This window comes from Lemur catta, chromosome 13 (assembly GCF_020740605.2).
Source record: "Lemur catta isolate mLemCat1 chromosome 13, mLemCat1.pri, whole genome shotgun sequence".
In the NCBI taxonomy this organism is placed as follows: domain Eukaryota; kingdom Metazoa; phylum Chordata; class Mammalia; order Primates; family Lemuridae; genus Lemur; species Lemur catta.
The window spans coordinates 11022968-11167146 of NC_059140.1; the positions used below are offsets into that span (position 1 = coordinate 11022968).

Sequence of the window (144179 nt, forward strand, 5' to 3'; positions counted from 1 at the left end):
GATGTTAAATATGTGAATGTTATTAACATTTAGGGTTGTTATATTGACTTCTTAGTATCTTCTGAGTTTTAAAAGACAAAGCAATCCAAAATCTAACCAAATATGAGAGAATTAGTAATTAAATTAAATTAAATTATCAAGAAAGAATAAAGATTTGCCCAGTTTTAGGTGGAGTGAATTCTGGAACAATGCACTTATACCACAAAGATGTAAAGATCACACAGCGGTTCTTTTTGGTGTGCCAGTCTGCGGTCTCTGACGGAGGAGCCTGGAGTGATCTAGGGAGGGAAGGTCACATTTTAGGGGGTGTGATCCATTTGGTTCTTTCAACAAGAATCTGGAATTAATAAAATACCAGTTTTTGTTTCTCAGCTGAGAAAGCAGGCTGGAGGAAGTTAAGTGATTTGCCCTTGTAAGTAGCAAAGCCACCAAATTCCAGTCTTTCTGTACTTTATTAAATCTGTTGCTTTAAACTATAGATTGAATTTGCACACATGAGACTAGGATGCAGATCTTGCCGTCAGAATATCTACATGGTATTTTTATATTTAAATTATATACGAAATGTTAATATTAGCAGAGGATTGTGTCAAAATATAACTTGAGCAAATTAAAAGCATGAATGTGTGAAGCACATGATAGGTGGATTTTCTTGCTTTTGATTTATGCCTTACATTATCAGACTCACCTGTATATTCCCGCTGTGTCTTTAAAAATGCACTCAATCTAATTTTAAGTAAAATGAACAAATAGTAGTGGTTGTGCATGATCGGTCACTAGCCCACTCAATTGTTTTGTGAGGCACATCAAATATAAAAACGTGACAAAGAATAAATGTTTTTCTCTCCTGTGCAGAGATGAACTGAAGTCTGCTGCTGCCAAGGTAATTTATAACATATATTTATGGAAATAAATGACCCGTTTAGTCATTCATGTGCTTCAAATCAATCACCAAGTACAATGCTCAAAGCAAAAGAAAAAGGGTATTATTCAAAATGCCTTTTGAGACCTCCTCTGACCACCACGGCTTGTTGAAGAGTTTGCAGCTGAAGGTTCTGCCGTGCAGAGAGGCTCCCTGTCTTCTCATTATTAACTTGGGTGAAGCCTTTGCTTAAGCCAAAGGGGAATAAGCACTCTAATCATCCGGAAAACTAATTAACTTCTTTCTTTCAAAGGTCTTATCAGATTTCTCCTTTGAAGCTTTCCTCTAATTTCATAGGACTAAAGGGCTAATGACATTCGAGAGTGCTATCAAAATATATTAAGCAATCAAAAATGTCTTTCAACGAGAGGCACTTCGTGGAGCAGAAAAGTGACAGCGTGAAGGTCTCACCACACAGATTTGAATGCTGGGTCTTCCCCTAGCTGAACTTGGACAAGTTATTTAAAACTTTGGGTTGCACCTTCCACTTCTGTAGAATGGGGAGAACAAGACTGACCTCACTAAGTCATTGTGAAGGTCAGAGATGTAATTATGCAGTGCTTGGCATCAAGGAAGTGGCAGCTACTATAATTTCTGTAAAAATAGCACTGATGTCCAAGACGTCTACAGCGGCGTACCTGGAAGTGTGGGCACCATGACTGCCAGGACACAGTGTTCCCTGCGGCTGTGGCCCTGAGGCACCTGGGCCATCGAGGATTTGGACAGACACCATCTGGCTTCCAGAAGCTTAACAGACTTGATTGGCCAAAAGGAATATCCTGCCGTGAAACTCAAACAACATGCTGGAGCAAGTGTGGTCCAGAGAGAGACTTTTTACAAAGGTTTTTTAAGTTCTGAAATGAGGGGACACGCAAGGCTCACTTCATATGCCTTGGGCTGAATGTGGTGCGGAGGGAGAGGACATAGAGAGACCCAACCAGGAAGACAGCCCACCTGTCACCCGTAGCCTGACATGATATGTATTGGCTTAATCTTCCAGACAGAGCAGACTCCTCGCACCCCATCCGACCTCAGAACCTGGCGGACAACACAGACACTGTGCACTGTCATCACCCAACTTACCCCTCACACCGGCTCTTGTTAGAGCTGAGCAAACTCTAAGACATTGTAAAATCTACCAAGAAAATTAATCCATCCTCACCTCGTGCCCTGACAATAGGATAAGAACACTATATCAGTTTATGAAGAAAACCAGTTTGTGAATAAACTGTGAAGTTAACATTCATGGTAAGTGCATTGTTAAATGAGGCAGTATGAATAAAAGAAAGGTAAGAAAAGCTTAAAATAGTTGCCACAGAATCTTGTGTCTGAACAAGGATATTTCATCATCATTATGAAAAGCCATTTTTATTCTTTTAAAATTATTTTTAGGCCGGGCGCGGTGGCTCACGCCTGTAATCCTAGCACTCTGGGAGGCCGAGGCGGGCGGATCGTTTGAGCTCAGGAGTTCAAGACCAGCCTGAGCAAGAGCAAGAGCCCACCTCTACTGAAAAAAATGGAAAGAAATTAGCTGAACAACTAAAAATATATAGAAAAAATTAGCCGGGCATGGTAGCACATGCCTGTAGTCCCGGCTACTCGGGAGGCTGAGGCAGGAGGATCGCTTGAGCCCAGGAGTTTCAGGTTGCTGTGAGCTAGGCTGATGCCATGGCACTCTAGCCTGGGCAACAGAGCGAGTCTCTGTCTCAAAAAAAGAAAATAAATAAATAAAATAAAATTGTTTTTACATTAAAATACTTTTAGAATTAAAGAAGTAATGTTCCAACGTGAACACCATAGTAAAAACTTAATATGCCTCAAAAATTGTAGACCTAAGTAGTTAGTTAGGAAAATACAGGCAAAAACAATTCTGGAAAAGAGAGTAGTGACTTCTGCCTGCTAACCTACAGAGACAGGAAAAAAGCTTTATTCGATCCCAGTGATCTTTACTGTAAAGCCGTTATCAAATGTCAGCTGTTGAAAATCAATTCCAATTAAAAGACAGTGTGAGAAGAAACAGTACCTGCTCACAAAACAAGGTAATAAAGAGGAGAGTGGCTCAAAAGACTTCCTGACTTCTAATTTATCCATCTACTTACAGTGGTTTAGTGACATTTTCCTGAAAGATATGAATTTTTCAAAACCTAATTGAAGTTTCAATCTGTTGATCTTATGTCAGAATAATAAATCATTATGATCTCTTAAAAGAAAAATGAATGTAAATTTATAAATTAATTGTAATTTGAAAGATTGTTCACTAATTTTACCCAGTCATTCATTAGAATAACCTTATATTAATTGAGTTGGGTACTGATAACCTCACTAATCATAAAGCTTCCAATTTAGGCAGGTCAAACACATTTTTCCCCTATAATATCAAACGTGACATGAAAGAATATAAAAGAATTTATAAACTAACCCATACCAAAGAGAGGAGAAACAGACCACACAGGCATGGAAAAATTATTAGTGCCACAGATACAATGGTAGATAGCATTTGGAAACCACCTGCCATAGTATCCCACCAGCTTTGCTACAGATGAAACGATGCATTTTTACAGAAAAGATGAGACAGTGGGCACACAACCACAGAATTCATCATTTCACTGCACATCCCATCACCCAGAAGCACTGGACTAATGTGAACTATGGACTTCAGTTAAAACTAATGTTTCAGTATTGGTTCATTAATTGCAACAAATGTGCCACCCTAACACAAGATGCTAATAGCAGGGGAAACAGTACCAAGGGTGAGAGCTGGGGCAAGGGTTCACGGGACTCTGCACTATCTGCTCAATTTTTCTGCAAATATAAACTGGTATGAAAAAACCAAAAGTCTTTTAATTACTTTTTACAAAATTCACAATGATGAGGGAATGTCAAAGGGATACAAGAACCAACTGAAAGAGCTTCAAATGTTCACGTCTGGAACAATTTGAGCAATAAAAAAAGTAAAGTCATGTTAGGTTATGACTCACAATAGAAAATAAATATCTATAAGTACCTACTGATATAAATAAATTATTTAATAAGTAAGTAAATGGGGGAGAATAGACAACTCTCCTATGCAGAAGAATTCCAAATAATTTATGTAGATATTCCATCCTTAAGGAAGTGGAGCATAACTACCCATTTGTTAAGCATGGGCTGTATATTGACTTTTTCCCAAGGAGTATAGTATGGAAAGAAAGAAAAAAGAATAACTTTACAGTTCAGAAATCTGTAATGGTACACCTCAAGCCAGGTGATCAAGGTTAACATCAACAGTGACAAGTCATGTTTATGGTAATATTACCTCTGTGGATCTAGCGCATTTATATTTGATGTAATCTGTGAGATATTTTGGTTTAACGATGCCATCTTAATATTTTTCTCTTATTCTTCCAGTAATATGTTCATTTTTATATCTTTTTTGGTTTTCTTTTGGATTGATGAAAATTTTTCATTGTTCTATATTTCACTCTTTATCAGTCTGGTCGTTATCAATATGTTTACTCCTCATCTAGTGGCTTCCCTAGAAATTACAAATATCCTCAATGTATGAAAACTTACTATAAATTAGTACTTTTGCCTCTTTCAGGACATGTCAAAGACATCAGAACACTGTAATAACATTTGCCACCTTCTTATTTGTGAGATATTTTTGTTATGTATTTTAATTTTACGTATGTTAAACCTAAAAATGTTGTTTTTACAATCAGTAGTCATTCATATTTACTATGTATTTATCCTATACCTTGTTGTTTGTTCCTTCCTGTAGAACTTTCATTTCACAGATTTGGTGCACTGCGGTCTCTGAAGGCTGTCTCAGTGAAGAACTCAGGCCCCGGCCCACCATCCTGTCACACACACCTGCACCTAGCCTGGCACTCCCTCTGGAGAACTCCACGGGAGTTGGGGGGGCCCTGGGCTGAGGCTGTCTCAGGTATCTCTGCCAAGAACGCCTGGAAGATGTTCTCCCACTCGGGCTCAGTCTTCCCTACTTTTCTGCTCCAGGCCTATCCCACTCTTCCTTCTCCTGAACCCCAGGGCCATAAAATGGCAGAAGCCTTTTGTTCAGGGATCCCTGGGCAGGGAGACAAAATTCTCCCACCCCCATCTCCACCCAGTGCCAGTGCCCTGGGGGAGAAGGGACGTGAGGGGCCTCTGGACTCCAGGCAGACTGGCTCTCTCCAGCTCAGGGCTTCACAACATGCACATCAAAAGTGTGTTATTTGGGACATTTAAGAACCAGTGTGTCACTGCCCCACCAGGTTCTCTTGTCTACTGTATAGATGGCAGCCAACACACTAAGACAGCTGGGGTTGCAGTGGAAAAAGAGTTTAATTATTGGGGGGCAGCCAAGAGAGAAGGGAGAAATTTCTCAAATCTGCCTCCCTGAGAATTTGGAGATTAGGGATTTTAAGGATAGTTTGGCAGGCAGGGGTCTAAAGAATTGGTTTTGCTGATTGTTTGGGTTGGGGGTGAAATCGTAAGGGTATAGAAATTGTCTTCTTGCACTGAGTCAGTTCCTGAGCAGGGGCTGACAGACAAGTTGAGTCAGTTCCTAAGTATGACCGCTGGTCTGGTTGGGTCAGTTGGTCCACGGAAGTGCAGGGAGGGGAAAACATCTCAAAGACCAGTCTTAGGTTTTTCACAGTGGTGATGTTATCTATGGGAGCAATGAAGAAAGCTATGAATCTTATGACCACCGGTTATTTAATACATGACTCTTAAGCTGTAAACAATTACAGGAAAGCAAGTTAGGGAACAACAGCTGGATATCTTTTAACTGTGCCTACACCTTTGCAGAGTTTGGGCCCCTACCACAGTTCCACCTGGTAGCCCTTTGTGAATTTTATAAAGGGCAGTTTCCAGTATTGATGCCTTATTAATTAAAGCCCATACTTTATTCAGATTATCTATATTTTACCTAATATTCATCTCAGTCATATTGGAATTTTCTATACCATCTTCACAATTTTTCTAAATTGTAAATCTAAAACTGTTTAGAAATGTACTAATTGATGCCTTTGGCATACCTATATACCCATGAAATTTTCACTACAATCAAAAAATGAACATCAACATCACCTCCAAGAGTGAACACCCCCTTCACAGACCCGCTCCTGCCCTCCTGATGCTACCAAGAGCCTCTCATCTGCTTTCTAGAATTTTATACAACTAGAATCATGCCGTGTGTGTGTGTGTGTGTGTGTGTGTGTGTGTCTGGCCCCTTTCATTCAGCATTGTCATATTAATGTTTAATCCATCCTTGTTTTTACATACATTAATAGCTAATTTCTTTTTTTCTGAGAATTGAGATACCACAATTTGTTTATTATATTCACTTGATAGGCATTTGGGCTATTTCCAGATTGGGTGTGTAACAAATAAAGGTGTTAACAACATTCACATACAAGTCTCTGTAGGGACGTATACTTTCCCTTCTCCTTGTTACCTAGGTAGGTGTGGAATGTCCACATCACGTGGCAGGTGTATGATTAACTATTTTACATTTCCATCGGCAGTGTACCAGTGTTCTGTTTCCTCCACATACTTGCCAACACATGGTATGGTCGAATTTTTATTTTATTAATAGCTAATCTAACGGCTGCGTAGTGTTCTCTCATTATGGCTTTAATTTACATTATCCTAAGTAATGATTATGTTAACCTTCTTTCCAGGTGCTTATTTGCCATATGTATAATTTCTTAGGTAAAATTTCTTTGGTGAAGTATCTATAGAAATCTTTTGACCATGTTTAAATTGTGTTTGTTGTCTTTGTCTCAGATACTGAGCATTTGTTACACAATTCCTTCAATCGGATATGTGATTTGCAAATATTTTCTCCACATCTGTGGCTTGATTTTCATTCTCTTAACATTGGCTTATAAAAAGTAGAATTTCTTAATTTTTATGAAGTCCAATTTAACATTTTTTAAAAATGGATCATGCCTTTGGTCTGTTATCAGAGAACACCCTGCCTAACTCAAGGTCACAAATATTTATCTCCTATTTTCTAACCTCCTTTTAGAGGCTTTTGGAATTTTGGGTCTTATAATTAAGTCTAGGATCCATTTTGAGGTGGGGGGTTATTTTACTTGTTTTGTTTTGTCTTGCTAACTGTGCTCCTTTATTGAAAGTCAATTAACAGTATGTGTGAGCAACTGTTTCTGGGCTCTCTGTTCTGTTCCATTGGGCTCTCTGTTCTGGCTTCCACTTGAAGCCAATACTACACTGACTTGCATCAGTAGTTTAATAACAAACATTGAAGGCAGGTATATCCTACATGTTTTTAAAAAAATATTTTTGTCTATTTTTAGTCCTTTGAGTTTCTGCATGAGTTTTAGAATCAACTTGTTAATATCTGCAAAAAATTCTGCTAGGATCTTGAGTTTGCATGGAATCTGTAGATACATTAGAGAAGAACTGGTATATGAACAATATTGAGTTCAATATTGAGTCTTCTGGCCCATGAACTTTACATATGTCTCTACTTATTTAGGTCTTGCCTAATTTTTCTTGGCAAAAGTTTATAGCATTCAGCATATAAGTTTTGCACATCTTTTGTCAGATTAATCCCTAGGTCATATTTTTGACACGATTGTAATGGTATTTATACTTTTTTCTGTTTTTATTATTAGTATATAGAAATATAATTGATTTTTATATTGATCTTGTATCCTTGCTAAGTCACATTAATTCTAGAAGCTTTTTGGGAGATTCCATAGGATTTTCTACATAGACCTACAGCACATAAAAAAAGGGTTTTTAAAAATGTCTTCCTTTCCAGTATGGAAACCTTTCATTTCTTTGTCTTGTGTTAGTGTGCTGGTTAGAACCTCCTGTGACAATAGACATTCTTAGAAAGAAAGTATTGAGTCTCTTGCCACTAAGTATGATGTTAAATTTAGTGGTTTTGTAGACACCTGTCACCAGGTTAAGGCAGTTCCCTTCTATTCCTCCTTGATAGAAAGTTTTTTGGTTTTGATTTTGTTTTTTAAATCAGGAATGGATATCGGAGTTTTGGCAAATAAACATCTATTGAGATGTTGATACAGGTTTTCTTTTTTAGTTTATTAATATCTTTAATTACATTGATTTTTAAAATGTTGAACCAGTCTTACATTTCTGGATGTATTAATCAGCTCAGGCCATCACAAAAAAAGTAGGAGACTAGGTGGCCTAAACAACAGAAATTTATTTTTTCACAGTTCTGGAGGCTGGAAGTCTAAGATCAAGGTGCCAGCAAGGTTGGGTCTGGGGAGGCCTCTTTTCCTGGGGGGCAGATGGCCACCTTCTCATGGTGTCCTTATACAGCTCTTCCTCTGTGCACGTGCAGAGAGACAGAGAGGGCTCTGGTGTCTTCTACTCTTTCTAAAAGCACACCAGTTCTATTGGTACAGCATTATGAAAAGAAAATGGAGGTTTCCAACAAAATTAACAATAGAACTACCATATGATCCGTAATTCCTCTTCTGAGCATATACACAAAGGAGATGACATCACCACCTTGTAAGGGCGTCTTTACTTCCATGTTCATGGCATCACTATTCACAATAGCCCAGATATGGAAACAAGCTAAGTTTCTACCAGTGGATGAATGGATAAAGAAACTGTGTTATGTATATATACATATATATACACAATGGAATATTATTCAGCCCCCAAAATAAGGAGACCCTGAAATTTGCCACAAGGTGAATGAGCCTGGGAACATTATGCTAAGTGAAATAAGCCAGACACAGAAAGGAAAATATTGAATTATCTCACTTCGAATGGAATGTAAAAAAAATTCAAATATACAGAGATAGGGAACAAAACAGTGGTTATTAGGGTGGGGCAAGGGTGGGGGGAGGAGGAAATGGGAGACATAGATCAGAAGATACAAAGTATCAGATACATGGTCTGAACATATCAAGAGATCTAAGTACAGCATGAAGACTATAAGTAATAACATTGTAGTGTATTTATGATTCATGACAAATGATTAGATTTTAGCTACTCTTGAAGCAAAAACAAAATGAGTAACTATGTGAGATGATGAATGTTAACTTGCTTCACTACAGTAATCTTCTTACTGTTTATACATCTCCCATAACATCATGTTTCATAGCTTAAATATACATAACACAATTTATTTTAAAGAAAGGACACCAATCCTGTAGGATTAGGGCCCACTCTCATGACCTCATTCAACCTTAGTTACTTCCTCACAGGACCTGTCTCCAGTCACACTGAGGGCTATACCTCAGGGTCTGGATGTGGGGGAAGGACACAATTCAGCCCTTAACACTGGCATAAAGCTCAGTGGGTCATACGTGTTCATATTTTTATGTATTGTTGGATTTGATTGTTTAAAATTTTGGCATCTATTAATATGTTCAGGACGGATGTTGGAGTGTAATTTTCTTTTTGTATAATGACTTTTTCAGATTTTGGCTTCAGGGTCATTCTGCCCTCATGGAGTGGATTGGGAAGCATTCCCTCATCTGAATTTTCTGGAAGAGTTTGTATAGAATTGATGTTATTTCTTCCTTTATTATTAGACAGCATTCACCAGGGGAGAGCCACCTGGGCTACAGATTTCTTTGTGGAAGGCTTTTTTTTCTCTTAAACAATTTCTTTAATAGAAATAGGGTTATCTATTTCTTGAACTTCAGAAATTTGTATCTTTCAGGGAATTAGTACTTAATCTTAGTTGTAAAATTTGTTGCCATAATTTTGGTCATAACATTCACTTACATCCTTTTAATCTTTGTACACTCTGCAGTGCTCTCACTTTTCTCATTTCTCTGTGTGTACATAAATTGAAAATTTTCTGGACTTAAACTGTGGAAATTATCTCCCCTATGTTATACAAGCACTTATATTTCCATTCAAGTTTTTTTTTTTGGTCTTATTTTTATTATTTTAGCCTGGTTTCTTAGGGTTTTCTCCTGTACCTACATATGTGCAAGCCATGATCTGGGCAGGCCCATCAAAGTTTTATCCTCTGCTGATGGATCTGTGTGCGTGTTGGAAATACATCCAAAGTTGCAGTCAGTTCTCAGGTCTCCATGGATTTACTATTTCACCAGGGTCTCTCAATTCTCCCCAGACACACACGTGGTTTCTGTCAGCCAGATATCTGTGGACAGCTTATCTCAGACATTCCTGTGTCTCTGTGTGTTCGTGTGCATATGTATGAGAGAGAGAGAGATTTATTTTAAGGAATTAGCTCACATAATTGTAGGGGCTGGCAAGTCTGAAATTTGCTGGGAACCAAGGAAGAGCTGACGCTGCAGTTCAAGTTCAAAGGCCACCTGCTGGGAGGTCAGTTTTTTTGTTTCTATTCAGGCTTTCCATGGACTAGATGGGCCTCACCCATATTAGAGAGGGCAATCTGCTTTATTCAAAATCCACTGATTTAAGAGTTAATCTCATTCAAAAACAGTCTCACAGACACACCCAACATAATGTTCGACCAAATATCTGGGCACAGAGGCCCAGCCAAGCTGATACGTGAGATGAACCATTGCAGCATTGTGGTGCTCCTGGTCTGGATCTTGCACCAAGTGGGACCCCACCTCCCTGCTCACCTTCTGTTAAGCCTTCCCTATCTGGCAGAACCATGGCTTTTTACCTCTTGCTCCATATCCAGTCTGCCCATTCCAGGATCATTTAGGCAGCCAGCCCTGTACTGGGAGTACTGTGGTTCCCAATCACGCTATGGGTCGGCCCTGGCAAGGCTACGGGCTCATTGTTCTAACGGGTAGCTTGGCCATTATTTTCAAGAATGAATGCTTCTCAACTTATCTGTCTATACATTCATAATTGTTATGTCTTCGTAATGAATTGACCTTTTTATCATTATAAAATGTCTTTCTTTATCTCTGGTAATACTCCTGTCTTGAAGTTTACTTTATCTAATATTAATGTGCCACTGCCGTCTTATTACTGGCTGTTTTCTTGGTATATCTTTCTCCATTCATTTATTTTCAATCTATTTGTGTCTTCTTATTAAATGTCTTATATATAGCACATAATTAGGTCCTGCATTTTTTAAAACCCCATTTTGATAACCTCTTGATTTTAATTTGAATGTTTCAGCCACTAACATTTGTTATAGTTATTAGCATGGTTAGATTTAAGTATACCATTTTAAAATTTTTTCTGTTTGCCCTCTTTGATTTTTGTTTCTCTGTTCACCCTTTCATTCCTTCTTTTGGATGATTTGAATCCTTTGGAATTCCATTTTAACTTATTTGCTAATGAGAATAGCCATGCCAGTTGCTCCAGGAAATCAAGGAAAGGCCAGTTTCTGAGTACAGAGAAGGAGAGGCTTTGTGCTCAGTTTAAGGTTTGGGTGATGTCAGATCTCAGGTTTTACTCAAATGCCTCAGGGGCCCACTTCTCAATTAATGACCCACCTTAATATAAGAGACTTGGCAGGACTTCAGGCTCAGTTCACATCACACTTTACAACCTAAACAGTATGTTTGGGTTCTGGTCCTCGGTTCTGACTACTTTGCAGGCATGAGAATAAGAGATTCTTTCAGCTATAGGGATGCTCTGGTTCTACGACTGTATCCTGAGCTAGAAACGTTAACTACCCAAGCTTTCTGAATGTACTTCATACAGTCCATCCTAGCCTGTAGTCTTTGTAGTCATCATTACTATAGAAACTCCTGACTGCGGCAACTACTTAATTTTCCAAGGTCTTACTATTGGTCAGCACTTCGTCTCAAGAAGCCACACATGATAATAGAAGCCATTTTGGTGCTCCAACGCCCCAGATTACTACTGTCTCGTTTTCTACCCTCAGAAGGTCACTGATGTATTCAAGCCCAGGCAGGTGAACCATTCAATCCTAGAATGCCATCTCGAGCCTCTCTTGCCTAGGATTGCTCCTACTACCAAGGACTGTATTAGGGACCAGAGAGCAAAACAGAAACCACATAAGGGATTTAATACATTAAAAAAAATTGTTTTAAGAGACAGAGTCTTGCTCTGTCACCCAGGCTGGAATGCAGTGGCATGATCATAGCTCACTACAGCCTTGAACTTCTGGGCTCAAGCAATCCTCCTGCTTCAGTCTCCTGAGTAGCCGGGACCACAGGTATGTGCCTCCACGCTTGGCTAATTTTTAAAATTTTTTGTAGAGATGGGGGTCTTGCTATGTTGCCCAGGCTGGTCTCAAAATCCTGGTCTCAAGCCATCCTTCCATTTCAGCCTTACAAAGTGTTGGGATTATAGGTGTGAGCCACTGCACCCAGCCAAGCGATTTAATGCAGAGAATTAGTTACACGGGCAATTAAAGCAGGGTAGCAACTTAGAGATTAGCAAGTGCAGAAAGTGAGTGCTATTCCTAGGGTTGAAGAGACAGTAGGAAGAGTTGATGTTATCACAGTCATATTCTGAAACCTTCCAATGGGAACAATGTTTATGATGAGTGTTGCACAGAGGAGACTGGAACCATGAAAGAAGAGGCTGGCTGGCAGAGATATTGCTTCGGAGGAGACTTGGCTACTATTATAGACAGCCGACAAAGGCAGAGTGCTGCAAAGGGCAAACTTTGGCAATCTCCTTCTCTTGGGACTCCCACTGGCTGAACCTACCAGGAGGCCTGTTGTCCAGGGAGCTTGTACTGTGGCATGTTGTATGCTGTAGGGCATCAGGGAGAGACAGGAGACGGATCTGAGGGTAAGCAGGCACATGATGAGCATGCCCTCCATTAAGCTGCGTGTGGACTGCACTGGGCAGAGATAATTTGCATTAATCATCCACTGCTGTGTAACAAACCATCCCTACACTTAATGGCTGAGAACAACAATCACTTCACTTGCTAAGGATTCCGAATCTGGGCTGGGCTCCATGAGCAGCTCTGCTCCTGGGCAGACGCTGCTTCCCTGGCTGCTTCGCCAGGACGGCGGCCGGCAAAGGGGGATGCTGGCTGCGGGCCTGCCCTCTCTCACTTCGCGAGCTCTCGACCTCCGACCTCCGACCTCCGACGGCGGCTGCGGGGCGCGCCCACCTGCGGCCCCCGCAGCGGCTCTGGCAGCCCCGCACCGCGGCCGTCTGCTTCCCGGGTCCTCACTTTCCCCGGGACTGACTCATTCTTCCCGGGGTGTCCCAGTAGGCGGGGATGGGGGCACGTGTGGAGTTTGGGGTTGGGCCTCGAGATCGCCGAATCGCGACCCTGACCAGCCACGGTCTGTGCGTAATCAGGCCTGGTGGACATGGTCAGTGGCGGCGGCGACACCCCAGGTTAAAACTCATAACCCCCCTGCACTCCTTTCAACAGACTTCTTTCATAGAAAGCGTGACTCAAAGCAAGGCCGCGGGCCCGCCCAGCGCCTCGTACCGCCCACGGCCGCCTCTCAGCCCGGAACCTTCCCACCCTGCCTGTGGTGGCCGCGGGAAGCGGGGAACTATTAGGCCGTGGCACGCGTAGCCCCGGCGCCGGAAGAAGCGGGGCATTGTGGGAAGCGCCCGCGCTTTCGCGGGTTCCGTGAAAATGGCGCCCTTGTCGCCGGCGGCGCCCGCGCCTTAACCCGTCTGGAGCCGGGAGCCCGCAGGGCCGGGGAGGGTGCCGCGGCGGTCCCTGTGCGCGGCACGGAGGCAGCAGACTGGCTAGGGTCAGAGACTCCGCCGGGGCACCCCGCGCGCAGTTCCGGAGCGAGGATGGCGACCCCGGACCAGAAGTCGCCAAACGTTCTGCTGCAGAACCTCTGCTGCCGCATCCTAGGCAGGAGCGAAGGTAGGCAGGCTGGGCCGGCCGCTCGGGGTCCGTGGACTCGGCCCGGAGGCCGCTCCCTCGGCGCATGACTGAAGACATCCCGCGGTTGGAGGAGCGAGAATGCGGGGCCGGGTCCGAGGGTTGGAGGGCTGGGAGCCGGGGCGGAGGCATCGGGGGAGGCCGGGTGTGAAGGGTCCGAGAGCTGGGAGGAGGGATCCGGGGGCTGGGGCTGGGCGCTGCGACTGGGGCGTAGGGTTAGAGGGCGGTGGCGGAGTGTTGGAGGGCCGGGGCAGAGGGAGCGGAGGGCTGGGAGCCAGGGCCGAGGTGGAGGGAGTGGAGAGCTGGGGCTAGGGGCTAAGTACCAGGGCCTCAGCGGAGGGAGCGGAGGGTCGGGGCTAGGGCCCGGGTAGAGGGAGCGGAGGACTGGGAGCCAGAGTCGGGGCGGAGGGCCGGAGCAGAGGGGGCGGAGGGCTTTGGTCCTGGCCCAGAGCGAGGTTGCGGGGCCCGGCTGACAGAGGGGCGGAGCCAGGGCCCGGAGCAGGCTGAGTCACCGCTCACTCTGGGTCGTCGGTCCGTTAGTGTGGACGGGAAGACTGCCGGCTCGAGAATTTATCCCTCTTCTCTAGTGTCATGCATCGGGGGAGGGCGCCTCTGCGCACGTTTGGGCTCATACTGAGTGGGGTGGAGAGCGAGGATAGCACCACGGTGGGGGAGGGTGCCAGGTGCTGGGGAACCACATCATTGTCATTTTTTCGTTAGGAACGTGTAACAGGTTTGAGTATTATGTGAAGGAGTGTTTACCACTCTTATTTGCCATATTTTCCTACAGTTTAAAGCAGCCGTCCCCGACCTTTTTGGCACCAGGGACCGGTTTCGTGGAAGACATTTTTTCCACGGGCGAGGTGAAGTGGGGGGCAGGGCAGAAGCGGAGCTGTGGCAGCTATGCGGGCGATGGGGAGCAGCTATAAATGAAGCTTCACTTGCTTGCCTGCCGGCCTCTCACCTCTTGCTGTGCAAGCCCCCCAGTGGTGGCAGAGCTCTGCGATCTGGTCCCTGGAGTTGGGGACCACAGATTTAAAGGGTTGAGGTTGATTTGATATAAAACTGTTCTGGCTCACAAAGCGAATATTGCAAAGAAGCAAAACCAAAACCAATCCTGTGCAATAGATAAAGCCATTCTGTAGCCGAAGTACTTGAAAAGAAATGGTACTGGATGTTATCTCTTGGTTCTTGGGTTGGTGGGGATGCTCTTTGAGGGGATTTTGTGGGTAATCAAAGCATCTGGTAACTCCTTAAGCACCAAAATGTGTGAAAGAAATTATGCAATTTTTGAAGGAAGACTTTAAGCAAAATTACATTTCATGTGCTGAGAATGCATTTTGACCTTTATGTCTTGATTCATAACAATTTGTATACACATTTTATTCTATGATAACCTTAGGGGCAAAGGAGGAATTTTGTGTCACCGTTAAATGACTGGCTTCACATAGTTCTTGCTACATTTTGTAGTTTCACTCTGTCACTTTATGCATCTAAGAAGTTTTTGAGGACACCACTCCTCACTCCCCAAACTATGCTAGGTACTGGTGATGCAGAGATATACAGAGTCATTCGCAGATGCAGATCTTTTGTTCTAGCGGAGACAGACTGTAAATATAGAGATAAACATGTAATGTTAGTGATAATGTTAACAAACCTGCAAGGCGGGTTCCCTCCGTTTCTCACTGTGCAGAAGGCCAATTATTGGGACAACAAGAATTATCAAGGAAGAAAGGAGATTTATTGCAGAGAATGTCAACTGGGAGGTGGGAGGACTGCCTCAAATCTGCTTCCCGACCAAGGGGGTCAAGGGTATTTCTAGAGGTGAAATGAATAATGCATGAAGTGAGTGAGCATCATTATCATTACATGTCTGATGTGGAGTGTAGGGCATACAAGCACAGTGAGAAATCACACTGGCACATATGTCACATGATCAAAAATTGGTGGATGAGCCCCTCCCAGGGTGGAGATAGTAGTACTATAATGAGCTGGGGGTAATATCAGTCATCCTTTCGTTCTTGTGTGCATTCAGACTGTGAGGAGTAGGTAGCTCAGCGGGTCCTTGGGCTAGATTTTTTGGAAAACCACTTAGCTTGACTTCTCTGAACAATTGGGTAGTGTAAAACCTTGTGATCATCTTGTTGCTGCAAGGAGGGTTCACCATTTCTGAAAAACAACTCAAAAGGGAGGGGATTAGTGAAACAGAAAATTACAAAGTTCTGGGCAACAAATCTTACAAGCCTGGGAACTTGAAACATAAGAGAACTGCCAAAAGGTGTTTTTTGTTCAGGGAATCAGTTACAATAAGTGCTATGATGGAAAAGTGGAGTAAAGGCATAGAGAGGGAAGAGGTGAGGGAAAGCCTCTGAAGTGTTTAAACAGACCAGAGTGGAGCCAAGCAGGGCTATTCAGACATGGGAGGGTTCTGGGCAGAGGGAACAAGTGCAAAGGCCTTGAGGTGGGTTATGAGCATGGTCTACTGTCTTCTGTCTGTGTTATTGGCACACTGAGTTAACTTTCTGATTTCATGTTCCTAATCATAGGAGAAAGAAACCAGGTAGCTAAGATTGTTAGTTATGACTTACCTGCTTTAACATCAGTGTTTTTGTTATACCAGTGGTTCCAAAATTTTTTCCATACATTAATACATTCCCACTGTCATAACTGGAATTCGAAAGCCACTCATTGTGAGCAAGAATGATGTTTCTCAACTTGAAAAGTTTTTTTACATTGAAGCTCCTTTTGATTGTAGTAGTTTTACTACTTCTAGGAGATTGAAATGCTTTTCTTCAGCAAAGTTTAGTATCCTGCTATCTCCCCAATTAGAATTATGTCTAAGTTAAGAGTAAGTAGGCTCTCAGATCCTGAGGTAGTCCTCTCCGAATAAAGTGTCATAAAGTGATAGCCTTTTTGCTATTTTCTGGATATCTAGGGTTGCCAAGCAGTTATGATATTCATAATATCAAATTGTGCTGCAGTTTATATGAAAGAATTTATAAGTATTTAGTAGCTTACCTTGTTTTTTAAATTTGTACTTAATGAGCACAGGAGCAATATTAATTGCTGCCTTTACAACATTTGATGTTAAAAAATTTTCATTAGTGGACATTTTATCTGATTAACTCCGTAGAACATTTGATTAATTGCCTAATTTTCTAATGACATGTTGCTAACATTTGGCCTTATGCTTTTTTAATACTGTGAAATCAAGGCATAATAAATACTTGTTGCTTTTGATGAATTTCATATGAATCAAGTTTTTATAAGGTATCTTTTTAAAAAAAGTTACAGTTGACTTTTAACATCTGTGAATTTGCTTGAAACACATACTGCCAGCAAGTGATAAGAGAATCCTATCTCCATATCCCTGCCCCTCCCAGGGGCTCATTTTACTTATTAATCACGTCTTTGGAGAGTCATTATTCCTGTCATTGGAAGCAGTGTTTGATGTGAGAGTGTTTCAACTCTCTCAGAGTCAGCACTTTGTAGTCCTCTTTCTATTTGTGAGGTAAAGAAGACATACAGGTGAATTAATATTAGGTAAGTATTTCCACATAAATGTTCAGGTATGACTGTAGTACACAACATGTAGAAGTAAGGGGATTACAGTGATATGTCAGATCACTTTGAGTGCACCACAAGCAGAAGATACAGGATTGCTGTCTTGGTGATTCACTACCATAAGTGGTGTTGCTGTTGATTTCATGATTTTCCAAAATGGTGAAGAGCTCTTGATGAAGTTCTCAATAATGTGTGATCTTCTTTTGATTATATGGTAATTGCATTCTTAGAAGAATCAATGTATATTAAATGAATATTAAAATGTATATTAAAATTTACATTAAATGTATATTAAAACTTTAAAGTTTTAGTCTTCATTCAAAAGTTTTACTTAATGGATTTATTGTTATTTTTAAATATTTAAACATTGTCTTGGTTTATATTCCTAATATGGTAACTGTGGGACTACATAATCAAAAATTTTGGGGGTCCTCAATCTTAAGGCTATAAAGGGGCCCTGAGACCAAAAAGTTTGAGAATCACAGATCTAGAATAATGTTTTTTTATTTTGTTGTTTTTAGAGCATTGCTTTTCAACTAGAGCTGTGCATTGGAATCACCTATGATTTACACAAGAACCTAATAACGTTGGTTGCTTGTTGGAAGGCGAACTGGTAGCTAGATGATAGTTGATACAGGGGACTTTTTACTGTCACGTTATGCCTTTTCATTTTGAACTCTTTAAATGTGATGCTTATTCAAAATTAATATTGTGGGCTCCATCTCTAGGGATTCTGATCCTATAGGCCTCTGTTGGAACTTTGTGTGTGAAATATTAAGATACATGGTATGTTATTCTGACCTGCATCTGGAGTTGAGGATTGCTGGTTTAGGTGCTCTACTTCTACCAAGCACGTGGGACTTACTCTCTCCCGCCTCCCTTCAGAAAAGCAGGAGTTTGGTACGTACAAGCCAAACTATAGATGAGAAGCAGGAAGGCTGAATCTTAAGTCTTACCAAACACTTCAGCTTCCCCCCCCCCCCCAATCAATTTTTGAGTCTCTAGAAAGCATACATTTGTAGAATTTTTGTTTTCATTTGAGCTGCATTTATTTTTGTGCATCTTTAAGCTGTCATGTTAAAACTGACTGTGTGTGTGTATGTGTGTGTATATATATATATATATATATATATATAAAAATCCTTTAGGGATACAGAGGGCAATATCTTGTTTAAAAGCTCTTGGGCCCAAATCCAGATGGCTTTGTAGCCTTTACAGTTAGGATTGAGTTCTGCAGTTCGACCCAAGGGTCTTGATTTGGTTTTGTACGTCCTGTAATTCCTTTTTTCCTCCGTGGCTGAAAGGTCCTTTCTAGAGATCCAATCTGATCAAATCTGTCGAAGAGACTTAATTTATTCCCTTTCTGCAGTCTTCAGGATGAAGACCAGATTATCTTGCTTAAGGTAAAAAATGTGGATACTGTCTTGAGTTGTGATTTTAATGGCTGTGGTAGACATAGTATGTATTTAAAGAACATTTTCAGGTTTATAATAATAAAAACAGTTAGTATTTATCAAGCGTTTATAATATGCCAGACCCTGTGCTTACACATGGAGATGGTATCACGCAAGGTTGGTATAATTATTATGAACCTCATTTTGTAGATGAGAAAACTAAGACTTGAGAGATTAAGTAGTTTACTCACTGTCATTCAGCTAGGGAATTGCAGGGCCAACTTGGAACCCAGGTCTCTGGTTCCAGAGCTTATTATTTTGAATTGATTGATTCCTGCTCTTCAGTGTAGAATTGGGTGGCTTATTTCTCTGTGTGCTGGAGTAGAGACGGCATGATGCAGCCCTCCGTGTGGGGCGGCTTCTCACCTCTGCCTTCCTTGCTTGCTTGTGGAGTGTTCTTTTTTTACTTCCTATTTTTGTCTCCCTCTTTTGTGTTAGATGCCATCTTCAAATATGTGGTGATACCTGTCCTCTGATATTTAAGGGTGAGTTGGTTTGGAAGGCCTCTGCTAAGGCAGCCCTTGCCGGGGGTTGAGCTTCCTTGTGGAGGACAGGCATCCTTCGCTTTATTGCACTTTGCTTTGTTCTGCCTCACAGTACTGTGATTTTTACAAATTGAAGGTTTGTGGGAATCCTGCATTGAGCAAGTCTATTGGCACCAACAGCACCTGCTCACTTCTAGTTTCTGTGTCACATTTTGGTAATTCTCACAATATTTCAAACTTTTCATTATTATATCTTTTATGGTATCTGTGATCAATGATTTTTGATGTTGCTATTGTAATTGTTTTGGGAGCACCACAAACTGCACCACATAAGAGGTGGACTTGATAAATGTCTGTGTTCTGACTGCTCCATTGACCAGTCCATTCCCCAGTCTCTTTCCCTTCCTTGGGCTTCCCTATTCCCTGAGCCACAACAGTATTGAAATTAGGCCAATTAATAACCCTACAATGGCCTCTGAGTATTCAAGTATATATGTATCTTACTTTAAATCAAAGTTAGAAATGATTAAGCTCAGTGAGGGCTTGTCAAGTTGAGGAAGCAGAGATAGGCCAAGAGCTAGGCCTCTTGTAACCAGTTAGCCAAGCTGTGAATGCAAAGGAAAAGTTCTTGAAGGAAATTAAAAGTGCTATTCCAGTGAACACACAAATGATAAGAAAGTGAAACAGTCTTACTGCTGAGGGAGAAAGTTTTAGTGGTCTGGATAGAAGATCAAACCCGGCTATAACATTCCCCTAAGCCAAAGCCTAATCCAGAGCAAGGCCCTAACTCTCTTCAATTCTCTGAAGTCTGAGCGAGGTGAGGAAGCTGCAGAGAAAAGTTGGAAGCCAGCAGAGGTTGGTTCATCACGTTTAAGGACAAAAGCTGTCTCCATAACATAAGAGTGCAAGGTGAAGCAGCAAGTATTGGTGTAGAATCTGTTGTAAGTTATCTGGAAGATCTGGCTAAGATGAAGGTGGCTACACTAGAAAAACAGACTTTCAATGTAGACAAACCAGCCTTCTATTGGAAGAGGATACCTTCTAGGACTTTCATAGCTAGAGAGGAGAAGTCAATGCCTTCAAAGCTTCAAAGGACTGGCTGACTCTCTCATTAGGGGCTAATGCAGCTGGTGACTTTAAGTTGAAGCCAATGCTAATTTACCATTCTGAAAATCTTAGGGCCCTTAACAATTTTGCTAAATCTACTCAGGTTGTGCTCCATAAATGGAACAGTAAAGCCTGGATGACAGCACAGCTGTTTACAGAGTGGTTTACTGAATATTTTAAGCCCACTCTTGGGACCTAATGCTCAGAAGAAAAGATTCCTTTTAGAATATTACATGCACTCATTGACAATGCACCTGGTCACACCCAGGAGCTCTAATGGAGGTGTACAAGGAGATTAATGTTTTCATGGCCATGGATCAAGGAGTCATTTAGACTTCTGAGTCTTATTATTTAAGAAATAGTTTCATAAGGCTATAGCTGCTATAGATTGGGGTTTCTCTGATGGATCTGGGCAAAGTAAACTGAATACTTTCAGGAAAAGATTTACCATTCTAGATGCTGTAAAGAATGCATGTGATTTATGGGAGGAGGTCAAAATATCAACACTATCAGGGGGTTAGAAGTTGATTCCAACCCTCATGAATGATTTTGAAGGGTTCAGAACTTCAGTGGAGGAAGTAACTGCATGTGTGGTGGAACTAGCAAGACAACTAAAATAAGAAGTGGGGCCTAAAGATGTGATTGAGTTACTGCAATCTCATGATCAAACTTGAATGGATGAGGAGTTGCTTCTTATGGATGAGCAAAGAAAGTGCTTTCTTGGGATGGAATCTACTTCTGGTGAAGATGCTGTGAACATGGTTGAAATGACAACAAAGGATTTAGAATATTCCACAAAGTTAGTTGATAAAGCAGTGGCAGGGTTTGAGAGGACTGACTCCAAATTTAAAGGAAGTTCTACTGTGGGTAAAACACTATCAAACATCATCACATGCTACAGAGAAATCTTTTATGAAAGGAAGAGCCAATCAATGTGGCAAGCTTCGTTGTTGTCTTATTTTAAGAAGTTCCCACAGCCACCCCAGCCTTCAGCAGCCATCAGTGTAGAGGCTAGACCCTCCACCTGCAAAAAGATTGTGACTCGCTAAAGGCTCAGGTGGTCATTGGCATTTTTTAGTCATATTTTTAAATTAAGGTATATACATTGTTTTTTTAGACATAATGCTATTACACACTTAATAGACTACAGTAAATGTCAACCTAACTTTCATATGCACTGGGAAACCAAAAAATTTGTGTGACTCACTTTATTGTGATATCCTTTTTATTATGGTGGTCTGGAAGTGAATCTGCAGTATCTCTGTGGTCTGCCTGTAATTGGATAATGACCCCTGTATTGGGGATCCCCATCCGTCACTGTGTTTTCCCTTGGGCTGGTCAGTCTGCCCACAGAGGGGTTTTGACTCTCACTGTTCTGGAAAGGACTGGGGTCTTTGAGTTCAGTCTGCCACTTTTACTTAGTAATCTTTCTCCAGACCTGCTTGGGTTTGCCTGGCTTGGGGATCAGGGGTTGGGCAGAGGACCCAGGAGTCTGTTTCCTTCCTGGCTTCCAGCCTGGCTCCTCCTTCCACTCCACTTCCTTTCCTGAGCCTCCCTGGGCCTCTGGGGAGGAAACTGTATTTCTTCTTGGCTTTTGTCTCCCACACTCCCCCTTTCCCGTTCTTAACACAGCAGACATCCAGCTTTCAGGTTTCACTCTCCCTCTGTTGGTTACCACCCACCCATCTGCGTTGCAGCTTCTCACATTTTGTTGACTGCTCACTGGTGTTGTTTCTGCCTTTTTTTTTTTTTTTTTTTTTTTTTGCTCTTGTCAGTTTATGCCTAAGTTTTTAAACTCCTTTATTTTCAATTTAATGGCATTTTTCAAGGGGGTGGAAGCCAGCATGTGTTGAAGCCATCATCTTTATCCAGAAGTGCAAATACAGATTAATTGTCTGGTTGAGTGGCCCACTTCTGACTTCCTGTATTTGCTGACCAAGGAGCTTCTCAGAGGCTCTCTTGACCATGTTTTCTCCTTATGTTTCATGTCTTGGGATGTAACTTTTCTATCTTCTAGGATTTTGGGACTTTCTGGCCTATTGCTGTTCTTTTTATTTCATTCATTCATTGATTTTTGTTTTGATTTCTTAATAGTGTTTCTTGGTGGGGGGTGGAAGGTAGATGATATGTATGCCCAGTTTATTATCGGTGATCAAAACTTAACCTGATTGGTAATAATTTACATGCTCTTATTTACCTTGCAGCTGATGTAGCCCAACAGTTCCAGTATGCTGTTCGAGTTATTGGCAGCAACTTTGCCCCAACTGTTGAAAGAGATGAATTTCTAGTAGCTGAAAAAATCAAGAAAGAACGTACGTATTTTTCTTAAATGTTATGTGTTGGATTCTTAAACTCATCAAAGCTTAAGAATGTATATGTATATATCTATGTAGCCCAAGCACATTTTAATTATAGGTACTATTAAAAATAATAACTCAATTTGGTCTTAGAATTAAAAGTAATAGAACATAGTGAAAGAGGTTTGTTTTAAATACCATAACAATATAATTGGGTTTTAGAGTATGAGGAAGAAAGAGGGGCTTAATATAATTTCCTGCTTCTCTTGTGCTTTGCAGTGTTAGTACTATGTGCCTTTTGACCGGGTGATGTAGAACACTAGACACCATCTTGGCAGTAAACAACTGTTTGTGAATCAAATGCCCCTTTAGATTGCCACCATCCAAACTTCTAGTACTTTAGAACTTATGTGAACATTTTAATTCTGAGATGATACATACAGCTTTCTTAAGTGTTAGTACCTTAGAGAAGAAAGTTTCCCATTTATTAGCTCTTGGTTTGTTATTGTTAATGGGCTATCTAGTTATACCAGGTGGGGTTCTGCCACTCGTCTTTGCCTCTAGTGTATCTAAGTAGGGGAGCTTGGCTTTAAGCCGGTGGCAGCCGTGCACAGAGTAGCTCTAATGTTGGCTGAAGGCTTGTGTTTCCTGGTGGCCAGTTCTTCACTCTACAGTTCTCTGGGTTGTATGAGCCAAGCTCAGGGGAGTGGAGAAGAGGCCTGCCACGAGGGTCAGTGCATTTCCTGCTGGGGCCTGGCTATTAAACTGCCTAGACAGAGTGGATATTGGTCTTGTATCTAAGTAATCTTCTAGAAGTATGTTCTTCATGGCGAAGTTTTCCATCCTGGCTGTTGCATTAAGAACTGTATTTGGCCAGTGGTCTGTGTGGAGGTCCCTACTCAGTACTGCATGACCAGACTGGATGGTGTGTTGTCAGCTGGTGACGTAGTTAAGGCTGTGACCTGTGAGTGCTTGTATCTGGACAGTTGCCTTTGCCTGTTCAGGGCCTGGTGAGCGACCTAAGTCTGAAACAATCCATCTGATTCAATGTTACTCATTGTGGATGTATTTAAGGCAGAGGATTAAAAATGGAATGTTTGAGCTACTGTTAACCTACTACTAGTTATTGTCCTTTGCTGTCTATAAAACTCATGTCAGAACACTGTACTCTCCTCTTGAACCCTAAATTTTACATTTTAGATGGTTATTGAGGACCCCAGCTGTTAGGTGCTGTATTAACAGACCATTCCCTTTGCAGATTTACATTTGATGGCCTCATGGTGAGCATACTATGTAGTAGCTAAACATAAAATTTGTCTGAACTCACAGTACAATTGACAGCTACTGTGTTGCAGTAGATATTCAAGGAAGTCTTGGATTTTTTTAAAGAAGAAAACTAACCATGTACACTTTGTGTTTCCTGTGTCTGTGTTGTGTTTTTGAGGTTAAGGCATGTTAAGTGCTGACTCAGCATGCCTCTTGTGGGGTGTCCCCACCAGCTTTTCTTGGGCACCTCCAGCGAGCACCACCTCCCTGAGTACCTGTAGTCTTTCCATGTGATGGTCCCTGTTGATCTGTCGTATTTTATGAAGTTTGAATACAGTTGTTGATATCAGATTATTTGAGTTATGATAGCTCTGCCCTCTGAAGTAACACAGAAAAGTTAATTTTTCATTTTATGTGGCTGACTTCAAATATAAAATGATAGTATATAAAAAGGAAAAGTGATCAAATGTGACAAAACCTAACACTTGTTAGTTCCTTAATTTTGCACACTGGCAAGTGGGGTACATTGTAACTCGAGATCTGTTTTGCTTCGCTTAGCTATTTAATAGATAAAACACTTATTTGTAAATATTCTTTGTTTTTTATTCTTATTATTTTATTATCTTATGACTATATGATATCTATGAATTGGTGGCAGTCTCATTCTATAGAAAGAACATCACTTGCTTAATTTAATGGTTGTATTGGATTATGTTTATATAAGTTTTAAAGATAGTAAATCATATTAAATTTTAATTGCATTAGTTTTGTTAAATGTACTTTATATGTTTTAAGATAGCTTTACCTTTCTAAATAGGAGAAGTTGAAAGTACAGTTATAATTAGAATTATGTAATCTGTGGGGTGTGATTTGTATGATTAGTACATGATCCAGCACCCTTTCTTAGTTGATAAACATGAAAGAGTGTTGGCTGTAAAGTCAGTGATTATCTTTGTACAAACGAATTAGAAGATTTAGGGTTACATGTGATTGGCTGATGAGATTTTAATAAAGTCATACTAAAATGGGATAAACACAAAGATTCATTGGAGAGTATTGAAGGTATAAGTGAGCTTATTAAAGTGGTACCTTTTCTAGTAGTTGGGATAGTTTCTTTGAGAGGCCCTGTGCACAGGTGGTGTGTGCAGTGCTGCAAACATGAGTAGGTGGGTCCCTTCTCTCAGGAATCCCATACATGGTCTATAGCTTCTCCCTCTCCATGGAGTAGAACATGGAATGAACTTCTCTTTTGCTACAGCTGATTTCAGGTAATTTGTAAGTGTAACTGAAATATCCAAAGACATTTATTAAGACAAATTGGTGGATGAAAATTAATGTGCTATTTAGATTTTTATTTGAAACAGCAATTAATCATTTCATTTTCTACTAAAACAAGAGGAAACATTGCTGTATATCTTAGCAAAAATGTTTAGAATGTGTTGTTTTCAAGTTAAGTAAACTATCATGATTTTATAACTTTCGTTTATTGTTTCACATTCCATCCCCACCTCAAGGTTGCCATTGTTAACTATTACTAGTTAAATTGATGTTTCCCTCACTGTAACATGTGTAGATTTCCATTATTTACTTAATTTTCACAAAAACTCTTTGATGCCAGCCTAGTATTTTCCATATTTTACAAAGGTCAGAGAGATTAAATGACCAGATTCATGTAGCTTAAAAGTCACTGATCGTCTGGTTTGACAAGGATTCTTGACTCTGAAGCTCATCACCTCGGACTTGTCTGTTCTCATAGGTGAAACAGTGTCATAAAAATGAATGTTGGTGCAAGACATTAACATGCTTATTTTCTGACTTTTCAGTTATTCGACAGAGAAGAGAAGCAGATGCTGCATTATTTTCAGAACTCCACAGAAAACTTCACTCACAGGTATGCTACAGTATCCTAAGTGTATTACTAGTGGTATTGGAACATCTAAACCTTTTTTTGTGGTGTCACATTAAACTTTTCTGTAATCAATAGTAGATAGCATTTGTTTTTTTAAAAGAGTTTTAATATTCGAAGTAAATTTTAACTGGATTTAAAGCTACACTGAGAACGTGATCGGGCTTTAAGTTTTATGATAGTCACCTTAATTACATTGCTGGGAGGAAGCACATTGGTAGAAGTCTTGACCTTTCTATAGTTAGTAGCAAAAGTTTATTTGGTTGATACACTTTATTGCTCATTAGGTTCTAATTTGTACTGCTATACTCAATTAAAAAATTGATTTTGAATGTTTTGTGATTAGATGTTGATACTTGAAAATGAATATTTCTTCCAACCTGATATTTTTATAAAAAACTTTTCTAATGCTGATAAATTAATTGAATCATAGGATGAGATTTTTGTGGTTTCTTTATGTAAAGGAACTTAGTTCACCCAGCTCACTCTTTCCTTTTATAGAGAAGGTGAATCCAAAGAGGTTTAATGCATTGCTCAACAAATAATGTTCGTGTTACAACAATAAAAATGATTGAGTTAGGCCTAATGCTTCCAGTAATTAAACTCATATTTTCCGAGTCTTCCTCTCTATTCCTATACATGAAGGCTTGCTCTTAAAACAAGTCTAAGTTTATTTGCTGACCATTTTGATTCATTAATTCAGTTTGACTTTGGATTAACTGTTTTAAGTATGGTTTTTTTCATACTTTTATAATATTTGCAGTATTATTTTTGAAATATTTTAACCTTTTTTGTACATTCATTTACAGGCAAATTGTTTCAAACTGCTGTATCATTTGCTTTTCTTAAATCTTTCTCCATTTTTAAGAACAACTGCTATACATGGAAGTTAAAAACACTTGGTGGTTGGATTTCACGTTTCCCCAGTCTTACAAGATCCCAAAAGGGAGAATTTCCTCCAGTGAAAGTGTTGTGTCTGTTAATATTGGCCATTGGATGAGAACACATTTAGGAACTTTGTAATGTAAAATGGTTGTCTTCTAAAATTTTGTTTGGAACTCTGAATGTTTATTCCTAAACATCAATGTTTTAAATAGTGACCAGCTTCCCAGGGCTAACTAAAAATCTAACTTGCTTGGTTTTTTTCATTGCATAGCTGACACAAGATGAAAAATATTAGGAAACAGTAGTATTACACTGGTAATTAAACAAAGTAGTAAAATATGTACAGGTTAGTAGCCTTACCATCATTTTGCTAAAATTACCTACTTCTTCAAAAGTGCAAAGGTTGTTGATATTATTTTTGTCCTGTCTTCTTAGTGGGGACCCCTCATTTATGTGTGTGTTGTGTATACCCTGGGGAGTAAGGGTCAGAGGTGCAGCTTACTGTTTGCTCTTGTTTTTAGACCTGGAGGAAGAAGTCAGGGACTGGAGGGCGGGTCTGAGTGTCACGTGGAGACGTGGGGAAGGTGCCATGTGGATCCTGGGCCGGACTCTGAAGTGTAGTTGACAGGGAAAGACTGCAAGGAGGAAGGGCGGCTCCTGAGGGGACTGGGCCAGGGTGAGGGGTAGGGCGTGGTGTGCAGGGGCTGTGGGCAGATAGCGGGTGGATGGCCCCTGTCAACGAGAGGGGCTCAGGACAGTGCCAGGGAAGCTGGGCTGAGCTGTGTGTGCCGGGATCTAGGTAAATGGCTGCCTTGTACCGATGTTTACTTCCATGTTCCTCTAGATCTCATGGAGTCCTAATATGTGTTTCTACATTTACAGTGCAGTTTGTGTACAGTTTTTAAAGTTTTATACCTGAGTTAGGTCCTTTAGTTTTCAGAAAAGCAGGTCTTAAGTGGCATAGGGTGGTATAAAGTGTCTGTGCTGCCAGATCTGTTGTGGAGATTCTGTTTGCTCCGTGGATCTATCTCTTCTCTCCCGCTCCTGCCCTGAGCTCTGGGGGGTCGGCGGTGCGGATTGCATGCCCGGGCCTAAGCACAGTGTGAGATTGTGGGGTGGGATAAGGCTGAGGCAGAGCTGTCGCCTCCTCTGCTGCCAGGCAGACGTTTGCCTGTGGCTTAGAGGTGCTCATGGGTGCCCTCCCTGGTCCCCAGCCCTGCGTGGTCCCCTCCCTGTTCCCACCCCGCTCCCTCAGGCCCAGGGGTGATGGTGGCTCCCTGTTGGTGGCGTTCCTGATGCTTCACCACCTCTCTGTTGTTTCTCTCTCCTGTCCACATCTGGGCACACGTTAAAAGCTCTTCAGCATACCAATCCTGGGTGTTTTGTACCTGTTCTTTTTATAGTAAAAAGTGCTGCCTCGCTCTTTCAATTTTGTTCATTTTTGGAACTTTCTGCACTCTTCACCCCCATGTACATCTTTTCTAAAATAAAAGCTGAGATTTTACCCTTGCGCTCTCTTACTACAGTACAGGTTTCCTGCCTCTTTCCTTGTGCCTGCTGGTCATCCGTACTCAGACAGTCCTTAGGAAATTCCCATAGGACTCACAGCTCGGCATCCTCAGAGCTGAAGGGAGCATTTCCCAGCGCTTCCTACCGCGTCCACCCATGTCCAACCTGCCTTTTCCTGTGCTCTCTCTCCGGAATGATGATATGCTCACCTCTTGCCCCAAATGAGCACCCTGGGTGTCTTCTGGACTCTGAGCCTTATTGGTTGTCTTTGTAAGGATGTCTCTCATTTGTCCCTTTGCAGTCAGGTAGATGTTATAGCTTTGTGATTTAGGTAAGTAATTTAGGTTTGATCCCTTTGTTCTCTCACTCGTGGAGTGAAGAGATGAATCTTGTCATGGTATGGCTGTGGCAGTGACAGGAGGTGATGTGTGTAACTCACCTGGCCCCGTAGGCACCCCTAAATGGCAGCTGCTGTTACTGACTGCTCTGTGACATGAAGAGCCTTGGGATCCCATGAAGAGAGCATCCCTTTGGGCCTGTATCCAAGTGAGTCTCTGAGCCTCCCAGGCTCTGGTACCTGCTCATGGGGGATTGCCAGGGTGACGTGAGTGACCATGTCCTCAGCTCACTGAGACCACCAAGTTCAGCTGCTCACCTTTCCCACCACATAACCGTGGTCTTCCTAGGCAGGCTCTCGCCTCTCACTTGGTCCCCTCCAGCCAGTCTGTGCCTGCCTCCCTGCAGGACCTCCCCACCTCCTCCACAGGCTTCCTGCTGTCCTCAGCCCCTTCTTCCCGCGTTGGTTTCCATCTGACTCCCAGCTTTAGCCTGATGGATCTGCTTTCTGTTCCCTTCTCTCCCTTTGCATGGCCCATCTTTCTAAGAGACTTGCGTCTCCTCTGGGAGTCGTGCATAAGCTGTGAAGTGCCATTTGTCACATTGCATCTGCCTGTTTCTCTGTTTACCACGAGATTAGACGCTACCCGGGTTTATCCTTGTGGCCTCAGCTGGTGAATCAGTTGAGTTTCTGTGTAAATCAATTTTTAAGTTAGTCAATAATTTAAATATTTGAGATGAGCTTACTCTTTAAAACAAACTTTCAGGGAATGTTTAATGTAATGAAGAGTTTCCATAATGTAAGAAACCATCCCATAGTTTGTTTTGTAAATAAAGATATTTATATATTCTAGCCTGTGCATGCAAAAGGTAAGGCTATATGAATAGAGTAGAATGCTGTGTAAATTCAAGGTAAAACGTACTGAGGTTTGGCAGCTGCTCTGTGTGTGAGTCGGCTGGTGTGAAACACAATGGGAAATTGATGAACTGTTTGCTAACCCTCACATGGAAACCTCGGGGTTAGCTATCCTGACAACTGTGTGCTTCAGAACCCAGTCTTGAGTTTAGGTATACATGATGCTGAGACTAACTCTTGCACTTTAGGATTCTTTTCGTATGTTCTATCTTGTGGCCTAAATGGGACATTGATAAAGGAAAAAAAAATTAACATGTTTTATGATGACATTTGTCTTATAATCACTGTGTTTGGGAAGTTATATGAATTATTTCAGGGAAGATGATACTGTTATTCAAGAAAAGGGTAATTTAGAAAACTTGTTCTCGTTAGGGATTTTGGAGTTAGCCTGTGGGATAGAGGACCTGAGGGTATTGATTGTGTGAGAAAGTTGTCTCTCGCCTTCTGAGGGGTGGTGCTTGTTCCATGCCTGAAGTGAACAGAGTTAGATTTGATGTCACCATGTGAATTTTAAAATGCATTTCTATTTTGGAAATAAATATAGTTTAGGAGAGAGGAAAATAAGACTGGAGAGTAATATAAAATAGTTCTTCAATATTCATTTTCTTTCTGAACAGGGAATTTTGAAAAACAAGTGGTCAATACTCTACCTCTTGCTGAGCCTTAGCGAGGACCCACGCAAGCAGCCAAGCAAGGTGAGCAGCTTTGCTCTAGCAATGTGGTGTCTCTTGTTGGGGCAATTGCACCAAATTTTGATAGGAATCACCTTCTGCGGGTAAGAAAATAATAGGAGAAAAGCGAAAGGCTTATCTAGTCCTGGAAGTCAAGGGCTTTCTTTTACCTTTTTTTAAAGAGCATTTTTGTCAGTGCATAGTTTCTGAAGATGTTTTTCGCAATTATTCAAATGTAACAATGGATGATTAAATAGAGAATAAATTGTTAGTTTTCAAAATGTTTGCTTCCTAAAGTTACTAATACCAGCACAGTCAGGTAATTCTTCAGGGACTGGAAGACGCTTGAGTTTCTTGTGGTTTCAGTTCTCTTTATGAACATCCATGACTCTTAGACCAATGAAGCTTTCTTGTCACAGTGTTCAGTTTTTGTCCTTTGAGGTATTTCAGAGAGCTATTGGCTGTTCCATGTCCCAGAGTATCATGTGATAAAATATTCTACGATAGACATTTGAGTACTCAAAAGCTGAAGAACATGAGTGAAAGAGTTACAGCTATCTCTAAAGCCTTAGTCTGAGCAATCATTATATAACAATATAAATACATAAATATAAGGCAAACATTATATAGCTATGCCAAACTTTTAAAAACTATTTGAGTTTCAGTTTGTTTGAATTTGGAATAAATAAGGTGTTTAGTTATCAGACAATGTGATAGTTGTTGGAGTTCAGAAAATTTTCTAAAACTTTATCAGTTTTGGCATATTTCAAAAGCATGTGAGCAAGTTATTGCTTAATAAAGAATGAAATCCAAATCTAGTCACAGAAAGAGAAGGAGAATATGAATAGAAATTATCTTTGTAGATTTGGGAAAACTCTTCTGTAATTTCCTATCTCTGTATTCCTGATGCATTTTTTGTATTTCCAGGTTTCTAGCTATGCTGCGTTATTTGCTCAAGCATTACCGAGAGATGCTCATTCAACTCCCTACTACTACGCCCGGCCTCAGAGCCTCCCCCTGAGTTACCAGGACCGGAGCGCCCCGTCAGCCCCGAGCTCTGGCAGCATGGGCAGCAGCGGCATCAGCAGTGTCAGCCTGTGCGGCCTCAGTGGCCCAGCACCAACGCCACAGCCTCTCCTTCCGGGGTAAGGCCAGGCTGATGTGTCCAGGCTCCTCCGTGCAGAAACAAATGCCTCAGGCCTCTCATTAGGCACCTGTGTTCACTGACAGCATAGGTAGGGCCTCAGATGTGCTGGGCACCGTTTCCCCTGGGCACTGTGTCCAGTATGCGCTGTCTCAAGGCGATCCTCCTTAGAGCTGCATCACGACAGGAATCCTTCCTACTTTGTAATCGTTAGAGCTGATCGTAAAAAGTCTCAGCCAGCTCTCACCTGTCAGTGGAGGTGCATGTTGTGAAGGACCTTGAAGGCGAGCTGTTCTCTCAAATGTGTGTCTCAGTGTATATGGGCCTCTTCATTCATGTATGTTTTTCTCTTCTTTGGATTCTTTAAAAAATCAGTAAGTAAAAGAAAATAAGGTTGAACTATCCACAAGTGCCAAGATCGTTAAACGAAGGGTTATGGCATTTTAGTGCATGTGAAGTAATATAAAAAGCAGGAATGCCCAGTGAAGATGTTGTATACTTGATCATTTACTAAGATGTCAAAATCATGTCCAAACATGTTTGAGGAAATACAGAATTTATGGTTGAGAATAAAGCAGGTGCCACTGTCATTAATGGACTCTAGAGCTTTGTTTTTGTTTTTGAATATACATTTCTATGTATAGATAAACAGGTGGCTTTTCTTTTTGCTGTAGTTGGTTTCTGGAAATCACATTAAGGCAGATTATCATAAAGTGGATATTTTTCCAGAAAAACGGTAACCAAGGATTCAGCATCAAATAAATGATGTTTTCCTTGTGAGCATAATGGGATTATAAATCATTTTGTGAGTTATAAAATTATGTTCAAGCTATTAGAGAATAGAATACGTGTACCACACCCTCTATATAGAAAACATTGTGCCTGCGAGAAGAGTACTCCACAGATTGAGTCTACAACTTGTGTTCTGGCCAAAGAGTAAACTGACATTCTCATCTCTACCTTAGAATTTGAAGTAGTTATTCTGTGTAAGCTGTATAGAGAACTTTGAACTGAAACAATCTTTTAGAATCGTTCTCTTTAATTTAGAAGTATACTCAAAGACACAGTTTTAGTAAATGTTGTTGACTTTTTTCCCCAGTGAGAATAGAATTAAACAAGGGTGGTTTCAGTTTTTCCTCGTCTCTCTTTGTGAGTGGATCGTAGATGGACCCACCAGTGTTGTACCACTACTAAATCAGAGCTCTGAACCCTGGAAGCAGTTGAGATTCTCAGTTTTGTGTTTTACAGTCCCAAGAAGTGGTATTTTTGCCACAGTTGTCAAAGCATATGTTGTTAGAAATCAGCTATCAGGTTCTTAGATTTTTTCCAAAAGCAACTTTGACATGTTTCAAAATTACTCAGAAACCATCTTGAATATGTATTTGCCTTGGATTTGATGTGTTTGTACGTGTTAGAGATTAATTGAAAATTGCAGTATCTCTTTTCCTAGCGAGCACCCTGAAGGCCAGAGACATGTGAGGACAAGCCTATTGGGCAGTGTTGGAGGGGATGAGGTTCCTCTGCTCAATAAATGTGGAGTAGGGGAAGGTGTTGATTTGAAGTTAATATCAGCAGAGAATTTCAAAGTGGTTATAGGTGGGTAATATATGTTATGTGTTTGTGAAGAAGTCAAATGGATTTTGATTTTTAGGGCAAGAAATAAGCATGGGAGGTGGCAGTAGGATGATTTTTAGCACTGCTATGTCAGGTCTGAGTGCGAGGTTAGGGATCCCAAGGAGGCTTGGGCAGTTTCTTGAGACTTATTGATGTATTTGGTTAGGGTAAATCAAGTTATCACCTATCTCAGATTTATGAGTTTATGTAATTCACTATAGTGATTACATAAGAAGAATTTCTAGGGATGTTTTTGTCTCTTCAGTGAATAGCCTGGTTATTTGAAGATATTAAATGTTACTTGTGTCTTTCAGACAGTCTCATCAAGCTCCTGGGGTAGGAGATTGCCTTCGACAGCAGTTGGGGTCACGGCTTGCGTGGACTCTAACTGCAAATCAGCCTTCCTCACAAACCACTACCTCAAGAGGTATCCCAAACACTGTTTCTCGGAACATGACACGGTCAAGGAGAGAAGGGGACACGGGTGGTGAGTAAGGATGTGTTTTTACATTGCTTTTCTTTGAACATTTAGGATTCGTCCGTTCCTTATTCTGAAATGCTGATCCAGGATCCCCACCTGAAGCTCTTTAGTGGTTTCCTGTTGTGCTCAGGGTGAAGCCCACAGTCCCTGATGTCCGTGGCCCTGGGGAGCCTGTCTGGCTTTGCACCTCATGCCACGGACTTTCCCCAGGGCCGTCTGCTTCGTGGCTGGTCATCCGTGTGGCCTCCTCCCTCTACTGCCGTCTGCTCTGCTCATCCTGAGCATGCTCTGTCTCTGTTCTCATCCTGCCTTTCTCCCTGGAGAGGCCATTTTATCCTTTAGTACTGCATATAATACAGGTTTGGAAGCACTGGTTACGGATCAGGTGAACAGCATTCTGACTCAATGTGGAAGGCTGGGTCAGGCCCTGGGGAAAAGTCACCTTCTTCCACCAGAGCCCAAATCCCATGGAGGAGCTGTGTCTGTCTTGTTCACAGTATCAGTGCCTAAAAGGAAGTTTGAGTTTCTTTCTTGAGAACACCACAAATAGCAGTGTTTGAAACATGAGTGCCCTGAAAATAGAAGATTGGGTTTTACTATTGGTTTATAATCTGTTTGTTGGTTCTGAAATTGACATAGGTGTTATCTGTCCTTGCATAGAATGCAAAGGTGAGGAGCATATGTTAGAACTGTGGGACATCCCGGAGTCCTTAGCCCTCTGCAGTAGGCTCCAGCATCTGCACAACTCTGCCTGTCCCTGTGTGTCCCTCGCCAGACTGTTGGGTTGTGTGTGACAGCTGTGGGTTCCTGGCTTAGCATGTGAGAGCTTTCACATTGAGTTAGAATGCTGTTCACCTGATCCATAACCAGTGCCTCCAAACCTGTATTCTATACAGTACTAAGAGATAAAATGGACTTAAAAATATACTGGATTAATCCAAAAGGAGCAGGAGAGGATGTACAAAGGAAAAAAGAACAGTGGAGTAAATAGAAAAATATAGCAATAAGGTCACTTTAAACCCAGACATATTAGTAATTATATTAAATGTGTGAATACTTGGTTTAAAGGACAGTCTTTTAAAAAAAATTCCATCATTCAAACAACTATGTATTGCTCACAGGAGACACAATTTAACTGTACAGATACAAATAGGTTAAAAGTAAATGGATGGAAAAATGATAGTCTGGTAAACACTGACTGTGAGAAAGAGGGGGCTATGTTAATACCAAAGTAGACTTAAGGAGTAGTATCAGGGTTAGAGGGACATTCAGAACAATGAAAGGGTCAGTTCTTTGGGAAGAAACAATAATCCTAAACCTGCATTCACCTCCTAACAGCTTCACAATACACAGAGCATAACTGACAAAACTGGAAAGAAAAATAGACAAACTCATAATTATAGTTAGATATTTCAACTTCTGTACTTAGTAACGAATAGAATAAGCAGACAAAAATAGTCAATAATGACGTGTAAGATTTGAACAGTATTATTAAGGAACTTGATCCAGTCAATCTTTATAGAACATCCCAGCCATGACTGTGCAGCACACACCTGTCCTCTTTGTCTGACGGTGCCGGCTTGGGTGGCTCTGGGAATGCTGACCCCAGACTGGGTACGCAGGCTGCTCTCTCCCCCAACTGATGTCTTGGATTTTAGGGTATTGCCTCCCCTTTTTTATTTTGGCCTAACACCCAAATTCAAACTTAGCTTTTGTTGAAAGGAATCGTGGAAACCATAAAGATCTTTTCTGTACTATTAACTCCTTTTATTTGGTGTTAGGAACTCAGGTTGGTGTATTTGCTATGTAGTAACCTCTTCCTCTAGACACACTCTATTAAGTAATTCATCCCTTTGTGCTTGGTTTGTGCTGCTACCTTGATTATATAGTAAGTTCCCACATAAAGCCTTGTCCTTTAAAAAGACCTTTCAATAAGAAATTGTGTGGTCTCCACGCCCTCTTCAGAAAGTCCTACTTTCTTTCTAAGAAACCTCAAGCTTTCTTTTTCATGTTGAGCCCATTTATCGAGTTTGTAAATTTTGTCCTGGTGGGAAATATATAATCTAAAGTTAAGTGTGCTATAAAGTCTATTTCATCTTAAGATGAGTTGTCTGATAATTGCTCTCTTTTAAAAATCATTTTGCAGGCACTATGGAAGTTACTGAAGCAGCTCTGGTAAGGGACATTCTGTATGTCTTCCAGGGCATAGATGGCAAAAACATAAAAATGAGCAACACTGAAAATTGTTACAAAGTAGAAGGAAAGGTACAGTAACATAAAATCTACATTAAAATTTTCAAAAAGAAAAAAATGTCATGAAGTCGAGATAGTGAGCTATTAATTTATAAAGTGGTATTGAGAGTTGCACCCAGTTTAAGTTCTGGTTTATGTTTCCCTGCCCAGTTTGTGGCTGTGTGATTTTGTCATGGGGCCCTTTGTAATTAATAAATATGTACTTCCTTTCTGTGTGTTTACTGATGTGGCTACCCCACCTGGCCGACTTCCACATCCTGCTACAGTGATGTCTGAGTTACCTGAGGACAGAGGTCCAGCTTGTCATCTTTGCCATTGGTACAGGATTCCAGATCAGGGATCTTTGGTTTTGTTTTCTTCTTCTAGAATCTGCCGTTCCCATGGCCCCTTCTGTGGTATAGTGTTGCACTCTGTCCCTTAGCCCTTTCAAAGAATACTGAAGTGGCAGACTGTGCCCTGCTAGGCATCAGCTACAGGTCCCAGGCAGTCATTCTACAGGGTGACTTGACATGAGCTCAACGTTCCCTTCACAGTGTTTAGTGTTGCTGTTGTCACCTGATGTTTTTTCTTTCCCTTTAATGATGGCATATTAATTACTTTTAACTTTTATGTATTGAAGCCTATGTATTATAATATTAATAGTAGACGCACAAGTGATTGAGAAAAATAATAATTGAAATTCTAGTATTGACTTTTAATTTTTAACTATTGATATATTTACTTTTTAGGCAAACCTAAGTAAATCTTTGAGAGATACAGCAGTCAGACTTGCTGAGTTGGGATGGTTACATAATAAAATCAGAAAATACACTGACCAAAGGAGTCTGGACCGTTCCTTTGGACTTGTTGGTCAGGTATGTTTGTTACTACTAGAATGTTTGGGATGCTGTTTACTTTGGGAAATGCTTAATCTACTTTAAATCTTACTATGAAAATAACTCTTAAGAGGGTTCTTTTAAAATAAAGCAGCTTCGATATTCAGCAACTATATCAGTTGGGATCCACTTAAGAAAGTAGAAGCCACCGTAGGTATTGACAAGGATCATGAAATATAGCAAATAGGTCGAAGTAGCTGTTGGAGGACTGTGAAAGCAAAAGAAAGCTGATGAAAACAGAGGTGGTAATAGGCAAAGAGAAGAGGCTGGGATTATCAGGTCCTGAAGCTTGGAGGAGGGCCCTGCAGAGGAATGCTCCCAGCTGCTGCCGTTTCCCAGGCGGCATAGGAGAAGCTGGAGATGGGAACCCACGCTGCTACTGCCTGCACCGCCATGGATGGGCACTGTGGTGGAGCAGCACATGGGCAGGAAGGAGCTGGGCTTCCCTCCTCCTGCTGGAACCAATGGGAGCAGCTAAGTTCTAGAGAATCTGCATCTCCACCGTCCCAGCCCTTCGTGGTTATGTGGCATATGGTTTTGTCCATAAGGTGATTCTTGGGCAGGAACTATTGCCAGTGAACTCTCCAGTGAAAATTACTGAGACAGAACCATCAGATAGTTGTGCCTTGTCAGCATGGCGTGGCACAGCACTGTGGCTAGTGAGTGGGAGCCATGCTTGAGCTTTGAGTTGAGCCAGGCCAGGTTCAGGTTCTGGCCTCACGCTTTAGTAGTGGTGGTGTCTTGCACGGGCTGCCTTGTGCTGGCCTTGGTTTCCTCATGTGCAGCGTGGAGGGCACGATGGCCTCCAGCACGGTGAGACAAGGGGAGCGTGCCCATACAGCCGATGGCCTGCTGCTGTTCTCCCTCTCTTCGGGCGGATGGCGAGGAGCAGGCCTGGGCTCCGCTGCCACCAACATTGAGTGACATTCTCGAGGCAACTGAATCTGATGGGCCATCCCTCCCAGGAGCAAGCTCTGAGGTCTATGAAGTCTTGTCTCCTCCCCCGAGGGACCATTTTATCATGTCTTTGTTTATTTCATCCCCTTAGCCACGCAAATTCCACTGATATTTACTAGTCAACTTCTAGACAAGCAAAACAAACAGATGAATACAAGAAAACTAAATAAACTACAATACAGACATTTTATTCCAGCAGACTAGTAATCATTGTAGTAGTATCATACTATTTTATATATAGCACTGAATGTTAAAGCCTCCTCTTTTATCGCCTTATTGATTCTCATGATAACTCTTAAAATTACCAGGGCAAATATGAATTGTCCCCACTTTGCAGCTGTGAAAATTGAATCTCAGAAGGTTTAATTGATTTAACCAAGTTGCCCTGACTAGTAGGGTGGCAGATGTGGGCCCAGGGTGTGACAAGTGACTTCCACTCTGGAGCTGTTTCCATTCTACTGCCACTACCTGCTGTTTAGAGTCACTGCTGTGTACCATCCAATTGCTGAAGAAACAATGGTTTAGTTTATTAGGCGAGTTATTAGTGCTGTCGTTGGGGTGATCACGTGTCCCCGAGAGCAGGGGGAAGTCCTGGTCTGTGCCCATAGTCCTGGTGTCCCCACTTACTCATCTTGAATACACATGGTGCTGGAATGCTGTCACTGTAATGTCATTATTTTTGTTTAGATTACTTATAAACTGACCTGCACACTCCTGTATACTTTTATATTCTACATGATAAGTGATTTGATGATTTTTAGTGATCAGCAGTTTTTTTGGTTCTTGAATTTTTGTGTGTGTGTCTGCCTGCCTGTGGAGGTGGCATGGAGTTCTGTAAACACAATGCTGTGCCTGAGCACCCTGTGCTAGCGCCTCCCTGCGTCTTCTCATTTATCCCTCCCTGGGTCAGTCAGCCAGCCAGGCTCAGGGCGGCGGGGGTGGGGTGGGGTGGGGCAGCGGACAGGGGAGGCCCGCGGTGGTTCCTGCAGTGGGAGCCCAGGGTTCACCCTAAGACCTTTTTCCAAAGTCTAGGGCATTTCTTCTTGCCGATCTCACTCTTGATGTATTCCTTTGTGTTTACAAAATTAGTATATTTTATATTCATTTTTATAGCTGAAAGGATGATAATGTTCACATTAGTGCTAGTCCACAAAACCACAAATATAGTAAAATAAACCAGTAGCTGGCTGATGATATATTGCTTTAACATGTGCAGAAAAGCATGGCACATGCATGCTTGCTTAAAGGGAGCAGGTTCGCCCCTTGCAGGCTGCGTCTCTTTAGGCTCTGGAAAAGCCAGGCTTCCCTGCGGGTTCTGGTCTTACATCCCAGAGTTCACAGCAAAGGCTCTAGTTGCAGGATGACCTACAGGTCTGTGAAGGTGCCTCTTGTAGGTCTGATCTGTCATTTTGACTTGACCCCTGTTTCATATTTAATGTTGGAAATGCACAAAGGAATTTGGGAAGGGAAGACGAGTAGTGCAAACAAAAAAAAATTAGGGGATTTGGCTTTGACTTGTCAATTTTTAAATTTTGTCAGTTAAGAATATTGCAAAAATTACATTTTAACTCTAGAAATTTAGAAGGGACATAATCTTAAAGGATCACTCTCTAAGGTGATTATGCTTTTAACTTCATGAAAACCATACTACATTTTTTTATTCCTCTTCTGCAATGTTTTTGCTTTTTGTACTAAGGAACAATAATTCTTGAATGTTATTAAAATATATATTGTGGTTAAAACTACTAGGCCATTAACAGAACTGGTATTTAGTTCACACTGAACTATGCCTGAGCTTTATCTGAAAGCATCATGCCTTTGCACTTAAAGTGAATCAGTGTCCTGCTTTAATTATACTTTTCCTGTCAAAACAGAGCTTTTGTGCTGCCTTGCACCAAGAACTCAAAGAATACTACCGATTACTCTCTGTTTTACATTCCCAGGTAAATATTTTGTGTTTATAATCTCCTCATGATTTGAACTGTTAGAAAATTGAAGATATATAGGATATTTTAAGTTACTTCATATATTTTAAAATACAGCAATCTGTTTCATAATACTATTTGTAAGATCCGAGTATCTATCAACTTTCAGTGTATGTTAGAGCCAATTAGTTGCTAATTTTTAGGGTCCTGTCTACCATTTAAAGGCCACTTGTATCTTAAAGGTACTATTGTTTTCTCTAAGGTTACCTTATATTCACTTTGTGTGGATTAAGAAATGTGATGTGTTCAGTTATTTGTACTTAAACATTCTGTCTTCATTGTTTTTCAGCTGCAGCTAGAGGATGATCAGGGTGTGAATTTGGGACTTGAGAGTAGTTTAACACTGCGGCGCCTCCTCGTTTGGACGTACGATCCCAAAATAAGACTGAAGACCCTTGCAGCCCTGGTGGATCATTGTCAAGGTCACTTTGTGTTTCTTTTGCTTTATTTCAGAGCTTGTTTGGGCGGGGGAGTACCATCCAGTTTTGCTTTTTGTGTACTGCCCTTTTGTGTCTTAATGGCCGTAAGTATGTGGATTGAATACAAGTTAATAACTGTGGACTTAGAGGGAAAATAACCGGTTGCCAGCACGGTCCAGCATTTATACTTGTAGAAGTTCTGCGTGTCACGGGAATGCAGGCAGGAAGGAGGAGAGGATTTCTCCTTTTTGTGGTCCTCAGTGTTAGGACTCTTGACATCTGCTCCTCTGAACTTGTCTCCTAACTGGCAGCTTGTCCTGGCATTTCATTTTTTTCTTTCTTTCCTTCTAAGATTAGGGGCATGTCCGTGTTTGCTGTCTCCATGTTGCAAATTTCCATATTTGCATGTCTAGTTTAGGCTTCTCTTGGGCTGTAGGTCCTATATTTCTATTTGTCTTCTGAACATTCTTTCTCACTGTGCTACCTTAGCCAAGAATCTCTTTGTCTTTTTTCTCCTTTGTAACATTGGGATCCTAATGGTGGTTACCTCTTAGGGTTGTTAGGCCTGCATGGGGATGGACTCCTCGCTCGCTGCCATCCTCTGTCCTGGGTGATTCCTGGGACCTGGAGGTCCATGTTCATGGCCACACTGTCCGTACCCTCCTCCCTCTTGGCAGTTCCCTCAAAAAACAAAGAAGTTGCACACAGGAAATAAATACCTTGGTTTTCTCCAGGTACCAGCACTCCTCTACGGTTGAGTTCCCACCAGCTTCCTCCTAACCTTCCTTCCAGCGCTCTGGCTCTCTGTGTCCAGCTAGCCGCTGGAGCCTTGTCCCTGCCGCACTCTGGTCATCTGTGCTCTATGCGTGCTCTATGGGTGCTGTTGTAGGAACTGCTAATTTACCCCGGTTTTCTGCCTTACCACCCCACTCTGTGCACACCTGCCAGAGCAGTCTTCAGGACAGGGCAGGCCAGTCCTGTCCTTTCAGTCTTTCAGTGATCTGATAAAATCTTGGATTCTCAGCATAATGTCAGGAAGTCTTACTGTGCTTACATTCCTGGACCTGATTTTTGCTGTTCCCAGTGCTTCACATGCAGCTCTTTGCCGGGGTACGAGAGTTGTTCTTTCAACAGAAACCAGCATTTTTCACATGTGTTGCAGCCAGTTAATAGGTTATAGTATCAGTTAGTGAGACTAGGGTATTACACCAAAAAAAGTATAAGTATTGGTTTATAGAACTTTTGTTTTTTATATATATTTGTGTACTGAGTTGCAGTACGAAGTGTGAATCTTGACATGTCTCAGTTAAAAAGCTGTGAGAAGTCATGTGAACTCTAGGTCATGTAGCTAGTTGCTTTTTGCTGCTGAAAACTCCTTAACAGTCATAAAGGGAGAAGTGACTGCCTGGGGTTTTGGAAAAGTTAAGGTTTTCCAGGTCAGAATCTCGGTCTCTAGGACCCGGACTCATTATATGTTACTGCTGCTTCTAGGTCTAAAGTGGCTTCAACTGTCAGGAAATGAATGCACTTTATCTCGATTACTTGGCCATCTTTTGTTAGTGTGAAGTGATTGGTTTGTCCTTGTAAATTTGGGTGTTTTCCCCCATTTCCCCCCCAGGAAGGAAAGGAGGTGAGCTGGCCTCGGCCGTCCATGCCTACACGAAAACAGGAGACCCGTACATGCGGTCCCTGGTGCAGCACATCCTCAGCCTTGTGTCTCACCCCATCCTGAGCTTCCTCTACCGCTGGATATACGATGGGGAGCTTGAGGACACATACCATGAAGTAAGGAGTGACGTGTGCTTCTGAGACTTGGGTTTAAAAGCATGGACACTCAATCACTCTTTTTTTTTTCCCCATGATTTCCATTTTCTCTTAACAGGAGTGCGACTGCACTTCATTTGAATGCTGTGCACGGTTTGCACAATGCTTTGAAAGCCAGTTATCTCATTGACAACACATTTGTATTTGGTTAGTGGAAAAGTGTTATCCCAGTTTGAACAGTGAAGAACTCAGCAAGCCAAACCTCTTGTCTGAGCTTACTAGCAAGTTGATGGCAAAGCAAGGACTAGGTCTCCTGAGTGCTAGCGCAGTTTCTTTGTGGGGCAGTATTACGGGTTCTGTTGCCTTGCATGATTCCTTTATAAACTCACTCTGGCTAACTGTGGTACTGACAGTTTAAGTGAAACAAGCTATTTGTATGTGTATTGCAATACTGTCAGTTCTGCTATAATGCAACATATGTTTCTTAAAAATCATTGTTATGCAAAATCACGCAATAAAACCAGAGGGGCTTTGGTGCGGAGTAGGGTGAGGGCACCGCACTCAGAACCTTTGTCAGCAACAATGAAAAAGCAGAAAGGTGGTGACCTAATAATATGTGCGAAATGGTTAAGAAACACCTAAATACTACAATAAATATGATACTGACCTTGAAAAAAGCCCTGACATTTGCTTGTGGAAGTCAGCCTTGGGGTCTGCAGATCATGTGTTTTGTGAAGAGGGGAGGGCCGGCATCTGAGACAGGACGCTGGCACGGGATGCGCTTATGTTGAGGTGGCAGGTGTGCCCTGTGTGTGGGCTCAGCTGGCTGTTGCCTGAGCTCGCCTACTATTTCTTTTGGATGAACTTGCACGTAGCAAACATGAAGTTTGCATTATGTTCAGATTGTTTCCTGACTTATCGGTTGTGCTGTTATGTTATTGTTTTTAAAACAAACATTATAGCAGAACCGACGGTATATGGTAGTTTGTGTGTGTGCGTCTGAAACACATGAACAGCACTGCACATGTGCATCTATGTCATGCAGGTTGCTCAGTCTGTCTCGTAGCTCTTTCCGTGACAGTGTACGTAGTTTTACTTTATTATTGCGCACTGTTTCACCGTGTGGACAGGTCCATTTTTATTGAGCAGCTCTTCTGTTGGTATAGATTGTATTCCTTATAGCTTTTAATGTTGTGAATATTATTAAAATGAGCATCCTGTCATGTGCCTCCCTGCAAATACTTAGGTGTTCTCCATGGCAGATGCTGGGAGGTGGCACTGCGGGGCGGGGGGTTCATGCTTCCTGCCGTTGTGAACACTGGAGTGGCTCTCTCAGCTGGCTCTATTGCCAGCTTTCTCTTAGGGTGCTTGTTCCTCCATCCTGGTCAATACATTGTATTCCCCAACATTAATAAAAATATTTTCATCTAAAGTATGAAGTGTGACATTGCACTACGGTGTTGATTTGTATTTGCCTGGTTACTAGTGAGACTGATCTGCTTTTCGTGCTTATTGGTTATTTTTAGTTCTTTTAATTGCCTGTTTGTATCCTTTGCCCATTTTCCTGTGGATTTGTTTTTTTTTTAGGATAGAATCATGGATTATTTTATATATCTGAGTATCTTGTATATATAATTGTACTTTTAAAAATTATTATTTTAACTGTTTATTTTCACATTATTTCAGACTTATAAAAAAGTTATAAGAATAGCATGAAGAATTATTTTACTATTGAGTGAGACTTAACTGACTCCCTAAAAGTTTTACCATTTTTTATCATATACTAAATTCCCCTGTTTACCCAAGTGTATTTCTGGACTCTCTTTTTTTCTGTTTTTGTTTGTCAGTATTATTTAAGTAACTCCACTTTATGGTTTGAAATCTGGTAGAGACAGTCCTTACCCTTTGTTCTTTTTATAGTCTCTCTGGTTTTTTTTGAGACAAGGTCTCGCTCTGTCACCTGGGTTACAGTGCGGTGGCATCATCGTAGCTCACAGCAACCTCAAACTCCTGGGCTCAAGTGATCCTGCTGCCTCAGCCTCCTGAGTAGCTGAGACTACAGGTGTGCACCACCACACCTTGCTAAATGTTTTGTAGAGATGGTTGCTATCGTTGCTCGGGCTGGTCTCAAACTCCTGGCCTCAAGCGATTCTCCTACTTCAGCCTCCCAAAGTGCTGGGGTTACAGGTGCAAGCCACTGTGCCCGGCCCTCTCTGTTGTTTTTGCACGTTTATACTTAGATGTGAATCAGCCTGTCAATTTTGCTAAACATTTTTTTTTTAATTTTTATAGGGATTGCTTATTGAATTGTAGATTAAGAATGTAAATCTACAATTTAGCAAAGGGAACCTATGTTCCCTTTGCTAAATTAACTATCTTTTCAAAAAAATATGAATTGAAAACTTTGAACAGTGTTATGTTTTTATTTTACTATTGATTACCTTAAAGTTTTTCAAAGCTTTTTGAACCTATATCCTTCTAAATGTTAAAGTCATGAATAAACTAGTTTGTTTAATCTCTTACGCTGTTAAGGTGAGGAATTTCTTACCTCTCCCAGGTGTTGCATTCCTGCATACCTCCATACACTTAATCTCTATTGTTTTCTTTTGATCTAGGTTATTTTATTATTTTTGATTTTTTTATATGCAATTTGTAAAAATTGCCTTGCCTTTCAATAATTTGTTTTGCATTTAGATTTACATCAATTATTTATAGTTATATATCTGCGTCTAGCTGGTATTATTTACCACGAAGTTCAACAATTGTAACTTTTATTGAGATATGCATATGGAAGAGTGCACAAATTGTAAGTTGTAACACTTAACACTTAAAAAATAAGCCACCAACCAGGTTAGGAAACAGCACCTATCAGCACCCCATCATGTCCCTGTCACTGCCCTCTTCTCCTTAATGGTACACATCATTCTCACTTCAGGCACTGTAGTTAGCTTTGTATTATTTTAAATTTTAGGTGGAATCATAGTGTTCATATTAAAATACATTTACATGCCCTCTGTAGGGAAGAAAACTTTGTATTCATCAGAGTTAAGTTTGATTATTTTTAGGTCTATTTCTGGAAAGCATCATAAAATTTTTTAATTAGAACTTTAAGTCAGACTTAGTTTTTCAAGATTAAATGGAGACTTAAGGTTCTTGTAGTCTTCAGTTTTTATTCTCAGGATGGTAAGGTGGTAAGGAAACTTTTAGGTATTGGCTTTTCTTTTTCTTTGATAGAGTAAGACTTGTCATTTTTACTGCATTTGGGTTCTATTATTTCATAATTACAGGATGAGGTGAAGTTTGGAAGCTGTTTAAAAACCTGCGCAGTTGAATCTCCTGACCATTATCACAATAAGGCAAATTATCTGAGTTTTAAAAAGTTGTTTGAGTTTATGGAAGTATGAGTGATTTTGTGATTATAATTTGTATACTGTCAGCTTAGCTATGTAGATTTATAAGAAACACCTTGACCAACTTATAAACCAGAAATAAAATGGTGTACAGACAGTCCCCGAATTACGGACAACCCGACTTGTGGCATTCCTTACTTGGGAACGGGTTCCCAAGGCTCTCCGTAACGATAATTTATAATGAAATAATTAAATTAATAATTCAGAAATTAGTTTCTTCTGTGCGTGTAAACAAACTCGCATGGCATAAATAAGGTTTGTTGGCACAGTATCTTTATGCCCACAGCAAGTCTCTGTTTCTGTGGTTGCTTACACACAGCATTACTTTCGTCTTTTTTGTTCCATTTTGTGAGATTGTTTACCCTGATGACCACAATTCCAAAGTGAAAGTCCACTGCAAGTTCAGGTGAGCCTGCATTAAAGAGAAAGGTGATTCTGTTGGAAACAACAGTAGAAATAATTAAGCATTCGGAGAAAGGCCAGATGCCATCACTCATTGGGAGAGCATCAGGCTTCAGTGCTCAACTGTCTGAACAATTGTAAAGATAAAGTCAGAATAACAGAATATGTGAAAGGCAGTGCTCCAGTGAAAGCATCAGTTATTACTAAGCATCGTAGTGGATTAATTATTGAAATGGGAAGGCTATTTAATGATTTGGTTAGAAGATCAAAAGAAGCATAACATTCTTATAGCCTAGGAATTAAAAGAAAGAGCACAACAGTTTCTGTAACTTACTGTAACAGTCAGTCCAGGTGCTATTATTATTATTATTATTATTACAGTATTACACTGAATTATTATTACATAGGAGCCATCACACCATTGTAGTTATTATGACCTTATATGCACTGTTCACCAGGGATCCGAGTTACATGCAAATCCGGCTGAAAGACATTTTTGGGATGGTATTTTGTCCATAACCCAGGGACCGCCTATGTTATTGTTTTCAGTTTTGATGCTCACCTTTCTATCACACATTAAAATTGTACCCTACAGAACTAAAAAATAATCTTTTCAGGCAACCTTTAAAAATCAGCATTGTAAAATGATAAAAATAATTGTACATTTTTATTTAATAATCTGTATCCTACTCTCCTATCCAGTAGTTAATATTCAATCATCATATGAATTTGGGTGATTTAACTTTTTTAATGACTGCTGATCAACTGATTTCGTAAGCCTGATTTTCCATAGAGGTTGGAGTAGGAATTGTCTGGATCTTTATACTACTAGGATATGTATAGCTAATAACTAAAATGAGAGTCAAAGCCACAAGCTATCTTTTTTGAGTTTATTACTTAATTTCTAATTTGTAATACTTTTTTGTTCTTGAGAAAATATTAGTGTACATTTTCTAGCATCCAGGTTTTTAAAATAGTCCTGCAGTGAACCACCAATTCTTTATTGATTGCCTCCATTATGTGTTATTCAGACTTACATATTTATTTCTTTTCTGGATAGTAATTATGAGACTGAAGAGTTGGTAGGGAATGTGGAGAGAACTGGGCAAAAAACTGTGATTGATTTTCCTCTAGACTTCTTTCTCTCACGTTCTTAAACATTGATTCCCTGAGGTGGGCCAAGAGCAGACCCCAAGACTAGTGCCATTTAAATCTGGGACACTTCTTTGAAGAACTCGTTTCTTAGGATATGTATAAGGCAAACTTTCAGTTTTTATTTATTTAAAAATAAAATACTAAATAAGTACCCATGTCTATCGAGTACAATATTAGAATTAGTATCTCAACATTATCACTTAGCAAACTTAGCTCTTGCCTCATCGGCAAGGTTTTTTTTTTTAAATTTTTAAATGTTTTTCTTTTGATTTAATTTTAGCCTTCTAGAAAAGTTGCAAGAATTATGCAGAACATTCCCAGGTACCCCTTCCCCCAGTTACCTGAATACTGACATGTTATGACATTGATTTCATCCCCCCCCTCCTTTTTAAAAAAAAAAAAATTCTGTATTTACTGATGCATATATACTTAAGATCTAAGGTTAGATAGAGCTTCAGAAGTTCAAGGTTTGTAATTTCTTTATTTGCTATTTTGTCCACCTAACCCTTTATATCCCAGATGCTCTTGTTTGGCATCACTAGTTTTGCTTGTGGAGTTTTTCAAAAATGCATCATGGTTGATAGAGCTAAAATTAATCTTTCTTGACATAAGCATATCGTGTCCTTTGTTGTGGGCCTGCTGTGCTGGATACTGCAGTGTCAGTGGGCTTATCCCACCTGCCAGTTTATCTTGTTATAACTCATCTGACAACTTGACCTCTGTGGGGTAGAGCTTAAGAGCTTTGGTTCTGAAGTTGTGGCTCCCTCAGTTCTTGACAGCTCTGTATCCTGCGTGACTGCCTTCACCTCCTTGAGCCTTCCCTTCCATGTCTTCCAGATACACCTGTCTCATGAGATTTGTGTGTGAGAGAGGGTTGAGTCAGACACGTAGTGAGTGTGCAATATGTAGTCTGCTGTGACTTTAAGGAGAACTTAGGGTAGAATTTGAATATCTTCTATCTCCAAGGTGTCTATGGCCTTTCTCTTATTTATTTGTAGTTCTCTGACATCTCCGTTTTCTGTTAGATCCTAAATTTGTAAATATTCATTTAAGTCTCTGATTACTTTTAGGAAGATTCTCTTTAGTTTAATATATTTACCATAAAAATTTGGTAGTTTAGGGAATTACATTGTGTGCTTGATCATTATGTAATTAAAATTTAGGGATTTTGTCTCTTTGGTTTCGATGTTGGTTAATTTTTCCTCAGTCTGCCTAAAGTGAATTATAACTAGGTTGTAAAATTACATTTCTTTAAGTGTATGGTTAACTCTAAGTAACTCTCCATGAACTTTTATAATAATCCATTTAATAATAATTCTTTGAATATCTGCATAAGGAAATGCTACTTTCTGTAATCAAAAGAAAGTGTAAAATATCAATAAAGAGATAGGAATAAAAAGGAACCAACCAGAAATTCTGGAGTTGAAAAGTAAAATAACTGAAGAGAAGAAAATCACTAGTGGAGCTCGGCAGATGTGAGCAGGGAGGAGAAAACCAGCAACCTGAATGTGGGCAGCGGAGGTTATCTGGTCTGAGAAGAGAGTAAAAAGGAAGGCAAAGGAGAGCCTGAGAGACTATTGCATGCAAATTTGATGAAAAACGTTAATCTATACATTCTAGGAGCTCAAAAAACTCAAAAGTAGGACAAACTCAGAGATACACAACAAGACACGTTACAAGTTGAATATCCCTTATCAGCAAGGGGACAGAAGTTTTGGATTTTGGATTTTTTGGATTTTGGAATGCTTGCATTATACTTAACAGCTCAGCCTCCCTAATCCAAGAATCCAAAATTTGAAATGTTCCAGTGTACCTTTCCTTTGAACATCACATTGGCACTGAAATTGTTTCAGATTTTGGAGCATTTTGGATTTTAGATTTTTGGAGTAGAGATACTCAGTCTATATAATCAAGACTGTAGAGAGCCAACAATGAGAGAAAATCTTTATAGCAAGCAGCAAGTGGGAAAACTCATCTCTTACTAGGGATGCTCAGTAAGATCAACAGCTGATTTCTCATCAGAAACCATGGAGGCCAGAGGCAGTGGGAGAATACAATCAAAATGTGGAAAGGAAACAGCCTATGGTTCAAGAAGTCTGTGTCCAACAAAATTATCATTCAAAAATGAGGGGAAATTAAGACATTCTCAGATAAATAGAACCTGAGAGAGTTTCTAGAAACAGAAACTACCAAAACTGATTCACTGAGAAATAGAAAATCTGAATAGACCTCTAACAGGTAAAGAGATTGACTCAGTAACTAAGAAATTTCAACAAAGAACAGCCTAGGAGCAGATGATTTTTCTGGTGAATGCTATCAAATATGTAAAGAATTAACACCGATCTTTCTGATACACTTTCAAAAAATAGGATATGAAAGAACACTCTGTAATTCATTTTATAAGGCCAACATAAGACAGAAGAAAACTACATACCAACATGCCTCATAAGTACAGTTGGAAAAATCCTCAGTAAAATACTAGAAAACAGAATTCAGCACCATATTAAAAGGATTGTACACCACAGCCCAGTGGGATTAATCCTGAGGATGAAAGGGTAGTTCAACATAATCAGAGTCAATCAACAGAATACATCATATTAAGGCAATGGAAGGAAGTAGCACAGGATTAACTCAATTGATGCTAAAAAAGCATGTGACGAAATTCAACACCCTTTCATGATAAAAACACTCAAACCAGGAATAGAGAGGAACATATTTAATGAAGGGCTTCTGTGAAACACTGACAGCTAATGTGTAATGGTAAGAGACTGCATGCTTTTTCTCTGAAGTCAGGAGCAAGACAAGGGTGTACACTTTCAGCAGTGTGCTGGAAGTTCTAGCAAGGACAACTAGGCATGGCAAGAAAAAAAAAGAAGAAAAAAAAGGAAAGGCATCCAGGTTGGGAAGGAAGAAGTGACAACATCTCTATTCACAGATGACATCATCTTATATATTAATATACAGAAAACTGAAAAGAATCCACACATACGATAGATATAGGTAGGTAGAGAGGTATATCTATATCTGTCTAATAAACAAGTTTGCCAAATTAGCAGGATACAAGATCAATGGCAAGTATCAGTTAAGTTTCTATGTACTTGCAATGAGGACTCCAAATAGGAAATGAACAAAACAATTCCACTTACAATAGCACCTGAATAAATAACATACTTAGGGATAAGTCTAACCCAGAAGTGTGAGACTTGTACAATGAAACTATAAAATGTGGAAAGACAGCCTGTGTTCATGGATTTAATATTGTTAAGGTGTCAATACTCCCCCAAATAATCTGTGATTTCAGTGCAATTCCTATCAAAGTTCCAAGTGCTTTTTTTGCAGAAATGGAAAAGCAGATCTTCAGACTCACAGGAAAGTATGGGGGCCCTGGAACCAGAGCAGTCTGGAGTGAGAAGAAAACAGCTAGAAGCCCCACACTTCCTAACCCTAAACACACTGTGGTGCAGAGTAATCAAAACATTGTGGTACTGGCAGGATTATAGGCCTATGGGTCCATGGAATAGAATGGAGAGCCCAGAAATAAACCTTCATTTTTATCAAGGTGATTTTTCAGCAAAGGTACCAAGACCACTCAATAGGACAAGAGCAGTCTTTTAAACAAATGGTACTGGGACGATTGGATTGCCACATGCCGAAGGATAAGTTTGGATCTCTGTCACATATCACATGTAAAAATTAACTTGGAATGGATCAGACATCTAAATGTAAGAGCCAAAGTTATAAAACTCTTAGAAGGAAACATAGGTGTAAATCTTTGGGATCATGGATTAGGCAACATTGTCTTAAATATGTCACCAGAGGCATGAGCAACAAAAGAAATCAGACTTCGTTATAATTAAAAACTGTGTACATCCAAGGACTCTTTTGAAAAAATGAAAAACCACTCCCAGAATGGGAGAAAAATATTTCCAAATCATCATTGTGGTGATGGTCTAGTATCCCATCCCAAATATGTAAAGAACTATCACAACTCAATAAGATAAATAACCCAATTTAAAAAAGAACTTGAATAGACGTTTCTCCAAAGATGATGCAGAAATGAACAATAGGCACAGGAAAAGATTCTTATCATCATTAGTTATTAGGGAAGTACAAATCAAAATCACAATTAGACACCATACCCAGGAGGATGATAAAAAACAAAACCAAACCACCATCCAGAAAATTACCAATATATTGGCAAGGATTTGGGAAATGGAAACCTAATACATTGCTGGTAGAACTATAGAATGGTGCAGCCACTATGGAAAAGTTTGGCACTTCCTCAAAAAGTTACCATGTCACCTAGCAGTTCTCCTAGTATATACCCAAGAGAAATGAAAACATTTACATAAAAACTTGAACATGAACACTCATGGCAGCATTATTGTTTATAATAGTCAAAAAGTGAAAACAACTCCAATGTCTACCAACTGGTGAATTGATAAATAAAATGTGGTATATCCATACAATGGAATATTATTCAGCCTTCACAAGAAATGAAAATCTGATACTTGCTGCAACATGTATGGACCTTGAGAACATGTGCTAAGTAAAATAAGCCAGACATAGAGGGCCATATATTGCCTGATTCTGTTCATATGAAATGTCCAGAATTGGCAAATCCATAGAGACAGAAAGTGGTTAGGTCAGGGCCTGAGGAGGGAGAAAGAAACGGGGAGTGACTTTTTAGTGGATATGGCATTTCTTGTTAGGGTGGTGAAAATGTTTTGAAATTAGAGAAGTGGTGTTGATTGCAGAATTATATGGTGAATATACTAAAAACTGCTGAATTGTGTAGTTTAAAATGGTAACTTTTATATTGTATGAATTTTATCTCAATAAACAAAAAATAAAGTGTAAAAGCTGTGAAAGCAGAAATGTCTGGTGAGGGATGCCAGCTACATGTGGCTCCTAAGGTTTCTCTCCTGAGTCATCTGTCTCACTGCTGGAAGTCGGTGTCCCATTCACCTGGTTGTCACTGTGCCTGAGCACAGCCCCATGGTGCTTACCCTGCACACGCCTTAGGCTGCACTTTGGAACCTTGTAGGGAGTTTGAATATGGACTGATGGGGCCATGAGGATTTCCAAAGCTCCACAGTATTGCCCCTGGTCTACCCACCCTCTGATTCCCTGCAGCACCACCCAGAGTCGGGCTGGGCTCCTGCAGAGTTCTATAGTTGAGGGTGATGGAAGGAGATGAGTCCAGAGTGCCACCTCCCTCCGTGCCAGCTGTCTTCTCTTGGGAGTTTTTTTTGTGAGGAAAAAAAAGGTTTAATAGTCAATCGAGAGTGGATAACACTATGTGCTAGAGAAATTCTGTTGTAAAGATCTCTGTTTAAATTTGCTCTATCTAGTGTTTCCAAAGTTATTATCAAATTGGTGATATGGTAATATGTGTTTTTTGTTAACACATTAAATAAGAATGATGAGCGGCTATTTCAGGATACCTGCAACAATTTAACATGGATGTGAAAATGCGTGGTTTCTATTGGTGACAAAGTCACAGGGACTGTGGTTTGTTATTTACATTTATAATTGGAGGTAAAGCTAAATTTCAGATAGAGGTTAGTGAAAATGAAAATGGCATTATTTTCCCTTCCAAGTTCACAGGCCCTGTGTTCTCTGTCCGTAGACCCCAGTAAAGAGCCCCCAAGCTAGAGCGGGACCTGGAGCCTTTCTTTGACTTGGGCTCCTGTAAACACGAGGAAAGCAGGAGCTGTCGTGGCGCTGTGGGGGGAGAACTGCGTTTCTGTAGAGTCACCGGAAGCCTGAATGTACGTGGGTGTCTGGTTCTTCCTGCCCAGGAGCCCGTGCGGTGCCAGTCAGTCTACAGCAGGGACGCCTCGCTCTCCCCCGGCTGTCGGTGTGAAGGTGGCTGCTCCGTAACCTCCCTGCAGGAGGCTCCTACCAGCCTCAGGGCTCTCTCCCTCTCTGCTGATGGCTGATCAGAGCCCACTTCAGGTGTGAAGGCTTCTGACTGTTGCCCTTCCTGGGATGAGAGTCACGTATTTCCATGGAGAGGCTTCTCTCCGAGTCTCTTGGTGACAGGCATTGAGCAGCTTCTCTCGTAGCCACCTGTGGGTTTGGCTGATTTGTAGCCAAAAGATGAGTTTTCACTTATGCGTTTTATCTGGAACTTTAGAGAAACTTCCAGATGGCATTTGGGCTTTCCTATTTTTGGTGTGATATCATTAAATGCTGCCTCTAAGTCTAGCATTTGGGATATTACTTTTAACAATAAAAAAGCTGGCTGTGTCTCTCTCAGCTTCCCGCCCCTTTGGCCGGGCGCGGTGGCTCACGCCTGTAATCCTAGCTCTGGGAGGCCGAGGCGGGTGGATCACTCGAGGTCAGGAGTTTGAGACCAGCCTGAGTGAGACCCTGTCTCTACTAAAAATAGAAATAAATTATCTGGACAACTAAAAGTATATATAGAAAAAATTAGCCGGGCATGGTGGCGCAGTAGGATGGCTGAGGCAGTAGGATCGCTTAAGCCCAGGAATTTGAGGTTGCTGTGAGCTAGGCTGATGCCACGGCACTCACTCTAGCCCGGGCAACAAAGTGAGACTCTGTCTCAAAATAAAATAAAATAAAATAAAATAAAATAAAATAAAATAAAATAAAATAAAATAAAGTAAAGTAAAGTAAAGTAAAGTAAAGTAAAGTAAAAAGTAAAGTAAAGTAAAGTAATAAAATAAAATAAAATAAAATAAAATAAAATAAAATAAAATGGTATGCATCTTTACCCAACAGTGCAGAGAATAGTGTATAAATTTTATTTTTTAAATGTTTCTTATATTGTATATTTGCAAAGGCAAGCAAAAATAGTGGGCTGTAAGAATTTAGAAGGTATTCTGAATGATTAATTTGGAAAATATTTTCAACATTTGGGGAAAAGTTTATTTTTGGCTCTTAAAAGTAGTACTGTAAAAGTAAGCCAAGTTTTTCATTGTGTTATTATTGTAATGCTATCTGGAGAAGCTATATGGTTAATCCTTTTGTGGCTAACATGGCTTCTTGTCCTTATAAACTGAATAAGGTAAACAAATTATGCCAGTATGTGCAGGTTATGAACAAAGTAACTCGGTGTTAATTTGCCTTTTGGATAGTAAAGGTGCTTCAGCAAGGAAAAGAAGGGAAAATTTAAAAATAAACTATGTTGTTTTCAAAATTAGAAAATTTCAGGCTTGCTTCAAATACTTACTTAAATGCTAACATACTCTAAAACTCTACATCATTGAATTTGACTGTCAGTGAACCCTAGATAATAATAATGCAGAATATCTCTGTGGATCCAATTAGCACTCTTGCTATTTTGTTCCCTTTATCTTTATATTTTTGCTAAGAATTATTGTAATTTAAAAGTTGATCATGTATATCTTACTATCTTGATATCTTTTTATGCCCCAGCCCTTGAAATATTGTAATTTATAAGTTTACCCTGTAAACTACCCTTTGTTATACAAAGAACCGGACCAGTTCACCCATTCCTGGGTCCAGCTGCCCTTTATTTCCTCTAGGTGTGGCCTTAGCAGAGCTTTCTTTTGGTAGCTGCCTGCATGATTGGCAAGTTGAAGTTGGAATGTTTTATGGTCTGTATTAATGGATCTGGTTCTTAGAAACTAAGTTGCTCGCTAAGAAAATTACCCTCTTCATTTCTGTTTTTAGTAGGGAGGCCTTGGCATTTGTCCAACAGTTAATGAGAAATCATGGTACAATTATGTTTTATTTTTTTTCCTCAATTCTTTCTGTGTTTGACATAATGGTGAAAATTAAAGAACCTTGAATGGAAAATGCATCAATAAAATAAAAGCATATCGCAATTATATTCTGACCTTGGTTTTTTCCCCCTCCTATAACTATATATTTTTCACAGAATTAATTATATTCTAGAGTGTACCCATGCTCTTTGTGTTTGCTACGAGATGTTTGCTAGTAGAGTGATTGTGTCGTACTTTGCCCTTAGATGAAGCAGTGCTTTTATAACTTCTAAACATTGCCTGCATTGTCTGAGGTTTTTTTATGGTTTAAATTAAATTTTCTTATTGTTTGTACTGATAAAAATCTGGTTACACTTCAAATATCAGGATAAATTAGTGTGTTGTCTGTAAAAACCAGCTCTTATGTGTAAGTGATTAACAGATATATGATTTATATGCAGTTTGAACGGCTGCAGAGCAGTCGTGGCACAGTGACTGGGTAACAGTTGAGCTGACTCACGGTGTGCTTGTAACGCTGTTTTATTCCTGTCAGGGGTAATGTAAGTATATGCTCAAGTGATGATAGCCTCATTATAGCAGTACTATTCTTTAAAGTAGTCATTAGTTATGTATTTTAAATTAGAAAGATTATATAAATTTAAAAAGTCTAAAATAGGTCAATGAATGCTTTAGTCATTTAAATTGATAACTAAAGATGAAACATTTTAGTTGAAAATAAGTATGGCAATGTCTTCTCTGTGGTCATGAAAGTGTTGGCCGTTATTCGTAATGCCCACTTATGCAGGAGACTGCACATAATTGATCCCATCTAGCTCTTGCTTAAAAGGGTCAAATATAAGATCTTGACATCATTAATTTGTTTCCTCAAATATTTACCCTTGGAAGTAGATTTCTGTGAAGTTAAAATCATTGAACAATATTTTTTTTGTTTTAAAAACATTTACAGTTTTAAACATTTTGATCATATAAACAAAGAGGAAAAAAATTACAATTTATCAGTAATCTCATCATAAACAGATAACTTCTGTTAATATTTATATGTATACCCATTTTTTTACTGTATATTTGTGTGTATATCATGCATTGTATTTTGTGACCTTTATTATTTTTTCTTAAGATAAATAATGAACATTATTTTATGCTATTAAATATTTTTCTTCTATACCAAGGCTTCTTGAAATGATCTCTGAAACTCCTGCATAGTATATAAAACTCTGTATTTTGTGAATACAGTCATCCCTCAGTATGTGCAGGGGGTCAGCTTCAGGACTCCAGCAGATACCAGAATGCACACAGATCCAAGTCCCGTGGTTGGCCCCATGAAACCTGCGTATATGGAAAGTGGAACCTCTATGTACTTGCATTTTGAATCCTGTGAATACCGTGTCGTCAATCTGTACATTTGTTTGAAAAAAATCCTCCTGTAAGTGCTCCTGCACAGTTCAAACCCATGTGGTTCAAGGATCAACTGTATATGCATTTTCCCCTGGGAAGAATTGTTATTTTTCCCTGGATTCTTGGAAGAGTCTGTCATAGTTAAGAACAAACTTTATTTTTAATAGCTACATGGTATTTTATAATTCATTTATATATTCCTTTTTCAGACATTTATTAGCTTATTGGAAGTGTAATATACCCTGACCAAGAATATTTTAATTCAGTAATGCAAGGATAATATTTTGTTCAGAGTTTATTCATCTATATTCACAAATGAAACTGCCCTATAGTATTAAATTAGTTTTTGGTATTTTTAGAAATCAGGTGTGCTGGTGCTATACTAGTTTGGTAAAATAAACTGGGACATTCTGAATATTTTTCTGTGATCTAGAACACTTTAAACATTAAGAATGATGTCTTTGTAAAAAAAAAAAAAGTTAAGTAGACCCTGTGCTTTAGTGATAGCATTTTGCATTTCCAATTTCTTCTGAAGATACTAGTCCTTTAGGGTCCCCCCTCTCTCTCTTCTTGAGTTACTTTTGGTTACTGACATTTTGCTAAGAAATCATTAATTTTGTTTTGTTATATATATGTATATATAATTGCTAAAAGCAATTTAAAAATTCTTTAAATCTATTTGTATTTGTGGGCGTATCTTCCTAGTCAGGATTGTGTGCTGTTGACCTGTTAATGATTTGGGATTTATGGAAAGAGCACCAAAAAGGCACTTTTAGTGTGAATATGACTTCAGTGGATTTTGCAGTCTGACGGGGAACTCAGCTGCCACGCATCCCGCAGCCAGCGCCGGGTCTCAGAGCATCCGGCTTCTCATCTGAGATGCTGCCAGGTGCTGAAGTCGTGGCCGCAGTGCCATTTATCCCTAAGACGAAGTGGGGCTCCTTGGATAAGCGGCTGACTCTAGTATGTCTTGGGAGAAAGGAAGCTGAGCATGTAGCATCATCCAGTCTTCAGGACTCAGGCAGCCCGAAGAGGCTCCCATCTCCTCAAACCGGGAGAAGTGGAGAGCCAGTAAGGACGGTATCTCTGACGGGTGGGGACACTTGATACACTTAAATCCACGTTTTAATGATAATAAAACAAAAAACTAACTGGTCATCGTTGGAAGATGGTAAATAGAGGCAGTCTCAGGTGCCTCCTCAGCAGTTCTTTATGGAGTCAAATGATTTTTCCCTTTTAATTGTTGATGTAGTTAATTGTGATGATAGTCTCTATGAGGCTTCCTTAAGCTGAGAGGACAGGTGGAGAGTTAAATAAATAGGGCTGGCCTGGCCAATCAAGAGAAAACACCATCCAGCAGGAACCCCCCCCCCCCCCAACACGGTACACCAGGATGAATTCCAGAGTAATGAAATATCTAAGTGATACAAATAACACAGTGGAAATACTGAAAGAACATGATGGTAAATATTTCTATGATCTAGGAATAAGGGGGTGTCTCAGGAAGACAAGAAGCTCAGAAGCCATAAAGGAAGACAGACAATTATCTTTATATAACAAAACCAAAACAGAAACATGGAACATACTATAATACTATAAAGAGTGGCAAATGGTTAACTTGGAAAAATTAAGTTTGTAATATTATGTGATTTACAGATGGTCACTATCCCTAATATACAAAGAATTTTTGTAAATCGATAATAAAAAAAACAAACAGAATAGAAAGATAGGTGAAAGGCATGAAGAAAGATCAGGAGAGAAGGGAAGCAGATGGAAGGTAGGGTTCTGAAAGATGCTCAGCTTCAGCTACCTGATTGGCAGCATCTAAAATGAGCAAGGATGCAAAATGCAGGCGTCCTGCAGGTGGGAATGTCAGTTGACACCACTGCTTGGAAAGGAGATCTGGCATTGTCTATAAACATTAAGATTACTTCAGCTCAGCAGTTGTGCTTTTGTAAAACAGGTGTAGAAATAAAAGCACCAGTCTATTAGGGCAGAATTGAAAAACGAGAATGGCCTCATTCTGGGAACAGTAGCGATTGGATTTTCTCCTCACCACGCTGTGTTCCTTCTTAGGTGCTGGTTGGGGAAGGTGAGGAAGAAGGTTCTTGGGCACAGGTGGTCCCCAGGGAACCACCCAGGGTCACTTCCACAGTGCCACTGTGTGGTCACGTGTGTGGACAGCAAACTCTGCTGTAGACATCTGAGCCAAGGGGCTTTTCTGTGCGTGCACGGGCACATTAGCCTGCCTGCCTCTGTGTTCCAGACTTGGGGGCTCTGCAAGACTGAGACAGGCAGGCAGATGGGCAGGTGGCAGATTGATGGAAGGAACACAGCTGCGCGTAAGGGAGGAAAATAATGGGCAGGAGTTGAGTGCACAGACAGCTCTGGAAGTCTGCCCTGTCACTAGGGTAGGAGGAGCTCCTTGTGTAGCTATTAGAAGGCCCTTGGACATGGATCCTTGGGGTCACCCTGTAGAGGCTGTAATTGCCATACTAAGTCTCCAAGAAAAAGTATAATTGTTTTTATTATACTTTGGTTTTAAAATCTGGGAAATATATAATTCAAATGAGAGATTTCTGTCCAAAATGTTTTACAAAATAAATGTTATTGTATAAATGGGTAAGACTCTGTACCTGGAGAACTTGGCTTTCTGGAAAAACTTATTCTTTGATGTTGCTGTTAGCTAATTTTTTGCTGTAAATATTTTTTAATGTTTTAATGCCCCTCTGCTTTCAGTTTTTTGTAGCATCAGACCCCACAGTTAAAACAGATCGACTGTGGCATGACAAGTATACTTTGAGGAAGTCCATGATTCCTTCGTTCATTACGATGGATCAATCTAGGAAGGTGCGTGGGAAGACGCTTTTGTGATTTTGATGTTTTATTACTGTGTATACTTGTGTTATGTGACAAAACTAATTTTTAGTTAAAATTTTGTTGTATTAATGTTCTTGAAGTGAAGTATATGTTAATTGAATATAGCAGCACAATGTGTATTTGTTAATATATCTTTTGACTTTCTAGAATTCACTTGATGCCATAGTAGATGCTCTTATTATTTAGTTTTTGATCAATAGCCAATTTGTAGCTTATGAATATTTATAGTATTTGGACAATTATTTTAATTTTATATAAAAGTAATCATAGGATATTTTCCTTTTTAGGTCCTTTTGATAGGAAAATCAATAAATTTTTTGCACCAGGTTTGTCATGATCAGACTCCCACTGCAAAGATGATAGCTGTGACAAGGTCTGCAGAGTCACCCCAGGATGGTACGAGATGGTGGTGGTGGGGCCAGGGACGCTGTGATGATGGTATTGCTGTGATGATGTTGATAATGTGGTGATGGTGATGGTGGTAATGATGCTGAAATGATGATGCTGTGATGATGGTGGTGATGATGGTGCTGTGATGATGGTGATATGATGATGATGATGATGTGATGGTGGTGGTGGTTGTGATGATGGTGACAGTGGTGGTGATGCTGTGATGATGGTGATGGTAATGGTGGGGATGTGATGATGATGGTGATGATAATGATAATAGTGATGGTGGTGATGTGATGATGGTATTAGTGATGATAGTAATGGTGATGGTGATGATGGTGTTGATGGTGGTGTGATGATGGCAATGTGATGATTGTGATAATTGCGGTTGTGAAAATGGTGGTGATGGACATATTGAGTGTGATGTGCACTGTCTGGGAATGGACATGCTTGAAGCTCTGACTCGGGGCGGCGGTGGGGGGCCAAGGGCAACATACATAACCTAAACTTTTGTACCCCCATAATATGCTGAAATAAAAAAAATGTGATGGTTGCAATGTTATATAAGCTTAAACTGTTTTTTGTTCCATAGGATATACAGATTACCTGAATTTTCTAGAACACCTTAATATTATACATAGTATGATATATATGTAAAATATCTATTACTATGTAAATTTGTAATTTCTTTTTTATATGGTGTTAAAAAGTATAGATGTAGCTATTTTATCTTTCTTAGTAATTTGTGTTACTTTTTTTAAATGTTAAAGTAATAGCGTGCCAAAGTAAGAAAATAAAGGAAAGAATTTTGCTAATGGTAGCTGTGGTTTGGGACACAAAGGCTCGTTCACAAATCAGCAAGGATGTGTGGTCAGTATTTATTGTAATAAAAATGCGGTTGAGTCCCTGCCTGCATTGACAGCTCTGTGGCATCCTGCACCCCTGTGCTGTCTCTCCAACTTCTTCCCCATTTGCTGTCTCTCCCAGCTGCAGTGATTGTGTGGAATTTTGAGTACAGCTAACTTAAGTTTTCAGCTTTCCAGTTATGGAAAATAGCTGTATTTGCTATTTATATTGTCATTTTGACTCATTCAAAAAGCTTACTTTGCATAGGATATCATGGTATGCATACAAAAGATGATAGGAATTCACCGTGGTTATGCCTTTCATGAGCTTATTAGTCTAGTGATGGAGGTGAAGTGTACAATAAGATAATAAAGTAGAACATGATCAGTGAAATGAGATGTATAGGGAAAGTGAAAGTGCTGTAGTTATTTCCAGCAAAGTATCAAGGAAGAGGGAGCAATTGACCTGACCCTGAGAAAGGGGTGGGATTTGGTCATGGGTTACTGTGCAGCCTGGGAAGGGGGCAGAGCACAGGTCAGAAATAGTAGGGATTTGACGTCTTCGAAGATTGCAGCGAAAATAAAGAAAAGGTTTTTGAGCAGAAGCATGGCATGGTTAGAACTACTTCTGTAAGTTATTATTACTACAGCTACTTTATAGTGTGACAGCTTAGAGAGACACTAGAACTTGGTATATGAACTAGGATAGGCTATTGAATGTGGCTTTAGTTATGGATGTTTTGGAAGGAGACATTTAGCAGGAGTGTTAATAATCGATTGCAGAGATGGAAGAGTCAAGGATGATACTAGAACTCTGAGTTCATGAGGCTAAGGGGTGAGTGGCAGAGAGTTTAGGAATAGATGGGCTTGAAGAGAGATTTTTAGTTTGGGGCCATTTGATTTTCAGTAGACGTGGTAGTGGAGATTTCCAGCATGTATTGGAAATGCTGTACCGAAACTCCAGTGACCGTTCAGGGCCCAGTGGAGAGATCTGGGAAGCACCTGCCTTACCATGACAGCATAGGACAGTGCTGGGTGGGGCTCAGGAGCTCCCGCGGTCAGGGCAGCTGTCCCTCAGTGCTGGGAGTGACACCGTCCCATCCCTCTTACCTCAAATGCATTCACACCCCATTTTGTGTGGACATTTTGGGGTCCATAGACCCCAGGTTATTAGTTCCTGGAATAGAGAGATGTGATCCAATACAGATTTTTGGGAAATGCCAACATTTAAGAGAAGGAAGAAGAGCCAGGAGAGCAGTTGTGTTGTTAGAGTTTTGACCATTTTCTAGTGCCTAGAGAGGATGACCCACAGGAGAGGCACGAGATGTGCCCAAGGGGTCAGGCGCCCCATATGCCTGGAGTAGAGGAGGCTCTCTATGGAGGCCACCACCTCCATTCAGTTGCTGCTGCTGCCATCTGCTGCTGCTATGCTGTTATATTACTGCTAATACTAGTGCCAACTGCTGCTACTGCTATGCTGTTATATTACTGCTACTACTACTGCCAACTGCTGCTGCTGCTATGCTATTATACTACTGCTACTACTACTGCCAACTGCATTTGCTGCTATGCTATTATATTACTGCTAATACTACTGCCAACTGCTGCTGCTGCTATGCCATTATACTACTGCTAATACTACTTCCAGTTGCTGCTACTGCTATGCCGTTACACTACTGCTAATACTATTGTCAACTGCTGCTGCTGGTATGTTGTTACACTACTGTTAATACTACTGCCAGCTGCTGCTGCTGCTATGCTATTATACTACTGCTAATACTACTGCCAACTGCTGCTGCTGCTGTGCTATTATACTACTGCCAGCTGCATCTGCTGCAATGCTATTATACTGCTAATACTACTGCCAACTGCATCTGCTGCCATGCTATTATACTACTGCCAATTGCTGCTGCTGCTATGCTATTATACTACTGCCAATTGCTGCTGCTGCTATGCTATTATACTACTGCTAATACTACTGCCAACTGCTTCTGCTGCTATGCCATTATACTACTGCTAATACTACTTCCAATTGCTGCTACTGCTATGCCATTACACTACTGCTAATACTACTGCCAACTGCTTCTGCTGCTATGCTCTTATACTGCTGATACTACTGCCAACTGCATCTGCTGCTATGCTATTATAGTACTACTAATACTACTGCCAGTTGCTGCTGCTGCTATGCTATTATACTACTGCTAATACTACTGCCAACTGCATCTGCTGCTATGCTATTATGCTGCTAATACTACTGCCAGCTGCATCTGCTGCTATGCTATTATACTACTGCTAATACTACTGCCAGCTGCTGCTGCCACTATGCTGTTATACTACTGCTGATACTACTGCCAACTGGTGCTACTGCTATGCTATTATACTACTGCTAATACTACTGCCAGCTGCTGCTGCCACTATGCTGTTACACTACTGCTGATACTACTGCCAACTGCATCTGCTGCCATGCTATTATACTACTGCTGATACTACTGCCAGCTGCTGCTGCTGCTATGCTGTTAAACTACTTCTAATATTAATACCATGGGCAACTGCATTTGCTGCTATGCTATTATACTAGTGCTAATACTACTGCCAGCTGCTGCTGCTGCTATGCTATTATACTACTGCTAATACTATTGTCAATTGCCGCTGCTGTGCTATTATACTGCTGCTAGTACTACTGCTTACTGAATCTGCTGCTGTGCTATTATACTACTGCTAATGCTACTGCCAGCTGTTGCTGCTGCTGGAATGCTAATATTATGCTACTGCTAATACTACTGCCAACTGCTGCTGTCCTGTTATACTCCTGCTACTGGTGTTGCTGCAGTCAGCCCTCTGTGTCCACCGGTTCTGTTTCTGCAGATTAAACCAACTGCAGATAAAAAAATATATATGTAAGAGAATAACAATACAACAATAAAAATAATACAAATGAAAAATACGATGTAGCAACTATTTACGTAGCATTTACATTGTAGTAAGTATTATAGGTAATCTAGAGATTACTTATACGGGAGGGTGTGCATAGGTAGTGTGCAAACACTAGGCCACTTTACATGAGGGACTTGAGCACCCCTGGATTTCAGTGTCCACAGGGGATGACTACATGCTGCTGCCTCTGCTCCCCAGTGATGGTGGCTCCTGCCGTCCCCTTCCTCCTGTCCAAAGCTCGCAAGGTCTGTGGAGAACATGCTTTCTGCTGCTGAGTTTATAGTGTAGTTTGGAAAATAAAAGACATAAATCCTAAAAGACTAAGAATAATACAAAAACAATGGAAAGTATCAAATTTAGATTTATTTGTGAAAAAATTATGAAGGTTTAAAAGTTAGAATAAAGAAGAAAGAAAAATTTAAAAACTGTAGCACAGAATATGCCTAAACTATTAAGGATCAAAGAGCTCTATGAGGAAGCTCTGGATTTCATGTCTTGATATACTGCTTTAGGCTACAATTGGTTAGTATTTATTTAAACATTTTCTTTGGAATGGAGATCTTTAATGACTCAAACAAGGGTACAGTAAAAGCATTTCTGGGGAAAAATACTTACATTTTAAAAAATACATATATCAACAGAAATATAACCGCCCACTCTTAAAATATGATCCTGGTGAGCTCATCGAGGGGCGCCATGCTGTGCTGCGTCGGCAGGCCTCACTCTTCCTCAGAAAACTGCACCTTCACTGGGGACATCTGAGTGTTCCCATACAGATGTGGAATTGGAGTAACAGCAGTGCTAAAATAGGCTTAAGTGATCTCTTATTCTGAACGGCAAACAAAAGTATTTTAAAGTCTGGTATTTTCAAACTGGGTTAACTCGGGTAGTGGAAAGAGATGTAAATTCCGTGTCAGAAGGCAACCGCCTTCTTGTTCTTGCTTACGCTTAGCAAGGATTCTGTCTTTTTCACTTTTAGATTGTTCTTCAACATGGGGATTGTGTCTAGCTTGAGTGTTACTGTGGTTTTTAATGGAATTGAATATTTAGATACATTTAATACGTAGGATTGTGCTATATAGATGTAAATTAGCACCATAAAGGGCTCTATTTATATAGTCTCCTCGTGCTATTTCTGTTCAGTAGAAAGTGATAGAAACACTTTTTCTTGTGTTACTGCTTAGAGTTAGCCTTCTTTATTGGTGACAGACTGATGTTGTCCCCTAGACAACCTCTGGCGATCCCTAGAGTCAGTGCCAGGGAATGCACGATAACAATACCTGACTCTTACCGAGTTGTACAGTTCATGAAGCTCATCCACATGTGCTGTTGGTCTTTATAGCAATGTACGAAAATGTCTTGTGGGTGTGTACAGGTGACTCCACACTGACACTGTTACTGAAGTGTTTTAGTGACAGTGTAGAAACTGATCCTTGAGATCACGAGCAAAGCTGTTCCAGTCCCTGTTGCGAATGCGATTGTAGACATCTGCTGTGAACCCCGCTGCACAGAGCGTCTTCAGCTTCGTGATTTTCTTGGGTGTGCCTTCGCGGCCCGTGCAGCTGCCTGTGGCTGGTTCATCTGTCCCTGATGCCACAGACGGGCTGGCACTGACTGTGCATGTGTGTCTTCAGTGTTCCTTTGTGAATATGCAAGTTATGCACATATGTGTGCTTTTCCTTCTTGTTCTTTACAGCTGCAGACTTATTCACAGACTTAGAAAATGCGTTTCAGGGGAAAATTGATGCTGCTTATTTTGAGACGAGCAAATATCTACTGGATGTTCTCAATAAAAAATACAGCTTGCTGGACCACATGCAGGCAATGAGGCGGTACTTGCTTCTTGGTCAAGGAGACTTTATAAGGCACTTAATGGATTTGCTAAAGTAAGAAACTGTAACTATATTTTGATTTTTATAAATATATAGCATATATAACATGATAAAGAGTTTTAAGAGTTTTGTTTGAAAGAGTAAGTGACATTAGAGGAAACTGAATTCTAAAATAAAATCTGAAAAGATATGATTATAAAATTGTCAAGAGTTAAAGTCCCTGGTTATCAGCAGAGCATCATAGTCTTGTACTGTGATTTATGCATAAGAGAAACTTGTGTTTCTTACTGAAACTATGACACTTACAGTCTTTAAGTACAAGGAGTTCATGGTGTAATCACAATTAGCTTCAGCTTCAGTTTGAAATTAATCTGAAAATAAAATGTATATTTTAATCAAACTTTGAGCTCCATATTTTTTAGTTAATGTTGTTTGATGTAAAAACAGAACAAAACTACTACCTTTTTCATTTTGCTTTCTGACATTTCTCGTAGCATCTTCCCTTCCAGAATTAAACATGTGTCCTTCCCCTCCATTCACAGAAACAGATGGTTTTGGACCAGAGCCTGTTTGCCTCTGGCTTTAGAAACAGTCCAGACCTCAGGGTGCATGCCAGGGCTCCCAGGCAGTGCTGGCAAGTGAGCCCAGCCATGGCATGGGCCTACTGATTTTCACTCAGGCATTTATAAGAATGGAAACTGATTATTTTTTGATGTTCTCTGGAGGGACACTTAAAATAAGTTAAATGTGCCTTTAAGACACAAAATAGAATTTACCTTTAAATACCACCTGTGCAAATCAAGCAGTTGTTTTAGGCCTTTGGTCCTCAAACTGGAGTGTGCATCAGACTCCTCAGACAGCTGCAGTGGATCGCTGGGCCTATGCCAAAGTCTGATCCAACAGACCTGGGGGACCTCAGGAATGGACATTTCTGGCCAGTTCCCAAGTAATGGCCATGCTGCTTGTGGGCGCCTATGCTTTGAGAACTACTGTTTTGGACACACAAGCTCTTACAGTCCTGTCTCCTAACTGATATCAGTCTTTAGTACAAGAAATAATTTAGTTTTTGAGGGACACCTAGCAACAGCTGACCTGCCAGGTGCTCCTGGTTTGAGGAATCTGCTCTGTAAGCAAGGAAGGGTCCTCTAGTGATGAAGTCCTAGTTGCAAGCTCACTACCTGTTTGAAGTATGAGTGAGTGGTGAAACCCTTTAAAGGGGAGACTTTCCCTGAATGTCCTATGATATGAGTGTGAGTGGGTACGGGGTGTGGAAGCCAGTGCAGTTGGAGGGGACCAGGCCAGCATCACAGGTCACACCGTGTTTGTCCTGTGCCAAGCTTTAATATTTAAAGTCTCATTCGTGCTATTAAGTGAAACATTGTGTTCTAAGTTTCTAGTTTTTAAAAAGGACATACCATCAGTGTGTCTCCAGCTGGCCCCAGTTTGATTTGAGCGCAGTTGACGTTACCTTTTTCTTTTTTACTTCATCTTCTGCCTGGCATTTCACGGTTTATACGTACCCCTGAAGATGGTTGGCTGTTCTTCACTTGGTCAGCTCTTGATCAGAGAAATGTTAGCTTCATATTGACAAAAGCAGATAGCACTAACCCCCCCAAGAAATGTTTGCTGATGATGCAGTGGTTCTTGGCCCTTTAGAATCATGCCATCCATGTATCTGATTGTTTTGATTGAGTGGAGACCTCTCCTCTCATTGAGTCTATGTAGGAAATTATAATAATTCATGCTACTCATAGGCTAGTCTGAAGTTTGAAAAATTTATTTGTTGACATGTATAGCACAACATAGTACATTCAACTTAAGCTGAATGAATATAACATATTTTTTTTTAGAGACAGAGTCTTACTCTGGGCCCCAGGCTGGAGTGCGGTGGTGCAATCATAGCTCACTGCAGCCGAGAACTCCTGGGCTCAAGCAACTCACCTACCTCAGCCTCCCAAGTAGCTGGGACTATAGGTGGTGTCACCATGCTCAGCTAATTTTTTAAAAATTTTTTGTAGAGATGGGGCCTCACCATTTTGCTCAGGCTGGTCTCGAACTCCTGGTCTCAAGCAACCCTCCTGACTGGGCCTCTCAAAGGGCTGGGATTACAGGCATGAGTTACTGCGCCCAGCCAAAATCAATGATTTTGAGATCTTAAAGAAATGTTTTACTCTCCAAAATAATTGGTAAACCCTATTTGCAGTTAACACCGTGCATCATTTGTCATCGCATTTTACCACATTATTGCATTGGTCCCATTTGCCTTTTTAGTTTTTACAATTTGAACTCTAACTTTTTGTAATTGATAAGTTTTTTAAACATTCAGTAAGAACTGAAATAACATTTTAATTTTTAAAAAATTTGTTAAGACCAGAACTTGTTCGTCCAGCTACGACCTTGTATCAGCATAACTTGACCGGAATTCTCGAGACCGCCGTCAGAGCCACCAACGCGCAGTTTGACAGTCCCGAGATTCTGAGGAGGCTGGATGTGAGGCTGCTGGAGGTAGCGCCACTCCGAGTGTCGGGAACTGCCCTGCCCCGCACGGAGGACCCACTGAGCCCGAGATGTTCCGGAAAATGGACAGCCTCAGTGTGAACCCTGCTCTGCCCTTGTTCCTGGGTGGCCATGGGCAGACCTCCCTCCTGACCACTCTGGGTTTCCTTTTGCTCACCTCACGAGGGGGCACGGCGTGGGGCTGCTGGGCTTCAGTGGGATAAAACTCACAAGACCTTGACCAGTGCATGGTGGCCCGTTACAGACGCTTAGCACGTGCTTCACGTAGTAAATTTGATAGGAGACATAAGACATGATTTGTAATAATGTTTGTTCATCAGAAAATTGGTCTTTTCAGTTTCATCTTGGTAGGAGCTGACTTTTCTTAGGAGCGTGTGTATTAAAACGTGAGCACATTGCTTAGTTTTGGTGAAGAATCAGTAGCAGAACCTATTGGTTTTCTTAAAATATTGGAATGTAAGGATTTTTAGTGAGAGTTGATTTGGAACGACTTAAGAGTTTGGAATATGCTATGAGGCAGTGGGTTTTTGTTTGTCATGAGCAAATGGTGATGAATTATATTTACAGTAGTCATTCAGAAATACACCATTCATTTCCAAATATTTATTACAGAGCACCTGCCCTGTGCCCATCATTATCTAATTGCTGACAGTACAGAAGTTAACAAAAAGATGTAGTTCCCTGCTCTCATCTAGCTAAACACTCAAAACTATTAAGTAGTTTTTAAAAAGTTGGCATTATTTACTTTTTACTGCCTTTTCTTTGAGGAGTCTACAAGTTCAGCAATAAGCCTGAAGTCTTGCAATTATTTGTTTTTGCTGTTAGGTCTCTCCAGGTGACACTGGGTGGGATGTCTTCAGCCTGGATTATCATGTCGATGGACCAATTGCAACTGTAAGATCATTCTATGTAATTTTATAACATTTCAGCTATTTAGATGCTAAACATGTTTAAAATTGGCTTTCTTCTCTAAGGACTTAGAATAAAGTGATCAGTTTGACGTCTAAGATATACTCATTTAAGCCAAAATTGTGTGTGTGTGTGCTTTAAATAATTATTAATGAATGCTGAAATGCTCTATTTTTAAGAATTCTTAAAAACATTATTTGTTCTATAATAAGTTTCAGCAAGTACTTGATGAATGGATTGTTCATTTTGTTCCATTATCCTTAGACTATAGCAACTAATTTAGGATAAAGTATATTTTAGGGGAATCGTATTTTTACTACTAAGTAGAATTTGATGTTTAGTACTCATTTAAACTGAGGAGGAAATATAGCCATGCTGTTGTTCACAGTACTGTTATCTATGTAAAGAAAACTCTTTTTTCTATCATTACCAGATTTTAAAAGACTGACCAGGGGAGCTGTCTTTTTATGTGTCTGCAATTAAATGTCTCTTTTTTAGGGTTCATTTTTTCTTTATTCAGACTTGAATAAATTCTCATTGTCTAAGATAGCTCTTTGAACTTACTTCATGGTTTTTATATCTGAAGTACTGAAGAAGGACATTGCATTTAAGTACTGGGAAGAATGTTTTGTTAAGAAGTAATACAGTGTGGCTCTAAAGTTTCTCCTTGGGGGTTCTTGCAGAGTCCAGCTGCAGGGCTGTCCCCTCCTCTCAGGGTGCACAGCATATCCCCTGCCAGAATATTTCCATCAAAGCCATACTCACCTTCTCACCCTGTAGGATTAACAGATTTGCCACTGACGGATGTGCCTCTCCTGTCTACTTTGAAATGGAAGCTGCTGGTGCAGTTTTCTTTTTACACATAAATTCCCAACATTTAATCTTTACTAGATCAAAGCTACTATATTTTAAATACATAAGTGCTCTTAAATTTAATTTTTTGTCATATTCAAAGGAGCTTTTTTTCCTTTGGCTCATATCCTAAACAGTTTAAAACAGTTATAATGCACAAAACAGTGTGATATTGTAACAAATTATTTAAAATTTCATGTTACCTGCCTTGTTCATTTATATACATTCCATATTATTTTCATAGCATAAAAGATACCATAGTAAATGTAATTGCATCAATTATTTCACAAAGTATGAGTGCCTTGACAGATAGGTAAACTGAGCACAGTCTTAATATATGTTACTTATTTTACAATAGTGCACATCTTATTAAAAGTGTCAAGGTTGTACATTGCATGCTGTATACATAAACAGCTGATCTTGCAATATTGTTAATGTTTTAGATTTTTGAAAGCTCTGGTTTAGTAGAAGGACTGAAGGAAAGAAGTTTTTATCAGATGTATTTTAAAAAGCAAACCTGTGATAGGTCCCTAGCCATGGCAAATAGATGTCAGTTTGTGTGCCAACTCAAGCGGGCTGGGGGCGGCAGCCTGGGGTGCTCAGCTTGAGCAAGAGGAGCAGGTCCTTCTGTGGAGTAGCAGGATCTGCCTGGGCCATAGTGTGGGAAACAAGCTCATGTGCATCTGGTATTTGCCGTTCCAGTTCTGGGGTTAGCTTATATCCTGGGGTTAGTATATTTTTGACTCAATTGCCATATGTGTAGTCATATTTCACAATTAAAAGTGTTCACACTAATGTTAGTAATTAGAATAATTATCAGATTAATTTGTACTTATATGTAAAAGTTATTAGAAAGATAAAAAGAGGATTATTATATTTTTAAAAAGCAGTTTAAGAGTTAGAGTTTGGAGAAAAATGTGTTTTCTGCTTTTTCTGTTAAATTTAATTTACTTTATTACCACTATTTCCTTTCTGTTCTCATTAATTGAGGTTGTCATTTTTGTACAGAATTTAATTATAATGGGTACATATCTTATAATAATTATATAATTATATCTTATAACTGCATAATTTTAGCTTTATACTGATTCTGTGATATACAGTATCAGTGAAACTTTTGTACAGGTCCAATTTGGAAAATTAATCTGGGAAATTTAAAACTTAGATTACTCAAATAAAAATATATTAGCTAGGTATAGTTCATAAACATTTAAAATATTTTTGGTTTATCATATTTTTGATAATCTTCAACTATTTGGATAAAATCAGTAATTTTATCCAAAATTTTAGTATGGTTAGGTCATTTAGTGTTGGCTATAACCAAATATGCTCTTATTTTTTGCTTTAAGGGTTTAAGGTCATGAAATTATAATATGTGGTAAGATAGCCTAATATTAGGTGAAGAAGGATATGGAAATATTATCTTTAATATTTTCATTTTGACAATAGGCAGGATAAAAATCTATTTACTTCTGTTATTTTCAGTGATTAGTTTTAGATAAAATGTCAGAAGCCTATTTGTTTAATTTCTCTGAACTTTATAGTAAGCGATGAACTGAAAGACTGCATAAGCGATGAAATGAAAATGTGGATGATGTTTTCCTCTATAAATTAGTAGAATGTGACTGTCTTCCTCTTAAAGAGTTAATATTCTTGAAGAATTGTGATTAAAACGAATTTTAAAACTCAAATTATTTTAAATGTGCCATGAGAGCATGATACTTAAAGGACCCCTATAACATATCCTTTGATTATTGAAGAATCCTTTAATTTATTCATAAAATTAGTTAAATTAGTCATCCTTAATTTCTATAATTGCAAGAATGTTAATAGTGTGGGCAGCACAGCAAAATGGATAACCTCCAAAACATTCATATTTGATTTTGGAGTACCTTCAAAGCAGTTTCTAATCACTCCTGTTTAGATGTTTAATTATCAGTCAGTGTTGAGCACCTACCAGATATTGGCACAAAAAGACATACAGAAGAATAAATATTAGGTCATTAAAAATGAAATGTCCAATTTTGAATCGAAAATTGAGTTTATTGAATCAAAGTATGTGCCTAAACTGTCGACAGAGTTTTGCCATCTTAACTTGTAGCTTGTTTATGCCAGCAGCGAAGAAGCCTAGAGAGTGAGTGACGATGAAATCGTGAAAGGCGTTTTCCACAGCTTGTTGAGAATTAAATATTTTTCCTTTCAAGAAGTGGTCCAAAGCCTGGAAGAAGCAGTAGTCAGCTGGTGCAAGGTCTGGTGAATATGATGGATGACAGAGAGTTTCCAAGTCCAGCCTTTGTAGTTTGAGCAGCAGTGTTGTTTATGCAACATGTAGTTGAGCATTGTCTTGCAAGAGGGTTGGCCTGTCTCTATTGGCCAATCTTGGCTGCTTAATTACAAGCATCCTTATCACTTCATCCAATTAGTTTCAGCAGACTTCTGCTGTAATCAACTGACCAGTTTTCATGAAGCTCTGGGGATGATACGAGGACTGGACCACCAGACAGACACCATTAGCTGTTTTTGATGAATGTGCGGTTTTGGACTGTGTTTCGACACTTAATCTTTATCCAACCATTGTGCCAAAAGCTTGGGATTGTCAAAAAGAATCCATTTTTCATCACATATAACAATACAGTGTAAAAATAGTTAGCCTTTATGTTGTGACAGCAAAGAAAAACAAGCTTCAGGACGATTTCTCTTCTGATGCCTGGTTAATGCATGCGGAACTCATCTATCCAGCTTCTTTTTAGATTGACCGTTGGTTTCAAATGGTCCAATGTTGTTGGAATAGTAACGTCAAACCTTCCTGCTAATTCATGCATCGGCTGAGATGGATTCACTTCCACTACAGCTTTCAGCTCATCATTATCCACCTTGGTCTCAGGTCGTCCACGTGGCTCATGTTCAAGATTAAAATCGTCAGAACAGAACTTCTCAAACCATCAGTGTACTGTGTTCATTAGCCTCATCCTTTGCAAACACCTCATTGATATTTCAAGCTGTCTGTGCTGCATTGGTTTCACAAGGGAACTCCTATTTGAAAATAACATGAATTTTTGACTTATTTGGGGTTTCACAAAAATTGCTCTAAAATAAAATTTGAAAGATAAACCACAAGCCAAACTGTGTGTATGAAAGACTGAGGATGTACCTTCACAATAAAAATAAAACTAGAAGTGTCAAAGTGAAATGTCAAAGATATCAACTGTCAAACTTAGTACTTAAGGAAATCGGACATTTCATACTTAATAACTTAATAGTTCTTGCTAACAAGCAAGAAATGCAAGGATATAAGAAATAAAATAAGATAAAGAAGTATATTAATATAATCAATTGCTAAATTTGCAAGGATCAAGCAATAAATGTTATAAGTGCCTGAAGAAGAGAGAAATCGGTGAGAGTTTGTCCTTGAGGGATGGACAAGATTGAATATGGTGCCATATGAGAGGAACATTTGGCATGAACTTGGTCCAAAAACTTGAGTGAGCAAGGCTGTGTCCAGGGAGTGAGAGAAAGGCTTTGTGCAGGTAGAGTAGGTGCTCGTTGGTGCCTGGCCTTGTCCTACTGCTGAGGACGTGGCCCTGCCCACATGGTGGGTCTCCGGTCCCATGTGATACTGCAGGGAATTCTCTGCCCCAGTTGAGCAGTAAAGGGTAACACGTGCCCAGTGTCTGTGCTGCACAGGTTGTGTCAGAAATGTGTTGTCTGCAGTTAACAGAAAACCCTGTGTGCATGGGATATACTTATCCTAAAAAATTACTAATGGTTTAACCGGGCATCCTGTATTTTTATTTTATGACCCTGGCCGCTGTAGGGGGTGGCATGGAAGGAAGGCCTCGCACACTCCCTACCACGTTGTCTTGTCCTCCCTCTGCTTGCGAAACCGTGTGTGCGCACTGCAGTGGGGCATTCAGAATCTCTAAGTAAATACATGAAGATAGCCTGAAGGACTTTTCCACGAGCCTCACCAGCCTTAGGAGCTGTTGTTTCAGAGGGAAGTGGCCCCTGTCTCCCATGTCCCTCAGGTGGGCTGTGGAGTGGCAGTTAGTAGTCTGTATTTTAGACTAGGTTTAGACTTAGGCTTAAAATCCTGGTAAGCCATTTATTAGCTGTGTAACCCTAGGCTCTGCCCTCATCTGCACAACTAGTATAAAACACCTCCCTTCTATCACTGTGGGTTTGCTTGGCATGCAAGTGATCAGTGTAGTTGTTACATTATAATACTTGGCTAAAATATACCTTTTTTTTTTTTTTTAAAGATTGAGCCTTGTAGAAGGTGGAGGATTCCCATGCATGAGGCTTGTAGAAGGTGGAGGATTCCCATGCATGGAATACTATGAGCCTGTCTTTTGTTCCTTCAGGTGTTCACTCGAGAGTGCATGAGCCACTACCTGAGGGTGTTCAACTTCCTCTGGAGGGCGAAGCGCATGGAGTACATCCTTACCGACATACGGAAGGGGCACATGTGCAACGCGAAGCTCCTGAGGAGCGTGCCAGGTAACCTGCCAGCATGGTTTCTAGCAGCTCGGCAGGAGCTAAAGTTTCTGAATTGAGCGTGATCTGCCGTTTTGCTTTCGGATGTGGTTGCTGGGGCAGCAGGCCTGACCCATGAGCCTGGCCTGCTCTTTTTGCTTCGGTACAGATCAGGAGAAAGAATTGAGTCAAACTAGATTTTTTTTTTAGATCATGAAGTTTCTTTAAACATCGTGTTTTTTATTCACTCGTGTTCATATGTATAGTTTAGTTTTTTTGAATTGCCAATTTTTGAGGAAAGGAAACCACTTAATAAATCAATGGCTCATTTAAGACTTCACCTAGTGTTTTAATTAAATTTGAGAATTTCTTTAATGTTTTGCTATGTTCATAAACCAGGATATGGAAATACATTATTTTATAATTTAAACTATAGTAAAAATGCTCAGGTGTAAGATAGTCAAGATTATTTTAATGTTATAAATATTGAATGACTTCAATTATGAGTAATTTTGAAATTTTATATTGAACTTGATTTGGTCAAAACCTTTGAGAAAGCGTTTCTATCAATATGTCTCTAAAGAAGAACTAAACTGTATATGTCCTTAATCCTTTGATTGGTGAAAAATATTAAAAATAAAAAAGGAGTAATTGTTTGAGGAAAGGAGTTCATGATTTCTACTTCTTTACTAGGTAGAAGGCTGATCTTTGACCAGCCACTGGAGTGGGAAGGTGTAAGATTTCATCACACTACTCAGAATGGTGCATAATTTAAAACTTCTGAATTTCTGGAATTTTCCATTTAATATATTTGGACTGTTGGCCGTGGGTCACTGAAACTGCAGAGAGAGAAATGTGGATAAGAGGGAGCTACTGTGTTTCTTCTTTGAGGAATTGTTTTTTGCCCATGTTTCTTTTGGGGTCTTGGTGTTTTTTGCCTTTATTTCATAAAGAAGTATTTTTAAAGCTGTTCATTGATCAAGCAACTTCATGAGCAGAAATCAACTAGCTAGTCTTCTAATACAGCCCGTTAGAAATGTCCTACCAACCATAAACCTGAGGCAAAAACACAGACAGATCCCATGAGATGCTCCTGTACACAGTCTTTGGAGGTCCTCTCCCTGCGCAGTACGTAAGGGACAGTTAGTCTTACTTAGAGTGTCAGCAGTGATCACCCCAGGCAGCACTTTAATAATATTCATCAAAATCAGAACTTGCTCCATTGTGTGGAGTAAGTAGTGACACATGAAAGTGATTTGCTTGGGACAAGAGTCTTTGGAATTGGCCTGCCAGGAGCATGGTGCTCATTTCTGCTGTCAGACTTGTCTCGTACCTTTGCCAACCCTGGACAGCAGCAAGTTTTTAATATATATTTGCCATTCAGCTGTATAAAACACAATGGTTAGTGCTGAAATAGTTTGTTAGACTCAATTAACCTAAAAAATATTGCTACTACTGGCAACTAAATTTACATTTCAACTAACATTTCACAAAATGAAATAAACAAATGTAGATAAATAGAGGTAAGTGAGCCTGTATTCTTTCTCAGCCTTTGTGTGTGGTGGGGAAGGAGTGAATGGAGACTTTTTCTCCTCCCAAATTTCCTCTCTCCCCCTTTCAAAAGAATGGTATTAAAATAATACCCTTTTGGCCTTTTAGAAATAAAACAGATCTCTTATGTTCTTGAGGGAAAAGAATTGCTCCTTCAAGAAGAATCAAGATCAAATGCATAGTGAGGTCCTAACACAAATTTGATCCAGAAATATTTCCTTTAGTTTTCCTTTGGTTTTTAAGACATTCACTTATTTGTCTGAGACAAAAAATAATGTTTAGCCACTGGATTTTTAGTTGACTATAAAAACTATTCTCTGAAATAGTTGCTGATAAGAATAATGGTTAGTGGCGGTTTTTACCTTTTAACTTTACAGTAATGTAAAGTGTTTACTTTTTAACTTTACAATAATGGAACTCTTAGTTTAAAATGAAATGTAAATAATATGTTTACAATTTTAGTTGTTCACTAAACACTAAATTATTTCTTGACTAAAATAATAATAAAAAGGTACTGCTTTTCCTTCATCTTTTCAAATCCTGCTGAATGAAATGTGCTGTTGGTGAAATCGTTGTCTAAGATGACACTGTATACGTATTGAAGAGCAGTGTCTGGCCATGGAAATAGCTTTGTGAGGCCACCTCTGAAACAGTAGGTCAGTTAGAATTAGAAAGCTTTTGAAGTAGAAGGCACTTTGCAGACAGCAAATAGTCAAACCTCCTTGGTTTATATTTGGGAGTAGTCTGAGACCTGTAATATGATGTGATTGCTCCAGAGCATGTGATTAGATGTCTATGCTTATGTCTCTCAAGTGTGTTTGAAAGTAAAAATGGAAGTCTTGGAGAAAGTGGGTCAAAAATTACCTAATAAAGATAAAACTGGAGGATGAATGTGTGTCCATGAGCATTTGGGTTGGATACTGGAAGTTAGATGCTCACAGAATCCTGGGGAGCTGGCTCTAGACTGGGGGTCTGGACTTGGCTCCTTCAAGGGCTCTGCTCCCTCCTCTCACCTGAGCCGGGGTGGGGCTCAGGATGTCACTGCTGGATTGACTGTTGGCTCCAGAGCCACCCTGAGCCTGCCAGGTCTGCACCAGCAACATGGGCGTCTCAGCAAGTGCATCCGGGTGGAGGAACCTAAATCCCATCGGGCCCTGAGCTGCAGAGAGACCTGGAACGTGATGTGCACGTCCATTCTGGCCTCTGCAGTCTGGGGAGCACATCCTGGGGTGGAAGAGTGGTGAGGATGCCCTCCCTCCCCCGCCACTTCTGCTTGCCCTTCTTTCTTAATCGCTGCATTTCTCCTTCACAACACATACAGCAGAGAGGGCAGTAAACATGATAAAGACAGGATTGGCCCAAATTTGATTTTGATCCAACATATAGAAAAATAAGATAAACCGAGGTTTAACTGTTAATACTAAATTTTTTTTATTTTCCTTTTAGCCATATTATGTCACTTCTAAGATCTACATTGTTTTCATGTACTAACTTCTTAGAATGTATCTTAAAATCTGCTGAGCTGCAGCTGTGGAGTGGCTGCTGCTGCCTGTGCGTGTGTGAACTTGGCAGCAGCCCCTCTTAGTGCCCTGAGCTGGGTTCTGTGTGTGGTTGGGGCTGCATTTAGTACCAGCTACGGTTGTGGTTAATGTCTTCAAAGAGGTGACACCGTGGTTCTGTACTGAAATGAAAAGTGTGTTTGCAGAAAGGCATAGAAACAGTGGTGGGGCATAAATTTGAAATTAGTGAAGCAAATAATTATTATTGAGAGAATTACCACAATTCCAGTTTTCTGCAAGAAAGGCAGGTTCACACAAGGAGCGGAGTGGTGCTCTTTGAGGGCTGGCGGGTCTGAGGGGCTCCAGCGCAGCTGGGAGGTGTCAGGGCCCTTGGAGGTGATTTGTTACCACAGGAATGTTGTTAGGACATTTGTCAATTTAATTGGCAGCTATTTTTCTTTCTTGGTGATACATACAATAATTATTCATCTTATGAATGGCATTGTTACACCCAGGGAAATGGTAACTTAAAAGATGCATTGAAGTTTTTCTCTTTAAACATTTTTTTGTGTGTATCCCGTTTTGTGTATGTGGATGAGTAAGTAGTCCTCGATGAGTGTACACATGTAAAAAGTTCTGTGCTGGACTCAAGCTTCAGGAGACTTCTTCTTCTTTTTTTTTTTTTTTTTAAATCAAGCAGTTAGTAACCAGCACAGATGCTGGGACTGTGGGCTGCATCGCCTGGTTAGTCCCTGCCCTGCCACCTGTTACCACTGCTGTGTGGCCTCAGCTGATTTCTTAGTCTTCTGTCTCAGTTTCCTCACCTCGGGGATGGGGGTGATGACAGCACTTCCTGGGGCTGTCAGGACTAAATCTGTGTGAAAATGCTGAGACTGCCACGCTGCTCGCGGTGAGCGGCAGGAGTGCACAGTCGCCGTTGTAGTGGCTTGCCTGTGGTGCAGGGAGCACCAGGGGATGGAGGGAAGAGAACCTTAAAGGTGATTCGAGATTTTGAAAACAAGACATGTCAAAATCCTGGTTCTTAACTGCAAAAAACAAGTCAGATGGGTACTTTGATAAAGTCACATTTAAATATAGTAGCATCAGTTATAAATACAGGTTGGGGTGGTTATTTTGAAACTGTGAGGAAAGTGTTCTAGGTTTTTTAAGAAGATAAGCTTGTACTTTTTAGCAGTAGTTGGCTGTTTCGGGGCCATCTCCAGATGAGCAGGTGCTTCCAGCTGAAGATGCTAAACAGCAGGGTGGGGTCCTGAAGAGCCAGGTGTTTAAGGCGGTAAGAGTAGGGGGGAGTCGTGAATGAAGAGCAGGATGTGTAAGGTGTTCAGAAGAGCAGGTGTGTAAGGTGCTCAGCGCAGCAGGGTGTGTAAGCCAGGCGTGAAGTTCTCCCAGAAGCCGTCAGGGGGCAGTGAAGAGTCACCAGTGAACCTGATTACGTGCTGTGTAAGCCAGAAGCTATAATGGTCAGTCTTAATTCTGCATGTAAAACTCTCTGGTGTTAAGCGAGCCTAGCAGGAGGTATACTTTATGTATTTATTGGACATCAGTGCCCGTGTTGCTTTGCTTTTGGGATTTTATAATTATGCAGTTATTTGTGGGTCAGCCATAAAATGAAAAACACTTATATTTTACACACGTGTTTTAAATGTATTTTCAAAATGCTGGGTAAAGAGATTGTTTTGAGCTGTGCCTTGTGAATTGAATTCATAGTCATCAGAGCCCTAGGGCAGAAGTTTAGAAATACTTATTACAGGAGTGCGATGCACACTGTCTAGGGAATGGATACGCTTGAAGCTCTGACTCGGGGTGGCGGGGGCAAGGGCAATATATGTAACCTAAACTTTTGTACTCCCATAATATGCTGAAATAAAAAAAAAAGAAAGAAATACTTATTACATGTAGTTTTTGACTAATGTGTCACTTAGAGAAGAAAAATAATTGTATTATCATGTAGATTTCAACATTTATGACATGCATCATTTTATCAGATCCATTTTCAATAGGCGATGTCCCCTTAACAGCAAACATAGGTCTCTTCATCCTCAGAGCTGTTACCTTAGAAGGATGCTGCCCTCTGTACTCATTTTAGACACAAGTAGAGGTGATGGTTGTCCTAGAAAGAAAACTGTCAGTTGGTAGTACTTTTAAGACTATAAAAGGAAAGAACACATATATTAACATTGTTGCTAAATTGACCTTAGTTATGGAAACCTTTTGAAAAAGATGTGAGTTTGTATACTTAGGGTATAGATGAATGCAGGCTGTGTGCTCTGACTTTGAGTGTCTACACCACTCATTCAGTAAATAATTATGGTGGGGCTGCTTCGTGCCACTGTTGCCGGTGTCTAGTGATGGATGTGACAAGCAGTTTATTGCCAGTTGGGCAAGATAGACATTTAAATAAGAATTTATAAGCCAGACGCTATGGCGTTCACCTGTGGTCCCAGCTGCCTGGGAGGCTGAGGTGGGAGGATCCTTGAGCCCAGGATTTGAGCCCAGCCTGGACAACACAGAGAAACCTGTCTCAAAAAAACCCCCACATACATATATAATACATACACCGATAAATTGTTTGCTATGGGAAAAGCAAGTACTGTAGGGATACAAGATGCAGCATCTGGCAGCCGTGGGTAGATTAAGGAAGGCTCCAGAGGCAGTGGCATCCAGCTGGCCTCTGGAGCGTGGGAGTAGGGGAGGGTCTCATCAGGAAGGGGAGTGTGTTCCGAGGAGCAGGGTGTGTGGCTGCAGATGTACGAGAGAGGGCCAGGCAGGGAGCAGTCTGGAAGTGCTTGCGCCGGAAGGGGGGCTGGGCAGGTGGGTGCCTTTGGATTTGGGACCTAGGGCTGAGAGTGGGGTCAGGGGTGACGAGTGTGAGGGGTGATGCTGCCCTCGTGTGCACAGCGGCTGTGGGGCTGGAGGAGCAGGTGGATTGAAAGCGGTGTGGACAGCAGCAGGAGGAGATTGAGGAGCTGGTGGGTCGTGGTGTCTTTTACCACCTCAGGGAGCATGGGAGGAGCTAGTTGGGGGAGGTGGGCACGATTCCATTTCAGATACATGTTAATTGGAGATATTTGTTAGGATATGTGTGAGGCCACTGGTTAGATTGATCTTAAACTCAAGGCAGATCTGGACTAGAGATAAAGGTTTTGGATATCCTTAGTCTAGATAGTACTTGAAGTCATGGAATGGGACGAGGTTGCCCAGAAATAAAGTGAGCAGAGGTGACTCGGAACCAGGGGGACCAGAGGATGTACTGAAAGGACAGGCTGGAACACTGCAGTGGTAGGCATAGCACTGGGAGGATGGGCCAATCAGATATGGCAAACACTGCAAGAATCAACTTAGGAGAAGACTCCGAAGTGCTTGTTAATAACAGGCATCTGAGGGCGACTATGGCTGGGCAGGTCCGTGGTGTGAAGCCAGCGTGGCTGTGAAGAAGAAGTGGTCAGGGCAGTGGCTGCAGAGCTGCCTGTGGAAAGGCCATCTACAGCTGATGGGGACATGGAAGTGGAGGCTGAAAGTCTTGGAGGAGGAGATGGATTCAGAGTGGCTGGGTGTGGGTGAGCCTTGGGGGCCTGTGAAGGATGCGGCAGAGCTAATGGCAGGAAGGTGAAGCAGCTCACTGCCAACAGTACCTTCCTTCCTGAGTCAGAGGGAGACACATGGAGGGGGCGGAGGGGTTCAGGCTGGAGGTCAGCGAGGCTGAGTCAGGGGGAGGCAGTGCAGGACCAGCTGGGGTGGGACATCGTGAAATTGAGGGTGGCACTCAATGTTACATGATCGTGATTTTCTTGTAGATTTTTAAAAATTTTGTGGCCATTCAATTGGATTTTCAATTCCAAATGTGACGTTAAAGAATCTAGAACATTATTCAATAGTGGAGAAATTGTACACTCAAGAAAATCAGAGCTTATAAAATAGAGTTGATAATTTAATCACGGTGTATCTACTTTCAGACTGACTTGAAGCCAGAGAAAGATTCCTGGTTTCATTAATAGGAGCTCAAAAGTGAAATGTCAGGGATGTTAGCAGAAGTTCATGATGTGCTCCTAAAATCCAACGTATTATTCAGATACTGTTGGATTGGTTGTCAGTTTGACTCCATGAGAATAGCTCTCTAGGAAACCTCAGAAATACGGACTAAAAAGAACAATACAAACTTGAGTTTTCATGGAGCTGAGCTTCTTGGATTATGTATAGAGAACTGACCTGGAACTAGAAAATGGAGAGTAGCCAAAAAAAGATTTTTATGCTTCTGTGACAAATATAGGGTCCCCCAGAGAAAGTATTGAGAGTAGCCTAATTAACATTTTTATAAGGAATACATGATGAAATCTACAGTTTTGTCAGTCATGTTAAACTTTATCTGCTAGAATTGTCAGGATGGGTGAGTATAAACTGGATAGCTGTCTGAAAAGGCTAGGAAAAAAGGGAAAAAGCAGTTGGCGTTTGCCGTATGTGCAGAGCAGTGCTCAGCACATCCCCCGAGAGGGCGGATTCAGAGACGATCTTGTTGTGAGACCTGAGTATTGTGACGCTGATTTGTAACACTAGTCAGTTTGTTTCCCAATGAAAACATCCACCAGAATTCTGTGATAAAATTAAGAAGGTAAATAAATCCCTTCCACAAATGGTATCTAAACTATTTTATATAACTTTGTTTGCTACACTAGAGAGAAATCAAGTTACATCCAATAAATATCTTGAGAACCAATATATGTGCACTCCTGCGTGCGTGTCGAATGTTGTAGGTATGCACAGGCAGTTCTTGGGGTGAGACCTCCTGGCTTCAGATTATTCATCATAGACCTGTGGCTTCTGCTGGGATGGATATTGTCCCATCATTTGAGCTCTGGGTTAAAAACCAAAGTAGATTTACAAATCATAGTTATTTCCCTTAGAAGCTTACTTAAACCATAATATAGCTAAATATCACGTAAGACAACATTTTATTATATCCTTTTACATTGAAAATTAATTTTAGTTGAAGAGGCTTTGAGTATTAGAAATCTTAGCTCCTTTTTACAGTTTTAGTAGGGAATAGTATGTTCTTTGTTCTAGGCTTTCAGATGAGCTATTGGAATGTGCACTTACCCCATTGCGGTCTGTGGACTGCTGACGTTAGGAGAGATGTTCGGGGTGTGGCACACGTAGCTGTGCTGCAGGGAGGTCCCGCAAGCCATAGGCACTGGGCAGGGGCTGCTGGGCCTCTTATGGCCTCAGAGGTGAGATTGCTCCATGTGCCTGTGGACGTTGTAACTCACTGTGTTTAACTGTCTGTGGGGTCACGTCAGGAACCCTAAGGACCCTTGGCAGAGTTTTGAACTTTGTAAGTCAGTCTTGGACATGCCTCTAGCGTATCCAGTCATAGCCATAGTGGTTGGCAAGGGAGGCGTCATGAACCTCGAGCGCATAGTGCTCAGTGATGTTCTCTGCCTGAGTGTGGCTGTGAAGGGAAGGCCCTTCTGGTCACTGTGTTGGACTCCGTTGCCACCTCCTCCGTGTTAATTGCTCAAGGGACGATGTGTCATTGCCCCTCTCGCTTTAACAAATTAATTTGACCCACCCGAAAGATGTGCATTATCCAAGTCTGTCCTCAGTTATCCCTAAATAAAAATTCTGCTTCTGCCTTGAAGACAAATTCTTTTTGTGTCTTTTGAAATTGTTTTTTTAAATATCTTATGTTATTGGCACATATTCATACCTTTCCTTTTCTCACAAAATGCTAGTATGTAGTGTATATCATCGTCCACTTTAAACTCTGGCTCTATTCTTGGAATCACCTCCCTCACCTGACCCTTCTTCTGTCTTCTAGAACTCCAGCTGCTCTCTGAGGTCCAGACACCTGGAAACTGAATAACATCCCTTCATCTTTTCTATTTTTTCTTACTGTTTTCCAGGTGTATAGCTCATGCATCTCAGACTGTACATCACATCAGGATCAGATTGTGTTGTTACTTGTGGTGTAATCTGTACGTTTGTACAGGGTTTATACAATTCACTTATGCTTGTGTATGTGTGTCCTCTGTTTAAGAATTTAAATTTTTATGAGCCTTAGAATTATATCTCCTCCTACCTCGCTTCTCTACTGACCAGGCAGTACACGGTGACCAGGACAGAGTCCCCCGGGGGCACTTAATCTTTCACTAGCAGAAAGGAGGTTTTTTTTTTTAAAAAAGTATACATCACTATTATTTTTTACATACCTCTTTACATATTCCACTTATCATTCCCTTAAGAAGAGGCAAAACTGATTTCTTGCATAACTGCATGTGTAACAAATTTATCTCCTTATCTAGGTAGCTAGTAATTGAGGGTGTTTGGAGATTCAATTTGACCTGTGTTATAAAGCCTTCTTGTAATCACCCACTGATGGCCTGGCTCTGATTTGAACAGTCACACACATTATGTAACAATATTCTGGTATAGTCTTTGAACAAGAAATTAAAAGTGTGAGCGGAGAACTGTGCTTGGTGGTGGCTCTCCAGCCTTCTGATGGTGTGTGCTCTCATGAAGGGCAGATGAAGATGCTCCTCCTCCTCACAGGTGGCAAGACCACTTTCAGTTCCTTAAAGAAAGGTCGTTTTTGTCTCCAAATTGTAAAGAAGCCATAAAATAGAGCTTAAGTTTTTTTAAGATACTGTGCTGTTATAAAATAGATTTTTATATTTAATTCTTAAATACAGTTATATTTTGTTTCATGCCATTCCTTATTAGGGCCTTATATTAGGTAAAGTAATGTAATACCACCTGACTAGATAACTAAATTCTTATTTAGCTTGAATGCCACAGAAGTTGATTATAGAGAGATTGTTTCTTGCTAAGGGGTCAAGAATTAAAGCTCATGACTTTTTAAAAAAAGGTAGATTGCAGTTAGCAAGAGGAAAAGCATCGTGCTGACGTTAAATGTCCTTCCACTTCGTGTCTGACGTCAGCTCTTCTCTCACAGAGTTCTCTGGGGTGCTGCACCAGTGTCACATTCTGGCCTCGGAGATGGTGCATTTCATCCATCAGATGCAGTATTACATCACTTTCGAGGTATTCTTTATCATCCTGTCTGTTTTGATTTAAATGGATCACGTCTTACACTTTATGTGGCATATTTTATAAAAGATACGGCACCAGGAAGAACATGACCTTGTCCAGAAGTTGCAAACCGTTTTTTCCTAGGTGCTCGAGTGTTCTTGGGATGAGCTCTGGAACAAGGTCCAGCGGGCCCAGGATCTGGACCACATCATCGCTGCACACGAGGTATTCCTGGACACCATCATCTCCCGCTGTCTGCTGGACAGCAGCTCCAGGGTAAGATTCTGACTTGCTGAGAAACAAGAAACCAAAATAATAATCTTCTTTTCTTGGGTTCCTGTGAAATGGAGAATCCTAGAAATCCCCGATGCAGCCACATTGGTAATGGTTAAGTCAATTTTATTAAAAGTTTGCAATTTCTGAAAAGAATTAGAAGGGTAGTGCTGAAACAAGAACATGCTCTGATGTAGATACAGACATAGTAGAGAATGATAATACCTATTCATTTCCTAGGGGGATAATAATATCCTATTGTGGTGTTCAAAAGAAAAAATTAACTGTGAATGATAATTTTGAATTACAGAGTTACAAAACAAAATAAACTAAGCTATACAATATGAGAACGGAACACATCGAACATATGTGAAAGTTGAGAAGAATGGTGTGAAGAAATGTAGAACCCTCTGGGTTATATTTTGATTTTCTTGGTCTGGGGATAGGGATCTTTTCTATATTTTTACCTTAAGTCAGTATGTAACTACATGAGTTAGAAACTAGATAAGAGTTAAATAAATCCTAAACATGCGCATGGCCCTAACTTTTTGCTGACATCCCTCGGGGGTCTGTGTTTTGAAAGTTACATGTTCCATGTAGCACATCTTCCTAGAGTTTTGATTTTATTTAAAGATCTAGGGCAAGAAGGAGCACATTGCTTTCTCTTGAAACAAATATATCGTGAAGTAGGGGCAAAATTTCAAGTGCATTTTTTACATTAAATTTGTGAATACACTTCAGGCTTGCAGAAGGTTGCTTCTAGCTACACTTGTACTCTCTCCAAGGGCCCCTCACCAGAAAGTGCACTGCTTTAGGGCTTTTATTTGTCTCAATTTTAGCATGGCCAAGAAGATAGATATTTTGATATGCTGAATTTCATATTAAAGAATTATCAATTATATGTGTAAAAATATTGCTGAGATCAAAAATGCTTATATAGAATGTTTTGATGTTTTATAAATATATTGAAATAAGGGCACAAAATTAATTTAAAATACTTTGAATATAATTAGTAATTTAAGAAATGTATATCTCAAAAGGTTTGAGGACCTTTTAACCTCTATTACCAAACCTAAATCAGGCTAAAATTATAGAAGGTCTCACAAATTCTGTCAGTTGCTGTTTCTTTGTTGAGTAGGTCAGCACCTCAGCCACTGTTAGGTACGTCGATGTAATGACCAACAGGACAGAGTTCTTAGACCCGTGGGCCATGGCGGGTCACGCAGTAGACAGAACAGGGCTCTGCAGGCATATAGACCGAGGGCCATCCTGCTTAATAGCTTTTGACTCCAGTGTTCTCCTGTTTTCAAAGGCCATGATATTAGTCTCTCTTCAACAGATCTGTGAGAATTAAATTACATAATCTAAATAAAATGTTTGTCATAGTGGCTGGCACATAGGGTTAGTTGCTTTTGTTTTGGCTGGCACATAGGGTTAGTTGCTTTTGTTTTTAAACAAAAGTCATCATGTGTGTGTACATTTCAGAGGTATTTACAATGACTAGATTTAATGCTTTTCAGAAAATGTTTGAACTGCTGAGGGTTATTCCTACACTGTTATCAGTCTAACAATTATGGTAAATGGCAGTCCCAGTCCATGCAACTGATGGATAAGACAGGAGTCTTAGCCCACTTACAGATAGGAAAATTCAGTGTGAAACGAGTTAAATTGTCATAGTTCATGCCTATAGAATATTTCCGCTGATATGAGCAATATCCAAGGGGGAAAATATTGCTATCTGTAGCATAATGTGCTTGTGGAAATGCAGCATATAAATGTGAGTTGGTTCCCACTAACTTCATTGAGGGAGTCATGCAGAAGGCTTCATGATTATTTCTGAAATTGCCTTTGCTTATAGTTTAACTCTTTTAATGATTTGTTTAAAATAATCACTAGAAGTTTTTTTTTATTTTAAGAAACCCACTATATAAAAGATTAAAACAATCTGTTACTGACATAAGTTATTTTATGTACAATATTTTTATTATATCACTTACCAACAAAACCAAGGCTGTTCTGATACATATAATTTTGAAGTTGGAGATTGTGGCTTGACATTGCAGGTTTGTATACACTTTAGTATTTTTGGTTTGCGCAACGTTGAGAAAAACTCTGAATTGCGTAATGACTTGGTACACACTCATGTCACCACAGAACAGCCTCTGCACATGCCCTGTGTGGATGGATTGATTGCTAACAGAGCCTTTGTCTCACACCCTTAGTGCCAAGTAAAAGTCAGTAATGTAAACTAACTGTTCCAAAGATAATAAATTGGTTTTTATTTGACTACAATAGAGAAACAAATTAGAGAAATAAATCTTTATTAAAAACAAAAAATTAAACCGTCTCTATCTTTTATTTTGCTCCTTTGTTATAAGACCTCTCCAGGAGGACAAACAACTTTCAGAATGTGTTTATTGTATCGATCACATGGTTGCCTCATGTTAGGAGCAGCACCATTGAATCACATCCCTCTATGATTTGCCAAAACAAATGTAGGTTGTTTTTGTTGCTGTGTAATTTGAAGACCTTGTTTTGCACAAGTACATTGTAGTAAATGAAAGAGAGTGTGAATTGTTCACTTTGCAATAACCAAGCTCTCTTGCATTGGCTTGTTCTCAAAGCCATTTGGCAAATGTCCATTTCAGTTTTGTCTCACTTAAGATCAGGTATTAGCTCAACTGTTAATGGTGCTACAATGACTTAGCAAATGAATTTTGAACCCAAGTATTGCTGTCCCTGCAAAAAGGAAAATATTTTAACGGAGTAGAATGTAAGTCCTTCAGCCAGCTGGTGATGAGAAATGGCATTGGACATATCTTCATTAACTATAAAGTTGTTTTAACAATAGAGTTAGCTCAACTTGGTTTTTTATTTTGCTTTGTTTTTTTGAGACAGGGTCTTGCTCTGTCACCCGGGCTAGACTACAGCGGTATCATCATAGCTCACTGCAACCTCAGACTCCCGGGCTCAAGCGATCCTCCTGCTCCAGCCTCCCAAAGTGTTAGGATTACAGGCATGAACCACAGCACCTGGCCTCAACTTGTTTTAACAATACAGTTAGCTCAGCATCTCAGTTTCTCCCCAAATCAGCTATATTGTGTCTTCCCAAGCACGGGCCAGGAGCCTCTTTAGTTATCTAGGTTTCTTTCATGCTTCTCAATACAGTTATATCATTTTTCTCCCATAAACTTCTTATAAATCTTTTTTTTAGATTATTACTACATTTGTGAAATTTGGCTGGTCTGGAATGCTATTGATTTTGTTACTTTGATCTTTTAGCTATTTCTCTATTCTAATATTTTCTTGCATATTCCATTATTTTCTTGTATATTCCAGTATTTTCTTGGTACATATTTTTTTATAGGTAGAAACAGTGTTGTTTCTTTCATTTCACACAGTCTGTCTTCTGCTGAGTTTCCTCCCTTAGAGTGTTAGCTGCCTTAACCCCAACCACAAGGGGATTCCTATCTTATTCCCAACGTTGAAGGGATGCAATTGTTTCACTGTTGGCTGTGATGTTTGCAAAGACATCTGGTAAGACCCTCTCGTGCTTCGTTGGGACTAACTTCACCCCCACCATTTCCCACTACTTGCACCGGTTTCAATGTCTTTGCTGTGTGGCCTTTCCTATGTTTATATTTTTAATTTACATAAATGATTTTGTGCCTTACATTTCACTATTTCCTTTTTCTTTCCATATTTATGCTAGGAAAAAGATTAACAAAAGTCACGGTAGATGTACACTGAAGAATACTGTCCAGCGGTTATAAGCAATGAGCTAGAGATATGTGCTATGACATTGATATGTTTTAAAACATTAAGAGGTTTTTCCTCAGTGGAAGCCATCCTTTTATTCCTAGTATAAAATGTGATACCGGTTGTTTTTTTTTAAAATAAACCTTGCTGAATTTGCTTTTTATATTTTACTAAGTATTTTTTTCTTGAGGTTTCCATTATCTGGTTTTGATATATCTCAAAAAAAAAACCACGTGAGGTGCTTTCTTAGTCTTTTCTAATCCTTGGAATAGTTCCACTCATAACTAGCTACTGTCTAGCTTTGAAATTTGGGGTAGAGCTTCTTTTTTGTAAGGTTGTTGTGAGAATTGGAGATGATTTGCATAGAGAGCTTGGCACCCCGTCAGACTCAGTAAGTAGCATTTGCTCTTGTTATGGTAAGTGCAGGGTTGTGTTTCCCTAGTACCGTGTACAGGGCTGCTCAGGAATAGAGGTGTTCAGTAAGTGTTTGTGAAGTGAATGAACAACTAATGAACACTTTGAGAATTCGAGTTGATGTCTTGTTTTATAGTATCTTTTTACTAATTATCAGTATTTTATTTAGAAACAGTAAGCACGTTGAGGCTCTATTCATAAAAAATCGTCTATCTTTTTAGGCACTTTTAAACCAACTTAGAGCTGTATTTGATCAAATTATTGAACTTCAGAATGCTCAAGATGCAATATACAGAACTGCTTTGGAAGAATTACAGAGACGATTACAGTTTGAAGAGAAAAAGAAACAGCATGAAATTGAGGTATGACTTTTATACTAGTTTATCAGTTTTAATAGTGAACTTCTTGCCACGATAATCACAGGTGGCAGCAAATAGCTTTCCTGCAGAAATCTTCATACAAGGTGAGATATACTCCCACTGCATTCAGGGTCCTAAGGAAGTACTGACTGTTCTAACGATGGAGGAGTCATCACTCTCATCATCACATTGGAAAAAACAAAGACAGCATTTAGGAGAATCACAAATTCTTGCCAGTTTTCATTAGTAAATGTTGAGATGCTGACATCATCTGTGTTGGTGTCTCCACACCCCAGCTCTGCATTGCTTTTACAAAGCTGGTGGATCTCATACACTGTGACTCGTCTTGCAAATGTTATATATATACAGATAGGATTACGTCCCAATAAACCTGTCATAAATTGAAAATATTGTACGTTGAAAATGCATTTAATACAAGTTGAACACCTCTAATCTGAAATCTGAAATGCTCCTAAATCTGGAACTTTTGAGCACTGACATGATGCTACAAGTGAAAAATTCCACACCTGACACCTTTGCTTCCTGATGGTTTGGTGTACACAAACCGTGTTTCATTCACAAAATTATTTAAAATATTGTGTAAAATTAACTTCAAGTTCTGTGTATATGGTGTATGTGAAGCATAAATGAATTTCATGTTTAGACTTTGGTCCCATCCCCAAGATATCTCATTATGCAAATATTCCAAAATCTGACATTTGAAACACTTCTGGTCCTAAGCACTTCAGATAAAGGATACTCAGCCTATATCCTGATAAACCCATCCTTAAGTCAAAAAATCTTGTAAGTACAGCGATCTTAAGGTGGAACCTATGTGTGTTTGCATATGTATCTATGTGCTTATGCATATATGTATATGTGTGCATGTGTGTATCTGCCTGTACACATGTATGTGTATGTGTGTGTGTGTGTTGTTTGTGTGTATGAGCCAAATTTCTGCACTTTAGGTTATTTTCAGTGACTTTACCAACATGTGTCTTCAGTGACCTGGGATTGGGAAGATTTATTAAGCAAATTTGGCTGTTTATAAGATTTCTTTGATATATTATGATCTGTATAATCTTTTAGTTTTTCAAGATGCAATCAAGTGTCACATAATGATCCTTCAGTCAAAGACAGACCACGTATATGATAGTGGTCCCGTAAGATTATAACACCATATTTTTACAGCACCTTTCTTTTATCTTTTTTAATCTTCTTTTATTAAATTTTTATTTTTTATTCTTTTATTCTTGTCCATCCTAATTTGTCCTAAGCACTTTCTATGTTTAGATATACAAATACTTGCCATTGTGTTGCAGTTGCCTGCAGCATTCAGTATAGTAACATGCTGTGCAAACTTTGTAGCCTGGGAGCAGTAGGCTGTAACATAGAGCCTAGGTGTGTAGTAGGCTGTGTCATCTAGGTTGTGTAAGTGCACTCTATGCACACAGTGAGGAAGTTGCTTAATGATGCATTTCTCAGAATGTACCCCTTCATTAAGCAACGTATGACCATACTTACTGGGGATGGTCAAATTGTTGAGTCAGTACGATTCGAATATTACTTTTAAGTACTATTTCCTTTAAAACCTGTGCTAGAGGACCATATTTAGCTTGGAAAATCCACAACCACTGAAAGCACGAGTTATTTCTTTGGTATATTCTGGAAACATTTGTATGGCAGAGTCATCTCATCATCCAAAGTGTTGTGTTGGTGACTCTGAAGCGTGGTAGAGTTTGCATGCACACTGTCTCCTGGGTCTTGCCCAGGCAACTCTGTGGGTTGATGTAAGTCAGACAGGCTGAAGATTCGATCCTAACTCTGTTACTTCCTGGCTTTGTGCATTTGGATGACTTAATTTTTCCAAGACCTACTTTCCTTATTTGTAAGATGGGTGTGATAATGAATATGACCTCATAGAGTTACTTATTTACATGTGAATAAAGTATGTGAATTATGTAGCATTTAGTGAGTATTCAATAAATGCTAGCCACTGCTGTTATTTTTAAAACTGCCCACGTGGCCCAGAGAATCTGCCCTTCTGGAGAGTTACTAAGCTGTAAAATTCTACAAAAAACCAATCCATAGGATTTTAACACTCTGATAATAATTCGTTGGCCAGTTGTACAGGGCTTGATGGTCTCTCTATTTTTTTTTTTTTTTTTTTTTTTGAGACAGTGTCTCACTTTGTTGCCCGGGCTAGAGTGAGTGCCGTGGCATCAGCCTGCTCACAGCAACCTCAAACTCCTGGGCTTAAGCGATCCTACTGCCTCAGCCTCCCGAGTAGCTGGGACTACAGGCATGCGCCACCATGCCCAGCTAATTTTTTCTATATATATTTTAGTTGGCCAGATCATTTATTTCTATTTTTAGTAGAGACGGGGTCTCGCTCAGGCTGGTCTCGAACTCCTGACCTCGAGCGATCCACCCGCCTCGGCCTCCCAGAGTGCTAGGATTACAGGCGTGAGCCACCGCGCCCGGCCTGATGGTCTCTCTAGACTGCCAGCCATCAGCAGAGCCATATAACAAGTTCAGGTTTATCAGAGTAGGTTAAGCAGATATGCTGAAGGATGTACGGAGAAAGATGAACCGTAAAACTGCATCTGAGAAGTGATTTAAATTCATAGGGCAAAATAAATTTTGAGACAGTCATTTAGACCTGAGGTCCACAGAAGTTCTGAAGAGATTATGTAAGACAACTCATAGAAGATTCTAGAATCCTGCTGATACGCGTTGCAATGGAGTTGGCTTCTGCTTGCTTTACTCACAGCTTTTTTTTTTTACTCACAGTCATTTTTTTCTTTTCATCTTGCTGTTAGGTAGAGGATTCCCAAAGGGTCCTCCTCCTTCAATTCATGGCTTTTCTCTGTTTTCTTCCACTTTTCAAATCCCCTACATTTATAATGATTTTTTCAACTCAAATTTAGGATAAAAGGGCATTCACTTCTTTCATTTTTTAAATATATGTTAAATATTGAAAATCTTGGTTTCCAATGTTATCATACTTAGTTGTTTGCTCTCTCACAATACCCACATCCATGCACATGTCCATGCACACGGCCTCCTCAGAATGAGAATCCTGATACTACCACCAATGGTACAGTTTTAAAATAGTTTTACTTTTTTTGCAATTCTTTTTTTTTTCCCTTAGAATATATCCCACTAGGTAAGTGCATTCAAATTTCATGTGATGATGTCCCTTGAAATGATTACTCTCGTAAGGTTATGCCACAGACTTAGTGCACAGTTATATCAGTTGGTTTCATTTTGGCTTTTAATTTCTGGGGATTGTTTTATTCACAAAACAAAAATGAATATAATTATGAAAAATATTAACCTGATTCCAAAGTCAAATTTACAAAACAAAACATTTAGACAGGTCTAACTTTGTCACTCTCTGCTCTTTAGACTAATTCTCATGAACATGGAAGTAAAACCCCAAAGTATCACCAAACTGTGATACATTGACAGGATAATACAGTACAGACAAGTTTAAGCTTGTTCCAGGAATACAATGCTCTTTTTATTATTCTAATAAAATTATTGTAATTCACATTTACAAACTAAAGGAGAATTATATAATTATCTCAATAGATGGAGAAAGTCATTTAATATCAAGCAAAATCTGATAAAAAGGTTTGCATGAAAAATCTATAGCAAAACATCATACTCAGTGGTGAAATATTAAAGTGTTTCCCTGAGACAGAAGACACTACTTCTGCACTGATGGTCCCAGTCAGTGTCGCAAGCCAAGAAGAAATATGGAGTAGAAGAAAAAAAAGCTCTTTTTTTTTTTTTTTTCAAAAGTTATGGCTGTAGGCATGGATAATCCAAAGTAATCTTCAGATAATTGATTAGAATTAATAAGTGAACTTAGCAAGGTAGCTGAAAACAATGTCATTATGCAAAAATCTATTGTATTTCTATTATCAATAAAGTGAAATTTTAAAAAAATGCCCTTAAAAGAGCATTAAAGTATAACAAATGTATGTAAGTCCTCTATACAGAAAACTGTGAAACAGGGTGTGGCAACCTAAGGTTCACAGGCCAAATTTGGCCTCACATCTGTTTCTGTAAATAGAGTTTTATTGGGACAGCCCTGCTGTTTTGTTATTTGTGCCATTGAAGCTGACTTGAGTAGTTGCAGAGAGACCATGTGGCCTATAAACCTTTAAAACATACACTCTGTGGCCTTTTATAAGAAAAGGTTTGCTGACATCGCCCTGCTATAAAGCATCATTGAGAGATATTAAAGGGATTCTAAATAAATAGTAGAATGACGTGTTCATGGGTTGGAGAATTGATATATAGATTCAGTGAAATCCCAATTCTGATCTCAGCAATTTTTGTTTTTAGTAGAAATTGATAAACTAATTCTAAAATTTATGTGGAAATACATAAGGCCTAAAGTCACAGACTACTGAACAAGAACAAAATTAAAGGAGATACATTTATAAGTGAGTATACATATATGCTCAAGACTTACAATAAAATTACAGTCATTAAAAGTGTGGTGTTGGCTCAAGGAAATGAATGAGTCCCACACGAGGAGATTGTTAGTTCACGACAGTTGGCACCAAGAGCCTGGGGAACTCGGGACCAGTAAGTGATGTTAGCTAACTTTCTCCTGACCCTGCCTCAGCACACACACAAACCAGTACAAGGGAGGGTTAAGTCTAAACATGAAAGGTCAGGTGCTAAAGCTTTCAGGGGGCAGAGTGAAGAATATCTTCACGATCTTGAGGTAAGGAGACTTTTCTTAAATTGAGTATAAAAAGTATTAACTGTAAAGGAAATTAACAATCTTTATGTTAAGATTAGTAATGTCTGTTGGAGATACTCTTAAGAGCAGGAAAAAGTAAGCTATTGCAGGGGAGAAGTTATCTGTACCATGTAAGTGATAACTCATTCGTAATGTGTAAAGAGCTCCTATAAATCAATAAGAGAACCCCATTAAAAACATGTTTTAAATTTATGAAAAGGTACCCTCGTTAATCACCAGATAAGTCAAAGTTAAAAACCCCAATGATACATCACATCCTAACAGGATGACTAGAATTTTAGGGTGACTAAAATTTTAAAGACAGCAGCAAATGTTGGTGAGTATATGAGAGGGTGAGAATTCTCCTGTGCTGCTGGTCGAAGGTGGACTGGAGCAGCTGCTTTGGAAACTGGTAGGCAGTGACTGATGCTGAATTTAGGAACACTCTGACCCAGCATTTCCTCTTCTGGGCACTTGCCCAACAGAAATGCCTTCCCACGTCCACCAAGTGTCACTCACAATAGCTAGAGTTCCCTGGGAGGAAGGGAGTGATTGGAAGAGGCCCCAAGATCATCTTCTGGGATGCTAGCGGTGTTCTTGTTCTCCACGTGGTTGGTGATGACATGAGTGTATTCATGCTTATGATGATTTATCATGCTGTTTATTCATGATTTGTATACTTTTTAATGTGTGTTATATTGCAATAAAATAGTATAATTTAAAATCTTGTTTAAAGAAATAAAAGACAAAAGTTGGTAGGGGAAGAAGAATTGGAAAGTAGTGTAAATATGATTTCTTCATTCTTTATAGTAAGGCATCAAAAGATAGTGTTTAAAGCTCATAAATCAAGTGAAACAGGCATAAATATGTTAAATGATGTTAAAGATACAAATGTGTGAATATGTTATCTTAAAGTTGGATGGCCAAGGAAGGAGGACAGTAGTCATTGTTGCCTACATCTGGTGTTGATGCCATCCAGAGAAATAGGTGATGAAAGTGACATCACTAAAAAATATACATAAATCCTCCAGGTTATCAGAAGAAATACAGACTGCATAGTAAAAGATGACCACCCTCAAATAAGCTGGAAAGTATGTCATAAATATGAAGACAGAACTAAGAACAGACATATCCGTCAGATCAATAAAGGCGACTGGGTTAAACATGTGTAATAAAAGGACTCTCAGTAAAGGATCATGTTTGGTTGGTACCCCTAGGTAGGTGGACAGATGGCTTGTAGCTGAGCTGACTTTTTAGAGGACAGACCTGCTAGTTGGGAAGCTCTGGTATTGAAAAGACACCCAAAACAGAGTGATGTAGAAAGTTCATGAAGAAAACAAGGGACAGGACATACAAAGCAAATTGAATTCTTCAAAGAAAGGCAGTATGTTTCAGGGCACAAATAGTAAACAAGAGAAGAAGGATGCCTTGGAATGATAAAAACATGCAAGTAACAGTGAAGATAGAAAACAGTGAGGGCTCCCTACAAGTACCAGATAGTATAGTGTCAGTATTCATTAAAAAAAACAAGCCAGTAAATATTAATATAAGGAGAAATGGATTGAAACACATTAACATTAGAATATAATTATTTCTCGCAGACTGTGAAAGATCAAATACACATAAATAAGGACATAATTATGAAAATCTGTAACCCTTAATGCCTATATAAATAACTGGAGAGAACGAAAGTAAGGAAACTAAACATCCCACTTGAGGAGCTGGAAAGTGGCAATAAGGGAAACCTGAAGAAAGGCGGAGGCGGCCGGTCCCCAGGCAGCGTGTCCCCTTCTGCTGACTGTGCGGTCAGTTACAGACGGACCTCCCCGGTCCAGCCTTTCTCTCTCACCACCGCACTCAATTAGTCTTAAACAAAAGCCAAAGGATGTAATTAGTAAAGATGAGAGCAAAAATTAATGAATTAGAAAATAGGAAAAAAAATCTAATCAAATTTAAGAGCTGACCCTTTTGGGGGGATGAGGGATGGTGGGAAATAAAAATAAGCTATAACTTACTATCTAGTCAATAATGGGAAGAGAAGGCTCAAATACACGTGGAAAAATGTTCTATTTTGCTTAACTCTATGGAAATAAATCTACATACATGAAGAAAATGAATGATTTTCTAGAGATTTCCAGAATTCCAGAAGAGAAAGCAAATTCTAAACAGAACAATTACTAGAGAAGAAATAAAGTTATTGAAGGGCTGTGCCACCAAAAAGCAGCACATCAGCTGTGCTGACAAAGTCTCCCAAACCTGTCATCAGGGGGGACACTCTGGTACTTCATGAGTTACTTATTCCAAGTCGTGGGCAAGGACAGTTTCCACATTCTGTGCAGGAAGCATCATGAGGCTGGTATCAACTCATAAAGAAAAAACAAATCTGGATTATAAATATTGATGGAGAAATCTTATGTAAAATATGAGTGAAAAATATCTAGCAGAATTTAAAATTTACTAAGACTAGGGTTTATTTCAGGAATGAAAAGGCTCAATAAATATATAATAGTAGTGTGATTGATCATCCTTGATAAGAAGAAAAGTATTCAGTGATAATTCCTATATATGCTAGCTGAAGAGCCATTTAGTCAAATTCACTATTGATTAAAAGCAATCTTAAAAATAGAAATATATGGATATATCTCAAATACAAACAAATGCATCGTATTAGGGAAATAGTAAACATTCCCATTAAAGCAAGGTTTACGGGGTGCCAGTGCTTGCACTGTGGGTTCCAGCCGTGTGTTTATTGTCTGTATAAGAAATGATGAAATGCAACTGGAAGACATTACAGGATCGTGACAGCAAAAGACTGATTTGGTTGTGAGGAATTATATAAGTCATTACATGTTTTACAATGTAATACAATACTTATTAAAAACTATGAGCTATGAGGCAATTCTCGCTATGCTCAAAGGTATTCATACGAAATATTTCCAAGATACATTAATTGAAAAAACTGATCTAGAGATCAATTTGGTATGAGAAATTATCATAAAAGTTTTTAACAGTAGAGAAGGGCATCGAAAGCATATGTCTCCCCACTCCTAACACGCCCCTTCTCTGTCCCACTCTACAAATAGTTCTTCCGTCAGAGATTTTAATTCCATTTGGGGCTTTTGATTCTCCAGGGCCAGTGGGGAGTGACAGCAGCAGAGGAAGAGGAGGAGGAGAAAAGGGTTCAAGAATTTAAGGAATCTATACCAAAAATGTGTTCACAGTTGCGGATATTAACACATTTCTACCAGGTATGTATCCGTGTGAAATTGCTACCCAAGCCATGTTGCCCGTTTTCTGTAACTGACAGTTGCTTTCAGAATGATAAGAGTTGGATCTGCGCCGTCAATTTGGTGCTTACATGTGTAGATGTGAGTAGTGCCCACGGTGGTTCCCACCTTGGCTGCATGCTGGAACCCCTGTGGTACCGTGTGGCAGTTGGCTCTGCGGCAGTGCACATGTGCAGCCAGGGCACGAGCCCAGGAGGGGGGCCCCACTGTCCACCTGAGGGGGTACCCCTGCTGGACACAGCTGACTCCGCCGCGGATGCCCAGCCCAGACAGAGACGGCAGCCGGCTGATGTGTGCACGGACTTTGGGTCTTGGGGGCTATGCTGTGTGTCTGTTGACTCTGCTTCCATTTCCATTTCTGAGGGTCTGGTTTCTCATTTCTTCCTTTTCCCTGTGCATGTTTATGACAGAAATACAGATGAGAAGATTTCATAAAGAATTTTTTCATTCAATTGCTTATAACTATTAATAATTAGACTTACTGAGCATTGACTCTCAAACCTTTAAAAATTATGGTTTTGTGTACTGGTCTGTTCATGTGGTGCAACGTGGAAAATGAAACATCACCCACCCTGTTTTGTGGGCATCTGATTTGTGTTCCAGGTCCCTCACACTTTTTGTATTTCTCTTCAGGACAGCCAAGGGGGAAAGTTGTCACTTTTACAAGTGATCTTACTCTTACATTGGCCTACTTTTACATTTTTGTTGAAAACAAATTTTGTAATTGGTGGGAATGACAGGTTTATGTTTGTACAGAAGATCCTTATTGGGTAGGTGTTTTGACATGAAATACCTCCTTGAACTCATGTTATGGATATAGTATGCATTCATATTTCTTAAAAATGTATACCTAGTGGTTTAGTTCCATTCTACTCATGAAAATAAGATAGTTGTACAGCTACAAAGCAGTAACATATGATTTGAAACATTAGTCTATATTCTCATTTCTAAGAGAGACAATGATGTTCTTGTTTATGGTTACACATTTCCTTGATGGAGTTAATACATTTTTTAAAAAGTAATCTTAATCAGTATAATCCCAGTTTTATTCAAATTACAGTCTTAATCTTCTTTGTAAATCATTACCATTCAGATTTTCCTTCCATAACAGCAGAAGTCCTTTTCTGTTCTCTGTAGTGTACTTGAAACAGTGGGGTGTTAACAGCTACTCATCGTTTGCGGTTTATGACTGAATAGCCAGAGTCCCAAACCTGTGGGAGGAAATATTCCTTAGATTTTCTTATAGTCAGTTTCATGGATCTTTATATGTCAATTTCATCACTTAACAGGAAGTTACTGTCTATATTTTCGGCAATATAATTCCTTAGGAGCTCTCTTCTCCCATCACCTAGAAAGACAGAGTGATGTTCACACACGTATCTATGTGATACATCTGGGCCTACATACATACCAACTCTCCAGGTACTCCCCCAGAAGCCACATGTGAGCTTTGAAATTCACCTTCTGACCAGAGCAAGGAAAGGGGAATGCCAGCAGGTGAGGACTTGAGGAGGGTTGATGAGGACACGGTGCTTCCATGACTTTTTTCTCTGCAGATGAGAGGTTTTCTAAGACAGCTAGAAAATGCGTGGGATGACCAGGAATATCCTTGAACAGTAAATGTCTGCTGGCGTGGCATAGGCTGTGAAACTTGACAGGGATGGAGTTTGTACTCACTGACTCTTTCAACCTTAAATAGAAACAGTCATTTTGTCACATTAAAGTTTGAGTAAACTGTCACATCTTTACGAAGCCCCCTGAAGAACGAGGCGGTAACAGGACGCTGCACCCCCATCAGGAAGACCGCTGTAGCCATATGTTCAACAGCAAGGGAACCTCAAGGTCTCCGTTGTGATTGTGGATCCATTTTATGTTCTCCATTTGTTCTCCAGTCAGGGTTCCATGATGATGAAACATTTTTCATAAATCATGTGAAAGAAACGCATATGCTGAGTTTTGTATTCAAAATAAGAATAGAATGTTTTAACATCAGTTCCTTTGCTGTTTTGCTTATTCTTGTGGAACTCAAGGCAAAAAGGAAAAACCTGTTGGTTAGCTACTTTTAAGTAAAATTTATTCATTGCTAATTTGTATTTGTAGAAAGAGTAACTCTTCCAAACGTGTGTTGGCTGTGGGTGTGAACTTTGGGGTTCTGCAGCCGCTCTCAGGTCCCCCTGGGACGCCCGCCTTGGGGGGTGTTTACTAAAGACTTGTTGATCTGGAAGGAAAAACATACCCAGAGGGGATTAACAGTGGAGATAAGTTCTTTTCTGAAATGAATATTTTATTCCTTCTCTTTTCAGGGTATCGTGCAACAGTTTTTGGTGTTACTGACAACCAGCTCTGACGAAAGTCTTCAGTTTCTGAGCTTCAGGTTGGACTTTAATGAACATTATAAAGCCAGAGAGCCAAGACTCCACGTGTCTCTGGGCACCAGGGGACGGCGCAGTTCCCACACGTGAAGCTGCACGGGTCATCCCAAGGACCTACAAATGCTACTAATGTGTTATTGACGTAAAAATCTACGTTTTGGTTCTCAAGGCACTGGCATGCTGCAGGGGGCCACCCTTTCTGCCTGAGAGCACTCCACTGTGTCACTGGCATGTCGTGTGGTAGAATCAAGTCAACGTTTTTATACAGCGGAGTTAAGTATATTTGTAATATCACTCAGTTAAATAGGCTGGCTGCATCATTCAAATTTATTTCTAATAGTCTTCATAGTTAAAAAGTACTGTAATTTGTTGAGACTTTTTAAGCTGTCTGTGATATAATTTATATTTGTCATTTTTAAGAACATCAGTTTCTTTTAGAGAAAATTAGGGTGATGGGATATTCATCAGTTGAGATGGTATTATCATTGCTATTTTTTTAACATCCTCTTCAGAGGCAATCTTTGTTAATGTAATCAAATTGAAACAATCTCCCTGCTAAAAAAATATATAGAGCATTTTATTTTGGTTTTCTAGTGTTGTATAATACCAACATCTATTAGAAACTTTGTATCTTAATGCATTACCTTTACACATATTTATTCTTATGTTCTCTTCTTTCAGAGTTTACATTTTTATATTTCATTTACTATTTCAGATAACTTTTAAAATAATATAGAAAAAAGTAGGAGTGATGTAGAACAAAAACATCCTTATACAGTGCTACCTAAATTTCTTGAAAACATCAGCTGACACAGTGTGTACATATGAATGACTAGAAAAAGTTAATGAAGTATTTTATTTTCACAAAACTGATAAGCATTGGAAAGAAATGGACTTGGATAATGAACATTTCCTTTTTCCTTGCCTATTTTTTCATTGTAAATATTTATATACTACTGACCAAATGTTGGGGGGGAACTGTTTTTTGTAAAAATGTCATTATCAGGTCACATAAATCTGCCTTTATTATGTTACATAAGTGAAAATTTAGAAAATTAAAAGCAATTATCTTTCAGATTCATCAGTTGTTTCTTGAGTAGTCTATGAAGAGACAGTTTACTTGCTAAGTTGTGGGGATGAGGGTTGATAAAATACCATTTAACATGCTACAGTGTCTATTCATCAGTGAAACCAAGAAATTAGACGGTGCAGCTTCCAGTGTAGAAGCAAAAGGGCAGCCGGGAGTCCTGGCAATGCAGAAATGAGCCTAGCCTGAAGGTCAGAAATTTTTAGAATGTATGTATTTTTAGTTTAAAAATTCAAAAAATCAGAAATTTGAAGCAGGTTTCTCTATTGCAGGCCTTCCCAGATTATTATGACTTATTCTGTATCTCCAAGATAAGTTTCCCAAAGTTTCTTGACCATGGAACGTTTTATTTTATTTGAAGCATTGCTTCAGGGATTAATCCTCAGTGGAAACTGACCTAAAAAAATGCCACCCTAGAATTAGGAATTGAAACTCTATTAGAGTTTAGGATTCCTCGCAGTTTGGTTAGATTTGTGGATCGCTTCTATGGAGGTGCCCTCTTGTCCTTGCTGGGACCACCCTGGCAGGTCTCTCCCAGAGCTGAACTGTGGGTGTGAAGGTGGGAGCCGGGGCTGGCAGGGGGATGGAGGGCATCACTGTGAACGCACAGCCAGGCCTGGTGGGGAGCTGGGGTCTCAGAAACCAGCATCAGCCAGGGATGGACAACGTGGAGCTCCTCGCTGTGGTGTGGAGGGAGGAGAGCACGAGGCAGGGATGACCCCGGCTCCGCCCTGGAGGGCCCTGTCTCCACCCAGAAGATGCTAACCAGTCTGTCCTGTTGGGCTTATAGTGAGGATTCGAGGTGTGATATGTACAGGGTCTGGCTCATGGAGGTACTGAATAAATGGTGCTCTTGTGTCCTGGTGGAGTAAAGCCATTTGCCATGGGCAGCTCGAGTGAGCCAGACCTAGCTGCTGTCAGGGGACTCCTCTTTCCCACCAAGGCGTAGTAACTGCTTCTGAAGGGGCAGCTGTCCTGCTGGGAAGGGCCAGCTCCGTGTCCCGGTGCGTTGATAGGCTTGACTGGAGAGGGGAATGTTCTTCCCTCCCCTGCTTAGTTGTCACCAGCAGTATTCGTGGCATCATGATTCTCAAGTCCCTGTGGATAATGTGTGCTCCAGACATTAAAATATAGGACAGAAGGCACAGCCAACTTGAAAATCTCACTTGCTAGGAAAAGAGCACTTTTACAAAATAAGCACAGTCATACTGAAATTAAGTCATGAGAGACAAAATATACTTGGAACAGATAAGTCACCATAAACTGCTCCCCTCACACCGTGTTGACAGCTGGAGCTGTAAATTCAGCTTGTGGTTTGAGGAAAACACGGGTTGCTCGTGACTGCTGGTGTGTGGTTGAAACACCTTAGTTATGGTGAGGGGAAGCTTCTCCCATCTGCTGCTTGTCCCGGCACTTCCACAGCTCAGAGAGTGGCTGGCCCTATGTTAGTCACACAAATGTCACCTACAGTGAATTCAAATAAATATGTAGGGGGGAATAGAATGATACCTAGAAATTTAGGATTTAGAAATAACAATCATATACAGGCATACCTCATTTTATTGTGCTTCACAGATACCACATTTTTTACAAATTGGACGTTTGTGGCAACCCTGTATGAGGCAAGACTATTGGCACCATCTTTCCAACAGCACATGCTCCCTTTGTGTCTCTGTGTCACATTTTGGTAATTCAATATTCCAAACTTTTTCATTCTTATATCTCTTATGGTGCTCTGTGCTCAGTGATCTTTGATGTTGCTGTCATAATTGTTTTGAGACACCATGAACTGCACCCATGAAAGAACTGAATTGATAAACGTGTGTTCTGACTGCTCCGCTGACTGGCCCGTTCCCTGTCCCTCTCCCTCTCCTTGGGCCTCCCTATTCTCTGAAACACTTCTGAGATCAGGCCAGTTAATTCTCTAAAGTGGCCTCGAAGTGTTTAAGTGGAAGAGTTGCACGTCTCTCACTTTAAATCAAAAGCAAGAAATGATTAAGCTTGAGGAAGGAGTGTCTGTAGCTGAGGTAGGCTGCTTTCACCAGACAACCAAGTTGTGAATGCAAAGGGAAAGTTCTTGAAGGAAATTAAAGTACTGCTTCTCCAGTGAACACACAGATGATATGGAAGCAAAACAGCCTATTGCTGACAGAAAGAAAGTTTGAGTGACGATTAACCAGTCACAACATTCCCTTAAGCCAAAGCCTACCCTAGAGGAAGGCCCTAACTCTCTTCAATTCTGTGAAGGCTGAGAGCGGTGAGGAAGCTGCAGAGAAAAGTTGGAAGCCTGCAGAGGTAGGTTCATGGGGTTTAAGGAAAGAAGCGGTTTCCATAACACAAAAGTGCAGTAGCAAGTGCTGATGGAGAAGCTGCAGCAAGTTATCCAGAAGATTATTGATGAAGGTGACTATACTAAAAATTTTCAATTTAGACAAAACAGCCTTCTGTTGGAAGAAGATGCCATCTAGGACTTTCATAGCTACAGAGGAGAAGTCAGGGCCTGGCTTCAAAGCTTCAAAGGACAAGCTGACTCTCTCATTGGGGCTAATGCAGCTGGTGACTTTAAGTTGAAGCCAATGCTAATTTACCATTCTGAAAATCCTAGGGCCCTTAAGAATTTTGCTAAATCTATTCTGCCCGTGCTCCATAAATGGAACAAAGCCTGGATGACAGCACAGCTGTTTACAGAGTAGTTTACTGACTATCTTAAGCCCCCTTTTAAGACCTATTGGTCAGGGGGAAAAAAAAAAAGATTCCTTTCAAATTACTACTGCTCAATGACAATGCACCTGGTCACCCACAAGCTCTGATGGAGATATACAAGGAGATGAATATTGTTTTCATGCCTGCTAACACAACATCATTCTGCAGCCCATGGGTCAAGGAGTCATTTTAACTTTCAAGTCTTATTATTTAAGAAAAACTTTTCATAAACTGTAGGTGCTATACATAGTGATTCCCCCGATGGATCTGGGCAAAGTAAATTGAAAACCTGGAAAGGATTCACCATTCTAGATGCTGTTAAGAACATTTGCAATTCACAGGAGGAGATCAAAATATCAACATTAAAAGGAATTTGGAAAAAGACGATTCCAATCCTCGTGTGTGACTTTGAAGTTTCAAGACTTCAGTGGAGGAAGTGACTGCATGTGTGGTGGAACTAGCAAGACAACTAAAATTAGAAGTGGAGCCAAAAGATGTGACTGAGTTACTGCAATCTCATGATCAAACTTGAATGGATGAGGAGTTCCTTCTTATGGATGAGCAAAGAAAGTACTTTCTTGGGATGGAATCTACTCCTGGTGAAGATGCTGTGAACATTGTTGAAATAACAAAGGATTTAGAATATTCCACAAAGTTAGTTGATGAAGCAGTGGTAGGGTTTGAGAGGACTGACTCCAAATTTAAAAGAAGTTCTACTGTGGGTAAAACAATATCAAACATCATCACATGCTACAGAAAAGTCTTTTGTGAAAAGAAGAGCCAATCAATGTGGCAGACTTCATTGTTGGCTTATTTTAAGAAGTTGCCACAGCCACCCCAGCCTTCAGCAGCCATCTGCATGGGGGCCAGCCCCTCCACCTGCAAAAAGACTGCAGGCTTGGATGATTGTCAGCATTTTTTAGCAATAAGGTACTTTTAAATTAAGGTGTGGATGTTGGTTTTTTTAGACATAATAGGATTGCACACTTAATAGATTATAGCATAGCGTAAACATTTCTAAGCTCTGGGAAACCCAAAAGTTCATATGAATCACTTTATTGTGGTATGGAACCAAACCTGCAGTAGCTTCCAGGTGTCTGTATTTTTAGCTTATGAGGAAATAACAGTCAAATGAGCACAATTCAGCGTGTAAATGGGAGTTGCAGCCAGGCTCTTTCTGTGTTTGGTGACCTTGGGCTGGACTGTACAAGGGGCTGCTGGAATTGATTTGGAAAGAAAGCAAGAGCAGCCGGTCAGACGAGCTCACGACCTGGTTCTCAGAGCATTTGCCATTTGTCAGAAAGTCCACTGTATTCGATGAGTATTTGTACTAATGACCTGAATTAATTTTAATAGTGCATAAATTACTCAGCACCTTTTCAATGAGTAGATTATAAACATCCTGTTTCTGCTGTGGCTACCAGACTATTCAGATATCTTAGTTCAGAGGTAATTTTTACTTCCTGGGTAGCATGCCTTTTTGTTCAGGCTTTCAAATTTCTTAGCAATGATTTTTGCATAAATGCCTCTATAATTTTTTAAATATTAATTTTTGAGTTACACTCCTTTCATTCTTTATTTGACATATACATATTTTCTCTCTTTTCTTGCTGATCACATTTAGCAAAGTGTTTACAGGTTAGGTATTTCAGGAATTTTTTTTGTGATACTTATTTTACTGTAGACACAGGTTTTTTTTTTTTTGCTTTACTTACAAATTAGTATTTTATACTTACTACTCTCCTTTTGGCTTATTGTTTCATGATCCGAATGCTGATGGGATTTACTGTGTCGTCCTTTAATGAGCATTTCCAACTCTGAGTTGTCCTCTATGTGTAACTTTAGTGATATCACAAGTTTTTATGAATGTAGTTTCTTTTCAATGTATTAATACCTAACTCGTGTTATTTCTGTTATTTTCTTTTGACTCTGGATATAATTACAATTTCAAAATGTCCAGGAAGTTTGCTTCGCTCTTTCAATTTTTTCCTTTTGAAAAAGTAGAATAAAAGAAAAGAAAAGGGAAATTTGCCAAACAATAACGGTGATATAGAGTCCCTTTTGTTCTCCTGGATAGAGCTGGAACCCATTCTATTAAGTGAAGTATCTCAAGAATGGAAAAATAAGCACCACATGTACTCACCAGCAAACTGGTTTCCCTGATCGTCACCTAAGTGCACATTCGGGAATAACACCAATTGGGTATCGGGCTTAGGTGGGGGGTGGGGGGAGGGGATGGGTGGATACCTACTTGAGTGCGATGTGCACTGTGAATGGACACGCTTGAAGCTCTGACTCGGGGAGATGGACGGGACATGGGCAATATAAATAACCTGAACTTTTGTACCCCCATAATAAGCTGAAATAAATAATATAAAAAAAATTCCTTCCCTTTAAAAAAAATATATAAAGCTGCAGTGTAAAGCAGTACAAGAATAGGAACGTGGAGTAGGAACATCCATGGATGGAATAAATGTCCCAAAGTGCCACTATTCATGGGTCTTCAGTATATGATGAAGGTTCACTGCAGAGATACGTGGAATGTCTGATTATTCAACAGATGCTCTGGGGTAAAGTTTCAGACAAACCGTTTGGACACAATTTAAGGGCTTTAACTCAAGGAAAATCAAGACAGGTTAAATGGTTCAAATATGAAGAATTTAAACCATTATAATTGCTAGAAAAAATGAGGCAATATTTTTATAATTTCAGGAGTCCTAACACTCTCTTAACACCACACCGAGGATGAAAACTATAAAGGAAAACAATGGGAGATTTGACTACATAAAATGGAAAGCTGTTACCCAGTGAAAGGCAGCATTGCAGTGGTTAAGACAAATGACAGAAAATCTAATTACAACACTTACAACAAAGTCTATATACACATATACATATATATACACACATATATACATATACATATATATATATATATATATATTTTTTTGGTAGAGATGAAGTCTTGCTCTTGCTCAGGTTGGTCTCAAACTCCTGGCCTCAAACGATCCTCCCACCTCGGCCTCCCAAAGTGCTAGGATTACAGGTGTCAGCCACTACATCAGCCTTTTACCTTTTTAAAGAATTGAGCATTTGCTAGGTTCTGTGCTCATCAGCACAGAGATTTTATCTACATCCATAGCGTGGACAAAGTCTCCCACAGGTAAAATTCATAAGATTAAGAAACACAAACACCAACATGCGTAGACAACGACAGCAACGCTGCTGCTACTGCCTTTTTTGTTGTCATTGTAACCACAAAGTAGAGCTCTTCAGCGGAAGTGATGTCTGCGTATTAGCCTGCAATTAGCGCGGAGTCCTCACCACGATTACAGTAATATCCAGTCGTCACCTTTAGATCACGGCTGTGTATTTAGATCTGCCCCGTCCATCGCAGGGGCCACCAGCCATTTGAAGTGTGGCTAGGCTGGGCTGAGATGTGCGGTAAGTGTACAGTACACTCCGAATTGCAAATATTTAATGTGAAAAAAATGTAAAGTTCCTCAATGTTTTTTTCATACTGATTATATATTGAAGTAATATTTTGTATATATTTGGTTACATAAAACTTACTAAAGTTAATTTCACCTGTTTTTGCTTTGTTAATGTGGCTACTAGAGAGTGTTCAATTGCACGTGTTGCTCTGTTGGCGTCTTCAAAATGACCTTCTCTTCCCAGATTCTGCTGCATTTAGCTGTCGTGTCTGCCTGGGCTGCTTTGGCTTTTACATGTCTCAGGCTTTTTGTTTTTGATGACCCTGACAGTTCTGAGAATCAGTGGTCAGGGATAGAATATCCTTCAACTGGGCTTTGCCTAAGTTTTCTCGAGATTGGACTGGAGGTGACAGGTTTCCGGGAGGAAGACCAGGAGCGCTGTGCCGTTCTCGTCACACTGTGTCGGGGACAGTCTGTCAGTGTGACTCACACTGTGGACGGTGACCTCGAGCCCCTGGCTGAGGTCGTTTTCCCCACTGCAGGTTGCTCCTCTCTCCTCCCTCCCACGCTGTGCTCCTCAGGAGGAGGTGCCTGCACGGCCACTGTGAGGGCAGGAGGGTGCTGCCCTCCCGGACAGTGGGGTGTCTTCTTAAATTATTTGAAATTCTTCTGCATGGGAGTGACTGTCTTCTCACCCATATATTTACTTACTCAAGCATGTTTTATATCAGTATGGACACATGGATATTTCTTTTATAGTCATGCATGATAGTTCGATCTTACTTTATTTTGTTGCTCAAATTGTTCTGAATTGTTCTCCTGAGTGAGTTTTGGTAGTTTGTGTCTTTCAGGGTATTGGGCTGTTTCATCTAAGTTGTCAAATTTATGGACATAGAGATGTTTGTGGTATTTTCTTATTCACTTAATATCTGTAGAAACTGTAAAGATGTTACTATAATCTCACTCCTGATATTAGTACATTGTGATTTTCTTCTTGACTGGCCTGGACAGAGATCAATCACTTTTATTGCTCTTCTCAAAAGCGCAGATTTTGTTGTCATTTACTTTCTCAGTTGTTTTTCCTCTTTATGTTTCATTGATTTCTATTTTGTTCTTTATTATTTCCTCCCTTCTGCCTACTCTTGAGTTTTTCTTTTTCTTGAGAGGGACGGTGGGGTAATTGATTTAAAATCTTTCTGCTGTATTCTGCAAATCTTAATTAGGTTGTACTTTTATTTTATTCATTTCAGAATAATTTTTAATTTCCCTTTTGATTTCTTGTTTGATCCATGGGTTATTTAGAAGTTTGTTATTTGGTTTCCAAATATTTATGGATTTTCCAGATATCTTTCTTTACTGACTTCTGATGTAACCGTATTATGGTCAGAGGACATACACTGTGTAAGGTGAATCCATTCAAATTCACTGAGACTGGTTTTATGACCCTGAGTAGGGTTTATCTTGGTACATGTTCTCTGAGCACAGAATAAAAGAATATTTATTCTGCTGTTTTGTGGCAGAGTGTTCTATGAAGTCAATTAGGGTAAATTGGTGGATAATATTGTTTAAGTAGGCTACATCTCTGACTTTGGTCTACTTTTTCTGTCAATTATTGAGAGAGGATTGTTGAAATCTCTGGCTATAATTAAGAGTTTGTCTATTTCTCCTTGCATTTCCCTCAGTTTTTGCTTCATATATTTTGAAGCTCTGTTATTGGGTTCTTAAGATTTTAGGGTTGATATATATCCTTGATGAATTGACTTTTTATCATTAAAAAAGCACTCTTTCTCTCCCTGGCAATAGTCTTTGCTTTGAAATATACTTTGTCTTACAGCCACTCCAGCTTTCTTTTAATTTGTATTAGCATGATTTCTCTTTTTTCTCTTTTTTTACTTTTAACCTATTTGTGATTTTATATTCAAAGTGGTTATCTTGTAGACAGCATATATTTGTGTCGAGTGTGTGTGTGTGTGTGTGTGTGTGTGCGCGCGTTTTATCCAGTCAATCTCTACCTTTTAATTGGAATTTGTAGACTATTTACATTTAATGTGATTATTCATTTGGTTGGATTTAAATCTACCACCTTGCTACTGGATTTTCCTTTATACTGAGACAAGACCCTTTGTAATACTCAGTAGTTTTAAATAATTATAATAATATAAAAATAATTATTATTTTAAAATAATTTTCTAAATAGGTAAATCATTCAACAAATATTAAGTATCTATGATGTATTATTATTAATTAGCATTTTTAAAATTAATAGAGAGGGAGGACTTCCACTTCTGGCTAAGACGGAATAATAGAGGCAAAATTTAACCTTTTGCCTGTTACAAACAAAAACCCCAAAGAAACAAGACAAAATGTACCAGTGGGTCTTATGTACACCTGATATCGGAGGACAGTGAGACCTCAGAGACTGGGGAAAACGGGGTGAGCCCTGCAGTTGCCCTGAGTTACCCTGCGGAGGAAGCTGGCCGTCTGCCGCACAGGGAGAAGGAACTGGGCAAAGCATGACAGTTGTCTGAGCTGAGATGGAGCTGGGTGTCCTGGGAGGCTGAGGTGGTGGGTTTGCAGCACAGAATGTGCTAAGACATGTTCACTAAGCAACTGGGTTTACAGGCTTGCAGCTCAGAGAAAAAGTCAGGGCTAGAGATACACATCTGGGAATCATCGGTGCAGAAATAGTATTTGTTTTTTTTTTTTTTTTTTTTGAGACAGAGTCTCACTCTGTTGCCCGGGCTAGAGTGCCGTGGCATCAGCCTAGCTCACAGCAACCTCAGACTCCTGGGCTCAAGCAATCCTCCTGCCTCAGTCTCCCAAGTAGCTGGGACTACAGGCATGTGCCACCATGCCCGGCTAATTTTTCTATATATATTTTTAGCTGTCCGTATAATTTCTTTCTATTTTTAGTAGAGACGGGGGTCTCGCTCTTGCTCAGGCTGGTCTCGAACTCCTGAGCTCAAACGATCCGCCCGCCTCAGCCTCCCAGAGTGCTAGGATTACAGGCATGAGCCACCGCGCCCGGCCCAGAAATAGTATTTGAAGGCATGAAATTCCCTAGAGAGAAAAGTATAGGTAAGAAAGTTCGGGATGCAGCATGAAGTCCTCCCAACATTTAGAGGTTGGACAGGACAGTTGGAGAGTCAGGAAGCTAAGGAAACAGAGTTGTAGAGAGAGATGGTCAACTCTTTTGAATGCTGCTGAAAGACAGAATTAGCTCATGTTAGCTCATGGTGTTTGGCAAGAAGATTATTTTGACAGCTATTTTATTGGGGTACTTTTTTTGGTTTTATTGGTTTTTTTAAAGAAGCAGCTTTTGATTACATGGATTTTTTTTGCATAATCTCTACATGTATTTAAGACCTACATGTATAGTTTGAAGATTAATTATAATGACAGAATTGATGTTAGTACCCCCTAGTTAAAATACAGCACATTTCTATTGACCTGAAAGACCATTTGCCTCCTCCTGGTTTTATCTCTTGCTCTCTCTGACTGTTGTGGCTACCACTCCCTTACTTTTTGCTGTAATTTTACCACCTGAGCATGCACTCCTAACAATGATGGATTCATTTTGCCTACACTTGAAGTTTATGTAAGTGCCATCTTTAACATTTTATATGTACGATCATATTAATACCTATAATTGAAGGTATCATGTTGATAACTGATACCTCCGTTATGACTGATGTTCATTTATTGCTATGTATCTTTTAATTGCTGATCCATTTTTTTATCATATCACAACTTAGCCATTCTGTTGTCAATGAATATTTGGATTATTTGCAAAGTTCAGCTGTTACAAATGTTACTGGTGTAAACGTTCCTTGGGCACATACATATGTAAGAACTTTTCTAGGGTAAATTCTCAAGAATGGAATTGCTGGGTCATAGGATATCTTCACCTTTACTGTGTAGTGCCAGGCTGTTTCGCAAAATGCCAAGTTACATTCCTGCCACCAGTGTGTGGAAGTTCCCATTGCTCAACATCCTGGGACACTTGGCGTTGCTAGACTTTAAAGTTTAGCTAATCTGGCTGCTGATGGTGTCTCCTTGTGGCTTAATTTATATTTCTTAAATGTTGATGAAGTTGGACATGTTTTTATATATTTGCCAGCCACTTGAATTTTCCCATTTTTGAATTGGCTGGTTCAAGTCTTTTGGAGGGTTGTTACTAACTTATAGTCGTTCTTTGTGTATTCTGTATACTAACCTTCTGTTGGTTATATTATATTGTACATATCTTCTCTCTATTTCTAGCATGCTTTTCACTTTTTTTCTGTGGTTCATTTTTGAACAGGCATTTTAAATTTCAGTATCTCTATGTTTCATTAAAATGTTATGGTTAGCAAATGTTGTTTAAGATATACTTCCCAACCCTGAAATCATGAAAGGTAGTCTCCTATATCTAAAATTTAGTACAGGTTGAGTATCCCTTATCTGAAATGGTTGGGACCAGAAGAGTTTGATTTTGCAATATTAGCATTATATTTACCATTTAGCATCCCTAATCCAAATTTTAAAATGCTCCAATGAGCATTTCATTTGAGCATCATGTTGGCACTCAGAAAATTTCAGATTTTGGAGCATTTTGGATTTTCAAATTTGGGATGCTGAACCTGTGGTTTTATCTTTCATAATTTGTTTTTAATCAATTTAGAATTAATTTTAACATATGATAAGAGGTAGGAACCCAGTTTCATTTATTTTTCATAAGTGTATCCAGTTTCCAAGCCCCAGTAATTGAAATGATTGATCTAAAATACTACTTCTGTCATGAAGCAAGAATCTATATATGTGTGATTTTGTTCCATGATCAAACTGTCTCTCCCTGCATCAATGCAAGACTGTCTTTTTTTTTTTTTTTTTTTTTGAGACAGAGTCTCACTCTGTCACTCAGGCTAGAGTCCCATGGCGTCAGCCTAGCTCACAGCAACCTCAAACTCCTGGGCTTAAGCGATCCTTCTGCCTCAGCCTCTCGAGTAGCTGCAACTACAGGCATGCACCACCATGCCCAGCTAATTTTTTCTATATATATATTTTAGCTGTCCATATAGTTTCTTTCTATTTTTAGTAGAGACAGGGTCTCGGGTATTGCTCAGGCTGGTCTCGAACTCCTGAGGTCAAACGATCCACCCGCCTCAGCCTCCCAGAGTGCTAGGATTACAGGCATGAGCCACCATGCCCGGCCTGAGACTGTCTTAATTTTTATGATTTTATAATAAATATTGATATTTCTTAGGGAAAGTATCTCAAACTTCTATTCTTCAAGAATGTCTGGCTATTTCTGACCTTTTATCTTTCATATAAATTTTAGAATCCAGTTCCACACACACACAAAAAAAATTTGGTATTTTGATTAGGATTGTAATGTATCTATAAATTGATTTGGAGAAAGGTAACATATTTGTAATATTTATTCTTCTGATCTATGAACATGTTTGCCTAGGTCTTTCTTAATGTCTTTCAAATTTCTATAAATTTCTCCATGATGGTTTTTCACAACTTTTGTTAGATTTATTCTTAGAGACTTCATTTTTTTAATGCTACTGTAAATGGTATCTTTCTTTAAGATAAAATTTTCTACTTATTGCTCATGTACAGAAATGTAATTAATTTTTATATATTAATCTTATATCCAGAAGGCTTGCAAAGTTATCTTAGCAATTATCTGTTAATTCTAGGAGCTTATCTGTGGGTTCACTGAATTTTCTATGTGCTTGTGTTAGTCCGGATCCTCCATGAGGCAGACAGCAAGATGGGAGTCGATGTGCAAGAGATTTATTAGAAGACGGGGAGGATTCGATGGCGGTCGGGAAAACCAGCAGACCGTGATTCAGGTCATAAACCTGTGAAGATGGGGGAGGGAAGAAAGTTCGCCCAAGGATCGTAGACTGCAGTGCAGTTCTGAGAAGTGTGGCAAAGCCACCGTTACCTGTTAAGAGGGGTCCTCTGTCTCCCCAAAATGGTCTCTGTCAGCATCCTCGCACCTCCAATTGGCCGGGAGCAGCAGCCTGGGACACGTGGCCTCCACGTGGAGGCTGTGATGGGTTTCCAGGCATGGCAGCTGTGACCCCAGATGGATGACGTTCCCACAGTTGAAGGTCTCAGGCCCGTTTTCATGACCACAGAGATATCCTCTTTTCCACACAGACCAGGAGCGGCTCCTGTGCTCCCATGGCCTCTCTTCCTGGGGGTGCCCCAGGAGAAGGTGTGGCGGGGTGGGCCACAGCTGCCTTGCTGTGTCAAGGGCCTCCCTCCCCCCAGGCATTCTGGATTCTCCTCATCCTTGGCGATCGCTTTGCCTGGTGCTGGTGGCTTGCCTTGTGATGTGACCCAAACCCTCATTCTTAGGGTGTGGGGGGCCTGGCTCTTTGTTAATCATACCCCTGTCAGGCTGCATTCTAAGAGGTGCCTGGGTGGTATCGCCTAGGTCCCACATGTGTTGCTCCCTGTCCTAGCATGTCACTGTCCTGCCTCCTCCTGCACCGCTGCCAGGGTGGTGACTCCTGGGCATGAGATGTCTGAGTTGCCCGGTGGCAGCAGTAACTGTGGTTCAGTGGGAACCTTGCCACAGTGGGGACAGTGTCATAGAGAAGCCTCTTTCTTAGCTTGTGCACGGAGGCCTGAGAGGTGGCGCAGTCCTTGCAGAGAGGTGTTTGAGAGGTGCCTTTGCCGAACCGCGAGTCACCTGACCCGTGTCCTGGGCGGTGTGTGGGACTCAGCCTGGAGGGGCAGGCCCTGCATCCTCGTGGACGACCTGCCTCCCAGCTTGTGCAGTGCCTGTCCATGCAGGGCCTCGGCCACACAGACTGGGCATCCTGGATCCTCGGGGCAGGCCAGAAACTTCCCCACGTCCAACAATAGGCTTCACTTAGTAAACTGTGTCCTACCACATGAAATCAGAGGGAGTATGGGGTTACATCCGATAGACCATCAAGTGGAAAATGTCATCAGCTGAAAATCCATGGCTGCCCAGGAGCTGTGGCTGCCAGAGTTGTGAGGGGGACAGTTTCTGCTGACTGCACATCGCTTTTGTGCCATCATAAAGTCAAAAAATCCTATGTCAGGGAGGGTCTGTGTAATGATAGTAATATATATGTTATTGAGACAATTGAATGGTTAAATAAACAGACTTCAAAACAGGAAGTGTGCTGTATAGTTTTTTCAGTAAAGAGGGACTCTTAAAAAAGTATATATGCACTTATATATATAATTATATGTAAAATATATGAATTTTATTTTATATATAAGTGTATTTACCCTGTTTATCTATTGATTGATAGATCAAGAGAGACTAGAAATTATGCCCCCAAATAAAAAATAACAAGGGTTCTCTTTGATTATAGAATTTATGGGGATTTTTGCTTTCCTCTTTGTACTTTATAAATTTTATACTTTAATAACACAATGAATCACTTTTCTAAACTAAAAGAAAATAGAGAACTAATGTACGGGTTCAGCAAACCTAAGGGCGAGAACAGTGGCTGGTGCTGGAGGAAGGATGCGGTTGGCAGGCGCTTCGGCCTCAGGTCAGAGGATGCTACTCTGGGGACGGGCATGCTTTCCATCCGTGTCGTAGCCTCTTAAACGCACGGGAGAGCAGTAACATGTGTTTTCAGCTTTTCGTCTGCCCACTGTTTAAAAACACCATGAGCTCTTCACTACTCGTCCTCTGTGTAACTCAGTCAGCTTCGGGATATTTAAAGACATACTGAAAGCCTTGGAGAGTCTATGCCGTGAGCTTTTCACTGCGCGTCGCCAAGGCGCTGTGCTGAGAGCAGGTGTCTCGACCAGACGCATCTTCACCTGCCAGAGCTCAGGTGTCTGGACCCAGACGTGTCCTCCCCTGTGCTCAGAGGAGTCAGGCACAGACGCTGGCTAGAGATATCCAAGAATCTGTTGGATCTGCCAAGCGGCTGTACATCCTGAAGTCGCTTACGGTGTCAGCTGTCAGATGTGCCCCTCTGTGTTGCAACCTCACTTGTAGGGTTTCCCCAAACACAGAGGTGTCATTACTGCTGAGGCTCACTTGGTTGTTGTGGCCTCTCGGCGGCAGGGGTCCATTTCCAAACTAGTTACGGTCATCAGCATCTAATGTGCACCAGGCACTTCCTACAGTTTACCTTTAACCCTGACAACCACGCTGGAGGGTTTTCAAGGTTTCCTTCCTTTTTCATCTGGGGAAACTGAAGTGTAGGGAGGTGATGTGGCCTCAGGTCACCTACTGTCAAGAGGCAGAGCACGCTGCCAGGTGCTAAAACCCCATCCCCAGCCCAGCCTGAGATGCCACCCCAGGAGGGGTTGTGACCTGCACGGGTGCCCAGCCTGGGGGACACTCAGGCTGGGTGCAGGCCAGCTCCTCCGCACTGGGCACCCTGGACGGTGCTGTCTGGACCCCATCAAGGCGGCTGACACAGGCTTGCACCTCTCCCCGTCATCTCTTCCTCCTCCTCTGCCCAAGGCCTCGCCCCTTGCACCCTCGCTGTGCCTGCCGTTCTCCCCAGCTGGCCAGCCAGAGGGGTTGCCTCCCAAAGCTAAGTTAGCAATGCAGTCCACGCCGTGGGGCTCCTGGGAGGGGGCGTGCGATGGGAGGGAGCGGAGGGGAGCGAAGATTACACAAAGATCCCTGTGCTCCAAAAGTATACCTCTGCTTTCTAGAAAATTGAGTAAAATGGTATGGAAATTTGGCTAAGTGATTATGGATATTGTTCTGTGGACGTGTTGCCAGGTGTCTCTTAAAGAAGAGAAATAAATTTGTATTTCTCTGCCTTTACACCGGGTTTAAGGCTGTAATAAAAATGCACTGAGGGAATATTGCGCGGCGGGCCTGGAGTGAGATTAACATTGCTGACGCGCCTCCGGCTGCCTTCCTCTCCCACACCTTGGCCCGCTCCCCACACACCGAGGGACACGGGAGAAACTGTCAGCCTTTGTTTGTGCCACGGGATGGGCTGCAGGCCGATGTGACGGGCTTCCCTGGCCAGAGCACCCATGCAGCCTGCTGTTCCTCTGAAGGGCTGGGCTTGTGCGTCGGGGAGGAGCTTGAGACCGGGGGACCTCCCGGGCCAGGTGGATTGCCCCTTTCACTGCTGTGTCCCTGTAGGCGCCCCGCCTTGCAGTCTAAAAGGAGAGCCTGTTCCCACATGCCTGGCAGCTAGGGTCCTGGTGAGGAGAGCTTCCCCCTTCCCGGCACCTGTCACAAGTGGCAAAGTGGGGATGGAGGCCCCTGGCTTCTGGGGTTGGTGGCTGCAGGCCCAGGGTGGGGGCAGTGTCACTATAGCGGAGTCGGCACCACCCGCCCTCGTGTCCAGAGGCTGAGATGAGTTAGACACCGGGTCCAATCAACTCCGGACTGGGGCTCAATGTCCTCCCGAAGGGCTGTCTCATCTCAGATTCAGAGGTGTCCCACAGGAGACTGGGGTGTAGTGACAAAGCCACGTGCTTTAGGGGAGACCCCAGAAGGCCCGGCCTTGTGGGCCTTGAGAACCCACAGGGCACAGGCCAGGAGCATCTTGAGGGGAGGATGGAGGAGCTGCCTGGTGGTCTCCGGAGCGGGGGCTGTGAGATCGTCATGGACACGTGGGGAGAATGTGCCAAACGTGTTTATTTCCAACTGAAAAAACAGAAGCAAAAGTTACACTTTGTCAAGGTGCCTTTGTCCATTTTCATGGGGTTATTTTTCCTTTTCATTGAATTATAGGGGATCTTTACATATTCTGGATGCAAGTCTTTTGTCAGATATTTATTGCAAATATTTCTCCCTATTAATTAATTAAATTGCCAATTTAATTTTTAAAGACTTCCTCGCTGTGAAACAATCTGAAACTTACAGAACAGTTGCAAGTACAGTAAAAATAATTTTTTCTTGGACTGTTTAATAGTAAGCTGCAGAGCCCAGTGCCCCAGTTTGTTAGTTCGTATTTCCTGCACACACGGGTGCTCTCCTGTGTCACCGCAGCATGACCACACGGATCAGGAATGCAGCACGGATCCGCACGACACCCGTGCTCCGGCCTCGCTCAGCTCTCACCCAAGGTCCCGACATCGTCTTGTTTAACAACAGATGTGTCAGCGTGGAGCCAGGAGTGTATTTGTCATCGGGGCTCCCTTCTCGCCCAGTCTGGGGTTTTCCTCTGCCCTTCCCTGGCTTTTGAGGAAGACAGGCCAGTTATTTTGCAACTTTCCCCTCAGTTTGTGTTTGTCTGGTGTCTCCTCCAATTAGATTCAGGTTGTGCACCTGTGGCAGCAGAATCACAGAAGTGACGTGTCCCTCACACTGGCCCTGAGCGCTGAAGTTTGCCGCGGGCACCCGGCGAGGCTCTGCCAGGCTCTGTCCCTCTCTGGAATGCAGGGCATTTGGGGGCAGGTCTTTGGAATATGTAAATATTCCATTCCTCATCAAACCTTCAAATTATTCCTTTATTTTTGTCAGCACAGACTCATCGTTTTCCATTCTATTCAGTAGGAAATAATCCGTTACTTTCATTGTTTCTTTTTATGCCGAAATTCTCCCAGCTCTGGCCAGCAGGAGCCCCCGTGGCTGCGCCCTGTCCGCATGTCGCCAGCACTCTGGGGTACTGCCTTGCTTCTCCACAGGGCACAACCTTCCGGGCTTTTCTTGTCCGGGCCCACCCCGCCCTGGGATTGATCAGCGGTTCCTCCAGGGAGCCCAATTCCTGTTAGTGGAGAAGGTGCTTAGGAGCCAAGATCTGGGCTCTACCCATCTCTGACAAGTTTCGCTTTGTGTTTGGGCACTTCATTGTTAGATGCTACACATTTGAGATTATTGTGTCTTCTTGATGAATCAATCCTTTATCATTGCAAAATGTCCCTCATTGTCTAATATTCTTTGACTTAAGGTCTACTTTGTCTGATATTAATAAAGCTACCCCGGCTCTCTTATGCTTGCTGTGCGTGATAAATCCTTTCCCACCATTTCACTTCTAACTTGTGTCCTTATGTTTGAACTATGTTTCCTGCGATCAACACGTCTTACTTTTATTTTCATTAATTTTGTAATATCTGCCTTTAAATTGCAGTGTTTAGTCCACTTGCATAAAAGGTAATTATCAAAATATTTGGGTTTAATTCTACCATATTTCTATATTTTCTACATAGAAATAATTTCTTCTGCTCTTTATTCCATTTTCCCTGTCCTTTGTTGGATGAATTATATAATTTTTTGATATTTTATTTCATCTCTTCTATTGATTAGGGTTTTTTGTGCATGTCATAATTTTAGTGGTTGCTCCGTAGATTAAAATGTGCATCTTTGTCAACCCACACCTTCAGAAAAAACTACTACTTTATGAATAGTATAAAAAATCTTTCCAGAGGCCAGGCGCGGTGGCTCACGCCTGTAATCCTAGCACTCTGGGAGGCCGAGGCGGGTGGATTGCTCGAGGTCAGGAGTTCGAGACCAGCTTGAGCAACAGTGAGACCCCGTCTCTACTAAAAATAGAAAGAAACTATATGGCCAACTAAAAATCTATATAGAAAAAATTAGCCAGGCATGGTGGCGCATGCCTGTAGTCCCAGCTACTCGGGAGGCTGAGGCAGTTGGATCGCTTAAGCCCAGGAGTCTGAGGTTGCTGTGAGCCAGGCTGATGCCACGGCACTCACTCTAGCCTGGGCAACAAAGCGAGACTCTGTCTCAAAAAAAAAAAAAAAAATCTTTCCAAAGCAAAATTCCAGCCACCACCTTTCCCCCTTTGCACTTTTTGTCTTTATTTTACTTCTACAAAAATGTAATGTGTAAACAGCATGTTACATTTGTATTATTTTTACTTTAAAGAATCAATATCCTTTTCAACACACATATATTTAATATATATATTTAGGGAAAATATAAAAATATCTAGAGTAATAGAGAAGACACACATATAGATAAATATATATAAGGTATTTTGTATTTGACACGTGTACTTTTGTTGGAGTTTATCATTTCTAGCTTATGTAATTTCCTATCAGACTACAAAACCCCTTTTAGCATTTCTCATGGGGCTAGTCTAGAGACAAATTCTGTCAGCTTTTGTCTATCTGAAAATGTCTTTATTTCAAAGAATATTTGTGCTAGATATGGCAATCCATGTTGACATTTTTATCACTTTAAAGATTGTTTCCGGCCGGGCGCGGTGGCTCACACCTCTAATCCTAGCACTCTGGGAGGCTGAGGCGGGTGGATCGCTCAAGGTCAGGAGTTCGAGACCAGCCTGAGCAAGAGTGAGACCCCGTCTCTACTAAAAATAGAAATAAATTATATGGCCAACTAAAAATCTATATAGAAAAAATTAGCAGGGCATGGTGGCGCATGCCTGTAGTCCCAGCTACTCGGGAGGCTGAGGCAGTAGGATCGCTTAAGCCCAGGAGTTTGAGGTTGCTGTGAGCTAGGCTGACACCACGGCACTCACTCTAGCCTGGGCAACAGAGTGAGACTCTGTCTCAAAAAAAAAAAAAAAAAATAATAATAATAATAATAAAGATTGTTTCCTCATCTCCTGGCCTCTTTTCTTTCAGATGAGCAGTAAGTGGTATTCTTACTTCGTTCCTCTTTTTGCATTATGTCTTTTTCCTCTGGCTGTCTTCAGGATTTACTCTGTGTGTGTGGTTTCCAGCAATGTGATCATGATGTGCCTTGGAGTGGTTTCCCTCGTATCTTCCTACCTTGAGCTTGCCAAGTTTCTTGGATTTGTGGTTCTCTTATTTTTTCAAAGTCCTTGCCCATTATTTTTTCAGATATTTTGATATCCCAGTTTGTCTCTCTTATACTTCTGGTACTCCAATAACATGTGCATTGGACTGTTAGTATTCACTACACATCCTAGATGCTCTGTTCTTTTCTTTTTCCCCCCAGTTTGGATGATTTCTATTCACATGGCTTCAAGTCCACCGATTCTTTCCTGTGCTGTCTCCAGGCTGCGGACAGTCCAAAAAGAGAACGCTTCTCTGATGTCATGTTTTTCATTTCTAGCATTTCCACTTGGTTCTGTCCATGAATATTGTCTGCTTTTTTTCTAGATTCTTTAACATGCTAATTGTATTTATTTTAAAGTTTTTGCCTGAAATTCCAATATCTGTGTCATTTCTAAGTTGGGTTCAATTGGCTATTTTCTCTCTTGAGGGTGGATAATATTTTCATGCTTTTTGATGTGTCTTATAGTCTTCTATTGGCTGTTGGAATTCAATTTGTCTGTGTGCATAAGAGTAGTAGAAGTGGAAGTAAATAGTACACCCATAATAGGGCTTCTTCTGCCAGGCTATATTGTAATGAGTTGGGTCAACCTACTTTGTAGTTGAGCTGGACTTGGGCTTTATTTTTAATTTAGTAAGATTCAGTTTACCATGAGCTTCAAATTTTTGAGGGCTGGATCGTGGGCTAACAGTGTGTGTAGTGTCTCAGTTCCACTGCCTTATCCCTGGGTGTCATCTTGCTCCTTGCATCTGCCTGGGGGAGCCCTCTGCCCTTCTGTCCCTTCCCTGGTGGTAAATGCCTTCTGCTTTGTACTCAGTGCAAACCGTGCATTGTCTTTGTGGCTTTGAGATAGGGAACCAGCAGGCTCTCCTCAATGAAGAGTCAAGACCCTAACTAAGGTCTCTGATAAAACAAGAGACAGTGGAGAAACTGGCCAAAACCAGCTGGAACCAAGATGGTGATGAAAACCGACTTCAGGTTACCCTCACTGCTCATGATATGCTGCTTATAATTCATTAGCTACTAAAAGAAACTCCCACCAGCACCACGACAGTTTACAAATGCCATGGTGACTCCTGGATGTTACCCCATATGGTTCAGTAGCGGGAGGGACCCTCAGTTCTGCTCCCTACCCCTTCCCCAGAAATCTTATGAATAATCCTCCCTTCGCATAACATAAAATTAGAGAGAAGGCATAAAATAAGATCCCAGCGACTCGCAAAGGGCTGCTCTCTGTTGCTCTGGGACATAGTCGCTGCCCTGTCTATGGGGTAGCTTCCTTTTTTGATTTTCATTTCTTACTTCAATAAATTTGCCTTTGCCTTACTCTGTCAGCTTACTCCTGAACTCCTTCCTGCATGAAGCTAAGAACCCACTTGGCCTTCAGGCCAGACCCCAGTTTTGGGGTCCACTTTCCTGTGTCAGTTTCTTTCAGCCGCTGTGCCTGCCCCCAGACTACAGCAGGCCCCATGTGCCTACACCTGAGGGGTGGTCCGCCTCCCCTCCATCTCTCTGCACAGAGTTTCTCGAGGCTTCTCGCATTCCCCTGCCACGCCCTCATCTCAGGTCGGCCTCTCTTCCTGTGTCTCAGGAGGTGTCTCAGCTGTCCCGCCGTGCAAAGTCTTCTCGAGGGCACCTGGTGAAGGCTCATAAAGTATCCTTGTTGGCGGGCGCGATTCCCCTCACCCCTGGAAGCACAGGCGTCATAAACTCTCATGCGGCCCACACTCAGCCTTCACACACCTGTCAGAGCTCATCTATTTTCTTCTTGTTCGTGTCCCTGGAAGCTTCCTCTTCTCCCGCTGCGGGTCCACGGTCTCTCCGGGGGTTTCAGCTCACGGGGCTCTTCCCAGTCCCGGCTCCCTGACGGGCTTTTTTAAAAGCTGCAATTGTACAGATTATCTAGGTTGTTCTGACTTAGAGTGAGAGTGACATTTCCTACGGCCCTCTTCATCCTACGTGGGAGCCGAGGTGTCCACATCCTGTTTCGATTGCCGGGGTCTTTACGATATCTGTAAGGAGATGGGACGTGGATCTGAAGCTCCTCTGTGACATAGCGATTTAGAGGCTGACTCACGGCCTAGCGCTGCAGAGAGATGCAGCGCTATATTATAGTTAGGCATTTTATTTTACAAAAGAATAAATGCCCCAAACTTGTCAGTCTTCTCTGTGACGATAAATGGCTACCAATAGTAAGCTACTGAGCAAATATTAGTATTTTCAAAATATTAAAACACTCGGTCGGCCCCTGCCAGGGAGAACCTCACTAATGATGTTTTGACAGTGAATGAGGAAGTAACTACTGTTCAAGGAAAATGTGTCTGTGGAGAAAACATTTTGAAAATGAATGTTCAGAAATGTGATTTTATTGTTATGTGATTTTTGTTGCTAAAAATGACATGTGTCACTTTTTTTAAAGCTTGACTTAAACACTTAAGAAACTTGGAAAAATAGTTTTAAAACTTATTTAAAAATATTCCAAGAAAAGTGGATTTTCTGGCAGCTTGGGGCTGAGTGGCCCACTGAGGCCACTGCCTGCCACGCAGGCCACCAGCCAGTCCAGATGGAGACGTGCCGGGTGTGCAAACCCGGGTGTCAAAAACTTAGTAAAACAAAAAAGCTAAATATCTTAACCAATTTTTATATTGATTACTTGTTGAAATGGTAACTTTTTAGAAATATTGTGTTAAATAAAATATTAAAATAAATTTCTGCTGTTTCTTTTTACTTTCTAAAAATGTGGCTACCGGAAAATTTAAAATTACACGTGTGGCTCGTGTTTGTGGCTGGAACCACATTTCCTTTGTGCAGTACTCGTTTGACTATGCTCCGGGGCCCGGCTGTCCGATGAGAAGCAGACGAGACCAGTGGACATCTGAGGGACCCTCTTCCCCAGCCCCTGCCCTCCCTGCACCCGCTCCTCTCTCTGGCTCTCCCTGAGTCTGTGGTGGGTGGAGTTAAAGGGTGTGAGGGACAAGCCTCAGACCCAGGCCTTGCCCATCTGCAGCAGAGGATGCTGGTATCCCTCCTTTTGTTAGAAGAACTGTGCATTTATTTGGAGCAGCAATAAGCCCAAATGAAAGACTGTTTCCTCATCTTTCAGATCTAGATATTTGCACATGACTGGCCAACAAGTTGAAACTTGATACTTAATGTAGGAATTTCCTTAAAGGGTGAGGCATGCTCTTCCCTCCCCGTTCATCTTTCCTGTTGCTTGGAATGCGGACGTGAGGCCGGAGTGTGGGCAGCCTTCTTGACCATAGGAGGCCGCTTTAAGAAAGGGGAAGCCCCATGAGACAAGGAGCCTGGGCTTCTACTGACCCTGGAGTGACCAGGCCAGGGTGGCCGTCCTGCCTCCCAGTTTCTTGCACATGAGAGAAATTGAACACTTTCTTTTATAGCCCTGGTTCCCCTGTTCTATGTGGCCAACTCAGTGCTGGGTAGTAAGGGCACCAACAATGAGTTTCTGGAGACATAATGAATCTGTACTGCAGAGCCCCAGAGATCCTGGCACAAAAGGCCACACAGTGGCATGAAATATCGCACAAGGTCGCAGAGATAAAGGAGGCAAGCTAATGACAGGGGTGATAATGCGGCAGCGTGGACAAGGCCAGCAGCGATATCCTCTTTTGGAAAAGAGGCAAGGTTTCTGTCCCCTCTGCAGGGAAATTAACAAAAATATTTGCAAATTATTAGAAAAAACGTATTAGACCAACATCCTATCCTTCGAAGAGCAGTTTTTATTTGCCTTAGTTTTTAAAAAATTAAAAGATTAGGTATCATGATAAGGTAAGTTTAGTCCTCAAAGTTAAATTCCTTCCGATCGTCACTTAGCGTTGCTATTTGGGATGGGGCTCACCTGGAGCCATCTGGAGCCCAGAGGTTTGTGGCCGTGTGGCGGTGCCCTTGGAGGCGGACGCCCCTGCCCCGCCCCACCCCACTCCCACCAGCAGCAGGGCTGCTCCATCCATGCCGCACCAGTGGTTCTCACAAATAATTTATTTTAAATCATCACTGCAGGAGCCATTTTTTTCCCTAATAATCTGCAAATATTTTTGTTAATTTCCTCTGACAAGGGGACAGAAACCTTGCCTCTTTTCCAGAAGAGGATATAGCTGCTGGCCTTGTGTACGCTGCTGCATTATCACCCCTGTTGTTAGCTTGCCTGCTTTATCTCTGCGACCTTGTGCAATATTTCATGCCACCATGTGGCCTTTTGTGCTAGGATCTCGGGGGCTCTGCAGTATGGATTCATTATGTCCCCAGAAACTCATTGTTGGCGCTGTCACTACTCAGCGCTGTGCAGATGGGGAGTCGCAGGCACAGTGGCTAGCCGGCCTGCACAGGCACCAGCCGCTCTCCTGCGAGATGGGGGGTTGCTGTCGTCAAGGCACATTGTCCAGGGTCCTTGGCCCAGAGCTCTGTGCTCTTGTATCCACAGGTGGGGTTCTCCAGAAAACATGAGACAGGTATACAATAATCTGTTGAGGAGTGAGGCCTGGGCGAGGATCTGAGAGGATTCAGGATAGACGACGGTGTCAGATGGCAGCTACCCTTCAGGCGAGTCTGGCGGGGCAGTGGGGCCAGGCCCTGGGCCACCCCAGCTCAGCCAGTGGCACCTCTGGCAGCAGCTGGAGTAGTGTTCCTGGTGTGAGCCTTCCTGGGGGGTCCCAGCCAGGCGGGGAGGGCTCCCACCCCATCTCAAGGGCTGTCTTCCCCAGGGGAGTTTATCAAGTTGGGGGCAGGTGGTGGAGGGAGCTGTAGCCCCGCCGAGACAGGACGTCCTGCCACGTCCATTCTAAAGCCCCTGCTGTCAGCATTGCCTCTGCCGGGTGTGGGCCCAACCTTCACTCCGGGGGCCTGAGGTCCAGGTGACCACACCCTTCTCAGGTCAAGGTGACCATACTCATGTGTTCCAACCGGCAAGAGAATGAGAGCACCCCACGAGATCGTCTGGGCTCCACACACGCCCCCCACCCCATGCGCCAGCCACCCTGCCTCCGGCTGCCTGCCAGGTCCGCTCTCCTGGGTGCTCGGTGACCTCTCTTCCCTGCATGCGAGAGCTCCCGGGAGGCAGCTGCCGCTCAGAGTTCAGAGGTGGTTCAATGTCCCGGGGGAGCTGGATTGAGCTGACATCACCCAGCAGTAATGCACTAGTTGATGGAATGTGTGACTCTGTCGTGCTGGGGTCTGCAGGGTGTTGAATGTCACCCCCCAAAGATATAGCCGCAGCAAATCCCCGGAGCCTGTGAGCGTGGCCTCGTTTGGATAAAAGGTCTGTGCGGGTGTGATTAGGTCAGGGTTCTTCAGATGTAGAGATTGCCCTGGGTGGTCTGGGTGGGCCCTCAATCCAAGGACAGTCTCCTCTGAAGAGACACAGAAGCGAGGGCAGAGGTTGGAGGGAGGGTGGCCATGCCAGGGAACGCCAGGGAATGCCAACAGCTCTGCAAAGACAGCAGAGGCAGGAAGGACTGGCCACGGGGCCTTGCGGAGGGGAAAGTGGACTTACTTCCAGCAAGGAGGAGTGGGGTCAGGGGAGGGAAGTTACCAAGAGGAAACAGCAGCCAGGGTTCTGGCCCAGCCAACCTGACAGGGCCATTGCTAAGGGCTGAGGGGTGGCCGGATGTCCAGGAGGTTGGAGCCCAGGGCGGGGATTCTCACTGGCCCAAGTTGGCAGGGCTCTCACCCAAACTGGACTCTAGAGGACAGAGGGAAGCCCACGCCACGCCTGGTCAGGGAGGGTTTGGGAGCCCGGCTGGGGTCTGCTCAAGGGAGAGATTTTTCAGATCCGGTTTTCCCTTCCAGCTGTTCAGCCAGGGCCCTGGCATGACTTCCCGCGTTGGTCAGCCAGCTCGAGGCTCGGACCACCCAGGAGCAGGTCCAATCTGCAGCGGCCTTTCCACCTGGGGGTAGAAAAGGTGCCTGTTCCAGTGCCATCGCTCCAGGCGTCGTGCCAGCTCCAGGGCTCTGCCGGGATCGCCCAGCACCAGGGCGGCGCCGCCAGCCGGGCCTCACACACCTTCCTGCCCAGGCCGCGGGCAGCCACCCCGCTCCGGCCGACCCCACGACACAGACGCGGGGTCAAGCCTTGGAAGGGGGCGTCGCGCTTGGCCTCCGGAGGCCTCGCACGGGAATCTCGATGGCGGGACAGCGGCGAGTGGCCCACGTGGGCGCCATCCTCCCACCGCTCCCTCCGCCCCTCCAGTCCCCTCCCCTCCGCCCCACCCTCACCCCCCCCCACCCTGCCCTTCCCCTCCGCCCTTTGCTTTGACCGGGGACTTGGGAGTTTTGCCCCGACTTAGAAAGGACATTCGTGCTTGCTGAATTCTAAAACTGAAGCAACACAGCTGGCTAGCAAATCAAATTTAGTAAATAAATAAGCCGTTCTTGTTTAGTATTGTCTTTAGGTTTTATTTCTCATGTCTCTTTTCATTAGAGGTTTTTATTGTAATCTCTTCGGCTCAACAAAGACAACAAAATCTGCCCTGTTAATTTTGTAATTGAGGTCTGTGCAAACATATTGCCACAGCCATGGAAAATGTTTACTCTTTTTCAGCTGAACACACAGTACATTTTTAGTTGAATAAGATCCAACTGAAAGGCATAAATCAAGCATTTAAAAATAGCAGGAGGATCGCGAAGCTTAGTATGTCAATATACTAGTCAAGTGTTAAGTGACGACAAAGCAGAGCTTGGGCTGCGGCGTGTCGCCGGCCGGGGGACGCGGCTCCGCCTCCGCAGCGTTCGCGGCGGACGGTCCACGGCTCGCGGGCACCTGGCGGGATGCGCCCGCACGCGGCAGGGCAGGTGAGCAAAGGATGTACGATTTCAAAAGAGTTACCTACTTGTAAAAATCCCAAAGCTAAAATCTGCTGTCATTGGTCATTCTCGTGTCTGTGAGAAGACACAGCAGTATTTAACTGGGGGTGAGGCCTCAGGTACAGCCCGGGACAAGGCCCCGTGGGATCCCATTCCCATGGGATCACAGCCCTGTGGGATCACAGCCCTGTGGGATCACGGCCGGCAGGGGCATCTTGCAGGGACAGCACTCACATCGGCGGAATCCAAGGGACAGAAGAGGGACAGAAGAGCACAGCCCCCGCCTGCGACTGTGCGCAGCTCCCCAGGGTGGGGGCAGGGAGGCGGATCGGGTCACCTTTCCCGAGTACGGGCCAGAATTGCATTTGTGGAAACCGGCCATCCTTAATGAACAAATCAACAAGTATCTATGGATGTCATTTACGCATTTGCATTTTCATGTTTTATCTTACATATTAAGAAAACCTGAGGCTTGTAGACATGTAATAACTTATCCCAAGGTCACAGGGATGTTCACACTTCAAATCTAGTCCCTGTCCTGGGCTTCTGGGGCCTCGCCTGCGAGGGACTTGTCGCTGCTGGATAAGGTGGTCGTGGGCCAGGATTGCGAAGGGCAAGCGGTGGCAGGGCAGGCCGTGGCTGTGCACAGGGAGGGTGGGCGCCCGGTGCTGGGCTGCGGGCGTTGGCCTGGCTCTTGGGGGGACTGGCAGGGCCGGAGCGGGGAGGAGGGTTTTGTGGAGAGTCTGGAGGTGGCAAAGGCAGGTTGGGGAAAACTGTGAGGGGCTTGGAATAGTGAGACCAGCAATCCGGGCTCCTTGCAGCCAGTGTTTTTTATGAGTTAAACAAACAACAAAGACGCATGACATCCTAGGGTCCAGGCACTTTTTCATCAATGACTCCCAACTGTTGACGAGTGAAGAAATGAGGTCTGAGCTCTGAGCTGTGGGAGCAGGATGGGACCCTGGAGTCTGGGAAGAGCCAGCCGCCCAGCCCCTCCTCTGGTGGGAGGCCCGGATGCAGAGACCACTAAGTCATTTGAGACGGCCCCTGAGAGGGCATCAAGGTCTGAGACAGCTCTGAAGTCTCACGCTCCCAGTAATCTCACAAACTCGCCTGCCACAGTCTTGTGGGTGCCGGGAGGAGTCACGAGACTCCAGGCTCCGAGAGGGAGGACAGTTTGTTACGGCCGCAACAGCAGCTGGAGGACCTGCAGAGCCTGGTTTCCACCTGGCCACATGACGGGGCCGGAGGCACCTGTGCACACGGTGGGTCTGCTTTGCAGGAGAGCAGCCCCGAGTCTTTAGCCACAGAGGAGGGCACTAGGTCGACCTTCCAAGGTTGTTTGCTTTCAGAGATCCTTGAAAAGGCAGAACCAAACAAAAGCGAAGTCAGTGACTCCCTTCATGGGATGACAGAAAACGTGAGACGCGTGGAGAACTATTTCCCAGTGGTGAGCTGCACAGGGTCATTGCCCCCAAAGCTGTGACAGCGTGGTGCTCACCTGTGTTCTTGCAGCTTCCCGGGTGCGTCCTGGCCACGGCTCCAAACTGTCCTCTCCACCTTGAAAAGCCCATCAAAGCTAATTGCCAGGACAGCCTTGAATCCATCCAGTCATTTAAATTCTGCATTCTGCGTTCGACGCGATGGATTGGTTCACTCAACCTTCATTCCGTTCTCCCTTTAGCTGGGGAAGGTGGAGAACTGCAAACCACACCTGCAAGATTTCCTTACACCTAGACTCCGATGTCAGCTGCATGTACTTGCATACGCTCTATGCATAGAAAGGGAGGAAGAGGCTCTGCTGTCACCTTTCTGCTGTTTTGCTGGAAAGCACCATTGTTTAGATATGACTTTTCCTGCATGAGTGTCCATTCTTCCAATTCCAGGTGCAGTAGTGACAGCAGCTGTGGGTGTCCTGGTCCTGCACCCTGACCGGGTGTTGCTGGGGTGAAGGAATCAAACAGTGCCCTCGGCAGTGGTGGCTCCCTTTTGGGTCTGTCCTGGGCTGCTGGGGTTCGGCCAAGTGAGACACCCTGAGTGTCTCAGTGACACCCCTGAGTGTCCCCACTCTGCCCCAGACCCCCCTGCCTCCCGCATGGACCCCGCCCGACCTCCCATTGACTTTCTGTCAAGTTTTATCTTGCGAGACTCACCACATCGTTGCAGCCGCTGTTTAATTCATCAGAAATGGTTGCTTTCATCAAAAGTAAATGTTTTTACAGCACTTGGGTGTCTGATAGGAACAGGTAAACCCAGGTAAACTCAGTTTGAACGCACTTCTGGCTGTTCACCATTTCTCTGCCAGGGTAGGAAGACGCGCACGGTGCTAGGGAACAGGATGGCTCAGCTGTGATTTGAATGTAAGCTGGGGGAAGAAATGTGGGTGGGGTGCGATGTTGGTGAGGGTGCACACCCTCACATAGGCCCAGCCTCTCCTCCCACCTCCTTGCTGTCCAGGGGCCAGTCCCATGACCTCGCATGCTCCTTGGAGGCTGGAATTCAGTTCATTTGGTTCAAAACACCATGAAGCCTCCTGTGTCCAGGGCACTGGACTTAAGGCACGCCCACCCAGAGCAGACCCAGCTGCGCGGACAGTGAGCGGTGGTGAGCCGTGCGGGCTGGAGTCTCCCATCACAGGTGTGTAGCTGTGCACACGTTCGGCGCCGGCGTGGGGATGTGTACTGAGATTGCAGAGTCTGTAAGGGCTGGTTGGCTTTCACAGTCCCTTGGCCGCCCTGGGAGGACAGGAGTGTGGGCGGCTGGCGCCAGCCAGTGGGGAGGCACGCAAGGGCTGCACTCCTCTGCCGGCCCCTCGGCGTGGGTCAGGGAAGGGAGTAGGAAGAGCGAGTGTGGACCTCAGCAAAGTAGGGCCTTCCACGGGGCTGGCCTCAGAACTCTTGTGGGGGCAATCTGGCCAGAATGGGGGGTCTTAAACCTGTGGCTGCAGAGCCCTTTATGCAAAATTGAAGAAATGTTTTGCCACGTGAAACAATAAGGAAACAGCTGATAGAAATCAAGGTGGGCATGTCCCCTGCACACCCGGCTGTGTTGCCAGCGTTGGTCAAGTCGTCCCAGCGGCCGATCCGAACTCGCTCGGGCTTCCCCGGCCCATTCCGTGACCACTGTCCTCTGAGCCACGAGGGAGGCGGAGGAGGTTTTCAGATCCCTTAACGCTCTGCGTTCCAGCTGTAGTGTCTTGGCTGACAGCGGCAGGGGCCAGAGCCACGGTGGTAACACCTGTCGCCGTGTGTGTTTTCTAGGTGCACCTCATGTGAAAGGCTCTAAATGCGCCCTCCCTGGGTTCCCCCACCACCCTGCAGTTGCCCGCTTTGCAGATGCAGGTGACATGAATGACCTGTGCATGTCACACGGATCCTGCCTGGTGAGAATGTCTCCAACCTTGGCCTGACTCCAAACCCAAGGTCTTTATCTCGAGTCAAAAACCTCGAAGACCCCTTCTTCACCCTGCCCACTGTACCCACCCCACAGCTTCTGTGTGGCCACAGCGCCTGGGCCACTGGGACAGCGTGGGCTGCCATGCCTCTGCACTGGCTCCCACCTGCAGGGGGAGGGGTCCCAGGGCCCGTGTGGGCGAGTTGGGCTGCAGGGCCTGGACGCAGGGACGTGGGTCTAGGGTGAGCTCGTGGCCACCCTGTGCATGTGGACAGTGGCCAGCACAAACCAGTGTGGGCACTCACCGAGCTTGAACTTCCCAAGGGCAGGTGCTTGTCATTCTGAGCCGGGCCATGGAGAGGCAGTGCAGGACAGTGATTGAGGCCCCGCCAGGAGCCACAGCTCCGGGCCAGACTTGGCTCCGTCCACCAGCAGACCGTGGCCTCCCCGCTGAGCCCCAGCTGCTGCACCGGGGGACGGTGTAGGGTGATGTGATGGCTAATTTTTGTCCACTTTGCTGGCCCAGGGTACCCAGATATGTGGTCAGTGTTCAAAAGCCAGGTGGTTGTGGCTGTGAGGTACATTTTTGGTGAGATGAACATTAATTCAGGATTCTGAGAGTACAGCAGATGGCCCTCGGCCGGGGTGGCCCATCCGATTTCTGAAAGCCTTAAGAATAGACTGAAATCCCCCAAATGGGGAGATTCTGCCTCCAGAGACCACTGGGCTTGAACTGTAGCAGCAGCTGGTCCCAGGGGTCCAGCCTGGTGGCCTGTCTGACCCGCCAATCTGTACAATTGCGTGGCTAGTTCCCCAAAACCTGGCCTCCGGCTGTGTGTGTATGTTTGTGTGTGTGTGTGTGTGTGGGGCATGTCCTGGTGTGTGTGTGTGTGTGAGTGTGTGTGTGTGTGTATGTAGGGGCATATCCTGATGTGAGAGTGTGTGTGTGTGTGTGTGTGTGTGTGTGTGTAGGGGCATATCCTGGTGTGTGTGTGTTTGTGTGTGTGTGTGTGTGTGTGTGTGTAGGGGCATATCCTGGTGTGTGTGTGTGTGGGGGGGGGGAATGTCCTGGTGTGTGTGTGTGTGTGTGTGTGTAGGGGCATATCCTGGTGTGAGTGTGTGTGTGTGTGTGTGTGTAGGGGCATATCCTGGTGTGTGTGTGTCTGTGTGTGTGTAGGAGGCATATTCTGTTGCTCCGTTTCTCTGCAGGAGCCTGATGCATTCAGGAAGTGACTGTGTGTCCCTCAGAGCCATAGAGAGTGAGCAATGACAACAGGTGATGGCCGTGTGTCCCCACTGCCATGGGCTGCCACCATGGGGCAGGCAGGACACGTTGACCCAACTCAAGACCTCAGGTGGCACCTGGCACATAGTTGGCCGTCCACAGTGATGAGTGTGTCAGTTGTTATTAATCATCCCCATGATAGCCTCAAACTTGGTATTCCTATTTTCACAGTCTGAAGCAGTCCTCACGTCACCCCATGAGCTGAGTGCCATCGCCTCCAATTTTAGGTGAGAAACCAGGGTCCCTCAGGGGGCTCTGGTGGAGCTGAGAGCACTTAGCTGTGAGCCCCGGCCATAGCACCCCAAATCACTGTCTGTAAATCTCTGTTATCGGTGAGTTGGAATCAAGGAGAAAAACATCATGTGGAATCTTTAGCAGGAAAATATTTTCTTAGAAATATTTTAGAAGTCTTGACCACTGAAAAGGGTGTTTTCTGGGCATGTCACTTTTAGCCTTTTAAAGACTCAAATGAAATTTTCATCTTTCCTATAAAATGATGCAGCTATTTAGTCTGTCACAAGGAGGGAATCTCTGAGTCTTAAAGGGAATGGCGAGGGTGGGGCAGTGCTGCTGGGTGTGGTTCTGGGGTGGCCTGGGGGGCCTGGACCCCACCACAACTGCAGGCCCGGGGCACCTCCACTCTGAGTGTGCTGCCAGTGTGGGTCCACTGGCTGCATCGCTTCCTTAAATTTAAATTAATTCAAATGAAATAAAATTAAGAATTCAATTCTTCAGGATTTGAATGCTCAAGTGCTCCCGGTGGCTCTGGTTCCTGCGTGGATAGTGCACACGTGGACAGTTTCCTTAGTCTGAGAAAGTTCTAGTGGAAGTGGAAGCTCCCTGCCTATTGCTGTAAATGAAGCTTACAGGGACACAGCCACACCACACACGTTATGGATGCCCACGGCTGCCTTTGCACGACCGTCTCAGAGTTTAGTTGCAACAGAGACCAAATACCTGCAAAGCCTAAACGGGTTCTATCTGGCCCGGGGCAGAAAGCCTTTGCTGAGCACTTCCAGGGTATGGATTTGAAGGCCGGCTGGTGTGTCTGCTGCAGCAGCAGTGTCACACCTGAGGTCAGCCGTACTTGGGTCACCTGGCCAGTGGTGTAGCTGAGCACCAGTCTGGCTGTTCTGTAGCAGCAGACACGGCACAGCTTCTGCGTGAGGCAGCTAAGGCATGGGTCACAGGGCGCAGGATCTGAGGGAGTGACATGGGGACAGATGCCCTCCACTGTGTGTCCAGCCAGCTTGTGAGCAATGCCTCCTTGGACAGCGAGGGGCAGTCCAGGGGACGGCCTGGGGCTGGTTCCTTTAGCTGAGGCAGAGGGAGAGATAGGGGCCGCCATAGCAGAAGCTGCCCCTCTTCCCGAGGAAAAAGACAAGAGATTATTTTCAGAGAGACCTTGGGCATAGCAGGCCTCCTGGCCCGCTGACCCCCGGGGGAAAGAGGCACTTTATTCCCAGATGCGCCAGGAGACAGATTCATGGAAAAAGCGCAGCTCACAGGAGCAGCACAGGCTCCAGAAGAGGAAAACTCACACTTGGAATAAAGCTGAGGAGGGTGCCCAACTAGCAGAAGTCCTAAACACCAGTCACATTGGGCCATTGGGTGCGGGGCCTGCAGGGGCTGTGAAGGGCTCTGTTCCAGCCACTCGGAGAAGATGTGGGCAGGTCAGAGACGAGATGAGATGTTTCATTCAATCCCTCCTTTTTGTGGGAAAGCCACAAGTGAGCAGCTCAAAAGGACAACCAAGTCCTGCAACACTCCTGTGCTGTAGACACTACACAAAAGTGGCATTTTTTGGCAGGTGAGTAAAACTGCTGGAGTTGGTTTAACTGCAGAGGATATGCTTTTGTGAATAAACTAAAGATGTCCTGATGCGTCTTTTGGTTAACGTCCCACCTATCTCTGAGCATGCTATGTGGCCTCTGTAAACGACCACCTCAACTACGTACTTTCCTGAGTTTTCCTTCCCTGTCCGGGGGATTTAAGTCTCTTACTGCTCTGACTGTTGGGCTGGAAGATGCTTTGGTTCCCTTGGCCTCTGAAATGTGATTCTCATGGACCCGGGATTGAAATCTGTTCATCTAAGCACAACTAGCGGCTCCTGGTGCTGCCTCTGTGATGGAATCAGAGTGAGGCGGAGGATCTGGGCAACAGTCCAAGTATACTACTGTGCATCAGCACTTTGTCTTGTGCTGTAGAAACCTGAGAGTCTGGGGCCAGAGCTCTCGATCTGTGCAGGCACCAGAGTCCCCCAGAGAACCAAAGATGAGTAGGCTCTGCCACAGGGTGAAGCCCAAGGATTTGCGCTTCCAACAACAGAGCAATTGGTTGGGAAGCCCACAGGACAAAATGCGCCACGTGTGGTTTACTGAGAGCTGACTTACTCCACAAGAGGAAAATAACATACAGGTATAATTATCTGCGATTCCAGTGCTAGGTTCCAATCTCTCCTCATTGGTAGAGTCCTTTTCTGGTAATGTCCCCCGCTTCCCCCCCCCAACTCATTCATTCACTGTGGATGTATTGAGAAGTTTTTCTGCAAAGCATTTGTCAAAGTAGTTTGAGGTCCAGACATGCCCAGTTCCCAACCCTGTTCTTCCATTACCTTGGTCTTCCTGTTTTGTTCCTGGTGCACGTGCCCTTAGCCATTGAATGATATTGGTGATAGAATGCAATGCTGAAAGTTGCTCTATCTGCAACAAATTAACATTCAATTCTAAAAGTGCAGAGTTGAGGAAATGGCTGACCACTGCCCTTGGTGTTTTGGCTTTTAGCAGGTACTGCCCAGATCCATGCAAGATGTGAGTGCTTCGAAACCACCTCTGCTCTTCCTGATGTTGCTGTGACACTCCCCACTGTGGGCTAACACACTTTCCTCTGGGCAGCTCTAGTCTGTTTCCTCCTCAACACCACACGCAGAAGCTCTTGTTTTGCCTGTTTGGGGCAAATCTGGCCTTCCTTGCAGATGTCAGAATGTAGTTGGTTAAATTTCTCCATCAGACCAGTGATTCTCAAGATGAGAATCTGGGATAAACAGCACCCTCATCCCCACTGAAGACAACTAGGAAACCTGGATAAAGTACAAATGTGTACACTGGAAAACTGCCAAGACAGGAAGGACTTACAAGGTCAAGACTTAGAGAGAAGGAAATTCAATGGTGTTGCTTTATATTCTGAGCCTGTCACCCCCTGGAGGCATTTGCTAATTCTCATGCATCACGTTAGAGCGGTTGAGAAATGCAGCAGAAGCAGTCAGGAGGAGATTTTCAGCCATTTCCCAGGGCTGGAAAGAAAAAAATGTGGGTTAAGAGTTTCTTAAGCTGCCAGGATTTGAGGTGCCAAGATCCCAGAAAGAAGGCATGTGCAGTGTAGTGAGTGCAACCATCCAACCTGCTTGTCCCCCTAAAGCATTCTCTAAGTCCTTGGCTGTGCAGCCTGAGAGAAGGTGAGCAGAAAGAGGTAGCCAAGAGCTGAAGAGCTAAAGAGAGCTTTCAAGTGGTCTCATGGTGTAAAAAAATAAAAGTTAAATTTCAGTGGCTCTGGTAAATTCCTTGAGCTTTAAATTGGAACTCCTGTAGGAATAAGGAAAACTAGAAATAGAAGAGGTATTACAAAGACTGAAACTCAGTGTCAAAAACAAAACTCAGTTAAGATGATCTGTCCTTATTCTAACTGGGTGCCAGAACAAAAGGCCTTCCAGAGTCTCTAAATTTTTCATAGCAGAATGTCCAGCATTCAGTCAAAAAGTACCATTCATACCAAGAGTCCAGGCAACAGAAATAGACTTCTGGGTAATCCAGATATTGGAGTTATCAAACACAGATTAACATAATTATGATTAGCATATTTCAATAAAACAGATAACACAATGGTGAACTTTACAGAGAAGTGGAACCCATAAAATAGAATCAAATGGAAATTCCAGGATTCAAAAACATAGTAATTAAAACTTTAGTACTAAATAAATAATTAGCCACTGCTGAAGAGAGAGTTAGTGATTTGGATGTAGGTCAATAGAAAATACCCAGATTAAAGCCAAAGAGAGCAAAGAATGGAAAATAAAAAAGAGAATAAGTAAAATACAGGACATGGTAATAATATTTAGCATGCATAATTGGAGAAGAGAGAAAAAGAGGCACAGAATCAGTATTTGAAAAGACAGCCTAGAATTTTCCAAAATATACAAAAGCAATCAAGCCACAGGTTCAAATGTCACTATGAGCCCCAGGCAGTATAAATGCAATGAAAATACACCCAGGCACATCATTGTAAAACTGCTGAAATGAAAAGCCAAAGAGAAATTCTGAACATTAGCCAGAGGCAAAAAAGACACATAACTGTGAAAGAAGCAACAATAACACAGATGTGACAGCAGACTTCTCAAGAGAAATGATGGGATTCAGAAGACAATAGAAAACCATCCTTAAAATACTGAAAGTAGCTGCTAATCTAGAGTTCTGTATCTAATGAAAATGTTCCTCAAAACATGAAAATAAAACAAAGATATTTTTAGACAAATAAAAACCTGAAGATTTTCCCAGTGGGCTCACACTTAAATACTAAAAGGAATTATATACTGACAATCAGAAGCATTAAAATGCACAATAGAATGTAGAACAAAGGAAAGGGTAAATGCAAAGGAATATTAGCTGCCTAAAACTAATTATAATATTTTATGACATTTAAAATATATGTAGAATTAAAATTTGTGATAAAAATAATGCAAAAGATGGTTAGTAAATGGAGTTTATTGTTCTATTCTTGCATTATTCAAGAAATGATAAAAGTACGAATTTTAGACTATAGTAAGTTAAGGATGCATCTTGTAGTCTCTAAATAACCTTTATAATAATATTAAAGGAACACATAAGTAATAATCTATTAATAAAGAAAAAAGTGAAATAAAAATTCTTATTCCAGATAAAATGAGAAAAGAAACACATTAGGCATGTAACACAAGTAGAAAACAAATAGTGAGATAGTGGATCCAAACCCAACTATATCACTAATTACATCTAATGTAAATGGATGAAATATTCCAATTAAAAGACCAAAAGACTGGATTGTTTAAACAAGTCCTCCTATATATTGCCTAAAAAGATAGACATTAAATATAATTTTACAGAAAAGTTGAAAGTAATAGGATAGAAAATGACATTCCATCCAAACATTTACCAAAAGAAAGTTAGTGTGGCCATTTTAATATCAAAGTAGATTTAAGACAAGAAGAAATACTACAGATAAAGAGGAACATTTCATAACAACAAATGCTTAAATCCCCCAGAAAGATATAACAATTTAGTCCCTATGGACTTAATAACAGCTTTGAAATATATAAAGCAAAATTGACAGAACTAAGGGAATACATCCCTCACAATCTTAGTGGGGAACTTCCAGACACCTCTCTTGGTAAGGAACAGACCACAGAGCAATCAGCAAAGAGAATTTAAACCACACGAATAACTTGACCTCATTGACTTTGTGGGACACTGTACCCAGCAACTGAAGAATACATCTTCCTCCCAAGTTCCAATGGATTATTTACCCAAACTGGCCATGTGTGAAGCCATAAAGCAAGTCTCAATACATTTAGAAAAACTGAAATCATACAGAGTAGATTAGTAGTTTTCAGCATTTTTTCCAACCCTTAATATACAGTAGGGGACCACTCTGGTAGCAATTCCCACCTAGGTGGCAGAGCCCAGTCACTGGCCCTGCCTCCACACCTTTGGGGACACTGTTTCTTCTCCCTGGAGTGCACATCTGATTAGATGCTACCGGGGCCAGTGGAAGGCTCACTTCCCCCTCAGGGGCTTGTCTTTGAAATGCCGGGAAGCCAATTCGTCCCTTGCTTTTTGCTTGCTAATATTAATATTTTTGCTCATAAATTAGTTCTCAACTATCTTTCAAGCCTCCTAAGAGCAGCAACTGTGTGTCCCCTACAGCATTCAGGGGGGTGCCAGAACCCTCTACAACTCTCACTGATCTTGAGGCCTGAAGTTTTCCCTTGGCTGTTTTTGATGCCGTCCCTGAAGAGAGGAGACGTTTTGATGTGGCCAAACTATTTACTCATTAACTCTCAGCTTTGAAGCTTACGTAATCAGGGACCCACGTGGGCAGGCTGGAGTGAGGTGAGGACGTGGTCCAGTTAACAATGCTTTTATATTATCTTATGACTCAGACAGATCTGCTCCATCAGTTTCCCCTGGGGACACACGCCACAGGTCCTGCTTAGAAACGATGATGCTGGTGACTATTCACACATCCAGCAGGAAGGGCCTGGCCAGGCACAGAGCACTGCGTCCGTTATAGGCCACGTGACGGTGTGGCAGTGAGCAGGTCACTGGTACTTCTGAGCCCCCAGATCCACTCGTGGACAGTGGAGGTGGAACCCACCTCCCCCCCTGGCTCTGAGGACTCGGCATATGTGCACGGAAACAGTTTGTGGACCACAGAATACTCTGAAAGTGTTTCGTGAGATTCAAACACAAAGCCAAAAAGTAAAATCTACCAGGACACAAAGAAAGGAGGAAGCTAGCTGAAATACCCGGGACTGAGGAAGGGGCTGCAGCGTGGTTCAGGAGACACAGGACAGTGTTGGGAGCAGACACACTTGCATCGTGCACTGCCAACACTTAACCCATGACTGTCCAGTCGTGTGTCCTCTCTGCCTCAGTTTCCATGTCTGGAATCAGGGGTTGGACTAAAGGCCTGAAATGTTCCAGCACAAACATTCTCTGATTCTGGTCCCTCAGTCCTTTCTTAAGAAGAGGGAACAGCCAGCGATGACAAATAAAATGACATAGTTTAATTCAGTTTGCTCTGCTTTTGGAAATGGCCTCTGGGAAAGAACCAGCCCACTGCGAGGACCGCACACAGGGAGCAGAAGTTCTCCCCCCCCCGGGTTGATCTGAGACATGGCTCACGAACTTCTCCAAACCTGCCTTTCTGGAGAAATGGGAAAATCACATTTTGTCCTAACTCTTTACAGCCCGGTCACCTCAAGGGGTCAAGCAGAGGCTGCAGCCTGTCCACAGAACAGGTTTGGATAAGAAAACTTGCTCAAAGACGTGTCCTGGTCACGGCTTCTCCTCCCCTCCACCAGAAACGTCGCAGATCGGACACAGCCCCGGAGCAAACTTCCACCTCCTACAACACACGGGGCCTGCCTTGCATCCCTGGACCTGGTACACGTTCCCACACTGTGAGATTCTGCGTGTGCGTGTTTTACACGCATGTACCTGTGTATTGTGGGGTGTGGCCGTGGCAGGGAGACTTCTGGGCTGTCATAGACTCTGGTCCTTGTGGACAGAATTCTTCACAAGCTCTGGGATTATGTTTCAGAGCCGAATCTTCAGATGCTCTTATTTCCAAGCTCAATATTTTCTTTTGTTTCTTGTTTCCTTTTAAAAAAACTCAAGGAACCCACATACCCTCTAGCTTGACACTTAAATAAACCATCTCCATTTGGGATGATGTGCATAAGACAAGTCTCCTTTATGCAGAAGGGTTAACGACACGAGCCGGTGTGCATATATGCCTTTATTCCTAAGGGTGGGAGGGTGGTTCTCGGGCAGCTCCTGCTCGGAGATCTGCCACGGGCCCCTCCCTGGCTGTGCCGTGCTCTGCTCCTGAGCGTGGTCCTCCACTCCTCTTTACCAGAAAAAGTTTCCTATTTGGAAAGAGGAGACATCATTGAGAAATTCTAGGTGTTCCACTCATCATCCCTGCTAGCTACAATTCAGATCCCACCGCTCCCAGAGAAGCCCGAAACCAGCCTCCAGCGTTGCTGGTCTATGTGGACACGCAGGGTCTGTGCCGTGTGGGGGTCCCCACGATGCGTGCAGCCATCGGGTGGCCCTGCCTGCTCCTTGGCCTGCAGTGGCGTCTACAGGTCACCTCTCACCGGGCAGTAACGGCTGAGCAGCCCGTACAGAGGTTTTCCCTGCACTGAGAGCCCCACTCCGCATATAAGCCTGCGTTTTGTGACCTTCGGGGCTGCGTGGCACCCTTCCTCAGGGCTCTGCTGCTGCGGTGCTGGGGGAAGGGGCCCAGGGGAGTGGCAGGGGTGGGAGGGCTGATGCGGATGTGGGTCCCCGGGGAAGTGCCCGCCTGCTCACCCTGGATTCTGAGCCCCTCTGGGGCTTGTTACAATAAGCGAATACACAAAACCCCAGATCCACCCAGGAAAGGAGAAGCGACTGACCTCCCACATGCCGTAGTGGGTGGGCTGTTTTCCAAGGGGACGTTGTGTCAAAGGAAGCACAGCTCCAAGGCCCTATGGTGCCTGACATGTTTCGAAATTCAGAGTTTCAGGCTTTCAGAGAGGCCACAGGCCACAGAGATCACGACAGTGGAGTGACCACAGAAACACAACCGCCTCAATGACTGGCTGTTGCCTGCGGCATGTGCAGCTGGTGGCGGCATCGGACCCCTCCCATGGATGTGTATGGCCCCTCCAACACCTGCCTCAGGGCTGCCCAGGTGTGGCCTCCCTCAGGTGCAAGGGGGTGAGTCCCGAGTGCTCCCTGTGCTGGGCACTGTGCTCAGCCCTCTGCAAATGTTGTCTCACTCCCTGCCCTGCACGAGTGCAGCTGCAGAGAGTGGGTGGAGGGGCAAGTCCAGCCAGGCACCCTGAGTCTGGGGTGATGGAGTCACCCCGTGATGCTTGGGGAGGCTAAGATGCGAGAGACCAGAGAGGCCAGGCTGAGACCCACAGGATCTGGGGACACCTGTGCAGGGACAGCAGGGACAGATGCTACCCAGAGATGGGGGCCTTCAGAGGTGGGGGCCACATGGACAGTCCTGCGCAGAGGACAGAGTGGGGGCACTGCCGGAGTCAGGCTCCCCGAGTTAGGCTCCCCAAGAACCCACCAGAGGACTCAGGTTGTGGCAGGTGGGGCTGGTGCTCCCTCACGGCCAGTCCCCTGGGGGCCCATCCCTGTGATGTCCTGGCACTGCCCAGGGCCCAAGCCCTGCAAGTCCCCACTGTCACTCAAGGAGCCCCGAGGTGCCAGGTTGATCACAGGAGCCTCATTAAGTGCAGAGGCCACGTCTGTTGACGTTTGAGTCATAGGAGACTTTGCCGTTCTCATTGCAGAATGGCCAGGCCCAGGGAACTGGGATTCTAACAACATCCCGTGTGAAATCCGTATCTAAAGCAGCAGCAATCGGCCCAGATGACAGCACAGTCTGATGAATGTGCAGCAGCTTGAACCACCATTAACTGCTCTTTCTGCACTGCTCGTGCTGGACCCGTCCCTGCTGGGAAGGAGGAGTTGCTGCCACGTGGCCCAGGGTTTCGTGGCCCCACAAAGTCAGAGCATGGGGGTCTGGGGGTTCCCTTCAGAGCAGTTCCTGGCCTGTGTCTGATGACAACTGTGCAGCAGGGTGGTCTCTGGTGACCTGAGACGGGACTCTCTGAGTCAGCATTTTAAACAGCAGCCCACTGTGGACATCGGGGGCTGGTGGCAACATCTTACAGGCTGGAACTGTGGGACGCCCAACCGCCCACTGCCATGTAGCTCCTGGGCAGAGCTTCCCGCCTCTACGGAGACAGACCAGAGAACCTAGAACAGTGCCTGGCTCGTGGTAGGTGCTTGAAAATCACGTCTGGTCCTGTGGTCAGATCTACAGCTAACTGTGTGGGGCTCAGCAACAGCCATTGGCCACAGCTGCACAAAACCTCACTGACATCCACATGAAATGAACGGTGGGTGTCTTCAAAGTGCTGAGTGTTAGGCTGTGCAGACAGGCGTGTGGTGTGCACATGGGGGAGCAGTGTGCAGACAGGCGTGTGGTGTGCAGACAGGCGTGTGGTGTGCAGACAGGCGTGTGGTGTGCACATGGGGGAGCAGTGTGCAGACAGGCATGTGGTATGCAGACAGGCGTGTGGTGTGCAGACAGGCGTGTGGTGTGCAGACAGGCGTGTGGTGTGCACATGGGGGAGCAGTGTGCAGACAGGCATGTGGTGTGCAGACAGGCATGTGGTGTGCAGACAGGCGTGTGGTGTGCAGACAGGCATGTGGTATGCAGACAGGCGTGTGGTGTGCACATGGGGGAGCAGTGTGCAGACAGGCATGTGGTGTGCAGACAGGCGTGTGGTGTGCAGACAGGCGTGTGGTGTGCAGACAGGTGTGTGGTATGCAGACAGGCATGTGGTGTGCAGACAGGTGTGTGGTATGCAGACAGGCGTGTGGTGTGCAGACAGGCGTGTGGTGTGCAGACAGGCGTGTGGTGTGCACGCGGGCGTGTGGTGTGCAGACAGGCATGTGGTGTGCACAGGGGGGAGCAGTGTGCAGACAGGCGTGTGGTGTGCAGACAGGCGTGTGGTGTGCACACGGGCGTGTGGTGTGCAGACGGGCGTGTGGTGTGCACGCGGGCGTGCAGTGTGCAGAGTGCTGGGGGGTGAGGGTCTGGGCCTGGCTCAGCAGCACCATCAGGTGACTGTGCACGTCCACCTCAGAGAGGACGGGAGGACAGGAGGCTGCTTGCCCACAGAGGACGGGTTTGGAGGTGTTCTGGGGAATCCTGGGGCTGGGGCAGAAGCCACGGGGTCTGGTGGGCCAACTGCATAGCAGTGAGGAAGTAGTGAGTGGAGCATCTGGAAGGGAGCGGGAAGGGCAGGGCAGGGTCCCCGCCCCATGTGAGGGCGTGGAAGAGACTCAGCCAGGTGGGGCCTCCTGACGGGGGTGTGGGGCCTTCCCCAGCCTGACCACCAAGCACCAGCGCCCGCTGTGAGACCACCACGAGAGTGTGTGACGGCCCGCAGAGCCCTGACAGTATACTCCTGGGCTGGGAGAGCTCTCTCGGTGACACAGCCGTGACAGGGACTCCTGTGGTCTGCGAGGGGCTGAGCTCAGCCTGCACCTCCTGCAGCAGTTCAGAGTCGCACCTGTCCCGAGTGTTTCCTTCTCTTCACCCCCCAGGGAAAATCACAGAACAAGGAGACACTTATCTATTAGTTCAATTTACCTGTAGATCTTCTCATATTTTGAAGGATTTTTTCCAGAACTGATAGTCTTTTATATTGATCAGATCTTGAATTCTTCGTTTCTGTGGGGAAACAATAAATGTGAGGGCCAAGCTAAGGCACCACCCCAGACTTCTTTTCCTTTAAACTTCAGAGAACCACTGACCCTGAGACAAACAGCCTCTGGTCTCAGAGCCCGGGATGGCGGGGCTGTGCCTTCCCTGGCCGAGAAAGCGTGGCTGGAGTCTTGCATCTGCACACTTGCTCTGTGTCTTCTCTGGACACTCTTGGGAGACGCTCACGTGGCACTGTTTTGTCCACTGTGTGCAGTGGTGATCCCTGGTTCCCACTGTGGGCCAGATACCCCTGGTCGCTTGAGCTGCTTCCCTGGGACCTAGACACACATTTTCTCCCCGAGGCCAGGCCCTGGCCACTGTGCATCGGAGGGTGGGGGATCATGAACGAGCAGCTGGCCTGGGAGGCGCCCGCCCTTCTCTCGGGCAAGTGGGTGCCATCCTCACAGCACCCTGCAGGGAGTGCCCATCCTTTCTCTGCTCTTCCTGCTCTCAGAGCATGTCGGGAAGACCCACCTCTCTTTAGTTTTCCCAAAACTCCGTACAACTTGGAAAACTTAAAAATACTGTTAAGTTTAGTATATTTATGGAACACGTGAATAGTAAGTATTTATGACTGGTCTGGCTCCCTCAGTCTCTGACTTTTTGGAACACAGGGACGCTCATTTGTCAATCTAATACCCAGCAGGTGCTCAGTAGATGTTATTGAGTGAATGAATCTTTTGTCAACATTAATGTTAATAGGAAATTAATGTTATGGCATAAAATTATGCATAAATTTACTCCCATAGGGTACTTAGATTTTAACAGATCCCAAAGTCTTAGACTGAAGTTTAGGCATAGCCAATATGTCAGGAATGGTGTTATGGACCACGGGAGTTTTCAGACACTTGGAAGTCACAGGTCAGTGGGGAGTTGGGTATTCTGACAACAGGGAAGAGAAGATGTTTGCAGACCCATTACCCTTCACTGCTTTAGGTTTTAAAAATATTAATCTAAATTATTTTAAGGCTCTCAATTTATATTTTTAATAAGCATTATAAGCCCATGGTACTATTTTTAAACTTCAGAAAAGACTTTCAATGAAAAATAAGGCTGTTTCCAATAGTTGACCCCTCACTAGCAGTTTCCTCTTGTGGGCCACAATCATCTGTTTCTTGTATATCTTCCTGGGGGTAATCTGTACCATGGAGATTGTCACCAATTGCAAACTTGCACTGAATATTTAAAGCCACACTTACTTAATATTTTTAAGAGGAAATTGCTTAGGAAATTTTGGCAGATAATTCGGGTTAACTGACTTGTGGAAACATATTCATCAATTATAATAATTATAAAATTATATGTTATGAAATTATTTTTGTCTTTAGTTTGTTTATTTGTGGAGTATAATCTCTAGCCTGTGAACCCCAGGGAGTCCACATCATGGTCACACTTACGTGGTCCCTATGTGTGTGGTTTCATGAGACCATCAACACACGTCTATGAGGCTTGTGGGTAATTTTTAGTCTCCATTTACAGATGAGGCCCCCATGAGGCAAAGCAGCCTGCCTGAGGCCACAGAGGTGGTGCATGGTTGAGCTGGGAAGGAACATGGTGGCCCTCACCTCTGGCCTTGCTCCTTCTCCCACGGTTGAGATCCAGAGCTCTAGGGTTCTCAATGGAACCACATGGATAAAAGTCTAGTATTTGAACTTTTATGTCCAGAAAGGATGGAGTAACATGGACCAGATTTATCCTCCCCATTTAATTTAAAAACAGGAAAAGAATAAATGATACAATTATTTCCCATACATTACACAACAGGCAGCAAAGGCTAGTGATCCCTGAGAGATGGAAAACAATTGAGCAAATTCCCATGATTGCTCCAGGTACTTCCTATGGAGAATTTCCAGGTCAGCAGAGCCCAGGGGTCTCAATATGTTGGGTACCTGGTGTTGGGAGTTTGTAAAGGCCCAAGCAGCTAAAGTCTAAAGTAGGGAAGGAGGGAGGGAAAAGGAGAAGGAGAAGGAGAGAGAAAGAGAGAGAGAGAAACAGATCCAGAGATCTGCAGAAGGATGCCTTGAGTCTTCAGCTGAACACTAGTCAGTGAGTGGCTATAAGAAAACTACCCAAAGATGGAAATAACAACTTCAATGGAGAGGCAGAACAATGTCCAGAGCTCACACAGGCCAGAAATAGATGGTATTGCCACCACTAAACATACACCAAAAAACCCTCATAATAATGGCATGTTGGGTAGAGTACTCAGAATTATATTGCCTCAGTAGTGGGGAATATTAGACTTAGAATAAATCCTGATTGTTTCCATCTAACAGTACTTAAAAGCAAGCCTCAAAAGGATCAAACTGCTTCAAAGTAACTTTTGGTAAAAGAACAGGAAGAATAATATTTTTAAAAATACAAAAATATCCAATACACAACAAAGTAAGATTCACAATGAGTGGCATTCAAACAAAAATTACCAGGCATGCAAATAAGCAATAGAATACCATCTACAATGAGAAGAAAAAGAAATTTATAAAAATTGACTCAAAATGATGCAATGGTAGAATTAGAAAGCAATGATATTAAAAGTTTTTATAAAACTATATACCACATGTTCAAGAATCACAGAATGTCAGAGTAGATTTAAAACCAAGGCCCAACTATATGCTGCCTATAAGAAACCCACTTTAAATATAAAGACAAAAATAGGTTAAAAGTAAAATGTTGGAGAAAGATGCTAACAGTCATCAAAAGAAAGCTAAAGTGGCTACTTAAATTTCAGGCAAAGTATATTTAGGAGCAAAGAATATTACTAGGGAAAAAAAGGTCATTTCTTAATGTTACAGATATAATTTATGAAGAAGACATAATAACCCTATATGTCTATGCAGATAATAAAATAACTTCAAAGTGCATAAAGCAAACATTGCTAAAACTAAAAGGAGCAATGGAAAAATCCACAATTACAGTTTGAGATTTCAACACTTTCTTCTCAATAATAACTTGAATTAGAAATTCAACAGGATATAGACTTGAACAAAGCTAGTAACCTACTTGTTCTAATTGACATTTATAGAACAGTTCACCCACCAACAGTATAATTCACACACTGTTGAAGTGCACATGGAATATAC

The 144179-nt window shown here is 42.1% G+C and overlaps 1 protein-coding gene across 1 annotated transcript; it reads left to right on the forward strand.

Annotated features, from left to right (window-relative positions):
* The first annotated feature begins 13356 nt into the window (after positions 1 to 13356).
* On the forward strand, positions 13357 to 99668 carry TUBGCP3 (tubulin gamma complex associated protein 3). Its single transcript, XM_045567660.1, has 22 exons — positions 13357 to 13646; positions 22479 to 22586; positions 25661 to 25728; positions 30007 to 30084; positions 30988 to 31205; positions 33133 to 33305; positions 35446 to 35564; positions 36281 to 36406; positions 39259 to 39327; positions 39659 to 39791; positions 41407 to 41573; positions 58372 to 58482; positions 58800 to 58908; positions 64378 to 64567; positions 66883 to 67018; positions 67856 to 67924; positions 73153 to 73288; positions 83282 to 83370; positions 83503 to 83634; positions 88026 to 88166; positions 96060 to 96176; positions 98519 to 99668. The coding sequence occupies exons 1-22, from the start codon at positions 13571 to 13573 to the stop codon at positions 98675 to 98677; spliced, it is 2724 nt and encodes a 907-aa protein (XP_045423616.1). The 5' UTR covers positions 13357 to 13570; the 3' UTR covers positions 98678 to 99668.
* The last annotated feature ends 44511 nt before the right edge of the window (positions 99669 to 144179 follow it).

Bases quoted from the DNA above. Each gene is read 5' to 3' on its own strand.
- TUBGCP3 (XM_045567660.1), top strand. From the start codon at position 13,571: ATGGCGACCCCGGACCAGAAGTCGCCAAACGTTCTGCTGCAGAACCTC. The intron at 25,729-30,006 runs GTATGCTACAGT...CTTTCTGAACAG, and splicing joins ACAGAAAACTTCACTCACAG to GGAATTTTGAAAAACAAGTG. The intron at 30,085-30,987 runs GTGAGCAGCTTT...TTGTATTTCCAG, and splicing joins CACGCAAGCAGCCAAGCAAG to GTTTCTAGCTATGCTGCGTT.